Genomic DNA, 144,179 nt, shown 5'->3' with positions numbered 1-144,179 from the left:
CTGCACCAGATACTACTCCCACTACTGATATTACGCCAAATACTACTACAACTAATGATACCACACCAAATAATACTACATCTATTGATACTTCACCAAATACTACTACTGATACCACACCAGATAATACTACATCTATTGATACTTCACCAAATACTACTACTGATACCACACCAGATAATACTACATCTATTGATACTTCACCAAATACTACTACTACTACTGATACTACATCAGATAATACCACTACTGATACTACACCAGCTATTGCTACAACTACTAATGCTACTATAACTACAACTAAACCAACGTCCTGTCCTCATTCAGGTGAGTCATAAACTCTTGACTGGTTTAGCAGATTACCTCTGAATGGTGTACGAGAGACTAAAAATCTCTTAATCTTTTTATACCACAAGATTATTAATTTATGGCTCTCATATTCGAACAGAAAGCATTCATTTTCTCAAGAGACCTTCCAAGTTGTTCGCATTATACCAATACATTTCCTTCGATGGGAAGAGGAGTGTAATCACAGATATACCTTAAGGTGGCCTAGCATATCACTTCACATCATTCCCCACATAACAGGGAATTTCACGCACTTTCGACTATTTGCTTTACGTCGCACCGACACAGATAGGTTTTATGGCCACGATGAGATAGGAAACGCCTAGGAGTGGGAAGGAAGCAGCCGTGGCCCCAGCATTTGATCTGGTGGGAAAATGGGAAACCACGGAAAACAATCTTCAGGTCTGCCGACTGTGGAGTTCGAACCCACTATCCCCCGTATGCCAGCTCACACCTGCGCGAACCTAACCACACGGCCAACTCACCCGGTCACGCTCTTTCAAGCGATGGATAAAAAATAAGTAGAATATTAACGTAGACAGTTTCAATTGGTCATTCAGTGACACGACATACCGTATAACTAAAGAGTTGTTTAACCTGAATTACTCTTGCCGAGCGCGCGGATTCTTACACTCCACGACACTCAAACTTCCCACATTACAAACGTTCGACAGATAAAGTGCTCACTCTGTAGTTACTGTATAGGTGCTTGCTTGGACCAGCAGTCTGCAGAACGAGTGCACGAGTAAAGATAATATGATAAACTTGTTGTACAAGGAGATACGAGGGGCCTTGCGTCTGAGCTTAAGGTGGTATCCGGTGAGTGTTCCAAAGCTGAGCGACGTATCGTAGCGTATGGTACAGCAGCCACACACGCGAACCGATAATACTGTCACGTGAAAACAACTGTAGGCTTGTATTACAGAGGTCGTGGATTCGACATCCCTCAGCGTGATTTTACGTGGCTCCTCACTTTGGCACGAGAAAAATATCTGGGTGTATACATTCACGTTTGTAGCTTTTTTCTACAGTGACGTTATCTCACTTTGTGTCACTTTGTATGGGAAGAAAGCAACAACAAATTACCACAGTGGATCTGCGAGCAATCGGTACTTCCTTACTTTTAGTTTCAAATTGAAATGCAATACGTCGCAATTTAGCAAACAGCCTCCATGATGTGCTGAACTCTGGATGTAGGCTTGTCACACTCCTCAGCTTCTAGATGATGCAAGGGAGCTGCTAACTGGACAGCAGATTGCGATGGAATACAAGTCTTGTCCAAGAATTTGCTGCTCTGTTCACATATTTCTTACGGTGATGAAATTATAAATTATCCGGAAGCGTGTGACAGTAATGAGAAGTACGAAAACCTCAACCAAATCCGGACAGAATATGAACAGTAAAACACTGCGGTTGCTCTGACGCTGACTGAACACGTTGTTAATGATGTCTCTCTTCTCGTCTGCGCTATCAAAGAGCGTCACCGCGAAGTGATATGCACACGGCATCTCACAGGACTGCAACTAACAATCATCTCCGCTATTACCCGCTGTAAAATCAATTTGTACGTGACATACTCGAAGGAAATTTGCGATTCCTACAACTTGTGTTACGTCACATTTTCCAGTGAACCAAATATTAACACAGATAGCTGTTTAGATCTCCCTAAGAAAGAACTACTCTATGTGAAGACCCTAAAGTCACATACACCCTGTAACATAACCCTGAATTCTTGCACACCAGTGACTTGTGTCCCGCCGTGTTCCAGTTTTAAGTTGATATGAGCTAGATTTCTTTTCCTTTTCACAGTATTCTCATAATTCGGCTTGAGAAAGGCGGCTCATCCAAAAATTGGTATTCCATTGATCAGTCCTGATGTTCTGAGATTTACTGACTGTCATGCGTGCTGCTGCCTTGATTAAGTGCTCGCTTATTCTACACTAATGTATAACATTGACGTAGGAGGCCATCACTGTATTAACTTGTATTAAAGATGCATTTTGTTAGTAAACAAGGGAAAGCGAAGAAAATGACAGACAGTGTTGCCAAACACTCAGATTAACCATTTAAACTTTCCAAATATCTGGCGTGTTTTAACGAAAATATGTATAAATGATGAACTTAGTAATATGTGGTTCACTCGTAAGAAATCCAATGCGGACCAACCTTTGTACACACGACCTACACTCCTTCTATATAGTTTGACGTGGTTCTAGCGTTGCCAGCTTTTGGAAATAGGTAGCAGAAACTTTGCAGTTCCTGTTGTAGGCTGATCCAACTTGGACAAAACGTTGCACGTTAGAAAAAAGCACCTCTAACAAATGATTTATGTACATTTAGGTGGCTCCAGAATTATTAATATTGAGCAGGTGGAGATGTCAACACAACAGGGGAAATGTAACTAAAATCCAGAGGTCATACATAAACAATTCTATTAATTATCTTGCACATCTTTTACTCACGATACAACGTTGAGCCACCTACAGCCCAACAGTCACCTCACTAGTAGATATCATGGACAGTTCTGCCGCCTCCTTCGCCTCCGGCTCCCAGGGGCCCGCTCCTCCTCCCACACCCGGGGGCCTTCCTAGGGGCTCGCTCCCCCTCCTGCGGAAAATTGTAATTTGTAAACAAAGCTACGTGCTTTTTGACAGCTGTCATCGACAACAACGCATCGCTAACCTAACTGCTGCCATCTTGACGGGCCTAAACCTCAGTGCTACCAACTAAACCTTACTCGCGAGATTTGAATCAGTAAACAAAGCGACGTGCTTTCTGACAGATGTCATCCGCCATCTTTAATCAAGAGAACACCGTGCTGACCTCTTTAGATACATATCTTTGAAATGTGGTGGCGGATAATTTGAAAAATACTTTTTGACAGCAGTCATCTTTAATCGACAGAGCACCGTGCTGCCCTCTTTAGGTACATACATTTCAAATGTGGTGGTGGAAAATTCTACGTGCTCTTGTTTGGAAACAAATCCACGTGCTTTTTTGATAGCAGCAACCTTTAATCAAGAGAGCACCGTGCTGCACTCTTTAGCTACTTACCTCTGAAATATGGTTGTGGTAAATTCCACGTGCTCTTGTTTGGAAACAAAACCAAGTGCTTTTTTCACAGCTGTCATCCGCCATCTTTAATCAACAGAGCACCGTGCTTCCCTCTGTAGCTACATACCTTTGAAATGTGATGGCAGACAATTTGAAAATTCTATTTGACAAGCTGGCATCTTTAATCAACATAGAACCGTGCTGCTATATTTATCGTAGTAGTGAATAATTTCTATGTAACAGTTGTCATCCACCATCTTGTATCGCTAACCGTAGTGCTGCCCTCTTTAGATACATATCTTTGAAATGTGGTGGCGGATAATTTGAAAAATGTATTTGACAGCAGCCATCTTTAATCAACAGAGCACCGTGCTGCCCTCTTTAGCTACATACTTTTGAAATGTGGTGGTGGACAATTTGAAAAATTCTATTTGACAAGCTGCCATCTTTAATCAACAGAGCACCGTGCTGCCCTCTTTAGCTACTTACCTTTGAAATGTGGTGGTCATTTCTACGTGACAACTGTTATCCTCCATCTTGCATCGCAAACCTCAGTGCTGTTCTATTTAGCTATTTACCTTTGAAATGTGGCGGCGGGAAAAATTCCGTCAGCTTTTATCCGCCAACTTGCATCGCTTACCTCAATGCTGCTATCTTTACGGTATTAAACCTTATCGTTGTTGTGTGTGGTGGTAGGAAACTTAAAATCTACACGCTATTTTGACAGCTGTCAATCAACAAAGCACCGTGCTGCTATCTTTAGCTACATACATTTAACATGTGGTGGCGGCAATTTGATATTCTCTCCAGATACCATCTTTAATCTACTGAGCACCGTGCTGCTATCTTTAGCTGCATACCTTTGAATTGTGGTGGCGGATAATTTGAAATTCCGTTAGCTATCATCATTAAACATTAGTGCATTCCCGAACCTAACCTCTCATCTACTATCTTGAAGGTGACTATACGACACCTCCTCCACCTCCTCCTCCTCTTCCTTTTCCTCCCCTACATCCTTCGCCTCCTTATCCTCTAACAAGGCACAGCTTTATCGAACATGCATCGCCAAGCCGTGAGTGTGCAGCGATAACATCATTGTGCATGTTTTAGACTTGTAGATTACAAAACTAACATAATAAGACTAGAATCGATGCCGTTAACATTAACATGTGATCAGAACATTGATTGGTGTGTTCAGATCACTAAATAAGTGATCAAGACTAGAACCGAACACTGTACAGCATGTGTTTAGAACATGCCAGGGGATACCTTTGTTCTAAGAAGATCATATTGAAACGTATCAAGACTAGAATCGATGCTGTTAACTTAACATGTGATCAGAATATTGATATATATGTGTTCAGATCACTGAACAAGTGATCAAGACTAGAACCGAACACTGTACAACATGTGTTTAGAACATGTCAGGGGACACCTTCGTTCTAAGGAGATCAGATTGAAACATAACAAGACTAGAATCGATGCTGTTAACTGTAACATGTGATCAGAACATTGATTGATGAGTTCAGATCACTAAATAAGTGATCAAGCCTAGAATCGAACACTGTACTCGATACAACAAGTGTTTAGAACATGTCAGGGGATACCTTTTTTTAAGAATATCGAATTACAAAAGAAGTGATTAAGAATAGAATCGAACACTGTACTCGATTCAACATATGACCAGAACATCGATTGATGTCTTTAGAACACGTCTGGGGTATACCTTCTTTCTATGAGAAAATATAATAAGACTAGAATTCTGAACAGCTTGCGTGAGATAGCGATTGTTATAACCTTCTTTTCCTCTTCCTGCTCTGTCAAGGCATAGCTTTATCGAACATACAACGCGATCTTAGGCATATCACGTAGCTAACTCGCTCAGTAAACGATATAGCAACACTTCAAATGATTTATATTGTCTTGTGCGAAAATCAAAAAACCCTACCGCGTTGCTTACTCGCTCAGTAAACTATATAGCAACACTTCTATGATTTGCCTAGTGCGAAAAACAAAAACACACTCTGCACATACTGTGTAGCTAACTTGCTCAGTAAACGATATAGCAACACTTCAATGATTTGCCTGGTACGAAAATAAAAAACACACTGTACACATACTGCGTAGCTATGTGGCTCAGTAAACGATATAGCAACACTTCAAATGATTTGCCTGGTGCGAAAATCAAAAACCAACTGTGCACATACTGTGTAGGTAACTCGCTCAGTAAAAGATATAGCAACACTTCAATGATTTGCCTAGTACGAAAATCAAAAACACACTGTGCACATATCGCGAAGCTAACTCGCTCAGTAAACGATATACAGCTTCAATAATTTGCCTAGTACGAAAATCAAAATACGATACTGCGTAGCTAACTCGCCCACCGCACGACTAAGACGCTTAGTAATTGCAAATACACTGATATATATCATGCGAAAATCAAGAAAGCACACTGCGTAGGCAACTCGCTCAGTCACACTGCAAGTACATCACAACACGACTAGAACACTGATATACGTTATTCTTTTTTCGTAACTAACACACACACACACACACACACACGGATAAGAATGTTGCGAGCTACTACATACCTACATATTTAAAACAATGGGGTGATGAAAAACCATAAATTATTCGTACGCATGTTATCTCCTCCAAGTCGTAACACCAAATAGACGCAGTACTGTGAGTTTCTTCTATGGCTGGAGAGCGGAAGTGGCATGTTATCTCAGCAAAAATTACGCATGACCTTGTCCTTGCATACACGCAAGTCAGACACTATGATGGATACCGCGATTCAAATCCTGGCAACTTATGCCGTCAGAAAGGGCATCCGGCCAGATCCTTATACACGTTGTCAAGAAGACTGACGACCGCGCAGGAAAAGGCTAGCAGCTGCTAGCTCCCACACCTTGCATTTGTTATCTTCAGGGCTGCTGACAGTAGAGGTTCGAACCCGCTATCTCCTGAAGTACTGAGAATGACTGCGGATACAAAATGTTGATGGTGATTCATCTGTCGGATAGGGACGTTAAACTTTGTGCAGGCTCCTTCGACAGGAGTAGCCTATGTGCCGGCACCGTGCAGGCTTCTTAATCCTATTCGATAGGGGTAGGCTATGTGCTGGCACTGGGTTTTAACCTTTCTGTACAATCATAAGATTTTATCTCAGGAACTTAAACCATCTAAATGCTAGAAGGAATTACCTACACGGTCAAGAAAATGCTCTTTGATTTACAAGTGCCTTATCATACACACAGTATCCTCGCTGTTCGCTCAAGGTTACTACAGCCGGAAGACTAGTGTACAATTTCAGTCAACGCATGCATTCCTTGCCTCGCTCCGACTGACTCTGTAGCATACAAAGATACAACTTCAAAGACAGTGTTCTTTTAGTTAGAGCTAGAGCTAGTACCCTACTTAAGCAGCTTTACCTGTTATGTGGAACAAGGATCGAACCTGCTATGTTAACAACAAATGATGTAACGCGGTGCGAGTACATAGCCTGCTCCTAAAGCTTAACACACGAACTACACTTTTTTACAGCCGGATGCGGTTCCTAACGTTACAGAACTCTGCCCTTCTTGACGCAAGATTTTAAACCGCAAGAATCTGTTTTACAAGTTGTATCGGTAGTAGTTGGCAACACTGGACCTTACAAGAAAACTACGGAAATGAAATACCACGATGTCCAAAGAAGAAAAGACATGAAAAACGGACACTCGGAGTCAGAGGCTATGTGAATCAAACCCAAGAGAATATACTAACTATGAAGGAAAGACAGATTAAAAATTTAAACCAACTTTAATGGATCTGGACTTCAATTGTCAAAGGACAGTAATAACTTTCGAACTTACAATTCGATGATTAAAAGAAAAGAAGAAAATTATCATCACACTAAAATAAAAGATAATATAACTTGGGTCGACCCTTGAATATATAAGAAAAAAACCTTGGGATCACAATCCTTGCAAACCAAAATAATCAATTTAATTAGTAGAGCAGTAGTGGAAAAATTAACGGTAAGTTGAGGCTTGTTTCTCGACACGTCTAGTATAATTCACAGAAATGTCCGAAGTGGCAAATAAATGGTACCAAGATTTAGGCGAAATAGAACACAATAGTAAATTAAATCATAGGAAAGGAAGACGTATTTCAATTTTAGAATTAGTAAACTGGAGTACAACACGAGTCCACACACCAGATCAGAGATACAATCGACAGCCATCAGCTGTTTTTTCAACACACGGAATCCATCTTTGTTTACAACAGTTCCCATAGAAACGAATCACGTATCGCGATTAAAACATGGCTTCAAAACATTATCAGATAGACATCGACCAAACAACTCCAACTTACCGATTTTCATCCGTGATCCACCGAAATGACGCTTAACTATCTGTTACAAGAAGTTTTGAAATGAAAATTTACCAACACATAAGAAATCTGAGTCCCGATTTTAACAAAATTACATCTTACTAACGCCAGAGTAAAGGCTACCGCGTGACAAAGAAAATCCTCTTGATAACCGTAGTTTAAAACATACTCGCAATTCGAATCTTTTAACTTGTTCAGTCCAAACCAAAAGTCTTGAACATTGTGGAGATACCTCGGTGGGAAAGGGAATTCATGCAGATTTCATCATGCAGGGTACTTACAATTCCTCGGAAGCAAATATAAATTGATAAACAAACCACAAATGCAACTAGAATGTGTGGCCTGTTGGCAACAAATTTAACCAGGGTCGAAAATCAACCACATCTCGCCCGTCTTCATCTTACTGATAGGGTTTCTTTTAAAAAAACTAGTATCTGCGACCAAGTTCCAACAGTTTGGCTTCACGATCTCCAACAACAACTAGAAAAAACAAAAAACTGCGCACATATTGTCGAAATCGATCGATAATTGGCAGAGCAGCGCTGAACTTCACGCTGTGCTCACAGATGGCAGTAGGATGCAGTTCAGATCGAACGCTCAGTCTGACAGCCGACTTTTCTACTAGTAAGAACCGCTTCTTACGAATCGTGTACAATTCAATCGGGCTTCGAACTATCTTTAAATATTATCCAAGTCCATGCATACTCGAAATGCGTGATATATATGCATACGCCATAATGTTCGATAAAAACTATGCCTTGACAGAGCAGGAAGAGGAAAGGTATGTTATAACAATCGCTATCTTACGCAAGCTGTTCAGAATTCTAGTCTTATTATTTTCATTCTCTTAGAACGATGGTATACCCCAGACATTTTCTAAACACATCAATCGATGTTTTGATCATATGTTGCATCGAGTACAGTGTTCGATTCTGTTCTTAATCACTTCTTTTGTAATCTGATCTTCTTAGAAAAAGGTATCCCCTGACATGATCTAAACAGATGTTGTTTCGAGTATAGTGTTCGAATCTAGTCATGATCACTTAGTTAGTGATCTGAACACATCAATCAATGTTCAGATCACATGTTACAGTTAACAACATCGATTCTAGTCTTGTCATGTTTCAATCTGATCTTCTTAGAACAAAATTATCCCATGACATGTTCTAAACACATGTTGTACAGTGTTCGGTTCTAGTCTTGATCACTTATTTAGTGATCTGAACACATCAATCAATGTTCTGGTCACATGTTAAAGTTAACGGCATCGATTCTAGTCTTGTTATGTTTCTTTTGGAACCTGCAAGTCTAAAACATGCACAATGATGTTATCGCTGCACACTCACGGCTTGGCGATACATATTCGATAAAGCTATGCCTTGATAGAGGATGAGGAGGAGGTAGAGGAGGCCGAGGAGGTAGAGGAGTTGGAGGAAGAGAAGGAGGAGGAGTTGGAGGAGGTGCCGTACAGTCTCCTTCAAGATAGTAGATGAGAGGTTAGGTTCGCGAATACACTAATATTAAATAATGATAGCTAGCGGAATTTCAAATTATCCGCCACCACAATTCAGAGGTATGCAGCTAAAGGTAGCAGCATGCTGCTCAGTAGATTAAAGATGGCATCTGGAGAGAATATCAAATTGCCGCCACCACATGTTAAATGTATGTAGCTAAAGATAGCAGCACGGTGCTTTGTTGATTAAAGATGGCGGATGACAGCGGACGGAATTTCCCGCAAGATAGCAGCACGGTACTCTCATGATTAAAGATGGCGGATGATAGCTGTCAAAAAAGGATGTAGATTTTAAATTTCCTACCACCACCACAACGATGAGGTTTAGTACCGTAAGGACAGCAGCACTGTGGTAAGCGATGCAAGTTGGTGGATAGAAGCTGACGGAATTTTTCAAATTATCCGCCACCACATTTCAAAGGTAAGAAGCTAAAGACGGCCGCACGATGCCTTGTGGATTAAAGATGGCAGCTTGTCAAATATAATTTTTCAAGTTGTCCGCTACCACATTTCAGTAGGTATATTGAATGGTTCGGCGCCGCCGCCACCGCAGGCCTCCCAGGTTCCCGCTCCTCCGCCGCCACCCGGGAGGACTTCCCAGGGGCCCGCTCATCCACCCGCAGAAAATTTGAATTTGTAAAAAGGGCTTCGTGCTTTTCGACGGCAATCATCGACAACAACGGATCGCTAAACTCAGTGCTGCCATCTTAACGGGCCTAAACCTCAGTGATGACAACTTAACCTCTTTAGCGCGAGATTTGAATCGGTAAACAATTCCACGTGCTTTTTTTGACAGCCACGTGCTTTATGACAGCTATCATCGACAAAAACACATCGCTAAACTCAGTGCTGCCATCCCAACGGTTCTAAACTTCAAAGCTACCAAATTAACCTTACTAGCTCGAGATCTGAAACGGTAAACAAAACCACGTGCATTTTGACAGCTGTCATCCGCCATCTTTAATCAACAGAGCACCGTGCTGCCCTCTTTCGCTACATATCTTTGAAATGTGGTGGCGGATAACTTGAAAAATGCTTTTTGACAGCAGCCATCTTAAATCGACAGAGCACCGTGCTGCACACTTTAGCTACATACCTTTGAAATGTGGTGGCAGGTAATTCCACGTGTCAGCAGCCATCTTTAATAAAGACAGCACCGTGCTGCCCTCTTTAGCTACATACCTTTGAAATGTGGTGGCGGCAATTTGAAAAATTCCACGTGCTCTTGTTTTGAAACGTGCTTTTTGACGGCTGTCATCCGCCATCTTGTATCACAAACCTCAGTGCAGCACTGTTAAACCACATGCCATTGAAATGTGTTGGCAGGTAATTCCGCGCGACAGCAGCCATCTTTAATCAAGATAGCACCGTGCTGCCCTGTTTAGCTACATACCTTTGAAATGTAGTGGCGGCAGTTTGAAACATTCCACGTGCTCTTGTTTGGAATCAAACTCACTTTTACAGCTGTCTCCACCATTTGCATCACAAACCTCAGTGCAGCAATCTTTAGCTACATACCTTTAACATGTGGTGCCGGACAATTTGAAAAATTCTTTTGACAGCAGCCATCTTCAATCAACAGATCTTTATCGTAGTAGTGGGCAATTTCTACGTCACAGCTGTCATCCGCCATCTTGCATCGCTAACCTCAGTGCTGCCCTCTTTAGCTACTTACCTTTGAAATGTGGCGGCGGGTAATTTGTAAATATTCCACAGCAGCCATCCTTAATCAAGAGAGCACCGTGCTGCACTCTTTAGCTACATACCTTTGAAATGTGGTGGTGGCAATTTGAAAAATACCACATGCTCTTGTTTGGGAAGAAACCCACGTGCTTTTTTGACAGCAGCCATCTTTAATCAAGAGAGCACCGTGCTGCTATCTTGCAGGCAATTTTAAAAAATTCCGTCAGCCGTCATCCGCCATCTTACATCGCAAACCTCAGTGCTGTACTCTTTAGGTACATACCTTTGAGTTATGGTGGCGTATAATTTAAAAAATTCTACAGCAGCCATCTCTCGACGCTAATTGCCCAAGGTGTTTACGCAAGATAGCTGCTATACATAGGTTCTTATGAGACTCTCTTGGGATGCTTGCGCAAGATGGCGGCTATACATCGCCCCTGATGAGACTCCCAAGGGATGCTTGCGCAAGATGGCGACTGGTCTTATGAGACGGCTTAAGGATCCTTGCACAAGATGTCCTGAGACGCCCCAGGGATGCTTGCGCAAGATGACGCACACAAGATGGCGGCTGTATATAGCTCCTTATGAGACAGCCTAGGGGTGCCCACACAATATGGCGGCTACCCGTATGAAGAAAGCTATCTTAGAGGCTACTGTGCAAGATGGCGGCTGCTGTTATGCATGCAGTGGAGAGCAATTTGAAATTCCATGTGCTTGCGGCCAACTATAATCAACAGAGCACCGTGCTGCTACCTTTAGCTACTACCTTTGAAATGTGTTGGCGGCAATGTCTACTTAACAGCTCCTATCTTTAATTAACAGAGTACCGTGCTGCCATCTTTATCTACTACCTTAGGTACGTGGTAGTGGGTAATTTGAAAAATTCTATGTGCTTTTTTGACAGCGGCTTTCTTTAAGCAACACAGCATCATGCGGCTATCTTTAGCTACTACCTTTGAAATGTGCTAGCAGGCAATTTGTGACAGCTCTTATTTTTAATCAACAGAGCATCGTGCTGCTATCTTTACAGCACTAAATATCATACTTTTGGAATGTGGTGGGGATAATTAAAAAATTCTTCGTGCTTATTTGACAGCTATCAGCGGTCATCTTTAAACAATAGCAAATATACATAAGCTGTTAAGGCCTTTTCCTATGTCAAGGCATTGCTCTATCGAACATGTTTAAACCTGCATCGCGAAGGCAAGAGTGTGCAGCGATAACATTATTGTGCATGCTTAGACTTGCAGATCACAAAAAGCGCCGTACTCGACAAAACATGTGTTTAGAACATGTTAGTGACGTCACGGTCACGTGGTATGCTACGTCAGCACACGATGCTTAAAATCCACGCCTACGTAGTTAAAACTCTGCTATGTTCACAAGGTTTTTTACCCATAGCAATTCTTTATGCTTTAAGTTCGTGCAAATGCGTTATGTTAAGGTAGCAGTACACGTACAAGCGATGGTCGCACGCTCGAGTAGAAGTTGTTTAGTACGATAGTTTAAGGTTATGCGTATAGGTTATGCTAAGATAATAGCACAATCTTGCGGGAGAAGTTGAGTACGAGATTCGATGCATGCAAAATCAATAACTAATATGTACACGCTTTTAAACATATCTATCCTTACTGCTGCTCTGTTCCCAAGATTTTTAAGCATAGCTAATCCTAATGCTGCTCTTAATGACGTAGAGCTTAGAATTGATCACGACCACGTGCACTTGTTCGTAAACAAAGCCACGTGCTTTTTTGATAGCTGTCATCTTGACGGACCCTAACCTCACTTTGAAGGACAATAGAGCATCGCTAACCTCACTGTTGCCATCTTTACGGCGCTAAACCTCAAGGCTGCCACCTTAAGCATGTCGTAGCCTGGAATTTAAAATCCAACAACAGAACAACGCTAACCTCACTGCTGCCTTCTTGAAAAGTTCAGTGTTCCAAACACTAAAAACAATCAAGCAGATACTGCTTTCTGTTAAGAAAACGCAACTCATTACACATCGTTGATTTTATTAGATAATTCTGATAAGACGTGACCCCTAGGTTCCATTCCTTGTTCTGAACAGAAAATCGTTTATCAATAAAGATTAATTTGCTACACTTAACAATGTAGAAACGTTCTTGCTGATAACAATCGATGAGGTTGTTGCTCCTTTAGCCCGTTAGCCCTTTAGCCCATTAGCCCTTTAGCCATTAGCTCTACAAGGAATGTGCGGTAAGGAGGAGGAAGAGTCCTATTGCCCTTATGCATTCCCTATCACGATTATTTTTCGGCTCAGCATTTTGCACAGTAGCCCTCGGCTGCACAAGCTATATGCTAGTAACCCATGTCAACAGATTGAATGATATTTCATTTTACATGTTTATGCGATAACTTGTTCGACTGATTTTCGCACAAGACGAATGATGGAAGGTAAATCATTTGAAGTTGTACTTTTGCTCTATCGTTTACGAGCGAGTTGGCTACGCAGTATGTGCACATTGTGCTTTTGACTTTTACACTAGGAAAATCATTGAAATTGTAGTTTTGCAATGTCGTTTATTGAGCGAGTTAGCTACGCATTATATGAACAGTGTGTTTCCGTTATTTTTGATTTTACACTAAGCAAATCATTGAAATTGTACTTTTGCTCTGAACATATCAAACAATGTTCTGATCATATGTTGAAGTTAACAATATGGATTACAGTGTTCGATTCTATTCTTGTTATGTTTCAATCTGATCTTAGAACAAAGGTACCCACTAACATGTTCTAAACACATGTTGTATCGAGTACAGTGTTTGATTCTTGTCTTGTTGTATTTCTTTTGTGATCTGCAAGTCTAAGCATGCACAATAATGTTATCGCTGCACACTCTTGCCTTCGCGATGCAGGTTTAAACATGTTCGATAGAGAAATGCCTTGACATAGGATAAGGCCTTAACAGCTTATGTATATTCGCTATTGTTTAAAGATGGCCGCTGATAGCTGTCAAAAAAGCACGAAGAATTTTTATAATTACCCACTACCACGTACCTAAGGTAGTAGCTAAAGATGGCAGCACGGTACTCTGTTAATTAATGATAGCAGCTGTTACGTAGACATTGCCGCCAACACATTTCAAAGGTAGTAGCTACAGATAGCAGCACGGTGCTCTGTTGATTATAGTTGGCCGCAAGCACATGGAATTTCAAATTGCTCTCCACCGCATGAATAACAGCAGCCGCCATCTTGCGCAGTAGCCTCCAAGCAAGCTCTCTTCATAAGAGTAGCCGCCATCTTGTGCGAGCACACCTAGACTGTCTCATAAGGAGCTACGTATAGTCACCATCTTGTCGCTGCTATCTTGCGCAAGCACCCCTAGCGCGTCTCATAAGAGCAGCAGGCATCTTGTGCAAGTGCTCATAAGGAAATATGTAGAGCCGCCATCTTGTGTCCGTCATCTTGCGCAAGCATCCCTAGGGAGTCTCATAAGCAGCCATATACAGCCGCCATCTTGCGCAAACATCCCAAGAGAGTCTCATAAGAACCTATGTATAGCAGCCATCTTGCGTAAGCACCATCTTGTGCAATTAGCGTCGAGAGATGGCTGCTGTAGAATTTTTTAAATTATCCGCCACCATAACTCAAAGGTATGTACCTAAAGAGTGCAGCACTGAGGTTTGCGATGTAACATGGTGCATGACAGCTGACGGAATTTTTATATTGCCTGCAAGATAGCAGGACGGTGCTCTCTTGATTAAAGATGGCTGCTGTCAAAAAAGCACGTGGGTTTGTTCCCAAACAAGAGCATGTGGAATTTTTCAAATTGCCGCCACCCCATTTCAAAGGTATGTAGCTAATGAGTGGAGCATGGTGCTCTCTTGATTAAAGATGGCTGCTGTAGAATATTTTCAAATTGTCCGTCGCCACATTTCAAAGGTAAGTAGCTAAAGAGGGCAGCACTGAGGTTAGCGATGCAAGATGGCGGATGACAGCTGTGACGTAGAAATTGCCCACTACTACGATAAAGATAGCAGCACGATGCTCTGTTGATTGAAGATGGCTGCTGTCAAAAGAATTTTTCAAATTGTCCGGCACCACATGTTAAAGGTATGAAGCTAAAGATTGCTGCACTGAGGTTTGTGATGCAAGATGGTGGAGACAGCTGTAAAAGTGAGTTTGATTCCAAACAAGAGCACGTGGAATTTTTCAAATTGCCGCCAATACATTTCAAAGGTATGTAGCTAAAGAGGGCAGCACGGTGCTGTCTTTATTAAGGATGGCTGCTGTCACGTGGAATTACCTGCCACAACATTTCAAAGGTATGTAGCTAAAGTGTGCAGCACAGTGCTCTGTCGATTAAAGATGGCTGCTGTCAAAAACATTTTTAAAATTATCCGCCCCCACATTTCAAGGATATGTAGCTAAAGAGGGCACCACAGTGCTCCGTTGATTAAAGATGTCGGATGACATCTGTCAAAAAGGCACGTGGCTTTGTTTACCGTTTCAAATCTCGCCCTAGTAAGTTTAACTTGGTAGCATTGAAGTTTAGGCCCGTTGAGATGGCAGCACTGAGGTTAGCGATGCGTTCTTGTCGATGATAACTGTCAAAAAGCCCGTGGCCGTCAAAAAAACACGTGGATTTGTTTACCGTTTCAAATCTCGCGCTGGTGAGTTTAAGTTAGCATCACTGACGATTAGGCCCGTTAAGATGGCAGCACTGAGGTTAGCGATGCGTTGTTGTCGATGACAGCTGTCAAAAAGCACGTAGCTTTGTTTACAAATTCAAATTTCCTGCGGGTGGAGAAGCGGGCCCCTGGGAAGGCCTCCCGGGTGGCGGCGGAGGAGCAGGTCCCTGTGAAGGCCCCCGCGTGGAGGAGGAAGAACGGGCCCCTGGGAGCTGGTGGCGGAGGAGGCGGCAGAACTGTCCATTATATCTACTCTCACTGTATTGAACTTGTTACGCACTTCAGTTCTGATCCCGTACCGTAAAGGGGTGGGGCGGGCCTCTGTCAGTCCAGGGGGATTTGTGGCGTGGAGAATGTGAGGGGCCTGTCCCAGCATTCACCTTAGAGCAAGGGAAGGTAAACTGTTCATTAGAGAATAGTGCGGCTTGTGTTATGTCTTACTGTGCTTGAAGATAGAGCAGCAACATTTCCACGTGTTTCGTACACACAATCGATCATATTCAGGTGGCCATTTCTTTAGATACCCTAATGATACCATTCAACATACCTACTCATTTCAAAGGTATGTAGCTAAAGAGGGCAGCACGGCGCTCTCTTGATTAAAGATGGCTGCTGTCAAAAAGCATTTTTCAAATTATCCGCCACCGCATTTCAAAGATATGTAGCTAAAGAGGGCCTTCCCAGGGGCCCGCTCCTCCGCCGCCACCCGGGGTGCTTTCCCAGGGGCCCGCTCCTCCTCCCGCGCAAAATTTGAATTTGTAAAGAAAGCCCCGTGCGTTTTGACAGCTGTAATCGACAACAACGTATCGCAAACCTCAGTGCTGCCATCTTGACGGGCCTAAACCTTAGTGCTGACAACTTAACCTTACTAGCCCGAGATTTGAATCTGTAAACACAACCACGTGCCGTTTTGACAGCTGTCTCCCGCCATCTTTAAACAAGAGAGCACCGCGCTGCTATCATGCGGGCAATTTCGTCAACTGTCATCCGCCACCTTTAATCAAGAGAGCGCAGTGCCGCACACTTACTTGAAATGTGGTGCGGCAAATTCCGCATCCGCCATCTTTAATCTACAGAGCACCGTGCCGCACTCTTTTAGTTGAAATGTGCTGGCGGACAATTTGACAAGCTGCCAGCATTAATCAAGAGAGCATCGTGTTGCCATATTTATTCTTTGACATGTGGTGCTAGGTAATATGCTTAGCAGCCATCTTTAATCAAGAGCGCACCGTGCCGCACTCTTTTAGTTGAAATGTGGTGGCGGAGCATCGTGTTGCCATCTTTATTCTTTGACATGTGGTGCTAGGTAATATGCTTAGCAGCCATCATTAATCAAGAGAGCATCGTGTTGCCATCTTTATTCTTTGACATGTGGTGCTAGGTAATATGCTTAGCAGCCATCATTAATCAAGAGAGCACCGTGTTGCCATCTTTATTCTTTGACATGTGGTGGTATGTAATATGCTTAGCAGCCATCTCTAATCAAGAGAGCACCGTGCTGCGCTCTTTATCGTAGTAGCGGACAATTTAAAAGAACGTGTCAAGGAATACCTGAAGATTATATTACAAAAGAAGTGATTAAGAATATAATCGAACACTGTACTCAATACAACAAATGATCAGAACATCGATTGATGTGTTTAAAATATGTCTGGGGGTACACCTTCGTCCTAAGCGAAATAAATAATAAGACAACAGTTCTGAACAGCTTGAGTAAGATAGCGATTGTTTGCTTAGCATAACTTGCACCTAACCTGCTTTTGTTACTTAGCGAAAAAATAAATCCTAGTCTTGTTACATCAGGAAGGTTAACTGGCTAAATCCCGGTCTTTTAGCGTTAGGAGGAGCATCTAGTCGTAAAAACAATGGTTCATTATGTAAAACACTAGATAATGTGATTTAAAATCCTAAAAGGGTATCCGGCTGGAAAACAGGTTCTTACGACTTAAAATCTCGTCTCAGGAAGGGCATCCGTTTGTAAAACAGGACTAGGAGTAGGAGAGCAGCAACTAGCTGCTTCCTACTGTAGTTCAGACGTTATACCTTGCGAGTAGGTATGTACTAGCACCGGGTTTCGAATAAGCAGACTCTAGGGTACCTGAACAAGAAAAATATTTTGGGATGTGTTTTTAGATGAAGTTTGAAGCAACCCTACACACACGCGCGCACACAAGCTACATCAGACCGGCGAGCTGCCGTTGGAATATGATGCATCAGCAGAGTACGTAGTTCACCGCACATGTACAGTCCACATCAAAATTATTAGCAGCAGCAGCTTGTCGAGCTGAGCTTAGACCTTCTCGTTTAATCGTAGTACAAATACGTCTGCTTGTAGAACTTCTATATTTCGGTACCTCAGCGTCTCGTGTTGTTCTTACCCTAGCTCAAAGGTCGCTAACAAGCAGGGGATACTGTGGATGTAGGCTGAGCTTAGAGCTCCTGAGGATTACTTCTCAGCCTAGCGCCTCTGTTTACTTACAAGTAAGGAATACCGTAGCTGCAGTCCTAGCTTAATACCTTTGAAAATCGCTTCTTAGCCTAGTCCTCTCCTTGTCTACCTACAGGTAGGGGATACCGTAGATGCAGTCTTAGCTCAATACTCTTAAGAACCGCGTCTTAGCCTAGCGCATTCTGTTTACCTACAGGCAGGGGACACCGTAGATATAAGCTTTTTGATTAGCTCAGCACCATGCTAAGTACAGGTAGGGGATACCGTAGATGTGATCTTAGCTCAGTACCTTTAAGTACCTACAGGCAAGGGATGCCGTAGATGTCGGCTTTTTGCTTAGCTCAGCACCCTGCTAAGCACAGGTAGGGGATACCGTAGATGTGATCTTAGCTCAGTACTTTTAAGTGCCTACAGGCAAGGGATACCGTAGATGTAAGCTTTTTGCTTAGCTCAGCACCCTGCTAAGTAGAGGTAGGGGATACCGTAGTTGTGATCTTAGCTCAGTACCTTTAAGTACCTACAGGTAAGGAATGCCGTAGATGTCGGCTTTTTGCTTAGCTCAGCACCCTGCTGAGTACAGGTAGGGGATACCGTAGATGTGATCTTAGCTCAGTACCTTTAAGTACCTACAGGTAAGGAATGCCGTAGATGTAGGCTTTTGCTTAGCTCAGCACCCTGCTAAGTAGAGGTAGGGGATACCGTAGATACGATCTTAGCTCAGTACTTTTGAGTACCTGCAAGTAAGGAATGCCGTAGATGTCGGCTTTTTGCTTAGCTCAGCACCCTGCTAAGTACAGGCAGGGAATACCGTAGATGCGGTCTTAGCTCAATACCTTTAAGTACCTACAGGCAAGGGATACCGCAGATGTTGGCTTTTTGCTTAGCTTAGTACCCTCCCGTTTAAGTTCAGAGGTCGAGGATCGCGCGCTGACCTTCCTAGGTTCGATCCGCATCAGCCTGCAGAACACCTAAATTCTGCCACCTCGGCATCAACAGCAGGTTCGATCCCGGCTTAGTGCTTAAATACGTTAACCTGCAGAACTCAGCGTAAGGCACTCGGGAGAACTCTTGTTGCATAAACATTTCGTTCTAACTGTACTGCAGACGTCTGCAACTCCTACATCCGCTTAGTAACAAGCTGCATATTTACTCGGTGCAGCCTGTGTCAAGCGCTCACAGTTCTCTGTGTGCGTTTATTGTGTGCACATCCTCTACGTTCTTACTTACCGTCTAATTACTGTCTGCTGTGAATATTATTCTTCAGTTTGCAGTCTTCAACTTAAGGTAAGCCTAAACTGTTGGTTAGTGTTTGCAAAGCAACTTCTACGCTAGGTAATAAACATCTTTGAGTTGCATGTTTGTAAAGATAGCTAGGCTAGCTGACCCTTTCATATCCCTACACTACATTCATATATTTTTGTTATTTTTAAGTACAACAAGAATATTATCGCTCGAATTACAGGCTTGAACGTGCACATTTTATTTATCTGAGTAACAGTTTGCAGTCTGCAGCGCGAACACTTTAAGGTATGTTTCGAAATTTTTCTATCGATCTTATATGTTTACATTGTTTTTAGCATTTTAGGATAGGAGAATTAGAAGACATAGACATGGAAGAGGTTACTCATCTAATTTCAAACTCACAACAATGTCTGACCTCTATAGGTTGAAACTTGGTTTCTTCCGAACATCGAAACTCATATCCTATCATCACAAGTGCTTAAAGAAGGCGAGGCAAGCTGACTTACCCTTTTATATCTAATTATTACACGTGCTTTTACGCTAGTAAAGATAGCTAGGCTAGCTGACTTACCCTTTCATATCCCTACACTACATTCATATATTTTTGTTCTTTTTAGGTACAACAAGAATATTATCATTCGAATTACAGGCTTGAACGTGCACATTTTATTCATCTGAGTAACAATTTGCAGTCTGCAGCGTGTATATTTTAAGGTATGTTTCGAACTTTTTCTATCGACCTTATATGTTTACATTGTTTTAGCATTATAAGATAGGAGAATTAGAAGGCATAGACATAGACGAGGTTAATCTTGTAATTCTAAACTCACAACAATGTCCGACCTTTATAGGTTAAAAACTTGGCTTCTTCCGAACATTGCAACTTTAAGCTAATCTCTATTGATAAATAGTTGTTCTCTTCAATCCTTCATGCTGGTTGATCGCTATTAATTGAATTTTCGTTTATTCTTTGCGACTCGAGGGAAGGACATTGAGTTACTATATTTTTAACAACAAAAGTGCTTCTACCTTGTTAGGTATAGAACATTCATTTCTCTCTGTCTGCTTTTCAAAACTCACAACAATGTCTGACCTCTATATGTTGAAACATGGTTTCTTCCGAACATTGCAACTTTAGGCTAATCTCTATTGATAAATAGTTGTTCTCTTCAATTCTTCATGCTGGTTGATCGTTAGTAATTGAAGTTTCGTTTTTTCTTTGCGACTCGAGGTGAGGACCTTGAGTTACTATAGTTTTAACAACAAGAGTGCTCCTACTTTGTTAGGTGTAGAACATTCATCTCTCTCTGTCTGCTTTTTAAATTTACGACAATATCTTAACTCCATAAGTTAAAACTTGGTTTCTTCCGAACATTACAACTTTAGGCTAATCTCTATTGATAAATGGTTGTTCTCTTTTCAGAACTTGAAGACATGAGGCAACCGATACGTTACACTGCGAGCAGTGTAACTTAACATTTACAAGACTAGATGCTCTCAAACGATATTTAAAATCAAAACACCCTAGCATAACATCTGCTTTATGTGAAGTTTGTGGGGTGTATTTCGCTAATGAAGAACAATACCAGGCTCACTTAGTAGAGGTACATCAGGTATCTACTTACAACTATAACCCTCAGGTAGTAGGAAAAAAGCGTGTAAATACGGATTTAGCTGTAGAAAGTAGTAGTAGTAAAAAAACAAGGAAAAATGAAGAACTTCAAACTATACACTGCGAGCACTGTAACACTGATGTACCATCCTCGCATTTTCAGGGACACTTACGGAGTAAAGTGCATAATAATAATGCCTGTAGAAGTAGAAGTAATACAAACATCGAGGAAATTAATAGTGCATTTAAAAGTAGGATTTCTAGTTGTAGAATTCGTGCTAGTCAGAAGTTTTAAAGTACTGAATACTTTTTAAACTGCGTTCAACAGGATGTGCAACAGCTTCTTGACAAATCTTTGTTCAATCATAACTTACGGTATTTAAAGTTAATTTCGAAGATTTTGCGTTGTATTAAGAGCACAGATGAATCCGAAATAACTGACATTAAATCATTTAATACAAAGAATGTCGTAGTAAGTGAGTCGGCTAATGTTGGTGATGTACTTAGGGATGTCTCGAACATTATTTCAACTAAGGGCGAGGAATTTCAGGAAAAGGAATCAGGGTGGGCTTTAGTTGAAATTTTGTATCTAGAAGTTAACATCAATAAGTACAATCCCTTGCGAGGTTCATCGTACATCGAGATGCCGACATGGATTTAGCGAAAAGAAGCTGTTGTAAACATCCAAAACGATGACGAGGCGTGTTTTGCATGGGCGGTGGTGTCGGCTTTGAATCCTGCTAAATCAGACGTAGCTAAAAGAACATCATCGTATCCACACTATTCAACGCAACTAAATTTAAATAGTATAGAATTTCCTATACAGTTAAAGGACATTAAGCGCTTTGAAGAACTAAATAATATTAGCATTAATGTGTATGGTGTGGACAAAAAGTATGTAGTAGGTCCTCTGTATTATACGTGTAATAAGAAGAGTACTCATGTTAACTTACTCTATATCGAAAACAGTGAGAATAGCCATTTTTGTTGGATTAAAATTTGAGTAGGCTTGGTAGTCAGTTGTCAAACAGGTGTAACAAAAAGTGGCTATGTGATGGATGCTTGCAGTATTTTAGAACTGATGATCAGTTAACGAATCATTCCAAGAATGACTGCAATCATGTACGTACAGAGATACCTACTACAGGCAATAATGTTTTAAAATTTACAAATTATGACAAGCAGATGTGTGTACCTTTCGTGATTTATGCAGACTTTGAAGCCAACCTCAAGCCATGCAGCACATGCTCGCCTAATCCTGACAACTCTTTCACTAATACTACGCACATGCATGTCCCGTATAGCTTCGCGCATTACATCAAGTGCAGTTATGGTAGTACGCTTAACAAGTTAGAGCTGTATCGAGGACCTGATGCAGCAAAAGTATTTTTAGAAAGACTTGAAAGTGATGCAGTACGTCTTGGTAGTATTGTAAATACTAATGCTCCTATGAAACCGCTCACCAAAATTCAGTTACATGAACATAAACATGCTACAAAATGTAGTATTTGTGATGGGGAATTTTCCAAAAATGACCCTAAAGTTTTCGATCATGATCATTCAACTGGCTTGTACAGGTGTCCCGCTCATTATAGCTGTAATCTTAAGTACAGAGTTCCAAAATTTATCCCTGTAATTTTTCATAACTTATCTGGTTACGACTCACATTTCATCATTTCACAATTTGGAGCTCCAGATGAAAAAGTAGATATAATCCCTCAGAACAAAGAGCGGTACACTGCATTTACAAAGTCTGTAAAAGTAGATGAGGAGCATTCTATAAAACTGAGATTTCTTGACTAGTTTCGCTTTATGGCGAGTAGCCTCGATAAACTTTCTAGTAATTTGCAGCCAGAACAATTTACGGAAATTCGACGCGTTTTTCCTGAAGAAGCGCAGTATAATTTACTTCGGCGTAAGGGTGTTTTTGATATGAATATCTTGACTGCTTAGAACGCCTCAAAGAACGTGTCTTACCATCAAAACAATAATTTTACTGCTCGCTGAATTCAGCGTATATTAGTGATGAGGACTATTTACATGTGCAACATATCTGGGAGCAGTTCCACATTCAAACGCTAGGTGAATACTCAGACTTATATTTAAAGACGGATGTACTTTTGTTAGCTGATGTTTTTGAAAATTTTCGCTGTGTTTGCAAAAAAACCTACAGCCTTGATCCATGTCAGTATTCTACAGCACCTGGGTTAAGTTGGGATGCCATGTTAAAATACACGCAGGTGAATTTGGAACTGCTAAGTGATATTGATATGGTGCACTTCATAAAATCGTCTATTCGAGGCGGTCTAAGTCAGTGTAGCGGGCGGTATTCTAAGGCAAACAATAAGCATAAGCCGAGTTTCGATTCTAGTCAGGAATCTCAGTATATTGTTTATCTCGATGCTAACAATCAGTATGGGTGGACGATGAGTCAGCATCTACCGGTGAGTGGTTTCCGCAGGCTAACGCAGTGTGAAATTGATGATTTACAGCTGCACGCCCTAGACGATGAAGCTAATAAAGGCTATTTCCTCGAAGTTGACTTCAGTATCCTAAAGAATTACACACTTCTCATAATGACTTACTGTTCTGCCCTGAAAATATGAAGCCCTCGTACATCACATCAACGACAAAAATGCTAAGTGCTAATTTGTGTGATAAATCTATCATTCATTGCCGAAATTTAAAACAGTGTTTGCAGCATGGTTTGAAGTTATCCAAAATTCATCGCGTACTAGAATTTAATCAGTCACCATGGCTAAAGCCATATATCGATCTCAATAATAATTTAAGAACAAATGCAGTTAACGAGTTTGAGAAAGATTTCTACAAGCTCATGAATAACAGTGTGTTTGGTAATACTATGGAAAATGTTGACAAACGCGTTGATGTAAAATTGATTACAAACTGGGAAAATAGTAAGAAAAAGGTATGGTGCTAACTATTTAATAAGTAAACCAAATTTCCACAGCTGTACTATCATACATAAAAATTTAGTTATTATACAGAAGAATCGTGTTAACGTTAAGTACGACAAACCTACCTACGTCGACTTTGCAGTACTTGAATTGGCTAAAACACTCATGTATGAATTCCATTACGATTATATGATGACGAAGTACGCACATAATGCGCAATTGCTCTACACAGATAATGATTCGTTTATTTATCAAATCAAAACTGATGACTATTACAATGATATAAAGCCAGACTTGGGTAGGTTTGATACTAGTAACTATCCTGCAAATAATCAATATCATTTACCGCTAGTAAACAAAAAGGTTCTAGCTAAAATGAAAGATGAATGTGCTGGAAATATTATCGATTCATTTGTAGGTACTAAATCCAAGTCATATTGCATAAAACTCTTAAATGAACTACAAATAGATTGAAGGGGATTAAAAAGAATGTAGTTCAGAATCAGCTAAGTTCAGAAAATTATAAAAATTGTATTAAAAGTAATCCACCTATTTTACATAAGCAAATGTCTGTCATTAGAAGCAAGAAGCATCAGTTGTACACTCATTTAATTAGTAAGGTAGCCCTTAATAATGATGATTGCAAACGGTTTGTCATTCCAAATTCTACCAACACTCTAGCCTGGGGGCATAGTAGTATTGATAGGTACTACTTTACATAAGGCAGATGTGTGTGTGTAAACATTATGCTAGAGGTGTGTATTTTGTAATATATACGTTAAGCTATCTTACATCACAATTCACTGTACATATTGTATAAAGATAGAAAGAGGTACGCTGAGAGCGTAGTACGGCAAAAGATTTATGTTTAGACTTGTACATACAAGATGTAAATAAATAATGTAGAATTGGCATATTTTTTTATTTTAGATTAGGTATTACCTTCCTCCCGCTCCTTATTTGCAAGATAGAGTTTTGTTCAATACTGTATCACTCAAGGAAGAAGAGTAAGTATGTCAAGAAAGAAGGTGTTGAGCACATTCGTAAGTATGTTATCGTCTAGCTCAGTAAGTATATTGAGAAGATAATTTTTTCTGAACAACGTTTGATTCTAGTCCTGCAATGCAGTGTTCAGCAACATCGAACTCTAGTATGTATATATGTTTTTGAACGGTAGTATGTGTTCAAGTCTAAACCTGCACACTCTTGCTTTTGCAATGCATGTTCGATAGAGATGTATCTTGACAGAGGAGGTAGAAGAAGAGCAGCTTCGTAAGTATGTTGAGAAGAGAAATTTTTCTTTCTAAACAGTGTTTGATTCTAGTCTTGCAATGCAGTGTTCCACAACATCGAACTACAGTATGCGATTCTAGTTGTAATAGGTTTTGAACAGCAGTATGTGTGTTCAAGTCTAAACATATGTGCGCTGTCTTATGCATAAGATCGCGTTGTATGTTCGATAAAGCTATGTCTTGACAGAGCAGGGGAAAGGAGGTTATAACAATCGCTATTTTACGCAAGCTGTTCAGAAGTGTAGTCTTATTATTTTTCTTTTTATCTCTTAGAACAAAGGTATTCCTTGACACGTTCCTTTAAATTATCCGCTACTACGATAAAGAGCGCAGCACGGTGCTCTCTTGATTAAAGATGGCTGCTACGCATATTACCTAGCACCACATGTCAAAGAATAAAGATGGCAACACGATGCTCTCTTGATTAAAGATGGTGGCTTGTCAAATTTTCCGCCACCACATTTCAACTAAAAGAGTGCGGCACGGTGCGTTCTTGATTAGACATGGCTGCTAAGCATATTACCGAGCACCACATGTTAAAGAATAAAAATGGCAACACGATGCTCTATTGATTAAAGCTGGCAGCTTGACAAATTGTCCGCCACCACATTTCAACTAAAGAGTGCGGCACTGCGCTCTCTTGATTAAATATGGCGGATGACAGCTGACGAAATTGCCCGCTAAAAGGTATCTAGCTAAAGAGTGTGGCACGGTGCTCTGTTGATTAAAGATGGCGGATGACAGCTACCGAAATTGCCCGCAAGAGGGCAGCACGGTGCTCTGTAGATTAAAGATGGCGGATGACAGCTGACAGAACTGTTCAAATTGTCCGCTACTACATGCCATAAAGAGTGCAGCACGGTGTTCTGTGGTTTAAAGATGGCGGATAACAGCTGACGAAATTGCCCGCATGACAGCAGGACGGTGCTCTGTTGATTAAAGATGGCGGATGGCAAAAAGCACGTGGCTTTGTTTCCAAACAAGAGCATGTGGAATTTACCGCCACCACATTTCAGCTAAAGATTGCAGCACTGTGCTCTGTTGATTAAAGATGGTGGATGACAGCTGACGAAATTACCTGCAAGAGGGCAGCACGGTGCTCTCTTGATTACAGATGGCGGATGACAGCTGTTAAAAAAGCACGTGGCTTTGTTTACCAATTCAAATCTCGTGCTAGTTAGTTTCAGTTGGTACCACTAAGGTTTAGGCCCGTCAAGATGGCAGTACTGAGGTTTTCGACACGTTGTTGTCTGTCAAAAAGCACGTGGCTTTGTTTACCACTTCAAATTCCGCTATTCGCTATTTTGCTTAACGGCGCACCGACACAGATATGTCTTATGGCGATGATGGGATAGGAAAGGTCTAGGAAGTGGAAGGAAGCGGCCGTGGCCTTAATTAAGATATAGCCCCGGCATTTGCCTGGTGTGAAAATGGGAAACCACGGAAAACCATCTTCAGGGCTGCCGACAGTGGGGCTCGAACCCACTATCTCCTGATTACTGGATACTGGCCGCATTTAAGCGACTGCAGCTATCGAGCTCGGTCCAATTCAAATTCTCCGCGGGAGGAGGAGCAGGCCCGTGGGAAGGCCTCCCGGGTGGCGTTGGTGGTGGAGGCCCCTGGGAGCCCGGTGGTGGTGGTGGCCGCCGAACTATCCAATTATACTACTGATAGCCAGCCTAGTTATGGCGTGAGCTCTAGATGGTCTGACGCCGTGGTAAGCCGGTTCGAGTCCCGTTGGTCGAAAGAATTTTCACCATCAGAATGTTGGTCGGCAGGGAAGGAGAGGTGGTGGTATACAATTTCTAATCACTACATTGCGTGCCAAAAGCCTGGATTCATTGTGAACCTCACCAAAGTGCAGTGATTATGACGCTGTTGATGGTCACAGAGAGAAGTTGAGGCATGAGCCTGGTGCTATTTGACAGAAGTAGACTACATAATGGCAGCGAGTTTTACCTTCCCCTTTCCTGCTATCGTACGCTACCATGTCTCCTGGCCATGTCATGCATCGAAGAAACAAAGGATCATAATTTTCACTCGTAGGATAGTCTAAACTCTAAAAGTACGAACTAATTGTTTGAATGTGATGTTCTATTTGCCCACAGGATACCGAATGTTTGGAGATTTCAACTGTTATATGGGATACAAAGATTTGAAAAACTGGACAAATGCCAGGGAGCATTGCAAGACAGACGGTGGTGATCTCATGGTTGTGGAGGGTGAACGCGAGAGGAACGAGGTGTTCCCAATAATGTACCAGAGTGTGAGCCCCGGGTTATTCCCTTGGATGGGAGTTTACAAAACCGAAGTTGAACATAGTTGGGTGTCTGTGAAAGGTGAGTTCTTCTCTCTATCCCACTTCTACTCATGAAATACTGGATTTTCGACGGAAGACATTTGTCGTATTAAACAAGGGTAGCGACATTTAGCGATGAGAGCACGAGGAGTAGATACCCACACACAACGCTGGCCTTCTGAGCGCAAGATGGCGTGTTCGAACCTCGCTCAGTCCTGTGGTACGTCAGACCCGTGTCCATAGATTAACCTGATGCACTAAATTCCGGGTCGTCGGTGTCTCCTACAACCATATGAATGTAGATAGTGGAACATAAAACGAATAACATTAATTGTGTCCAAAAGAAGGGCAAGGAACCTGAAGGGCGTGACCACTCGCAAACCTGAAACCGCGATTGTTCGAAGACATTCCTTCGTCGAATAAGGACTTTATGTCTTGAGGACACCTCTTGGTGTTGTTTGATAGGAGTAGGCTATGAATCACACCCGGATATGAAGGTCGCCCACGGGAGTCAACTAGAGAGTAGGACACACTGGAGTCATGGTAGGGACATAATCATTGTAGACCATTGTACCCTCGCTTTGTTCCTCACCTCTTGTCTCAGAAACTGAGTCCTGGTCTCCCTCTACTGATCTTACCCTCCATGCTCGAGTCCATTATTCTCCTAGGTAACCGATCATCCTCCATTCGTCTCACGCGAACGCGAAGTAGCGCTTCATCCATCGAGTCATTCCTAACTGAGGCTTCATTTTCTCATTCCGCTTACCTTACTGTTCCTATCTGATGTCTCCGGACGTCATTCTCGCTATTTTGGTGTCAACTAACTTATGAAAAAGTTCACCCACCTTTCACTCCCATACAGCGCAGTTGTGAAAACAGACAATTTCGTCCCGGAGCTGACTTCTTCTTACAACTGCGAGCTCACTGCATTAGTATTGCTGCACCTTGCTTCCAGTTTTGTATCTCCGACCTGATATTCAGTTCTTGGAACTTCCTTCCCTACGAACATTACTTTAGTCCTGGTAATGCAAATATTAATGTCATAGTCTGTGCACCTATTTTATGTTCCAAGAAATTAGTTTGCAGGGTTTCAGCGCTGACTTCCATTAACACCAAGTGATCGGCGCAGGCCAAGTCGCTTACGATATTACCGTTTAACGGAATCCATCCGTGGCACTTTACACTTTTCAGTAGAAGATCCTTGTAAAGTATCAACAACGAAAGTGAGGACTGCAGCCATGTCAACACCCCTGTAAGTACCTTGAAACAAGAACTCATTCTACCATGAAGTTTCACTGTCTAAATAAATGAGTTTGATCGCTTTTAGTGATCTGCACTTAATCCCATATTCTCCCAGTGTGGCTAACATCCTTTCCCTCATTACACTGTCATATGCCTTCTGTACATCTACGAAACATAATGTGCCATTCATATTATAGCACTGTTTAGTTAACTGATACATATTGAAAATCTGACCCTGACAACCCCACCGAGGTCAGAAGTCACACTGGTTTTAATATAACTTACTCTCAAGAATTGATGGGTTTCGCCCCCTCCCCACTATATACCAGTTAACACCGTGCATGGTGCACGGACAAACCACCATCGAGAGTGTCCTTGAAATACCTTCTCCGCTTTGCGTACAGAAAGGTGCAATTACTGCCTTCATCAAATCAGTAATAGTAATATACCGGGCTGAACTTATAACTTTGGGAGCCGGGTTATTCCCAACGTCAAGCTAAATAATTCCCCTAACATTCCCTCCAGGTTTACCGTGACTGGCTCGGAAATACTAAGAGGTCACAAGATTAACCCATGAACCAGCTCGTACTGGCAATTACTGGTACAAGTAAACAAAGACGAAAAATAACTCAAACAAGAAAAATATTTAACAGGAAGCGTAGATACTCACCCAATGCAGACACTGGCCCATAAAACAGAGGCAATTCAGACCGAAACCTAGCGGTTTTTGGGGTGGTAAGTATTTGAAGAAAGAAAAACACTGCTTAATTTCCTTTTTCTTAAAAACAACTATATTGTTCAATTTTCAAGATTTTAAAGCAAACTTTAACACATGACAATAAAACATAACCTACAATGACTCGGGAGGTGCACCTCAAAAAGTATAGAATGAATTTACTTAAAGGTAGGTTAATTAAGAAAATAAACTCTGGACTAAATTGAAATAACAATATTTATTTAACAAAAAGTTTGAAAAATTAGTGGATATTTGAAAAGAGTAACGTGGTTGGATTTCAAAACTAATAAAGTGTAAAATTGAAAGAAAATCAAGACAAGGTAGTTAAAAGTCAGGAATGTCCATGGTCATATCTATTCTGACCCTCAGAAAGCCTCAGGGAGGTACCTTCAATTTTCGCAGATTTTCGCCAAAATAAATAATAATTTTCTTTTTTAAACTCCTTCTCCGAGAATAATTTGTACATCAGGAAAGGCGAGACCGCGAGATTCTTCTCTGAAACCGGATCACAAACGGATACAAGTAGAAAACTAATTAACACGCCTCAGAAACCATAACCAAATCGGAAGGCGCACGTCAAACCAAATAGACACGAAACAGGGGAAAATGACCCATAAGCCACCACAGAACAAGGATAAGATAGCCTAAGGTGGATTACATGCGCAATTAAGAGAAGAGTATAGTTCCAGTGTATGGGACCCTCACCAGGATTACCTGATTCAAGAACTGGAAAAAATCCAAAGAAAAGCAGCTCGATTTGTTCTGGGTGATTTCCGACAAAAGAGTAGCGTTACAAAAATGTTGCAATGTTTGGGCTGGGAAGAACTGAGAGAAAGAAGAAGAGCTGCTCGACTAAGTGGTATGTTCCGAGCTGTCAGCGGAGAGATGGCGTGGAATGACATCAGTAGACGAATAAGTTTGAATGGCGTTTATAAAAGTAGGAAAGATCACAATATGAAGATAAAGTTGGAATTCAAGAGGACAAACTGGGGCAAATGTTCATTTATAGGAAGGGGAGTTAGGGATTGGAATAACTTACCAAGGGAGATGTTCAATAAATTTCCAATTTCTTTGAAATCATTTAGGAAAAGGCTAGGAAAGCAACAGATAGGAAATCTGCCACCTGGGCGACTGCCCTAAATGCAGATCAGTATTGATTGATTGACAAACCTAGTTAACGGGGTAAGCAACTCAAATCAGAACAGAGTGGGCGCACAATAATCCAAGTGTGCATAATATGCCAGGCAGCAGAATCCAAAGGGTAAGCTCCCGGAATTATATCACAAATCACAAGGAAGAAGAATAAATAGCCAACAGCACTCAACATAAAACACACACGCCGCCAAATAATTTCCAAAAAAAAAAAATCTCATCCACATTTTCAATAATAAGGAACAATCGTTCCTATGGGCGACGGTAACCATAGAAACGTAAATAAGACAGAGCGTAACCCCAGCAATAAGGAAAATTAACAGTACCCCAAAAACAAGGACAGAGAGAAAGAAAAAATAAATTAAGCAGAAAACAGATTCCGATCCACAGAGATAATCTCGCAGTCTCATACAATCTAACATTACATGATTCCCCCTATAAAATTAAATTTACATTACTCCAAAACTTCTCCTACACCATTGAAATAGAAAAGTCTTTAGCATTTAAACTCGTTGTCGAAAGGTTTCATTCGTGCGGAGATGCTGATTTAACTGAGTAGTCCGTAAGTCGAGAATTTATTATGCATGAAATTTCCAAGCAGGCACGAAATGAAGGATTACCAGAATAGGAGATCGTAGAGCGTCGTAATGTCCACAAATTAGGTTTGGTTTTGAGATTATTCAGTCCATTTTCAGTAGAAAATTTAAATAAGATATGTTTGAAAAATAGAAATTACAATTTCGTCCATGAAGCCCAGCTAACGCATGGCGTCAGATAGATAAACAGCTACTTACATTCTTGAAGAGCTCAAAACAAGCTAAATAAATAATCCACGTCCACTCATCTGAAGAAATAAAACGTTAAATTAGAAGGATAAATCACTTCAGGGCCGTAGCCCCGTATTCTTTACGCGTTACCCAGGCATATTGCGGTGGGTTAAAACTCCTTTGTAGAGCAAACTCTCCAAGCTTGCATACAGCATGACTTCCAAGAACGCAGTAACCCACGCCAGCAAGGCGAGGTACACCAACAAAGCATAGGCTCGCAAGCGGACCAAATCAAACTCGCTCCAAAGCTGGCCCGAGATCAGACCAGTAGTTAATTGGGAAAAGGAGACGTAAAACAAGTTAAACCTTAAAAGTACTCCGCGGGCAGACGGGCGGAATACAGATACAGCAAGCGACATAGTCGCACAGTTACTAAATGAAGAGAATAGAAAAAGATTTCCAAGTGACATCGTTTTCAATGGCATTTTGCCCAGGCCTAAAATGTAGTAGGGAAAGGCTAAATTCGTGTGCCGACCGGCACACCCAAAACATGATTTATTTCCTTTTCAATTGCATAACCCACACACTGCCCATCCCTTTCCAAAACTTGTTAAAAGCATTTGATTATCTCATATCCCTTACACACTACCTCCCCTTACCGGAACATATTGAATCAAAAGTCACCCTAACCCGCCAAATTCTACTTTAAATCTTGTAAAAGCCCCGTTAATAATGGTAGATGCAAATATCGTTTCCATTTCGTTCACAGACATGAAGAGTCAAAAGGAATTGGGAATCCTTTACTCCAAAAGGCTTTCGTAAAATATTCACAGCTTGGTCAACTCTGTGAAGCAGTTTGCAACCCCAATTCCACCTTGCCCAAGAAAAAATTTATCCTCTAAAAGGTCACTGACCTACGGTTGATTGAATAGTACTAGCATCCTGAGTAAAAGGAGGATCAGGAGTCAGAACATGTTCAAGGTGTCCAACATTATCCCATAGCGAAGGGCAGCACTACTTACTCGGACCCCAGCCGTTGTCCATGGTTCTGCACCTCGGGCTCATGGTTCACCAACTAGCACATCACTTCCGTCAGTCCAAATCAACAGAAATCTGGGGACATGGATCACCAACCAGCGCAAGACTGCAGTCAGCCACACGACAACACAGCACTGGGGCCATAGTTTTTGAACTAGGATGTGACTGCACTGTGGTTAGCGATGCAAAATGGCGGATGAGAGCTGTCAAGAAACACGTCGAATTTTTCAAATTATCTGCCACCACATTTCAAAGGTAGTAGCTAAAGATGGCAGCTCAGTGCTCTGTTGATTAAAGATGGTTGCTGTCAAACAAAACGCGGAATTTTTCAAATGGCTGCCACCACATTTCAAACGTAGTACCTAAAGATGGCAGCACTGGTGTCAGCGATGCGTTGTTGTTGATGTTTTGTGCCGTTAAGATAGCAGCACTGAGGTTAGCGATGCAAGATGGCGGATGACAGCTGTCAAAAAAGCACGTGGCTTTGTTTACAAATTCAAATCTCGCGCTAGTGAGGTTTAGTGCCGTAAAGATGGCAGCACTGCGTTGTTGTTTAAAGATGGCGCATGACAGCTGTCAGAAAGCACGTGGCTTTGTTTACAATTTCACATCTCCATCCAAAATTCAAATTTCCCACGGGAAGTGGAGGCCTCTGCAGAGGGCCTGAGGAGGAGGAGGCCGCAGAATCCCTGACTTATACTACTAGCTGGGCCAATATTTTATGTCGGTATTTGTTATTTATTAGTAGTTTCTTTCAAGTTGAGGTGGAATGGCTGGTATTGAGAGGAACTACAACTGGACAACTCTCCTCTAATGGAGAGAAGGAGTGGAAAGTGCACGGCACTCTGAGAGATGAAGGTATCGGTTAAAGAAAGCGAAGGGTGATAATGAATGAATCCCCAGGCATCGAAAATGTAATATTGTCGAGTTTGGACAACAACGAGAGTAAAATAAAGGTCTCTGAGGAGCCTGGTACAAATGTGTGAAAGTAATGTCAGGGCTCAGCTAAGGTCCCCATGGTCACCAGCTCACGCTCCGAAACTAAGATCTCCTGGGACCCGTTTTTTATCCTCTTACGATTGACAGGGAATGCCGTTGATAAATTCTATGGTCCTTACCAACGGGATATACAGAAAATAAAACTTCAACGCTGTCACACGCTCAAAATACGCGTATAAGAATTCAGGAACTTGAAGATTTTGAAAACGTACCAAAAGCGCTGGCTGTGTCATATAAGAATGGTGCACAATGAAAGGGAATACAGACGAGCAGAACAGAAGGTGGAGTAGCATACAGGTGCATAAGGAAGCTGACTGGCGGCACACGGCTCACTGTGCGATTCAAGCACCGGGGGAAGTATATCTACGAGCCTCAATGCCTTTCAGCTAGCAGAAGTACCAGCTTCGCAATATGCAAAGCTATCGGAAAGATTTTCACCTCCCTGTGAAAAGTGTCGATAAAATTGGATCTCCGAACATATTCAGATCTCATTTACAAGGACCTGCTCGACTTCATGATGTAAACAGTTTGACAAACCGCTCATGCAGGAAGTTGTGGCCTGTGCAGTCAAATAGAAAATAAGAGATTGCAGGTGGCTATTGTTTGAAGAGAAATAACTCTGGGAAGCATCCTCTATTAACAACAAGCCCGGCACCTCTATCACTATCACTATCAGCCATATTCAATCATTTTTACGATGTGGCCTCTTTAAGTCCGAAGCAAGGTAGGTTTTCATGAGGTCTTGAACCATATCATCACATGCTTCATTGGCAAATTTTAATCGTGATAGAACACTGTGGACTTATTGCGCAACATGGCTTTGTGTGGGAGTCTGTTTGGGAGACGGTTAGATACCTGACCACGCTAGCATAAGAGGAGCGGCCCGTGGATGGCTTCAGACAACGAACTTTGTTTAAATTTGAACGTGGTTGCTGGAAACCGCCGCAGTATTCTTTGTCAGGCCAGTTTCGAAATCCGCCAATCACGAGCTAGTATGAGGACCCTGCGAACGGCCGAACCGCAATGGCAGAATAACCAACCATCTAACTGCATCTTTGAACCAGTTTCCATCTATGATAATAATCTGTCATTGCGCCGATATTCCACAGTTCTGATGTGTGCAGATAGATAAGTGTAATTTTTCTGATGCCTGAGAACATATTTGGGGCATACGTAAGGCATAGGTGTTATTTCGCATTTGTCAACAGCTTCTCATTCAAACTAAACCGCCGCTCAACAGACTTTCTATTCTTCAGAAGGGAGTTCCGTTATTTGAAAAACTCGAAGAGTCTTTATAACTGCCAGTAACAAGGGAGCGTCACCTCATTCTCTGCCTGAACTTCGTGCCGTAAAGTCGCTTGCACGCCGAGACTATATTTACCGGAGGACGCTCTTTTCTTATGTTTGAGAACTAAGCCAGTGATACGGGTTCGAGTAAATTAAATCAATAACTGTGATCAACTGTGGCACAATGTATGTGCAGTATTTTAATTTGATCCGGGAGTGATCCGTATATATGCAATAATAACAATTCGCGGGCGCGATCGGGAACTCTCGTAATCGTGTGTCGCGTTGCCGCGCCAAGGACTCTTCACGTCCGGGCCGATTTGCCCTTAAATTAATGGTGAGCTGGACGAACTAATTTCTGCTTGCAGGTCGTAGTCAATTGACGGCCAAGCATTAAGGGCGTGATCTCACACACGTGTGTGACTAGCGGCGAAGAAACGGTGCCTAATTCAACTGTTACAGGTGCAACATCAATCAGTGCTATGGGGCCCACGCCGAGCATCGATGGACTGACTTCCCACATCCGGAAGACTGGGGTGACCATGGCCTAAGTTCGTGATGACGCCAGTGGCCATGTAAACATCATGGGTGATGAAGCCGGCGCAAGATAAGCACTTTGTCATTTTTTTTGCATGCCTGGGTAATAGTTGCACACTAGCTTAGATCAGATGTAAATAAATAAATTTCAAGTTAATTCTCAGCCAGAAGGCACAGTGGTTCTTCAATTCAAGTTACAGTTACATGCGTCCTGGGCTGATGCATGCTTTTATTTTCCTTTTATCTTTTTTTAAAGTTAGTTTAGATGGGGTTAAGGGTGTGCCAGTGTAGATATAGGAGTGTTTTCATGTGTTTTGTTTTCCAGAGTATTCCATTATGTGGTCGATATGCAAGCTCTGATCGTCATTTACAGAGGCTATACCCGGTGATGATGTATGGGAGATAAGTTTACAGCTGTAGTTTCTCTCTTTCATTTTTTTTTATTTCTCATGCATGGGAATTTCAGCTGTGGTCAGCAAGCAGAATAGCGGAGATTCAACGTTGTTAGGTAGAGTCATTACTACACAAGGGAAGGGCGATTAACGATTCTTATCGAACAACTGACCGGCCATGTAAGACGCCGGAGTGCACGTTATAGATGAATGTTAACCTGGGGCTGGTTATGTGAGCCGAGTGGAATCACGAGTATATTGATGAGTAATTCAGGGGTTGATAGATTGAGACATGTGAAGGAGGCTGGAATTGCCGTAGTCATGACATAAGGAGGACGAGAACCCGTGTACTGCAAAATGAAAGACCCGAGTATGGTCTCAGGATTTACAGTAGGTGATGTGGGTACTCATGTAAGAGAGGCTGGCGCCCGTCTTGAAACGCCTTTATTTTCAAGCTGCGAATTGAGATCGCAAGTCATTATAAGGAAGAAGCAGTAATAGTGCTGCGAATATTGTGTATTTTTCCTTGTCTCCGAACGAGAGTTAGCAGGTAGAGACCAACCCTTTTCTTGAGAAGTCAAGTGTACCGCCCAAGGCCGTGTTTCCATAGAGTGCTAGGTGGACCGTTATTCGCATTCTCTCCCGACAAGTCAGGAAGTTACAGGTAACAGCTGTTTGCGACAGTGAAAGTGGTCCTTAAGGGATTGCCCTTGCGTCTGACTTGTGGACGTAACCCATGTACCTGCCTGCTGGGGAGGATCCCGCTGACCACATGTGGAGCATTTACGCATATTTCATGTTGTTATTTTTCAGGCTCCATACTCCCACTTTATTTACATATGTTATAATGCTTATCTGGTTTGATCCATGATTTCTATGAGATGGTGACGACTGGTTTGTTTTGTTTGTGTTTGTTTATTTCCTTTGCATTAGGTGTCGGCGTGACCAGCGTTGCATTAGATTATTTGTGTGTTTTATTAGCTCGTTTGCTAAATAGATGGTCATTGGCATTCATGCCATCCAATTGCTATGTGGACGGCCACATATTTAGAATCTGTGTAGTCATAAGTTGCAGCTCAGGGCTAGTGTTGAATTGAATTGATTTTGTTATTGATATGTAAATATGTATAGTTTGGATCGGTTACTAGTGTGTTTAACTATTTACCGCGGTCATGTATAGACACTTTCCGAAGCGCATCCCATAAGGGAACCATGACATTGAAGCGAATCTTGCGTCGACTTAAAGTAAACGTATTCATCCGAAGTCAGTTTCCAAGTCGTGTCTTTCTTCCAATAGGAATTCGAGAAATTGTGTGTTATAACATGGACATGTGCGGGGCACATATTTTACCTTGGTTTTATGAGGCCATCAGGCTTAATGTATATATATATATTTCATGTCGTAGTGAATGGGTTAATGTCTTTAATAAATCCATTTTACCCCCCATTTCTCTGTCTTATTCACGTAGTCTATGTACCCGACTTCCTGTCATGTACCTTTGGTATATTGCTCGTGACGAGTTTTGAATTTTGCCCATATCATTTTTTTTTCGAACGGTAACCACGTCTCTGCCGCGACTAGCCCGGGATATTATGAAGACGGGTACGGTACAGTCTCTCCATCTGGGACGGTCTTGAGCGATGTTCTGCCAATTGATCCCAGTAATCTTCCGGATGTCTTTATCCCATCTGTCCGGTGGTCTTCCTTTATAAATTGAAGGAATTCGTGAACGATAGCGAAACACCACGATGGTCGTTAATATGAAAGACTTACTAGGTCGTCGGAACGAACAAGAGCAAAAGTTGACCAAGAGAGGACAGATAAGAAAGATGAATGAGCGAAGCCTGACAAAATTAAGTGGAAACGCCTAGAGCACCAGTGGTTGTCTCGCCATGGTCTCGAGTGAAATCCAATGATGCACATTTTAGTCTCATCTTACGACAGACGGCGGATACTGTGGATGCTCTTCTAACTCTCCCATCCACCGGGGGTCCAGAAGGCTGAAGTTCGAATCCCGCTCCATACCAAGTTGATATTTCAATGTCCAAATACGCGTGGTGTCAGGAATGGCATCCGGCCGTAAATCTGCGGTCAAAACCAAAATGATCCTCGGTGGCTCGAATGACCTCGGAAATAACTGGGGTAATCTGAAGAAAGGTAAAATGTTATGAATCTATTGTACGACACTTATGTCCTGTGTTTCAGGTGAACCTTCTCTCAGCAGTTGGTGGCTGCAGTGATCTCGGAAATAACTGGGGTAATCTGCAGAAGGATAAAGTGTTATGGATCTATTGTACGACACTTATGTCCTGTGTTTCAGGTGAGGCTGCTCTCAACAGCTGGTGGTGGCCTGGTGAACCGGATAACTTAGCTAGTCGCAAGTGCGCATTCGCTGTCTACTCAGGTCTACTGGGGAACACGCGTTGTGCGGGATTCCATCCCTATATCTGCGAGATCCAACTGTGAAGAGATCTCAGTGTCGAAACTTAATAAAGATATTCCTAAACACGTGGTAAGCCTCTTTGTCCTGTTTGAACACTAACTACAGTGTCATCAGACATGTAATGTTCTTCGTTCCTTTAAGAACAATAAGGTCATCAGACATGTAATGATCTACTGAACCCATAAATGTCCCTTGCTAACAATTGCAAGTACAAGTGCAACCATAATTCTTTTTAGCAAGCTTATCTCACGTTCCGTGGCATGAGAACTTACCGTGGGGAGCGAGCTCGGAATACTTGAGCTGACCTCGTGTGATTAATACTTAACTTCCACATAATAAAACTTCATTGCAAGAGATTTATCATTAACCAAGAAACAAATAATTGAGAAGCTAAAATCGGAAATGTATTTGATTAGGCCTGGAGAGAAGTTGAAACACGTGCCGAGGTCACGCAGTAAACATGCGCATGAAATCACCTATCTGAAATTAATTAATTACGCCCGCTAAACGAACGGAAAAAATCAGCAAACAGTACCTTCCTGCCTTGGAAATGAGGTGAGTCTCAAATAAATCGGTCCAGAGGTTATCAAATTGTTTGACAACACCACAAGGAAAGCGTCACTAGAAAAGCTATACATATCCCCACCTCTCGACAGTAGCCACACTTGTTCCCAAGGTCGGACCTACGTTGTCTTGACATCCTGTGGAGGTCTTAAACTGTTCCTGTAATAAACTTGTGATATTTATTGAGCCAGTTAACTCGAGATATAATATTTTACCAAGCTGTAAAAATGGCAACATAACTGTGTTAGTATAGAATTCCTGAATTTCTCAAATGGAAACAGCGAATGTATAGATAGCTTTCATTAATTACTGTGTGTCTTTGTGAAGGGAACTGCAGAACGGCAGATTAGTTTCGGGTTTCACGGTTTTATATCTGTTAAACACCTTTAGTAAAGGGGAGGCGAAGATTTCACAGACGATAGTTGAGTGCTCGGCAAGGAAGAGAGCAGTTGTACAGATTGTGAGGGTCTAGAATAATTCATTATTTACATGTGTTATACCAAGTAAAGTGTAGAGTCTGTGTAATAATAAGTAAAATAATAAAGAGAGAAGAATGTTCTCTTCAAACATGAGGGGTTAATTTCTGAGACGCGCTGGCGAAAATGTGGCCAGGAGCCCCGGCTCTGCGACGCAGTTGCAAGGTCTGTCTAATTCGAATATCATGTTTTGTTATGTCGTTATAATTGTATATACTTGTCCCATTATATTACTATGAGGTGTGTGTAAAAGTTAAGTGTATATGGAGATGTTGAAGCGAAGTGTCTATTATTCATGCCAGTGCGCGAAACTCTAAAAATGCTTTTAAATTTCTTTAGTAAAATGTAATAGATGAAGTTTTAAATATTGTAATGAAAATCAATGAAATAATGTTTAGGCCGGTAAAAGTTGCAATTATGATAATGATAAATGGCCGTTGTGAGCGTGGTAAAGTAAACTGTACAATTATACAAAATTAATAATAATAATAATAATAATAGTATCGTGTGGCTATTTCTAGCCGAGTGCAACCCTTTTACGGCAGACCCTCCGATGAGGGTGGGTGGCATCTGCGATGTGTAGGTAACTGCGTGTTCTTGTGGTGGAGGATAGTGTTATGTGTGGTATGTGAGTTGCAGGGATGTTGGGGACAGCACACACCCCCAAAACCCCGAGGCATTGTAAGGCATTGAAATTAATCAATGAAGATTAAAACCCCGGACTCCGCTGGGAATCGAACCCGGTACCCTCTGAACCGAAGGCCAGTACGCTGACCGTTCTGCCAACGAGTAGGGTATATAGTAATAATATTATTATTATCTCGTCGGGATAAATTTGAGATGATAAATTATGTCTTCAGTAGTAATGTCAAGCGATATTTGCGATTTATACCGAAGTCCAGTGAAGTCCGATGAAGTCAGCAGTAATTTTTAAAAATTTACAACTTTTGACACATGTATTTGTGATACAGAAAATCGCGGTATGCTATTTTGCTATTGAGGTCAGAAAAACGTAGAGAACTTGTGAGATCCTTATAAAGTTGTTGGTGATGGGATTACGTGTATTTGAAAAAACTTCGGACAGGGAGAAATGGGTTGTAATGGAAATGGAATATTATGAGAATAGTTAGAAAGATGTTAAAGGCAGAGTAAGCCTGTATTTTATTAGTAACGTATAATGAACAGGAGGTTGACCGTAAGAGGCCTTTTTTTTACGACAGAGAAGAATTTTGGTGACAGGCTGTATGTTAACGTGTAATATTTCTGGGACAGGCTGTGTTAGATAACGATGTCCTGTAAGCAATCCAGAGTAGTTGACTAATTTGATTGTGGTCAAGAACCAAGTAATAATAATCGCGTAATAGTGATCGCGTTGCAACGCCTATTTTAATTACAAGTTGATGTTCTCCCATGAATTCTATGTTATATGAGACCATAGGTTTTTGGCAATTAAGTCCAAGTGACGATTCTATGTAGTACTAGTAAAGTGCATTTTTTGTAATAGCCGACCCCACGAACAACGTACATGCTGACGCACGGTCAAGGCAATATTGATTACTGTAAATTTTGTATTTTTATGAAACGAAATTATCGCTGACTAGAAACATTGTGGGCGTGAGAAGTGAATGTTATTAAAATGATAGTTTAGCTTGGGTAGATTGATGTAAATTTACTTCATTGGACGGTTCGCGCAATGCATGTCCAAATGGCGTATCATCTCAACGTTCGAGACATGCATTGCGCAAACCGTCCAATGAAGTAAATTTACATCAATCAATGAATGTGAGGGTTGTCGCACATGGAAAGGAGATTGATCATTTCTGCTTAGCAGGACGTTTTCAAGTTCGACGAACTTTCGTTTTCTATTTTTCTCCTTTATTTCTACATATTGTTCGGATATCCGGTACCCTTTGATAGTGCCGTGTGTTGACACTTAGTTGATTTTTGTAGGATTTACACTACGAATGCGGTTTTGATTGGTCAGCTGTTAATATATACTTTATTTTTGTTATTCTCTTTATATCAGGTGAGACGTGATGGGACAAGTGTAGGTAGACAAATTTGTAACGCTAGTCGCAGTAATAGAAAATTGGGAAAATTTCCTTTATTTTGTTTGTATGTTAATGAACTTAACGACATAATTATTTATGACATTAAAGTCGCTTTAGTAAGAATATTTTCAAGTGACATCACTTTTCTTTAACTTCAGTGTTTGTCATTTCTTCTAAATGCACTATGAATTAAAGTTTTCCTACATTTCGCAGTTTCGTTCCTTCCGGACGACATAACGTAAGATCCGCTCAGATCTAGTTGTTGTTGGTTCCTTCTGAACATCTGGGGCGATGCATGTTTCAGCACTGGGATATTCCTCTGTAACTTACGGGTGTCATGAGATGACAATACATGGTGAAATTTTATTTTTTATTCTGACCATTGCGGTTAACTTGTAATGAGCATCACGCTTCCAAGTAATATTTTGCAACTTATTCAAAGCAGCTGATTGTCGATTTGGTTCGATTAAGTGTCCATTCGGGGATGTTCCAATATCCGATAGGATACTAGAATGGTGGATAACCTTAATTAAATGTAAATCTGGAATTTTGCTTGTTGAAGATCAGATTTTTCACGGATCATGTGGATTAATTCTCAGTTATCGTTTGGATTAATGGTGTCCGATTTTTTAAGGTTTTATTCTCGTTTTCTGGTTTTGGCTGTCCACGAACTTTCCACTACTTTTTCATTCTTTTTGATAATGTTAAACAATAATTTTAACAGGATAACACTCACCTTATGTATGGTGACTGCGCTAAAACGTTGTAAAATTATTAAGTGATTTTTCTAAACAAATTTAATAAATTTCTTCATCGTGATTAAATTTCAATATATATTTTAGTAAGCACATTTTTGCTCCTCATTTAATGTAGTTCTTCTCAACCCCATCATTTGGTTGACGTTGTGACAGAAAGAAACTCGCTACGACCCCAAACTATAAGAGTTCGTTATTGCTCTATTGAAGCAGCTGAGGCATACGACTTACGATGGAACGGTAAGTTTAAGTGTGGCGGACAATTTGAAAAGCAGCCATCTTTAATCGACAGAGCACCGTGCTGCACTCTTTATCGTAGTAGTGGACAATTTCTACGTCACAGCTGTCATCCGCCATCTTGCATCGCAAACCTCAGTGCTGCACTCCTTAGTTGAAATGTGGTGGCGGACAATTTGACAGCAGCCATCTTTAATCAATAGAGCATCGTGCTGCACTCTTTAGCTGAAATGTGGTGGCGGGTAATTCCACGTGACAGCTGTCATCCGCCATCTTGCATCGCTAACCTTAGTGCTACCCTCTTTAGTTGAAATGTAGTAGCGGATAATTTGAAAAATTCTATTTGACAAGCTGCCATCTTTAATCAACACAGCTACCGCTATCTTACATCGCTTACCTCGGTGCTGCACTCTTTAGTCGAAATGTGGGGACGGACAATTCTATTCGACAGCAGCCATCTTTATTCAACAGAGTACAGTGCTGCTATCTTTACGGCTACTACATCGCTAATTAGCACTTAGGTGCCTACGACACAAGATGACGGTGGCTGTTATAGCCTCTTCCTCTGTTAAGGCATAGCTTTATCGAACATGTTTAAACATGCATCGGGATAGCTAGAGTAAGCACGTGCTGCAGTGATGACGTCATTGTGCATGTTTAGACCTGATCGTTTTCTTAAGAGTAAGTAGGTGTAAGGAATGCATTAAGTATGCATCATCAAAGCAAGAGTGTGCATGTGTTGCAGCGATGACGTTATTGCAGGTGCGCATGTTTAAATCCGTTCGTTGACTAAATGCTTTAGTCTTCGAGAAACAGTGATAGAGAGTGGAGCGCAAACATGACGAAAACATTAATAGTTGATGTGCAAGTCTTTAAAGTAGATTGCAGTGTGCTTTGGCACCAAAACTTGTTAGTTTAGTATTTAGCCCACCGTTCCCTTACTGTCTGCAAATAGATGAAGATAAAAAGCAGACTCAGTGGATTGAAAACAATTTAGGTTTGAAATGGGAAGAAAAAGGAATACCTTATCGTTTTCTACTTTTAATGATGAATGCACATTTGTCAAGAGCAGATCTTGTTCTTTTAAAGGGTTGTGAAAAGAAAGAATGGTTGCGTGATTTTCTACCATCATCGTGTGAAATTTTTCGACATGCATGAATTGGGGTGCCCATCATTTAAAACTCTTCCGAAAGAGCATAGTAGAGAAACAAGTAAACAGTCTTTACAACATGTATGCATGCTCTTTGATTGGTTGTGTTGTAGTGCATGCCGGGAAGTGAACAACATTTGTAAACTGCAGTGTCGAAATAACCTTAGTGTAAAAGAAACATTTGTAGAGTAAAGACATCATGTCATTTCTAACAGATACTAAGTGTGACGCAGTTGAAAATGCGATCGTAAAGTTTTATGCATGCAAAAAGAAACTAAACACTTCTACTGAAGAAGAGTTAAATACATTGCCAAAGGTATTTTTGGTTAATGTAGCTGCGAATGCTGTAAGGAAGATTTGGGATAAGCTGCCTCGTGAGTGGACTCATGATCCTGTTTTGTCAGAGCTTCAAACGTGTAGTTTACATCATGAACACTTGAGTTTAGGTAGACGACCTTCTGTGAGACAGTGCCGTACATGTCAACTAATTAAACTGTATCACGGACCTAAAACTAACGAGTTGTCTTCGCTTATAAACACTTATCATGGCTGTGGAGAGAGTAAACAAGGAAAAGGTGAAGAAACGTGCTGAGAAAAAGCTGAGGAAGCATGTTGGGCGTGGACTCATCAATAAAGTGATTGATCTTCTTTCCTTCGAGCTTCATCCCACCTGCGGCCCTAGAACACGTTCGCCTGACACGTAGTTACATGCTGCCTGCACAAAGTATGTCGTGTAGCTGTTAAAATCTGCTTCGTAAAGTTATGCTGTGTGTGTGTTATTACTTAGTGCTTCAGCTGCTCAGAAGAAGATAGCAGCACTTGTCGTTGTTGGTGCAATAAAACTAAAATTGAGTGACAAAGACCGTAAAATAAACAAAGGATAAAAATGTATATATATTCTAAAATAAATATGAATTGTCAAAACATTTTACAGGTGTTGTTTATTCCTACAGCATGTCTTAGTGACTTAGAAGAAAGGAAACGTAGAGGATTAAAGTAAACACACATAAGATTTAAAGTACATCCTCTTTATTAATCCATGAGTTAAAGCAGTCATTAAAACCAAGCCATTTAACGTACAGTTTATTCCCACGACGTCGGAAAACACGCTCAACCAAATAGTGATCAGGATATTTTGTTTTCTGCAGTTCTTCGATGTAGAATCCTCCTTCAATAGGCTGTCCTCTGAGATTGCGAAGTAAATACGCAACTGGATTAGTAAGCTTAACACTTCTGATTTGAAAAATTTCAGTGCTCCAGTTGGGTGTGTACCCTTTTGCAAAATTATGTTTGCTGATGCGAACAAAATCACCTTCTTTAAAGCGATAGCGACGTGGATCAGCTGTTTTAATTACAAGACGAATAGCATTTAGACGAGGTGTATTCTTTGTAACAAGACGTGGCTTTGTTCCGATAGTGCGATGAGGTGTATCGTTGTAGGTAGATAAAAGTCTAGGTAGCAGATCAATCCAATGATATTGCACCCTACGGGTCAGGGTAACCACAGTAATTCCCAACTAGTCAGTTAATTATATCTCAGGGTATCCATGCCTCCAGAAAAATGGTTAATTTTTCTATGTTTGGTTTTACGTGTGTCCAAAGAGAAATAACGGTACCATATGCGGTTCAGAGAAAGTAACGATATCATACGCTGTTCAGAGAAAGTAACGATACCATACGCTCAGTAGTTGTTTTGTGAACGCAAACTTCAGTCAGCCTTAAAAAATATATATATTCGCACAACGAGAACCTTACATACTAAATAAAACTATTAACTACCAATATGAATGAAAACTCACTTCATTATATAAGAAACTAATCAAGAAACACATTTATTAAATTGTCAAGTTTTGCAAAAGAAATGGTTAATATCAGGTATGACTCATAAGCTTCAATTATCAACTTAATAAATAAATATTTAATCAGTGAATCAAATATGTTAGGTCAGCGCTGCCTACTTCCTAAACTATGCTTACATCTTAATACACTGAGTAACGTATTCCTGAAATGAATTATCTTTCCTTTAAAAATTACATTTTGTCACTTAAATATATTACATCGCAGTCTTTTGGCCATGGACGAAATTCGTTATGTCAATAAATTATTCCATCAGCCACGGTATGATTATATACCTCATTAAAAATACAACCATCACGTTGTTCAAGTTTCTGCGAAAATGAATTGAATTTGAGTAGTATAATGGGAGAGTTCGGGCGCCACCTCCACCTCAGGCTCCCAGTGGCCACCTCCACTTCCACCTCAGCCAGAGGCCTCCCAGTGGCCTCCTCCACCTCAGCCAGAGGCCTCTTCCAGTGCTGCCAACTTAACCTAACTAGCGCGAAATTTGAATTTGTAAACAAAGCCACGTGCTTTTTGACAGACAACAACGCACCGCTAACCTCAGTACTGCCTTCTTGACGGGCCTAAACCTCAGTAGTGCCAACTTAACCTCACAAGCGCGAGGTAAACAAAGCCACGTGCTTTTTGACAGCCACGTGCTTTTTGACAGATTTGTAAACAAAGCCACGTGCTTTTTGACAGACAACAACGCATCGCTAACCTCAGTACTGCCATCTTGACGGGCCTAAACCTCAGTAGTACCAACTTAACCTAACTAGCGCGAGGTAAACAAAGCCACGTGCTTTTTGACAGCCACGTGCTGTTTTGACAGCTGTCATCCGCCATTTTTGAGCACTGTGCTGCCCTCTATATCGCAGTAGCTGCAAAATTCGTCACCTGTCATCGGCAGTGCTGCCATCTTGACGGGTCTAAACCTTAGTGCTACCAACTTAACCTAACTAGCGCGAGGTAAACAAAGCCACGTGCAGCTGCCATCCGCCATCTTTAATCCATAGAGCACAGTGCTGCCCTCTTTAGCTACTTACCTTTGAAATGTGGTGGCGGATAATTTGAAAAAATGCTTTTTTGACAGCAGCCATCTTGCATCGCAAACCTCAGTGCTGCCCTCTTTAGCTAGATACCTATGGTGGCAGACAATTCCACATGACAGCAGCCATCTTTAATCAAGAGAGCACCGTGCTGCCCTCTATGTGGTGGCGGCAAATTGAAAAATTCTACATGCTCTTGTTTGGAAACAAACTCACGCGCTTTTTTGACAGCCGTCATCCGCCATCTTTAATCAACAGAGCACAGTGCTGTACTCTTTAGCTAGATACCTTTGAAATGTGGTGGCGGCAATTTGAAAAATTCTATGTGCTCTTGTTGGGAAACAAAGCCACGTGCTTTTTTGACAGCTGTCATCCGCCATCTTTAATCAATAGAGCACCGTGCTGCTATCATGCGGGCAATTTCATCACCTATCACCCGCCATCTTTAATCTACAGAACACCGTGCTGCCCTCTTTATGGCTACTACCTTAAGCATGTAGTAGCGGGCAATTTGAAAAGTTCTGTTAGCTATCATCCGCCATCTTTAATCAAGAGAGCAGCGTGCTGCCATCTTTAGCTAGATACCTTTGAAATGTGGTGGCGGCAAATTGAAAAATTCCACATGCTCTTGTTTGGAAACAAACTCACGTGCTTTTTGACAGCTACCATCCGCCATCTTTAATCAACAGAGCATAGTGCTGCCCTCTTTAGTTTGAAATGTGGTGGCGGCAAATTCCACATGCTCTTGTTTGGTAAACATAGCCACGTGCTTTTTTGACAGCTATCATCCGCCATCTTTAATCCAGAGAGCACCGTGCTGCCCTCTTTATCGCAGTAGATGTAAATTCGTCACCTGTCATACGCAGTGCTGCTATCTTTAGCTAGATACCTTTGAAATGTGGTGGTGGATAATTTAAAAAGAAAAATTCTACAGCAGTCCTCTCTCGACGCTAATTGCATAAGATGGCGGCTATACATGACTCCTTAAGGGTGCTTACGCAAGATGGCTGCTATACACAGGTTCTTATGAGACGCCCTTGGGATGCTTGCGCAAGATGGTGGTTATACAAGGCTCCTTATGAGACACCCTATTGATGCTTGCGCAAGATGGCGGTTGCTCTTATGAGGCGGCTTAAGGGTCCTTGCACAAGATGGCTAGAGACGCCCTAAGGATGCTTGCGCAAGATGGCGGACACAAGATGGCGGCTATACACGTCTCCTTATGAGACGCCTTAAGGGCGTGGCGGTTGCTCTTATGAGGCGGCTTAAGGGTCCTTACACAAGATGGCTAGAGACGCCCTAAGGATGCTTGCGCAAGATGGCGGACACAAGATGGCGGCTATACACATCTCCTTATGAGACGCCTTAAGGGTGCTTGCGCAAGATGGCTGCTGCTCTTAGCTTAGAGGCTAACGTGTCGTGCTAGTTCGATTCATTAAATTTAGGGCTTAAATGCAAAATGTTAAATATCTCGAAAGCAGTGCACCGTAGAGCAAAACGGACAAAATTTTTCTGCCTAATACCTAGGTTCGCAGTATGAGGAACAAGAAAATCATAGTCTAATGATGGGATCAACGGTTCGGTTCCTACTTAGGCCCTTTGGCATTTGCTCTGTTTTAGCTTGTATTGAAGCGAGTCTTCGTAACATGATCAGGTTTAGCTATGGTAGAGAGTATAACGTGCCGTGCAGGTTCGATTCATTAAATTTGGAGGCTTAAATGAAAAATGTTAAATATCTCGAAAACGATGCATCGTAGAGCAAAACGGACAAAATTTTTCCGCCTAATACGTAGGTTCGTAGTATCAGGAACAAGAAAAAACATAGTCTAATGATGAGATCAACGGTTCGATTCCTACTTAAGCCCTTTGCCATTCGCAGCTATCTATTTCTACAAGATGGTGGCTGCTCTTATGAGAAACAAGATGCCTTGAGACGTCCTAGGGATGCTTACGCAAGATGGCAGACACAAAATGGTGACTATACATAGCTCCTTATGAGACGGCCTAGGGGTGCTCGCACAAGATGGCGGCTACTCTTATGAAGAAAGCTAGCTTAGAGGCTACTGCGCAAGATAACAGCTGCTGTTATGCATGTGGTGGAGGGCAATTTGAAATTCTATGTGCTTAATCAACAGAGCACTCTGCTGCCCTCTTTAGCTGAAATGTGGTGGTGGATAATTTGAAAAATTCTTTTGACAGCTATCATCTTTAAACAAAGGCGACTATACATAGGCTGTTAAGGCCTTATCATTCTCCTCCTCCTCCTCCTCCCCCTCCTCCTTCTCTACCTCCTCCTCCGCCTCTTATGTCAAGGCATAGCTTTATATCGAACAAGTTTAAACCTGCATCGCGAAGGCAAGCGTGTGCAGCGATAACATTATTGTGCATGTTTAGACTTTCGAAACATAAGAAGAGTAGAATCAAACGCTGTACTCGATACGACATGTGATCAGAACATTGATTGATGCGTTCAGAAAACAAAATAAGTGATCAAGACTAGAATCGAACAATGTACTCAATACATCATGTGTTTAGAATATGTCAGGGGATACGCTTGTTCTAAGAAGATCAGATTGAAACATAACAAGACTAGAATAGAACACTGTAATCGATGTTGTTAACTTCAACATGTGATCAGAACATTGATTGATGTGTTCAGAACACAAAATAAGTGATCATGACTAGAATCGAACACTGTACTCGATACAACATGTGATCAGAACATTGATCGATGTGTTCAGAACACGAAATAAGTGATCAAGACTAGAATCGAACGCTGTACTCAATACAACATGTGTTTAGAACATGTTAGGGGGTACCCTCGTTCTAAGAAGATCAGAATGAAACATAACAAGACTAGAATCGAACACTGTAATCGATGTTGTTAACCTCAACATATGATCAGAACATTGTTTGATGTGTTCAGAGCAAAAGTACAATTTTGATGATTTGCGCAGCTAACTCGCTCGGTAAACGATATAGCCAAAGTATAACTTCAAATTATTTACCTTCCATCATTCGTCTTGTGTGTAAAAATCAGTCGAACAAGTTATCGCATAAACATGGCTGAAAAAAAATCGTGATAGAGTATGGAACCCAGGGGTTACATCTTATCAGAAGGGCAAAAAGGATGAAAGGACTCTTCCTCCTCCTTACCGCACATTCCTTGGCTAAAGGGCTAATGGGCTAAAGGGCTAATGGGCTAAAGGGCTAAAGGGCTAATGGGCTAAAGGGCTAAAGGGCTAAAGGTGCAACAACCTCATCGATCGCTATCAGCAAGAACGCTTGTACTTTGTTAAGTGTAGAAAATTAATCTTTATTGGTAAATGGTTTTATGTTCAGAACAAGGAATGGAACCTAGGGGTTACGTCTTACCTAATAAAATCCCCGAGGTGCGATGAGTTACGTTTTTCGAACTAGTGTTTGGAACACTGAACTTTTCAAGATGGCAAGAGTGAGGTTAGCAATGTTCTGTTGTTGGATTTTAAATTCCGCGCTACAACATGCATAAGGTGGCAGCCCTTGAGGTTTACTCCCGTAAAGATGGCAAGAGTGAGGTTAGCAATGTTCCGTTGTTGGATTTTTAAAATTCCCCGCTAAAACATGCAAAAGGTGGCAGCCTTGAGGTTTACCGCCGTAAAGATGGCAGCAGTGAGGTTAGCGACGCTCCATTGTCCTTCAAAGTGAGGTTAGGGTTCGTCAAGAAGACAGCTGTCAAAAAAGCACGTGGCTATGTTTACCAAACAAGAGCACGTGGTCGTGACGTCACGGTCACGTAGTATGCACGTAGTATACACTCTTATCTATTCCACCTCACCGCACCACACGATACACAAACTCATTTGTTATTTCTTCGGCACGACAATGGAATGCACTGCCCGTCTCTGTCAGAGGAGCTTCGCCTGCTAGTTTTAGGCAACTTTGTCACGGCTACCTACTAAGTAATGCTATGGAAATATTGTAGATTTTGCCTCCCTCAAACTAGAGACTTTATATAATCCCACTGTTATTACCAAGGATAATAGAAATTAGCTAATCATGTCATAATTGTGTAAATAATCATCATCATCATCATTATCTTCATCATTCTTCTATTTTATTCCTTTTTTAATCATAATATTGTATTGTTTAGTAGTTGCAAGATGTTTCAATTGTAAGTGTACTTACTTCAATTTTGCACATGTAAAAACTGTCTTTTCTGGTTAGATGGAAGAGAGGGCCTAATGGCCTTAATCTTGCCAGACAAAATAAATCTATTGTATTGTATTGTATTGTATTGTATGCTGCCTCAGCATGTAAAGTTCAATGTCTACACCTACGTAGTTAAAACTCTGCTATGTTCACAAGATTTTTATACATCACTATTCTTTATGCTTTAAGTTCATTCACATAGGCTATGCTAAGATAGCAGCACAAACACATGCGAACTTTGTACATTCTAATGGAATAAGTTTAGTACTGTGTGCGTCATGGATACAGTATGTGTGCACGCATTTAATCTTAACTATACGTAATGCTGCTGCTTTGTTTACAAGATTTTTATACATTGCTATTCTTTATGCTTTAAGTTCGTGCACGCACAAGCGATACTCGTACGCTCTAGCAGGAGAAGTTTAGTACGATATTCGATACATACATTATCGATAGGTGATGTGTACACGCTTTAGAACATAGCTCATCTTTATGCTTTAAGTTCATGCACATGGGTTAGGGATACACAAAAGCGATTGCTACATGCTCTAGCGGAAGAAGTCTAGTACGATAGTAGATGCATGTAAAATCGATAGGTTATGCTAAGATAGCAGCACACTTACATGATTTTAGCACAATCTAGTGGGAAAAGTTTAGTATGATAGTCGTTTCGTGCAAAATCATTAGGTAATGTGTAAACGCTTCGAAACAAGGCTATTCTTTGTACTTTAAGTTCATGCGTACAGGTTATGCTAAGATAGCGGCACAATCTAGCGCAAGAAGTTTAGTACGAGAGTCGATGTATGTAAAATCGATAAGTAATGACTACACGCTTTAAAACATGGTTATTCTTCGTACTTTCAGTTCATGCATCTTAGTTATGCTAAGATAGCAGCACAATCTAGCGGAAGAAGTTTAGTACGATATTTGTTGCATGCAAATCGATAGGTGATGTGTACACACTTTGAAACATGGCTATTCTTTTTACTTTAAGGTCATGCGTATAGGTTATGCTAGGATAGCAGCACAATCTAGCGGGAGGAGATTAGTACGAGAGTCAATGAATGCAAAATCCATAGGTAATGTGTACATGCTTTGAAACATGGCTATTCTTTGTACTTTTAAGTTCATGTGTATAAGTTATGCTAAGATGCCAGCACAATCTAGCGGAAGAAGTTTAGTACGAGAGTCAATGCATGCAAAATCGATAGGTAATGTGTACACGCTTTGAAACATGGCTATTCTTTGTACCTTAAGGCCATGCGTATAGGTTATGCTAAGATACCAGCACAATCTAGCGGAAGAAGTTTAGTACGAGAGTCGATGCTTGTAAAATCGATAGGTAATGTGTACATGCTTTGAGACATAGCTATTCTTTGTACTTTAAGTTCATGCGTCTTAGTTATGCTAAGATAGCAGCACAATCTACCTGCAGAAGTTTAGTACGAGAGTCGATACATGCAAATTCGATAGTTGATGTGTACACGCTTTGAAACATGACTAATCATTGTACTTTAAGTTCATTGGTATAGGTTATGCAAAGATAGCAGCACAATCTAGCGGAATAAATTTAGTACGAGATTTGATGCATGCAAAATCAATAAGTAATGTGTACACGCTTTGAAACATGGCTATTCTTTGTACTTTAAGTTCATGCGTACAGGTTATGCTAAGATAGCAGCACAACCTAGCGGAAGAAGTTTAGTACAATATTTGTTGCATGCAAAGTCGATAGGTAATGTGTACACACTTTGAAACATGGCTATTCTTTTTTACTTTAAGGTCATGCGTATTGGTTATGCTAAGATAGCAGCACGATCTAGCGGAAGGAGTTTAGTACGATAGTCAATACATGCAAATTCGATAGTTGATGTGTACACGCTTTGAAACATGGCTATTCTTTGTACTTTTAAGTTCATGTGTATAAGTTATGCTAAGATACCAGCACAATCTAGCGGACGAAGTTCAGTACGAGATTCGATGCATGCAAAATCGATAGGTGATGTGTACACACCTTTTTACTTTAAGGTCATGCGTATAGGTTGTGTTAAGATAGCAGCACAATCTAGCGGAAGGAGTTTAGTACGATATTTGATGCATGCAAAATCAATAAGTAATGTGTACACGCTTTGAAACATGGCTATTCTTTCTACTTTTAAGTTCATGTGTATAAGTTATGCTAAGATAGCAGTACAATCTAGAGGAAGAAGTTTAGTACGATATTTGTTGCATGCAAAATCAATAAGTAATGTGTACACGCTTTGAGACATAGCTATTCTCTGTACTTTAAGTTCATGCGTATAAGTTATGCTAAGATAGCAGCACAATCTACCTGCAGAAGTTTAGTACGAGAGTCGATACATGCAAAGTCGATAGGTAATGTGTACACGCTTTAAAACATGGTTATTCTTCGTACTTTCAGTCCATGCATCTTAGTCATGCTAAGATAGCAGCACAATCTAGCGGGAGAAGTTTAGTACGAGAGTCGATGCGTGCAAAATCGATAGGTAATGTGTACACGCTTTGAAACATGGCTATTCATTGTACTTTAAAGTCATGCTAAGATAGCAGCACGATCTAGCGGATGAAGTTTAGTTCGATGGTCGATGTATGTAAAATCGATAGGTGATGTGTACACGCTTTGAAACATAGCAATTCATACTGCTGCTCTGTTCCCAAGACTTTTAAGAATAGCTAATCCTAATGCTGCTCTTAGCGACGTCGAGCTAAGGATTGATTACGTGACCGTGACGTCACGACCACGTGCTCTTGTTTGGTAAACATAGCCACGTGCTTTTTTGACAGCTGTCTTCTTGACGAGCCCTAACCTCACTTTGAAGGACAATGGAGCGTCGCTAACCTCACTGCTGCCATCTTTACGGCGGTAAACCTCAAGGCTGCCACCTTTTGCATGTTATAGCGGGGAATTTTAAAAATCCAACAACGGAACATTGCTAACCTCACTCTTGCCATCTTTACGGGAGTAAACCTCAAGGGCTGCCACTTTATGCATGTTGTAGCGCGGAATTTAAAATCCAACAACAGAACATTGCTAACCTCACTCTTGCCATCTTGAAAAGTTCAGTGTTCCAAACACTAGTTCGAAAAACGTAACTCATCGCACCTCGGGGATTTTATTAGGTAAGACGTAACCCCTAGGTTCCATTCCTTGTTCTGAACATAAAACCATTTACCAATAAAGATTAATTTTCTACACTTAACAAAGTACAAGCGTTCTTGCTGATAGCGATCGATGAGGTTGTTGCACCTTTAGCCCTTTAGCCCTTTAGCCCATTAGCCCTTTAGCCCTTTAGCCCATTAGCCCTTTAGCCCATTAGCCCTTTAGCCAAGGAATGTGCGGTAAGGAGGAGGAAGAGTCCTTTCATCCTTTTTGCCCTTCTGATAAGATGTAACCCCTGGGTTCCATACTCTATCACGATTTTTTTTCAGCCATGTTTATGCGATAACTTGTTCGACTGATTTTTACACACAAGACGAATGATGGAAGGTAAATAATTTGAAGTTATACTTTGGCTATATCGTTTACCGAGCGAGTTAGCTGCGCAAATCATCAAAATTGTACTTTTGCTCTGAACACATCAAACAATGTTCTGATCATATGTTGAGGTTAACAACATCGATTACAGTGTTCGATTCTAGTCTTGTTATGTTTCATTCTGATCTTCTTAGAACGAGGGTACCCCCTAACATGTTCTAAACACATGTTGTATTGAGTACAGCGTTCGATTCTAGTCTTGATCACTTATTTCGTGTTCTGAACACATCGATCAATGTTCTGATCACATGTTGTATCGAGTACAGTGTTCGATTCTAGTCATGATCACTTATTTTGTGTTCTGAACACATCAATCAATGTTCTGATCACATGTTGAAGTTAACAACATCGATTACAGTGTTCTATTCTAGTCTTGTTATGTTTCAATCTGATCTTCTTAGAACAAGCGTATCCCCTGACATATTCTAAACACATGATGTATTGAGTACATCGTTCGATTCTAGTCTTGATGACTTATTTTGTTTTCTGAACGCATCAATCAATGTTCTGATCACATGTCGTATCGAGTACAGCGTTTGATTCTACTCTTCTTATGTTTCGAAAGTCTAAACGTGCGCAATAATGTTATCGCTGCACACGCTTGCCTTCGCGATGCAGGGTTAAACTTGTTCGATATAAAGCTATGCCTTGACATAAGAGGCGGAGGAGGAGGTAGAGAAGGAGGAGGGGGAGGAGGAGGAGGAGGAGGAGAATGATAAGGCCTTAACAGCCTATGTATAGTCGCCTTTGTTTAAAGATGATAGCTGTCAAAAGAATTTTTCAAATTATCCACCACCACATTTCAGCTAAAGAGGGTAGCAGAGTGCTCTGTTGATTAAGCACATAGAATTTCAAATTGCCCTCCACCACATGCATAACAGCAGCTGTTATCTTGCGCAGTAGCCTCTAAGCTAGCTTTCTTCATAAGAGTAGCCGCCATCTTGTGCTAGCACCCCTAGGCCGTCTCATAAGGAGCTATGTATAGTCACCATTTTGTGTCTGCCATCTTGCGTAAGCATCCCTAGGACGTCTCAAGGCATCTTGTTTCTCATAAGAGCAGCCACCATCTTGTAGAAATAGATAGCTGCGAATGGCAAAGGGCTTAAGTAGGAATCGAACCGTTGATCTCATCATTAAACTATGTTTTTTCTTGTTCCTGATACTACGAACCTACGTATTAGGCGGAAAAATTTTGTCCGTTTTGCTCTACGATGCATCGATTTCGAGATATTTAACATTTTGCATTTAAGCCTCCAAATTTAATGAATCGAACCTGCACGGTACGTTATACTCTCTACCATAGCTAGACCTGATCATGTTACGAAGACTCGCTTCAATACAAGCTAAAACAGAGCAAATGCCAAAGGGCCTAAGTAGAAACCGAACCGTTGATCCCATCATTAGACTATGATTTTCTTGTTCCTCATACTGCGAACCTAGGTATTGGGTAGAAAAATTTTGTCCGTTTTGCTCTACGATGCACCGTTTTCGAGATATTTAACATTTTGCATTTAAGCCCTAAATTTAATGAATCGAACTATCACGACACGTTAGCCTCTAAGCTAAGAGCAGCAGCCATCTTGCGCAAGCACCCTTAAGGCGTCTCATAAGGAGACTTGTATAGCCGCCATCTTGTGTCCGCCATCTTGCGCAAGCATCCTTAGGGCGTCTCAAGCCATCTTGTGCAAGGACACTTAAGCCGTCCCATAAGAGCAGCCGCTATCTTGAGCAAGCATCCCTAGGGCATCTCATAAGGAGCCATGTATAACTACCATCTTGAGCAAGCATCCCAAGGGCGTCTCATAAGAACCTGTGTATAGCAGCCATCTTGCGTAAGCACCGTTAAGGAGTCATGTATAGCCGCCATCTTATGCAATTAGCGTCGAGAGAGGGCTGCTGTAGAATTTTTCTTTTTAAATTATCCGCCACCGCATTTCAAAGGTATCTAGCTAAAGATGGCAGCACTGCGGATGACAGGTGACGAATTTACATCTAAAGAGGGCAGCACGGTGCTCAAAGATGGCGGATGACAGCTGTCAAAAAAGCACATGGCTATGTTTACCAAACAAGAGCACGTGGAATTTGCCGCCATCACATTTCAAACTAAAGAGGGCAGCACTATGCTCTGTTGATTAAAGATGGCGGATGGTAGCTGTCGAAAAAGCACGTGAGTTTGTTTCCAAACAAGAGCACGTGGAATTTTTCAATTTGCCGCCACCACATTTCAAAGGTATCTAGCTAAAGATGGCAGCACGGTGCTCTCTTGATTAAAGATGGCGGATGATAGCTAACAGAACTTTTCAAATTGCCCGCTACTACATGCTTAAGGTAGTAGTCATAAAGAGGGCAGCACGGTGTTCTGTGGATTAAAGATGGCGGATGACAGGTGATGAAATTGTCCGCATGATAGTAGCACGGTGCTCTGTTGATTAAAGATGGCGGATGACAGCTGTCAAAAAGCACATGGCTTTGTTTCCAAACAAGAGCACGTGGAATTTACCGCCACCACATAGAGGGCAGCACTGTTCTCTCTGGATTAAAGATGGCGGATGACAGCTGTCAGAAAAGCACATGGGTTTGTAAAGCACGTGGAATTTGCCGCCACCACTTAGAGGGCAGCACGGTTCTCTCTGGATTAAAGATGGCTGCTTGTCGAAAAGCATTTTTCAAATTATCCGCCACCACATTTCAAAGGTAAGTAGCTAAAGAGGGCAGCACTGTGCTCTATAGATTAAAGATGGCGGATGACAGCTATCAAAAAAGCACGTGGTTGTCAAAAAGCACGTGGATTTGTTTATCTCGAGCTAGTGAGGTTAAGTTGGTAGCACTAAGGTTTAGGCCCGTCAAGATGGCAGCACTGCTGATGACAGGTGACGAAAGAGGGCAGCACGGTGCTCTGTAGTTTAAAGATGGTGGATGACAGCTGTCAAAAAAGCACGTGGCTGTCAAAAAACACGTGGCTTTGTTTACCTCATGCTAGTTAGGTTAAGTTGGCACTACTGGGGTTTAGGCCCGTCAAGATGGTAGTACTGAGGTTTGCGATGCGTTGTTGTCGATGACAGCTGTCAAAAAGCACGTGGCTTTGTTTACAAATCTGTCAAAAAGCACGTGGCTGTCAAAAAGCACGTGGCTTTGTTTATCTCGCGCTTGTGAGGTTAAGTTGGCACTACTGAGGTTTAGGCCCGTCAAGATCGCAGTACTGAGGTTAGCGGTGCGTTGTTGTCTGTCAAAAAGCACGTGGCTTTGTTTACAAATTCAAATTTCGCGCTAGTTAGGTTAAGTTGGCAGCACTGGAAGAGGCCTCTGGCTGAGGTGGAGGAGGCATCTGGGAGGCCACTGGCTGAGGTGGAGGTGGAGGTGGCCACTGGGAGGCCTCTGGCTGAGGTGGAGGTGGAGGTGGCCACTGGGAGCCTGAGGTGGAGGTGGCCGCAGAACCCGCCTATTATACTACTAATTTGAATAATATGTCCTGAATACAAATATCAGCGACCTAAGTTATGTTGAAAATTATCTGAGTTCGTTGGTGCAGGTTAGCGTGAAGAAAATGAAATATTGAATGACGCACTAAGTTCCTCTGTCCGATTGCCATTTAAATTACGGCTCCTAACTAAGTATTCGCTCTAATAATATTTCATATTAACAAGACATCAATGATTTCCTACGTAAATGTCAAATAATTTCCCTATTCTAGCTAAATAATTTCTTATGTATCGTATACCAGCTCGATATACATACAGCCAGTAAGCATTTCTCATGTATAGGTGTGCTAATGCCAATACAAATATATTTCAACACTACATTATGTTACTACTTGCATACATGCTTATTCTTCCATGCAATAACCATTCATTCAGTATATGACATAATTATGTATTCATTTACCCATCACCGGTTGTTATTATTGTCAAGCCACTTTCACACATCATTAAAATATGCGTAATATTATTTTCCATACCTTGCTAAAGTTCTTCCCTGGGGCATACTTATATTCTGTAATCGCACTACATGTGCTCCAACATCACATATTAAATATATCAAATACGCTTTACTTCCTATTACTCTGCGCAATATATCATTTAAAATATTATACACACTTCCATTATCTCACTATTAACCTTCAATTCAATTCATATTTACTTCATTTATCATCCATAACTACCGCGTTTAACCTCCAATATTACTTAAACATAACGATACGTATCTCATCATTAGCGCAGAATCCGTTCCTCAAAACGCATTTTAATCTTGCAATTCCGTATATAACCCCAAATTAAGTATCTTTCCTTTCAATAAAGTCATACAGCAAAGAGTATGGTAACTTGTCTTAACCAATTCAACATGCGTCCCTCTGTGACGTAACAGGGTTTGACTAATACTACATCACTCATGGACCTTTCTAACTAACCGGGATTCTTTGAAAACAGCTGTTACACTATGTCGTACTTTTAAATCGTATTCCTTCATCCTTGGATAAAATAATGTAGTAACACATTACCACTCCGTAACGAGATATCGTCTTAAATATTTCACACTGCACTTTCTTATATTCACAAGCACACTTAATTATCTCACGCTTAGGCTATTCAGATCTACTGTATATACTGGTAATACTCCACATAAGAAATTATATTACTTAATACTATTACTTAGCTCGCCATTCAATATCTCGGGCCTTAGTTGCTCCTGGGTGTGGTCGTAGTCCTTGGATCGGGAACTGGACAGGATTTCCACCAGTGGTATCTCAGGTAGTGTGACCTCCTCCACACGGGACGGGTGGTTTTAACGGCCAGGATGACATCTCCCTCCAGGTCGGTCTATGTCGATTTAGCAAGCCATCATCTGTTCAGCAACACAGTAGATAATATGGGATGATTCTGAAAAATATAAGCTCATCATGGTTCTGCGTAGAATATATATTTTTATGGTGATTGCTTCTCTATTTGGTTTTCCTTGCGATTCTTTTCACTAAGAGTGGCTTAATCTCGAGCTTTCACGTCTCAATCAAGTTCCTATTTTCAAACGGCTTTGCGTCTAAGTGTCTGGACGTATTATTCAAAGCTTCAGGATTTTACTCCCTCTTTCCAGTATTTTAACGCTTATCTATTCAATACGCTCAATATTTCTTTCTTCTCAGCGTAATACTTCTCGCTAAATATTGGCTATCTCGCTGATTTTCGAGTGCGAAGTTCGGAACGTCTTATTCTCACCACGTCAATTTTTCAAGTCAGTTTTTTATAATAATCTGTTTTATCCTTCTTATTTTTTTGAAAACAATTCTATCGATTCTACACCATTGTACACCGCCTTCATAGTGGTAGGTTTAAGTTAGTCATGGCCTCCTAGCATACATCAATATCGATATCTTATTATACATTTCTTTGCCTTGGCTGGCCTCTACCTTCCGTAGGCGCCATTTTGAATACGTCCAGTAAATGCATCGGGTACATTTTATTCCCCCAGTACAGATTAAATATATTGCTTGCGATATATTTATTCTCTTGAACTATGATTGACAAATGTGACGATGCATTTTTGGTATTTCTCCATGGTTCTTTGATCGATTAATGGATTTTATTTCTCTATGGGATCGTATCGATTATTCTGTTATTATGATTGATGTTTTTTTAGCTTCTATAAGCCTATCTTTTTGCATATCAGCTGACTCACAAATATGTTTACTCTAAACTTGGTTTGTACTTCTGTGGGACTTATATTATCGTTTCTCCAGCCTTGTTTTCTGGGAAATATAACTTCATATTACATGCATTGTGAACGCTTTTGTATTTTCCATCCATGCTTATAATAAGATATGCGTTATTTCCGTAAGCATGTTCAATTCTATACGGTCCTTCATATAAATGATTGAACTTAGCGCATATTTTGGCTGGTGTGTTCGTTACTGGTGCCTTTTTAATCAAAACGAGATCGTTTTTTCTTGAATGGTGCGCGAAATCTTGTCTTTCGTAATCTTCTTAGTCTTTTCTCAGACTGTTGTTTTAGCCTCTCTTGGACCATTTTATTGATTTGCTGGATATCTGGTTTCTTTTCAAGTGATATGTTTAATATATTGTCCCATGTTCTTCGTGATTCTTTATTGTGATGTACCAAGTTTGGGACCTGAGCAGTTGATTCGTTTATGGTGTTATTTAGGCATTCCTCTATTATCTCTATTACATCAATCCATTTCCAGTGACAATGATTGCAGTATATCCTACAGAATTTTGCTATTTCTTTCATGTATCGTTCCACTGGATTTGCAGATGGGTGTCGAACTGAACATAATGTATGTGATGTATCCACTTAACTATTCTTTCGCTGGTTATCATGTCGAATATTCCCGTGGCCTACCTGTGCAATTATTCAACTACGAATTTTGTCAAATTTTCCACTTCTTTTGCTACTTGATATCTCCTCATTTCTCAATTGGAAATCGGAGTTCTTTTTTTCCAGGTGGCTCCGAATTTCCTATGAATTCAGGAGTGTTTGGGTTGAGTCTCCCCTCTTCAGCTTTCCTTCGTTTATACGATTGTAATTCGAGGCTCTCCGCTCCCTCGATGTCTCCATTTATATCTTTGTCTTTTATTGCTTCTTCCCATCTGTTCTTATTTCGTCTTTCCTCTCGCAGTTGTTGTATATACCTACGATTTTCTTCGTTCCTGCGATAACTGTTCTGCCCTTTCCGGTTATTAAACCATGTTCTGTTTCTAAAATGTTGTTGGTTCCTATTGCCTCGAAACCTTGGATTATTTGTATAATATGGGTTATGTCTACTATTATTCTGTCCACATTGCCCATTAGAATTTCCACTGCATTGGCAACAACATCTCTTTCTGCCCTTCTCTCTGTGTTCGTCATGGTCCTCTGGTCTATTCTTTGACTTGTGACTTTCCCTATGGTTTGTTTCCTCGGGACTGATGGTATTTATTACTTCTTCTTGGGCCGTATTTCGTATATTTCTATTCAATGGATACGAGGATGTCATATCGATCTGCCTGAGCTTCCTTTTCATATCGACTGCGGTTTCAACATCTGAGGCTGCTAATAACCTCTGCACCTCCGGTGGGAATTGCCTTTGAATAGTTTTTATGGCCTCTAGCTCGCTTGGAGCTGAGTCTAAGTCCTGAAACCTGTGAAATTGAAACGAGAAGTAATCACTGAATCGGGTTTGGCCTGTTAACGAAAACTTTCTTGCGTAAAGTTCGATTCTTAGTTGTTGTTGAATTTCTGGACTCCAAAACTTTCTTAGGAACGCTGCCTTAAATTCCTCATAGCTGTGGAAAGTATATTTAAAAGCTTGGAACCAGATGTTCGGGTTTCCGTCTAGATGTTTTTCTATCACGCGCAGCTTCTTATCCTCTTGAATTCTACCTTCGCGAAAATGTTCCTCAATATCTCTGAGAAATTGCTTGGGTGAGATTTTTGATGTGTTATCAAAATGCTTTGGGCGGTCGTCGTAAGTTTTTATGACGTTTATTATGGTTGGACTTTCATTTTGACTGCTTCCATTTACCAAATCTATGCTCTGCCTACTTGGATCGAGTGTTCTTGATGGTGTAGTCTCCCTTTCATTAATCTGAATCTCTATCGCTTTTTGCCGTTCACTACAATTCGAAATAACGGATTTCGTTGTCTGGTTTTCTATCTTAATTTCCTGCATCTCCTTCCTAATCTGCCTTAACTCCTCTTCCGTCTTCTCCATCTTCTGGTCCGCCTCATTCTTATCGCTCTCGATCTTCTCTTTTAATTCATTAATTTTTCCGGCCACTGTGCCAGCAGCCTGATCGAATTTCTCCTCTAATTCTTGATGTCTGACCTTCAATCCTTCCATGCCGCTTGTTATTTCACTTAATTCGTCCCATTTCTTCTCATTACTGATTTTTAGTTCTCGGAGATCGCTGGTCAGTTTGTTAATCTCCTCATCCTTCAGCTTCTTGATAATTTCCTGGCTTTCTGTAACCTGTCCTTTAATTCTGTCCATTTCTTCGTATATCTGCTTGTTTCTATTCTCCATACTCTGAGTCATTTCATCTAGTCTATTCTGTATTTCCAATCGAGTTCTTGTGTTGTCTTCCCTTATCTCCTCCTGTTTCTTTATGATTTCATCTCTCAACTCTCTCTGTTGATCCTCTTGCTTTCTATTCAGCTCTTGCAACAATTTTTGCTGTTCCTCTTTCCTTTCTTCACGTTGCTTTTGTTGCCACTCCTCCAGTTTCTCTTCTTGTTCTCTCCGGAACTCCTTTAATAATTCTTGTTGTTCCTTTTTCCTTTCTTCTCGTTGTTCTTCCTGTTCTTTCCTCCCTTCTTCACGTTGCTTTTGTTCTTTCTCTGCCCGTCTCCTATTTTTCTCTTCTTCCTGTTTCCTTTCTTTCTCCTCACGTTCTTGTTTTTCTTTCCTCTTTTCGTCCTCTCGTTCTTGTTTTTTTCTTTCTGTTTCTCTTCTTCTTGTTTCCTTTCTTTCTCCTCACGTTCTTGTTTTTCTTTCCTCTTTTCTTCCTCTCGTTCTTGTTTTTCTTTCTGTCTCTCTTCTTCTTGTTTCTTTATATATTCTAGAAACCATAACGACATTCCTTCATGCTTTTCCTGTGCTCTTTTCATTTCTTCTTCTTGTTCCCTTCTGGTTTGTACTCTTCCCTGAGTTGCCATTTTTTCGTCAATTTCAATAATATTTCGAATAATTCTTTACTTTCCTAACCAACTTTAACTTTTCAAGTACTCTAATATCACACAGTGTCAATAAATATGTGAAATATTCAATTTCTAAGTCTAAAATATCCTTAAAGCTAGCAATGAAGTCTTATATACTAAATATTCACTTAGTTTCTCAAAATTATTTGAAATATAGACCTTCCTGAAGATCGATATCATCCTACTTGTTAAAATACGAGCAACTTCCCAACGAAATCAGATCATTTTCCTTAGAATTCATTTCAGAAATAGTTTCCCAGAAAGAGAAAATCGATTATCCACCGTGTGGTATTCATCATTTACTTACATACTAACTATTAATCCAAATATCAAGATTAAATTCAATCATATTTTAAAATAAAATGAAATATGAAGACCTACAATTATTTCAATAAAATGATAAAATATCCTCCTATCACTCCATCTAACAATCTACTTCTGGAAAATATTCATATTTACACATCATTCTCTCAATACTTAATTATCAGTTTCTCATCCGAGCCTATTTTCTTGACAAATCTCCAAGTATTTTTTTCACCAATTGCACGTTGGGTTCTTTTGCTTCCCACAACGTTCCGCAATATCATCCTCTTTTGACCTCCATGTTGGTTCAGCAGTAAGTCATCGGGCTATTTTCTCGGGTCTAACTCTCAATTAAATATTCGATCCCGCGGTGTCTTTCTCCTCAACTTCCTCACTGTTGTGCGACAACTTTTACTTCCTTATTCTCGGTGACTGATACGTTTCTCTCCCAGGTATCTTTTTCTTTAATCGCGTTATGTCGGATCGGTAATTTTTACTTTTGGCGGTCCATTATTCGATGTTCCCGCGGTGTCTTTCTCTTCAATGGCATCACGTTGCGGCGCCAAAAATTACTTTTGGCGACGATTCGTGTATACCTTTTCCTCATTTCGCACGGCACCTTTCTCCTTATTTTGCGCCACTGTTGGGGGCCAAAAATTACTGCACCCTACGGGTCAGGGTAACCACAGTAATTCCCAACTAGTCAGTTAATTATATCTCAGGGTATCCATGCCTCCAGAAAAATGGTTAATTTTTCTATGTTTGGTTTTACGTGTGTCCAAAGAGAAATAACGGTACCATATGCGGTTCAGAGAAAGTAACGATATCATACGCTGTTCAGAGAAAGTAACGATACCATACGCTCAGTAGTTGTTTTGTGAACGCAAACTTCAGTCAGCCTTAAAAAAATATATATATTCGCACAACGAGAACCTTACATACTAAATAAAACTATTAACTACCAATATGAATGAAAACTCACTTCATTATATAAGAAACTAATCAAGAAACACATTTATTAAATTGTCAAGTTTTGCAAAAGAAATGGTTAATATCAGGTATGACTCATAAGCTTCAATTATCAACTTAATAAATAAATATTTAATCAGTGAATCAAATATGTTAGGTCAGCGCTGCCTACTTCCTAAACTATGCTTACATCTTAATACACTGAGTAACGTATTCCTGAAATGAATTATCTTTCCTTTAAAAATTACATTTTGTCACTTAAATATATTACATCGCAGTCTTTTGGCCATGGACGAAATTCGTTATGTCAATAAATTATTCCATCAGCCACGGTATGATTATATACCTCATTAAAAATACAACCATCACGTTGTTCAAGTTTCTGCGAAAATGAATTGAATTTGAATAATATGTCCTGAATACAAATATCAGCGACCTAAGTTATGTTGAAAATTATCTGAGTTCGTTGGTGCAGGTTAGCGTGAAGAAAATGAAATATTGAATGACGCACTAAGTTCCTCTGTCCGATTGCCATTTAAATTACGGCTCCTAACTAAGTATTCGCTCTAATAATATTTCATATTAACAAGACATCAATGATTTCCTACGTAAATGTCAAATAATTTCCCTATTCTAGCTAAATAATTTCTTATGTATCGTATACCAGCTCGATATACATACAGCCAGTAAGCATTTCTCATGTATAGGTGTGCTAATGCCAATACAAATATATTTCAACACTACATTATGTTACTACTTGCATACATGCTTATTCTTCCATGCAATAACCATTCATTCAGTATATGACATAATTATGTATTCATTTACCCATCACCGGTTGTTATTATTGTCAAACCACTTTCACACATCATTAAAATATGCGTAATATTATTTTCCATACCTTGCTAAAGTTCTTCCCTGGGGCATACTTATATTCTGTAATCGCACTACATGTGCTCCAACATCACATATTAAATATATCAAATACGCTTTACTTCCTATTACTCTGCGCAATATATCATTTAAAATATTATACACACTTCCATTATCTCACTATTAACCTTCAATTCAATTCATATTTACTTCATTTATCATCCATAACTACCGCGTTTAACCTCCAATATTACTTAAACATAACGATACGTATCTCATCATTAGCGCAGAATCCGTTCCTCAAAACGCATTTTAATCTTGCAATTCCGTATATAACCCCAAATTAAGTATCTTTCCTTTCAATAAAGTCATACAGCAAAGAGTATGGTAACTTGTCTTAACCAATTCAACATGCGTCCCTCTGTGACGTAACAGGGTTTGACTAATACTACATCACTCATGGACCTTTCTAACTAACCGGGATTCTTTGAAAACAGCTGTTACACTATGTCGTACTTTTAAATCGTATTCCTTCATCCTTGGATAAAATAATGTAGTAACACATTACCACTCCGTAACGAGATATCGTCTTAAATATTTCACACTGCACTTTCTTATATTCATAAGCACACTTAATTATCTCACGCTTAGGCTATTCAGATCTACTGTATATACTGGTAATACTCCACATAAGAAATTATATTACTTAATACTATTACTTAGCTCGCCATTCAATATCTCGGGCCTTAGTTGCTCCTGGGTGTGGTCGTAGTCCTTGGATCGGGAACTGGACAGGATTTCCACCAGTGGTATCTCAGGTAGTGTGACCTCCTCCACACGGGACGGGTGGTTTTAACGGCCAGGATGACATCTCCCTCCAGGTCGGTCTATGTCGATTTAGCAAGCCATCATCTGTTCAGCAACACAGTAGATAATATGGGATGATTCTGAAAAATATAAGCTCATCATGGTTCTGCGTAGAATATATATTTTTATGGTGATTGCTTCTCTATTTGGTTTTCCTTGCGATTCTTTTCACTAAGAGTGGCTTAATCTCGAGCTTTCACGTCTCAATCAAGTTCCTATTTTCAAACGGCTTTGCGTCTAAGTGTCTGGACGTATTATTCAAAGCTTCAGGATTTTACTCCCTCTTTCCAGTATTTTAACGCTTATCTATTCAATACGCTCAATATTTCTTTCTTCTCAGCGTAATACTTCTCGCTAAATATTGGCTATCTCGCTGATTTTCGAGTGCGAAGTTCGGAACGTCTTATTCTCACCACGTCAATTTTTCAAGTCAGTTTTTTATAATAATCTGTTTTATCCTTCTTATTTTTTTGAAAACAATTCTATCGATTCTACACCATTGTACACCGCCTTCATAGTGGTAGGTTTAAGTTAGTCATGGCCTCCTAGCATACATCAATATCGATATCTTATTATACATTTCTTTGCCTTGGCTGGCCTCTACCTTCCGTAGGCGCCATTTTGAATACGTCCAGTAAATGCATCGGGTACAATATGAACCTTGTGCTGTAAATTCGCGCCACATCATTGTTTTGAGTGTACGATTAAAGCGTTCTACAACACTTGCCTTGAGATTGCTGAACGTAGAGTAGTGTTGAATGCCAAGTAACTTGAGGTAACAAGAAAAATCCTTGTTGTAAAACTCTTTACCTTGATCAGTTTGAAGGAGCCTTGGGCAGCGTTTCGATTCTTCAACAATATGTTTAAATGCTTCTTTAACTTGAGCTGCCGTTTTAGAACGCACGGGTTGTGCAAAAGCAAACTTCGAGTACACATCGATAACAGTAAGTAGATACTTATACCCCTTATTACTAGAGGCATATGGAATCATTTCTACTAAGTCTGCTTGCCAGAGATCATCTTTTCCTCGTATAATAACGCGTCTGCGACAGTAGGTGCGATGTGTTGGTTTACGTAATTCATGTGCTATGTTTACCTTTACAGGTGAGATCTTCTCTTGATGAGCCATTACAAAATAATACCGGCATAACGTAGTTCTCTTTCTATTTCTAGAATTTCTGATCCGTGACCTGTGTGACCAGCCTCATGCGATGCTCTTAAAAGTTGTAATCGTTCAACAAGTAAGTTAGGGTCATTCCAGTATATTACATCCACATACGGCAACAAAGGATTGTAGATACCATCAAGACTACGTGCAGTCGGAAACAGCTTAGAATTAAACTCACGATACTTGTAACTCTTATTTGCATTTACAGCTTCTGTTCTCTTGTAAATACGCCGTGTTACATCAGTAGCAAAGAGTATTGCTTTATATTTTTTAAGATCATCTTGTAAAACTATATCCTTGTCAGGTATTCGTGAGAAAAGAAGTTCTAAGAGTCCTTTCGTAGGTTTATAATTAACACCTTTTACAATGAGTTTGTTGTTATTAATCTTAACGTTTGAATTTCCTATCGAGAAACAGTCGTCTTCGTAGCGAATACCGTAGGTAGTGTCAGTTTGTCCCGTAAAAAGTTTTTCTATATAAGGTGCAAAGAGAGATCCATAGGTATCTTGAAGAGAAGTTCTAAACTGATTGTGATACTCTGGTGTAATCATAATCTCAGACAAAGGTGGTAGATTTTGCGTCGATGTAGTAGGTGTTTCAGCAATAACATCTGTAGTTAAAAACTCAACACGTTTAGATGATTATGTATCATTAAGTTCTTCTTCTTCTTCTTCTTCCTTATCTTCCTCTTCCTCTTCTTGATCTACATCCTGCTTCTTCTCTTCCTTATCTTGTTCATGCTTTTCTTCTTCTTCATGCTTCTCTTTATGATATGATGTTTGCATAGAAGCAAAACTTGAAGTAGACTGCGGTAATGAAGTAGAATTAAACATTTCTTTGATTGGTGTACTTAGTTGTGTTTTTAAAAATAAATCCGTGTCTGCTTGAATACGTTTAAGCTCTTTAAATTTCCGTCAAATATTGTTTCGAGCTTGGATGATACGTTTTGTGATCTCCTTGCTAGATGTTAACATGATGATGGTTTTTAATCAAGTAGTTACTGTAATTCTGTGTTAATGCATATAAAATGATCGAAACCCATGCGATATCATCCATGCTGTACATCACTTTCTTTATCAATAACTAAAAATCTGTAACGGCGTAACGACCAACATTTAGCACACATACGTTTAAAGTCATCGAATGTCATATCAGTGTTAACTTGATCGTTATACACATGTCGTATGTTGCGCTCATCTTGCCGAAAAGCACAACATTTGCGTTGTCGCGTATCAACTGCTTAGGCACACGAGAATAGGTTTGTCACAAATAGATGCAATCAACATATTTATGCCGACCCATACTAAAGAATGCACGAATAACGTTTTGCTGTTCTGTTGCGACATCATCGAAAATCATAAGAGAATTAGGAAGCACATCGTCTGGTGATGGTACTTGCTCTTGCGAATTAAATTTAAAATATCTTATTCCATCTTTAAGTAGATCGTGCATTACAGTTTGTAGAATAGTATATAGCGGTTGATAGAGTGACTTTGCAAAAACGTAAATATTCTCTAAGCGTACACCATTTACAGAAGTAATAAGTGTAAGTAGAAGATTTGTTTTACCGCTTCCCGACGGGCCTGATATAATACATCGAACAGTAAAAGGATACAACGTTCCAAGACGTTTTCTTGTAGTTGTACTATAACTAGGTAAGAGATGTGGTACAATGTCGGTAACAGGTAGCGTGTCTTGCTTCTTTATAATCTACATGGTAACTGAATCATAAAGTACGTAATAGTAATATATATATATATATATATATATTGAACGAAACAAGAGGCAACGGTTAGTTTATGATTAGCCCTTGACTAGTAAAGTCGTGTACAGCATGGTGAAACAACGATATCCAAACGACATGAAGAGGAAGAAAACAAAAACTGTTGGATGGAATGATGTTATAAAGGCTGCGCAAAAACCTATTCGAGGGGAATACAATCCTCGTGTAGCTATTACTAAGGCATTACGCGCAGCAAGAGCGAGATTTTCTCCAAAGTGCAGAGCAATATTAGTAAAAGTGCACAAATTATTCCTGTACCAAAACGAGGAGCATTTCTTGCTGCGCTGTTTGCTGGCCTAGCAGCTTTAGGGTCATTGCTAGGTGGTGCTAGTGCTGTAGCGAGAACCGTCAAAGCTGTAGAAGAAGCGAAACAACAGTTGAAAGAGAGTGAACATCATAACAAGACGATGGAGGCAATTGCGTTACGAGGCAAAGGTGTGAACATGAAGCTAGCGCCATACAAGAATGGGCTTGGTATCTACATTTCTCCAAAAAACGTCTACTGAATGCACTGCCATATCGAGCTCTAACGCATGATGAAGTTTTTACGTTTGCTAAACAACTAGGAATTCATTATTTTCGAGGAGTGTATATGCGCGATCAACTACCAGCGCGCCCACGTGAACGTGAAAGTGCCGTAATTAACTTGGACGACAGTCGTGGACCTGGAACTCATTACGTTGCTTATGTAAAACGTAAATCTAAAGTATGGTATTTTGATAGCTATGGAGACTTACCTCCTCCTTTTGAGCTCATACGTTATTTCGGAAGCAGTGCAGACATTGTTTACAATAAAAACCGTGTGCAAAACTTTAATACACGCATGTTCGGACGATTATGTCTTATGTTCTTATATCAAACCCAGACAGTAGAGAAAGAGCATTAGTGTCTACGTGATGACGAACAGTGAAAAAACGTTTGCTGTACGTGAAGAAGGACCTGAAACAACCGTCTATTTTAATTCACCAATCGAACTTGGTTATCAGCCGCATAGTCTTGGACTAGTATCGTTTGAAAGCTACAATAAAATCTATAATGTGCGTGATGGTGTAAACAAGTTCTATTACGATGAGTATGTGCTAACACTACCCTCATGTAGTTATTCAGTAGACGATATTCACGACTATATTGAAAGTACGTTAATTGATCATTTTGGAGAAGATAGTTTTAGTAATCATTGTGCCGCGCCGCTAGTTCAAATACTGCGCCCGTTGAAACTCCTCTACAGGAGAAAGCCTGAACTTTAACAATCTGTATTAACTCAACAGTTTCTCTGAAGATAGCTCCGTGTGAAGTTTGATGTGTTTTTGTTTGTATTTGATCAAGAAGTGTGGACGTTCTCTACCAGATGTCTCTACTAAAAACTATGATTACGCACTCTGGTGCGGAGGAATGAACCTTCTTGAAGAAATTTAGTATTCATAAGTTTTGTTTTTACTATATTTTGTTCTGTTATCTTTGGGTTGGCAACATTAATTCTTTCTATCCGCCTGTTTTGTTCAGAGATCAATTTGCAGAGGTATATAATGCAAACACCAATAAAACATGGATGTAGAAGAATTGTTTAGGGGCATATATAGGCATTCATTACAAAACAGGGTCTTCCAAGGAGTTACTGATAAATATTAGACTTGTCAAACAAATGGATTAAATTTCCAAGCACAGTATTCTTTTAACGTTTACTCTCCTGGTCTCCCGCTTGCCCCTCCACATCTTTGCTGATGATACAGTAATTTCCTTTGCATTGAGTTATTTGTACAATTATCCTTGGGACTCCATACCTGTTTGTATGTGATACTCAATATCATGTGCTCACATTTTCGGACCGGTTACTCCCCTATGGTACAGCCCAGTTTCGGACCTGATCCTCTAAAGTGGCCAACGGCTTTGGGCGGATGAGTTTCGTTAGGTGGTATGATGGTCCCCTCAGTTCAGGAATTTACACTAGAATCCATTTAGTAGCATCTGACTCCATCCTGCAAAAGGCGTCTGCTTTCTATGTTAGCAGCGGCCTGATAACCTGCTGGCAGTACCTCCGAAATGATTTGATATGTCGCGACCCCATCGTAATCGTAGTCTAAAATGAAAATGGATCTTTTAAGTCAGCCTTAAGAAGGAGACGTAGAAGAAGGTACAGAACAAGGAGAGGACGAGGAATTTCAAGGCCTTACTGTATCTTTTCTCTTCTTGCTTTCCAATCTTCTTTAATAGGAAGAAATAGTAAGATTTTCCGCGTCTACAACTTATACTTCTTCTTACATACACTGAGCAATATTATTGTCACGATTGTTACACACCCTGATGTGTACAAATGGGAGAAGAAAAAAAATCAGAATGAGTAGCAGTTCAGTACTCTGCTGTACATTTTAATCTTGTTATTCTTCAATCTTCCTTGGGAAGGAGAAGTAATAATAGATAATGACGATGGAAAAGGAAAAGGGGAGGAGGAGGGAGCATTTCAAAACCCTCTTGTACTTTTCTCCTCTTATTCTTCAGTCTTCTTTACGGAGATGGAAAAGCAGATAATGAAGATGAAGAACAGAACCCTCCTTTATCTTTTCCCTTTTCGTTTTGGGAATGAAATCTATAAATATTGCGAACATTTTGGGGAAATTTGATTTACACGTAGGACTAAAATCAAAGCTTCACAAAAAATTTGCGACTCCAGTATTGTTAATAAAGATAATGACTGCAGTAACTCGGTAGTATACAGGTTAACTTGTAGAGAGGGTAAGATGTTTTATAAAGGATGGACTCTCTGAACATATGCTCAGTGTTATCAAGAACACTGTAAAGCAATACAATATAACAAATATTCTGCCTTTGCTGAAATTATTTACATCGATAATAAAAAACGGCATAAAAATATGGAATTTATTTATAAATCCAATCTCGGTTTAGAATTAATTTTTCTGGACAATATCGAAAAATACTTAGCACAGAAAAAGGGCCTGAGTACAATATCTAATGAAACCACCGAGGATAACGGCACAGCTACTACGGCCGATTGCTAAATTCTTGAAGGAGATCCTCTATGAAGGCGTGAACGGGTATTGACATCCCAACAGCAGTTGATAAGCCTCCTGCATATTTGGTTGATCCCACTATCAAGTATTGGCCAGCTCGAAGATAATGACGGAGCCAATAATTGCATCTACAAGCCACTTTCGTTTTCTCGACTAATGTGCAATCTTGAATCAAAGAGAGTAATTGTTTAATAACGGTTAACGGAGAGATCGTCCCGGAACTTTTATCGATTTTTAATTGATTTTGACATGTTATGAAGACACCTACTATTACTGGACTGAAACATTGTACTTGCTTATGAGTCTTAGCATGTATATTTGTTGGATGAATCAACGACTTCCCGCAATTACGTGTTGCCACAGTCAACAATGTTGGTGGTAAATACATTTCCAATGCTGTTCAGAGCCAGCTCGAACTTCTTGCCGAACTCCATGAAGAAGGCAGGTATTGTGTCACAAGCACCAACTAATAAGCTGATAATCTCCATTTGTTTTAGCTGGTATATGTGTTTGTAAATAATCTTCTTGTCGAGTTGGACTTCAGTAGACTGGCCGATATTGTGCTTGAATTGGATAGTCGAATCTTTAGTGAATTCATTCTTGTCATAACCTTTAAAGGCAGTTATATCAATTCGTTTTTTATTGTGTGTCATATACAAACTGCGGACTTCTTAATTTGCACGGAAGGGTTTGCTGCTGAGTTTTCTGGAATCAATTATCTCATCCTGTGTTGACGTGATATCCTCTGTCATAGGTGCAACAGCCCAGAACGGGAGCTAGTGAGAAAATAAGAATTGCAAATACAACATGATAGGCTAATTGAGATAATACATCATAGCATATTCTTATGTAATCGTTGTTACCCTGGGGACCTGCTGGAAAGTTTTAGAACATTAATTGCCCAATTCATTATTTTATATCAGCGGGATGAGTGAATGCTAGAAATATATTTTTAAAATTTGTGTATATTCAAAGCCTCAATTTGGCTGTTTAGCAATTTCATAATGTATAGGAAGCAGAGGAATAAGTTTTAGAGGCTACCCAAACTTACTGTAAGAGACGACGGTACTAACACTGTGAGATGTGACACTTTTATTACTTACTTTCCCTGCAGTAGGTAAAGTGCTCAGTTGACTACAACTAATTGACATTAAGGGCCAAATTCATAGTCAGCACTTATACATAAGTGGAACCCTTAAGTAATAAGGGATCACTTATAATAAGTATTCACTTATATGAGTTTACATTTCATAGACAGCACTTAAAGAGCACACTTATTGATACAGTAAGTATCACTGGAGATGTGGCAATGCTGTATATTATGCCCATGCTTCCTGGATCGTACAGTTCTGGCTACCGAATAGTGGAATGATCTATTGTGCTTTGTTTATCGAAGGACATTGCACGACCGCGCGCGTAATATTTGAGGATGAAAGATCGTCTATATTGTATTTGGTTATCAGAATGGATAACAAAACAGCGAGCTGTGACGACACCTCCAAGAACTTGTGCATAATATAGAACAAGCAGACCGACGCAGTTTCTCATCAGAATATGAATGACGTGGAAAAAACTTGTTGTGGACAATGCAAACTACGAAAATGTCCAGAGTCTCATTTTCTTCTTAATATGTTTATAGTTATCCAAGTACTCGAACCTATACAAATATTCATCGAAATGTAGAATATCTAGCCTTACAACGCTTTTGACGATTTGACGAGTATATCCGTAGCCATTATGTTATAATAGGCCTAATTATTTCCCCAATAAAATGCAAACAGTATGTTTTGATATGTGATGCCATAATTTCAGAAACTTTTGATATAATCCGGCAAACGATTCGTTGACTAACCTGATGTAATTAGCACAGATCAATCTTAAAATAAATGGTGGTAGTGCAACACGTTCATTTTTCTTATAACTCAGTACAGTTCTTTACTATTCCGTAGGCCTACGGCCTTGATAACTTATCAACTTGTAACACGTTTCCAATTAATTAAGCGAAATATCGGTTATGATGATGGTGATGATAATAATAACAATAATAATAACGATAACCTGAAATTAAGAGGTAGCATAAAATCTCAAAACACTACCTTCATTAATGGTGAGATAGTGAGTCCTCTAGAGGTTATGTTCACTCTCTCAATCGAAGGAACAAGAATATTCATAACTCTCACTTTACTAAAACGAAACCTTAATTAAATTGTTGGTCACATTACATTTCGACAGGATTTTTCATCTCTGCTGTGTGCACGGAAAGCATCCTGTGAATGAAATGCAACATATTCAGCAAATCATTATCCTCCACCTTGCTGCAACATAAGTGAGACACTTAAGTGTGTGTGGGAGGTCCACTTATAGCAATAAGTGGGACACTTAAGTAGGTAATATGAAATGAAACCTGGCTTATAAGGGGCACTTATATATAAGTGCTGTCTATGAATTCGGCAATAAAAGACTCATCATTATTTCTAAGCAGGTATGCATGGGTGCAAATTGTGCAAAATTGTAGGTTCGAAAGCAAATATATCTTACCTACATTGATCTCCCTGTGGTTGTCTCTCCCCTCCCTGAAACTGCAGTTATTTCTGTTTCCGTTTCAGATTTGGTAACGATAACGCGCCAGTGCACTCTGGAAAGGAGGCGCATGTTAGTAAACTGCGTCACAAGACTTTTTCTAACGAGTTATTTATCGAACAACAAACTAGCGCTTTCTCTGCGAGGAGGCCGCACCGATGTATTTAATACAACAGTTCGTTTGCGTTGAAAAGCAGTCTCTGTAAACACATGGTAGTTCACAGCGGAGAAAGACCGATTCAAAGTAAGGAGTGTGACATTTCGTTTACACGGAAAAGAAATCTCAGCAGACACAAGGCAATGCACTCCGCAGAGAGGCCATTGCATGTAGGGAGTGTCACATTTCCTTTAATACGAATAGTAGTCTTCGCAGACACAATTTAATTCACGCTGAAGACAGACCATACCACTGCAATGAATGCAACAATTCATTCACACAGAAATACCCTCACCTAGTAATACATCCCAGAAAAAAACATACCTTTATAGCGAAAGCAACAGTTCGTTTAACCATATTACTAATCTCCGAAGACAAGAGGCAATTCTCTCCAACATAAGACCATACCAATGTAACGCATGCAACAGCTCGTTTTCCCAGAAAAACCATCTCCGTACCCACATGATAATTCACTCCAGCGAACGACCATAATGCTCTAACGAAAGCAATAGTTCGTTTGCCCAGAAATGTGATCTCCGTACACACACGGCAATTAGCTCCGGAGATAGACCGTACCTTGGCAAAGAATGCAACCTTTCCTTTGATAGAATAATTCATTTCCGCAAGCACTGTGGAACTCACACTTGACGGGGGCTCTTACGGCGTAGAGTATAAACTGTTAGATTTAACAGGTGGGTATGTAGTCGCAGAGTTTTAAACCGAGAAAGGTCATCCTCATGTCCTTTCGTCCCTGACTTCTTATCTTTCAGAGAAAAAATTATAAATTCTAAAATGTAAAATTGTAACATGTAAAATCCTTTATTTATTCAAGGATATCCAAAAAGCAATGTACATGCATTGCTTTGTACTTCAGGTTACAAACACTCTATACATTCACATACGTAAGCACAATTTGCCCTTTATCTTCTGTTCTTTTTCTCAGTTTTCACGGAAGAAACTCTTTGTTGTAGTTTAATCACCTTGCAAACTAGTTTTGTTAATCGGTTAGGTAACTAACGATTGTGGAAAGCCTTGAACAGTTGCTATAATTTGTCAAACGCAAGTAAACATTATATTTTAATACTTCGCTTTCGACCATTGAGTAGGCATTTCTTTCTTGCATCTTCCTTGATTGTCGGCTATTGTAGGCCAGGCACTCACAGTGTGATTTTTTTTATCACCCACTGGTCTTACTGCCTTCTACAGTCTATTCTTGTAAGAGACAGTGACAGGGGACTCACTATGCTCGGTCTTCCCCTCTTGGGATTGAATACAGGAACACCAGCTTTAGCTAAAGCCTCAGCAATATCAAAGGAAAATTCTAGCAAATACTCCTGTCCCCCTTTGGAAAGAAAACACCTCTACATATCCTCTATATTGTAGCCAATGTCAGTGATTGCAAGACATAACTCTCAGTCCATTTCCGTGAACCAATGAAGATCCTGTACTGGTGAACCAAGAGGTCAGTTTTATCTACACTGACCATTGAGGAGCTTTAACATCTTTAAACCTGAGGCCGGATCACTTGTTTATACACCTTCTCAGCTTTGCTCCATCGTTGAACACTGCCTGTCTGTTCCTACCCCACTAGACTCGACGTCATAATCACTGTCTTGTCATTCAAGTAGGTAATGACTATCATGTCATCGCCATTTACATTTTCATGCATGATACCACGTTAACTTTTTGGACCAACTGGACATTTTTACATTCGTTTTTTCGAACTGTTCTCTAGTAAAAGACAGTAAAATATATCCGTTCCCAGAAGATGGCTGATCATTTGGATGCAAGTAAAGTAATTATCGGCATACACTGGACAGTTGTCATTAGTTATTATTCGTTTACATAACTGCGCCACTACTGCTCCAGTTATACTAAACTCTTCAGTCAGTTCGGGTTTCAGGGGTGTTACTTTGCCTTGGTACTAAATAAAATTGTAAACCAGCCCACTCTTACCACACAGAAGGTAAACTTTCACCCCCAAGGATACGGCTTACCTTCCATGTATTGCTTGATATTCAAAGACCCCCTGAAAGAAATAATATGCTCATCGATACATACTGTATATTCTCTTCAAGACGGAGATCATGGCATCTTGATTTTACACGGTCAGTTATCGGTATAACCTTCCATAGTCTATAATTACTACAGTCTGGTTTGTCATTACCTAAATGTAAATTGTTCTGTTATTTCTCAGAACGGTTGAGCTACATCAGATCACCAATCAAAGGCATACGTGTCAATAGGTTCCAAAACAATCTCAGCCTGGGTAAATTCAGAACAACTATCACAGTGTTTCTTACAGTTAGCTTGCGAATCTCTATAGGGTACGTGGAAATGCTGCTGCTGCTGATGCACTTGTTCTAATATAGTAGTTGTTGGTGTGGAAAGCAATGGTTTCATATAGATCTTCCGGGATATACCGTCTAAAGTATTCATACGGCGTACGTATATCCTCCCCATCATCTCGGTATGGTATACCACGCCACGTATTTTCTTATGGGTTTTCGAATTCCTTTATTTTCCAATTCTCAGAAAGAGATACACGCTTCGTCAGTTCACTCAGCTGTGAGTTGTCATCATCAAAACAGTCTCTGTCACTCCTAAAATTTTCTGTTGGGTCAGGGGTAGTTCCATTAACAGTAGTAAAATCAGCCAGAACACTTTGACAAGTGCCAGATTTTCTCGATTCAAAGTGGCTTTCTTCATCTCCTCCGTCAGAGATACAATCCAGGTCAGAAATCTCAACTTTGTGCATTCACTCTAGGTCTTCCGTTTCACCGTCCAATAACGGCGTTTTCTTGTCAGTATGTCTTCTTTTGCAAACCACAGGATCACTTGAAGAGTCTACGCAAAAGAAGGCACATTAAGAAATATGAAAATGTAGGCACTAGTTCCCATAATACTTGAGAAATGGTGTTAGAGCAATAATCACTTTGGTAGCATCCACTTGGAAGCAAAACGAGCTTTCCATTATTTTCACTTGTTTCCGTGGGAAATATCAGGCTACATATCGATACACACAAACTTCACATACAGTCCCATACAAAGTTAATTTATGATGCGCTGTGTACAGTACACATGCACTAACTATAACGCTGGAGACCTCTTGTACTAAATTCAGTACATCAAGTTTGTTGCGCATAGAGATGTGTATACACTGCTTCTCCGAAATAGCTATTGCATCACTTATACTATAAGTTAAGTCTAGTTCAGTTATACTCAACAAGAACGTCACTAAAATGTACATTTGTTGAGATATAAAATAAATAATAAAAGCTTACCAGGAACAGCATCGATTCTTCCTGCCACGTAGTTTTCAGCATAAGCGCTAGATGGCAGCTGATAACTAACACCAGGGATCAAGCATCGCAATATCTTGCATGCAGAGATAATAAATATATGATGTGAGTACTTTTTAGTATACCAGAGCCGAACGGGATACACTACAATGGTTCATTTGCTTTTAAAAGTAGTCATCGAACTCACATGATTACTCACCCTTTAGAAAAGACGTACCATTCTAATGACCGCAACAGTACGTATACCCACAAAGGGGATATTGTGGGATAGCATATGGTAATGATGCCATCTTACCCATGCGGATTTTAAACAAGTGAACGTCGCTAACCTCACTGCTACCATCTTGACAGACCCTAACGTCACTGCTGCCATCTTAAGTACGTGGGCGCGGAAATAAGTAACAGTCATGTGGGCGCGGTATTTTAATAAGTGACAACTGTGACAGCTGCCATCTTGAAAGGTCAAAACCACGTGCACTTCTTTGATGCGGAACAAGTGAACGTGGCTAACCTCACTGTTGCCATCTTGACAGTCCTAACCTCACGGCTGCCATCAACATACATACCCATTGTGTTCTGAACAGAAAAAATTAGTTCTGTATTCAGCAGCGTGACGTCACGGAGGTCAGCTCAATCCCTCCTCCTTCTCCTCCTCACAGTTTCACCTTTATCTAACAGATGCACCCATTAAGTCATAGAAAGAAATGGGCGACATTTTTTGTCAGCCTGCACGTCGCTAGAGGCTAGACCGACTGTGTGACACAGCAACATGCAAGCAAGTACACGACACATTAACTTACTGACTCCATACAGTGACACCTCGAATAATAATACTACGAGTAATGGAAAAAAGACAGTTGAAACACAACGGAAGCTGCGTCAGCATTTTCCCACAGGTATCAGGTTACATCCGAATGACGTTATGACCTCGTGACGTCACTACCACGTGCTATTGTTTGTAAACAAACTCACCTGCTTGGCTAAGTGCAATTTTGACAGCTGTCAAGGCGACAGCTGCCATCATTAAGCACGTGGGCGAATTTTAAACATGTGAACGTGGCTAACCTCAGTGCTGCCTTCTTGACGGGGCTAAACCTCACAGCTGCCACCTTATTCACGTGGTGGCACGGGCAATTTAAAATATACGTGTTTTTGACAGCTGTCAGGTCCAAACCACGAGGGCAGCTGTCAAGTCCTAACAACGTGTAAGGCGTGCAAGGCTAAACTGAGAGAATGTTTATGCCTTACTGAATTCTAGGAGTTGGGGCTTAAAGAGTTATTCCTCATTTTCCCGATCTCTCTTTACAAAAATAGGGTATGGAGGGATGTGAGCTCTCCGTAGAGGTCTACCGCCTTGGGGATGAGTCCTCTATAAAAAAAAATTAATGCCCAGCTAAGGAGTCAGGCATGGTCACCTCTCTCTTGCGAGAAAGTGTCAAATTTGTATTTCTATATGCATCGCTTTTTTAACATCGTTAAGCGGCTGGGAGGTCCGCAGTTCGATGAACAGTGGGAAAGCTTATGTGCGCGCAAAGGCGATGGATGCACTTTCTAGTGGGAAAAGTTTATCTCGATAGTCAAAGTGTGTGAATTTCGACCGACGATGGATGTACACTCTGGTGGAAGGAGTTTATTATTATAGTCGATGCATGCATATCGACTTTATAGTTGATACGTGCATATCGACAGACGATGGATGCTGACTCTAGTGGAAGAAGTTTAGTGCGATAGTCGATGCATACATATCGACAGGCGATAGATATGCAATCTAGTTTAAGAAAACGTATATAATTTTATCTCGATTTTTATCTCTAGTGGAAGAAGTTTAGTTGATATGTGCACACTCCAGCGGTAGAAATTCAAAATTTACCTTACTGCTGCTATTTTAATGGAGCTAAACCTTACTGTTGCCACCTCATGCATGTGGTGGCGAGCAATTTGAAATCCACGTGCTCTATATTGACAGGTCTAAATCACGTCGGTTACGGGATTTTAAGCAAGTAAACATGTCTAACCTTAGTGCTGCTGTCTACGCGCGCCGAATTAAAAATATAACACAATAAAAAATTATAGAATTAACACTTTTGTTCGCATGGAGAGGAATAGAAGTGTACTTCCCCTTAAATCAATAATTACTAGTATTATGCAGATGAAATGAGCTGTAAGAGGGATCGGAAATGTATATTGTTAACGTACCTTGATTTTAGGGAAGACTACTTACGCGACACTCTTTTCAGTCGACAGGTGTTTTAAATTCATGTAACCTCGAAGGATTTACTTTTACGAATCGAACCCTCAGCCTTATGAACTAGGACAGAATGCCGACACTTACAACATGTGTCTTGTGTTTAGAAGACTCAATAACTGATTAAAACATGCTATGAATATATATTTAAACACTAGAGTTATTTCATAGCCTACTGTAATGTTTACAAGACTAGAATCGAACACTATAGTAGATGCCGACACCTACAACACGTGTTTTGTGTTTAGAACACTAATTGTCTGATTGTTACATTTTATGAATATAGATTAAAACAGAAGAATTTGTATAGCCTACTGTGATGTTAACAAGATTAGAATCGAACACTATAATAGATGTCGACACCCACAACAAGTGTTTTGTGTTTAGAGCACTAAATAACTGATTGAAACAGGTTATGAATATACAGTAGATTTAAACGCTAAAGTTATTTTATGGCCTACTGTAATATTTAAAATACTAGCATTTTTCTAAATGTTGAACCGCGTAGCATTAGACGTTGGTTGGAGGACTGTGTGTGTGATCGAACTCCCGGTCTCGAATGCGGTTTCACATTCATAAAACAATAATTACTACCACCAACCCAGCTGGATGGATTGGAACCCTGATCACAAATGCACTTCCTCGATGTTATACACACGCAACACTATCTATTGTAAAAACCGTCATACGGCGCTGTAACATTCAGTCCTAGCATTTCTTTGGTATTTATGATGGGCTAGTTCGTCGGGTTCGATTCCTAGTCAAGTTAACGGAAGTACAACCATGCAGCCATCTTTTATTATAATTAATAGTAGAGATTATTTTTTTAGAGGAAGTGCAACTGTACATTTACCCTCTTATTAACATTAATAGTACTAGTAATTATTTATTTCAGAATGGTATCCTCTGCCTGATGTTCGCAGAAAGTCGTTACGTGTGATGGGAGGATAGTTCTTTCATAACTTCTATTGCGTAGAGTGAAAGTATGGAAACACGGGTGGAAGTACATCTTCTATTAATCATTAACATTAGTAGTGATTATTTTTTAAGAGGAAGTACAACTGTACTTCTCCGTTTCTTTATTCTTGCAGTGTAACATTAAATTCCTTTTTGAAGTAAGTACTGTGATGCGTGTTCGCGTTCGAGCTTACATTAATGGTGGTAGTGAGTAGTGTCTTCTTCAAACGTAATTGCATGTACATTTTCTTTAATATAATCTACGATCAAATTGTGTTCTTTTTATGCTGTGTGCCTTTGTTAAAATTCTAGACACTGACGACAATCGAACCCGGAGCTTCCATGACTAAAGGCCGCCATGCTAACCCATTTAGCCATCAAGCCGAACTAATAATACACTGACTGACAGAGCAAATGCAACACTAAGAAGGAGTGGTTCGAAAGGGATGAAAGTTGGGGAAAAAACAGAGACGGCACGGACGAATAATTGATGTTTATTTCAAACCGATATGCAGGATACACAATGCGCAAGGCATCGACTCAGTAGTATGTAGGACCACCGCGAGCGGCGATGCACGCAGAAACACGTCGAGGTACAGAGTCAATAAGAGTGCGGATGGTGTCCTGAGGGATGGTTCTCCATTCTCTGTCAACCATTTGCCACAGTTGGTCGTCCGTACGAGGCTGGGGCAGAGTTTGCAAACGGCGTCCAATGAGATCCCACACGTGTTCGATTGGTGAGAGATCCGGAGAGTACGCTGGCCATGGAAGCATCTGTACACCTCGTAGAGCCTGTTGGGAGATGCGAGCAGTGTGTGGGCGGGCATTATCCTGCTGAAACAGAGCATTAGGCAGCCCCTGAAGGTACGGGAGTGCCACCGGCCGCAGCCCATGCTGCACGTAGCGGTGGGCATTTAACGTGCCTTGAATACGCACTAGAGGTGACGTGGAATCATACGCAATAGCGCCCCAAACCATGATGCCGCGTTGTCTAGCGGTAGGGCGCTCCACAGTTACTGCCGGATTTGACCTTTCTCCATGCCGACGGCACACTCGTCTGCGGTGACTATCACTGACAGAATAGAAGCGTGACTCATCGGAGAACACGACGTTCCGCCATTCCCTCATCCAAGTCGCTCTAGCCCGGCACCATGCCAGGCGTGCACGTCTATGCTGTGGAGTCAATGGTAGTCTTCTGAGCGGACGTCGGGAGTGCAGGCCTCCTTCAACCAATCGACCGGAAATGGTTCTGGTCGATATTGGAACAGCCAGGGTGTCTTGCACATGCTGAAGAATGGCGGTTGACGTGGCGTGCGGGGCTGCCACCGCTTGGCGGCGGATGCGCCGATCCTCGCGTGCTGACGTCACTCGGGCTGTGCCTGGGCCCCTCGCACGTGCCACATGTCCCTGCGCCAACCATCTTCGCCACAGGCGCTGCACCGTGGACACATCCCTATGGGTATCGGCTGCGATTTGACGAAGCGACCAACCTGCCCTTCTCAGCCCGATCACCATACCCCTCGTAAAGTCGTCTGTCTGCTGGAAATGCCTCCGTTGACGGCGGCCTGGCATTCTTAGCTATACACGTGTCCTGTGGCACACGACAACACGTTCTACAATGACTGTCGGCTGAGAAATCACGGTACGAAGTGGGCCATTCGCCAACGCCGTGTGCCATTTATCGTTCGCTACGTGCGCAGCACAGCGGCGCATTTCACATCATGAGCATACCTCAGTGACGTCAGTCTACCCTGCAATTGGCATAAAGTTCTGACCACTCCTTCTTGGTGTTGCATTTGCTCTGTCAGTCAGTGTATACGCGTATGCTATTATCGCATTGCAGAAGATAAGATTTTTCGATAAACTCTACACAATGTGAACATTACAGTACGCACATGAAAATCTCTGGTGTTCAGCACAGTAAGCTTGAAATGTTTCAAACAGAAATTCAGTGTTCTAATCATGTAAACAACTGATGTAATGGGCATCTAAATGAGTGTGCCGGGGGATGGTTCATTTGTGACTTCTATTTACGTAGAGTAATAATGTGAAACCACGGACGGAACTCAATTACGTTTTAAAATAAGTACTGTGATGCGTGTTCGAGCTTACATCTATCGGCTATTAATGGTGGTAAGTAGGGAGCTGGGCCAGGGGCTAATGCGCAAGATTGCGGCTATACACGAGCTCTTATGGGACTAACTCCTGGGAGCTGGCGCAGAAGAGGCCTGCGCCGCATTGACCTCTGGCAAGGTCATTGCTATGCTGGCTAAGACCGCATGCTTACCCTCACATCCGCTATCCAGGAGGGGCTTAACCTTACTTTATACGCGTAAGAGAGCAAGCCTAACCTCAGTTTTACGGCCGAATGCCCTTACGGACGCTATCTAGAATAGTAGGGCAATGGCGATCCTTGCGACGCCATATTGAGTAGTAGGGCAATGGGGATTCGCTTAAGAGAGTACACCTAACATCATGGAGGAGCCTAACCTCAGTTTTACGGCCGGATGCCCTTCCCGACGCCAATTGCACAAGATAGTGGCTATACACAGCTCCTTATGAGACGGCTTAAGGGCGCTTGCGCAAGATGGCGTCTATCTAATTGCACAAGATGGCTGCTATACATATGCTCTTATGGGACACCAAGGGTAGCTTGCGCAAGATGGTGACTATACATAGCATCTCATGAGACGAACTAGAGGTGCTTGCGCAAGACGGCTGCTATACATAAGCTCTTATGAGACTCCCTAGGGACGCTTGCGCAAGATGGCGAATATAAATAGCATCTTATGAGACGACCTAGGGGTGCTTGCGCAAGACGGCTACTATATATAGGCTCTTATGAGACGCCCTAGGGACGCTTGCGCAAGATGGCGGCTATCTAATTCTACAAGATGGCGACTCTACATAGGTTCTGATGAGACGGCTTACGGGTGCTTGCTCAAGACGACTGCTATACATAGGCTCTTATGAGACGCCCTAGGGACGCTTGAGCAAGATGGCGCCTATCTAATTCTACAAGATGGCGACCCTAAATAGCTTATGAGACGGCCTAGGGGTGCTTGCCCAAGATGGCTGGTAAACATAAGCTCTTATGAGACGCCCTAGAGAAATGCGCGAGATGGCGATTATAAATAGCTTCTTATGAGATGACCTAGGGGTGCTTGCCCAAGATGGCTGGTAAACATAAGTTCTTATGAGACGCCCTAGAGAAATGCGCAAGATGGCGATTATAAATAGCTTCTTATGAGACGACCTATGGGTGCTTGCGCAAGACGGCTGCTATACATAGGCTCTTATGAGACTCCCTAGGGACGCTTGCGCAATATGGGGGCTATACACAGGCTCTTAGGAGACGGCTATGGGCGAATGCACAAGATGGCGGCTGCTCTTATGATACGGCTTAAGGGCGCTTGCGAAGAATAGCGGCTATACACAGGCTCTTATGAGACGGCCGTAGGTGATTGTACAAGATGGCGACTATACATGGGCTCTTATGAAGGAAGATGATGGCTATGGACGCCTGAGTAAGATGGCGGCTATACACAGCCTCTTATGGAGAAACCTGGCACAAGGGTGACCTAGGAATTAAGGTGACGGCCTAAGGCTGATTGCGCAAGATGGCGGCCGCGTACAACTTCCTAATGCTAGGGACCCCGAGGCAAGATCGTCGCTATAAATTGGTTATATGAGACTAACTTTAAGGAGATGGACGAGGAGTAATGGCGATATATTATTCTTATAGGCATAACTCTACAGAGCTGCCTCAGGGACTCAAATCTTTTATCTTATGACCTATTAGTTTTACCAGCCTAACTTTCGAGGGACTCAGGTAAGGATTACTATGCAAGATTACTGTTAAGCTTTATTCGTATGGACCTTAACTGGAGGGTCGCCTCGGGGGCTCACAACTTGTAATTTATAATATATGAGTTTGATCAGCCTGAAATTCGAGAAATGAGACAAGGGTTATTATGCAAGATAACTGCTATACTCTATTCACATAGACCAGATGGCGACAGCTCTTATGGAGAAAGCCGCCTGAGGAAGCCTACTGCAAAAGATGGCGACTATACATTGGCTGCTATGACCTCCTCATCCTCTTCCTCCTCCTCATCCTCCTCTCTCAAGGCATGTCTCTATCGAAGAAGTTTAAACATGCATTACTATAACAACGCGAATGCAAGAGTGAGCATGTCCTATTATTCTGTTTTTAACCTGCAGCGATGACGTCATCATAGTTGTACATGTTTAGACTTGATCGTTTTCTCAAGCAATAATAGATTGAGTAGGTGTAAGGAGGCAAAGGAATGCAATAAAAACAACATTTTGAATGTAAGAAAGTATTTATTTACAATGTACTACAACAGTTTTCGTTTTGTTGCTGTTAACAAGGTTGGTATGCTTCTTAACAGCTTTCTGCGAAGAGGTAACATGCTTTCGAAATCGCAATACCTCCTGCAACATTGAAATTAAACAATACATTTAGAAATATTTATACGGGACAGAGCTAACCTCAGTAAATGCAAGGAGGAAAACGAGGAGGAACGTAGCTAACCTGTGAGGCGGAGGAGAAAGAACACGGCCATGTCCGGTCAGGAGGAGGAGAAAGCTGACACATTTTAAATAGAATTGACGTGCTGTATGTCTTTATGCGACAAGACAAAACATGGCGACTATTAAACTATTGGCGTCGGGAAGGACATCCGGCCGTAAAACTCAGGTTAGGCTCCTCCAAGCGGTTAGGTGTGCTCTCCTGTGCTAATCCCCATTGCCCTACTACTTAATATGGCGTAGCGAGAGTCGCAATTGCCCTACTACTCAATATAGCGTCGGGAAGGGTATCCGACCGTAAAACTGACGTTAGGTCCTTCCAGGACAGCGGCTCTGAAGTTAGACGTTCTGTCTTGCGCGAAAAAGTTAGGTTAAGCCCCTCCAAGGTAGCGTCTTGGAGGTTAAGCTCGCTCTCTTAGGCGTCAGGAAGGGCATCTGGCCGTACAACTTAGGTTAGGCCCCTCCATTAGGTTAGGCTTGCTCTGTTACGCGTAAAAAGTAAGGTTAATTCCATCCAAGACAGCGGATGTGAGGTTAAGCATGCAGTCTTAACCAGCATAGCAATGACCTTGCCTGAGGTCAATGCGGCGGAGGCCTCTACTGCGCCAGCGTTAGACCCATAAGAGCCCGTGTATAGCCCCTGGCCCTGCTCTGTCTTATTATCTCTACCATCTTCATTTTTACATGTATATATCTCCGTTAATCAAAATGTAATTGCTAAATGAAGTGTGTGTTTGCGTGTAGTAATGTGTGTAAGGGGTACCTCACAGCATTTGCTTCTCCTATAATCAATTCTATATTTGTGTGTGTGTTCTGTTGAGTGCGTATAGCATTAGAGAAGTAGTGCGTTTGTTATCATGTATAGACTATTGTTACCTTACACATCACAGACTTTCAGTGTATGTAATTCTTGTAGTAACTGTGCTATGGATCATGTGTGGACAGCATCCTAAATAAGGAGCGACGTACATTTATTTTTGAATTAATCGAGTGAGATTCAATGTATTAGAGATTTTTATTCTGATGATAAACTGAGGGAACAGGGTTCAAAATCGATGTAGTCCATGTGAGAGATCAGAGTTTGAACCATGAGACTCTTCTACTTGCATCTCAAAAAGTTGACGTTATATAGGAGAAAGAGGTAGTTTTACTCCATGCAATCATCATCTGCCTACGTGTTGCTTTATCTTGTTTTTAAAACAAGACACCGCTCCCCCTCCTCCTCCTATCATATAATCAAGGTATGTTTTCTGTTCAGAACACAATATGAATGCATGCTGACTATTCAAATCTTTACCGTGAGATAACAGACTATATCTATGTTCTTAACACGAAAAAAATGATGCTCTTAGTAGAGGGCCACATCATTTCCGGTCCTCTGTAACATGTTTTATCTTGTTCAGGAGGTAACGCGTCGGGTGGAGTTGTAAAGTCTTAGTGACGGTGTAATTAGACTTCCTCCAAGGGGAAGTGTATGTGTCCGTAAAATTGTAAGGAGAAGAGGGGGATTGAGCTGACCTCCGTAACTGCACGGAGGAGGAGGGATTGTGCTGCCCCTGTACAGTAAACAGACGAGGAGGGATTGAGCTAACCCCCGCAACATCATTATAGTGTCGGGGAAGGGAAATGTTGAGAAGGGCAACCCTGCAGAGGTCTACTATGGTTAGGCTCCTTCCAAGATAGTAACAGGGAATGCTGGCTTTAAAACGTTAATTCTCTAAGGTTAGGTACCCCTCTAAGATGGTGTCTGGGATGTCAAGAGGGCAGCTAGCCCTAAAACTATATTCGTCTGTAGTTAGGCCCCTGACTATAACCCGCCATATAAGAGAAAGTGTCGGGGAAGTGGTATGTCGAGAAGGCAACTAGCCTGAAAACTTAACCCCTCTTACGAAGTGTCTGGAAGGGCATCTTGCCATAAAGTAGGTTATGTTTAATTCTATATAATTACGTTCCGTCCTACGATGGTATCGGTGGATGTCGAGAAGGGCAGCTAGCCCTAAACTATATTCCACTAGTTAGGCCCCTGGCGATAATCCGTCAAGTGAGAGATGGGTCGGGGAAGGGGTATGTCGAGAAAGGCATCTAGTCTGAAAACTAGGCCCTTCTAACGTAGTGTCGAGAAGGGCATCATGCCGTAAAGCAGGTTCTGTGTAGTCAGGCCCCTATTCGTTCCATATAAGCGCGTGGTTACGTCCTGTCAAAATAACAGATCGTTACCTTTTCCAAAAAATCCGCGCCCCCACAATGCTAAGATGGCAGCAGTCAGGTTAGTCGCTTTCACTTGTTCAACAAGTGCACATGGTTATGATCTGTTATCTTGGCAGCTGTTGAATGCACGTGGATTTTATATTCCACGCGCCCCTACGTGCTTTAGGTAGCAGCAGTGAGCTTAGGTGCTGTTAAGATAGTAGCAGTGAGATTAGCCATGTTCACATCTTTAAATTCCGCGCCGCACGTGCACAAAAGACCTGTCAATATGGCAGCTGTCATATTGACAGAAGTCAAAAGCACGTGCATTTTATATTCAGCGCCCGCTACTTCGTTAAGATGGCAGCAGTGAGGTTAGGCCCTGTTCAGATGATAGCACTGAGGTTAGCAACGTTCACTTGTTCAACAAGTGCACGTGGTTTGGACCTGTCAAGATTGCAGCTGTCAAAAGCACAGGGATTTTAAATTCCGCGCCTCTACGTCGTTAAGTTGGCAGCAGTGAGGTTAGGCCCTGTCAATATGGCAGCAGTGGGGTTAGCGATGTTATGTTGTCCATAAAAGTAAGGTTAGGGTCTGTCAAGGTGACAGCTGTCAAAAGCACGTGGCTTTGTTTACAATCAATATGACGTCATGGTCACTTCATGGGGTCAATGACCTCGGGTATTGACTCAGCAGAGTAAATGCTAACGCCATGGTTCAGAACCGGCCTAGCCCACACCACTCTCGTTTTTCTGATCGCGTTGTCGTTACTCTTCAAATGTCGACCGTAGTGCGACAAAACTGTCAAGTGCTGGAACTGTTGGAAGGAAGGGCATGTCTTTAGGCATTGCAACTCGAAATCTTCAATAAAATGCACTCAATGCGGCTTGGCTGGTGTCTTCCGTAACATCTGTCCACGATGTAATGGAAATCAGGGAAACAAAACTGGCATCAACGTAACGGCCCACCCTGTTTGATACGGGATGTTGCAGTTCATTTATCAATCAATCATTAACAGGGGGAAGAATTTGAAGGATCTTCGAGATTGTGATTGCTCCGTTATCTACATGTCTGTCGATGGTCATCGTCTGCGCCCCATAGAACGTGTCAGAATTGACATAATAGTTCATAATTTCTCATGGGACCTGAATTTCAACGTTGTCTAAGAGATGATTGTTCCTCTCATCCTTGGTTCTGATTTTATGTTAGCCACCGGGTTTACTATCGACTTCATCAGTTGAACCTTCGCCGTTCCTTTTAGACCCGGTGAAAATTTTCCATTATAAAATCCCTCTAGAAATAAACCGTTGTGTCTTCTATCCAACTCTAATCCCCTTATCAATCAGTCTGATGTCTCTAACGATCAAGCCGCTGAGATAAACAATCTTCTAAAATAATTTCCCGATGTGCTTACTGACAAACCGGGGTGCGCCAAAGAATTCTCTTATTTGATCGAAATGAAAGACCGCCATACAACTGCCAGACACACCCCCTTCAGTTGTTCCCCTCCCAAACTCGTTGCCATGAGAAAATGCATCAATGAACTGTAAGGAAAGGGTGTTATAAGTCCATCAAAAGCCTATTTCAGTAGCCTCGCTTTCCTAATCTCCAAAGAGATGGTCAACTTCGGCTTTTCGAATATAGATCATTAAACCGCAATGTTGTGCTTGACAGCTTTCCTCTTCCCACCATCGAATCTGCTCTACAATCCTTCTGGAAAGTCCAATTCTACTCCGTCTTTTATTTCAATTCTGCATATTTTCAGATCCCTCTGGACCTTAGTTGCCACGAATTTATGGCATTTGGCACTCCATTCACCCTATATCAATTTAATAAGGTCCCCGTGGGAATTTCAGTAGGTAGTCAGATGCTTAGTTGCATATTCGATTCACTTTTTGAAGACCTGAAATTCTCCTATCTGTTCGTATATTTAGACGACGTGGTAATTACTTCCGAGGAGCACGTGACACACCTTCGTGAGTTTAACGCTCAATCCTAGGCGAGTCGTGGACATTGTTTACAGCTCTGGCATCTCCGTAAATCTTCAGAGGGTCAAGTGAATTCGCAAGTATCCTAGGCCAAAAAATCTTCGAGGTAGGATTCTAAGATTCATCCCTAACATTTTCAACATTCTGCTCCTTGGGACTTGTTGAAAAAGAAAAACATTCGCTTCTTCTGAGGCGACGATCAAGAACGCGTATTTTGTAAGCTTAAACTTGCTCTCTGCCAAGCCGTCGTGACATCGACTGTAATTTTGTCTTTCAGTGCGATGCTAGTGTTATCGCTGGTCTGCCGTATTAAATCAGAAGCTTGAAGATAATAGTCTGGCCCCTATCGCATACTTCAGTAAAAGGATGCTCGGTTCTCAAGGTATGTGCTCCACCTATGAACGTAGTGTCTGGCTGTTGTCCTTGGCATTGAAAAAATTCATTCATATCTGGAGTATCGACATTTTTGGATCAACACCGACAATCAAGCGTTATCTTGGATGAGTGTTACCGTCAAAACATTAGGAAGGAGAGCTCGTTGGATTCTTCGGTTAACACCCTACAATTTCACTGTTGTACATGTGAGAGGTAAAGATAACACAGTTGCCGGTTGCTTGTCGCGCATGTTTGAAGGAGTAGAAGCAGTTGATTGTAATGTAGAGTGTAGTCCCGATAGCCAACTCCCCGTATGTATTCTTCAGAATTACCCTCTCAGCTTCACTGACCTGTCCAAGTTCCAAAAGGATGACGAGTGTATCCGTTTAATGAACAGGCTCCCTAGGAAGTAACAAGGTTGGGAATCATTTCAGATGAAGAAAAGTCTCTTATGTCATAAGAATCCTCGTAACAAAAGTTCCAAAGTATTCCTCACCCACGACTTAAGGCCAGATTCGCAATTATTTTCATGATTTTTATTTAGGCGTTCATCTCGTCCAACTTAAAACCTTCCATAAAATCGCTCGGACGTACTGTTGGACAAATTTTAAAAAATAAATCTTCGAATACGTCAAACCCTGTGATGTTTGTCAAAAATGCACGCCCGTTCAGTCAGGTCGGCTTCCATTCCGCCGACGTCGCCAAGTCTCCCGTGGAGAAAGACACCTCGGACTTAATTAAGGTACAGCCCCAGCATTTGCCTGGTGTTGGTACTTTAAGCGCGCAGGAAGAGAGCATGGCTTTCATTAAGGTACTGCCCTAGCATTTACCATTTCGAACCCTCCATCTCTCGAATGGAATTTGACCCACGCCACCCAGCCATTCGCTGCTCCGTAACGTTCTCTTCATTCCACTATATTCTTAACAGCACTGGTCCCCGTAAATACCGGACTTAAAGGTCCTCGTGTCCCTCAGGAACCTGCTGTGGGAGCATATCCAACCTGCACGAGACCTACACTTACATCAGAATTGAGGCCGATTGCTTGGATTAATACCAATTCATGCCCAGCATTTTTAAAAATTCTTGTAATAATTTCAACATAATGTCCTTCAAAAAAGGATTAAATATTGCAGAACTTATCCATTGTAACTCTCTTTAGTGTGGGCAGCAGTTGGTACCGCAATTCACCAAACACATTTGTAATTTACCTTATGTGATATAAATTGACATATGCTCACGATTCACTAAGCCCACATCATAAACCTCGGGGCATTCCGCCACTTCTCCGCATTCCTCTCTTCGTCCCAGACCAGGTTCCTTCTTATCGCACTCCTCCATGTTCTAGGTAACCTCTCGCTCTCCTTACCTCAAATTTCACCTCCATAATTTGTTTCCTCCTATATCCTCTTTACATGTCCAAATTTCAATTCCGAACTCCCTCCTCACATCTTTGTTTCTCAATTTGTCTTCGCAGGCCTCCTCCCCACCAGTACTCAGCCTCGGAAGTCAATATGGGTGCATAATACATTTGTACATTAGCTCTTTGCACTTCACCATTACAGTCGAGTTTTCTTATACTCTGGTAGAATGTTTTGCCCTGTTGCTAATCTCCATGGCGAGCATTAATTCACTCCCTCAGTATTTCAGTGGACAATTTCAAGACTTTGACCACCAACTTCAACGATGCCCTTCCCTACTCTTTGTATCAACATGGTCTTGCTTCTCTCTGCGCTGATACCCATACCATACTTTCCAATTTTCTTCTTCAGTGCAGCAAGTTGCTCTTGTACTGTTTTGCTGTTTGTCCTCCATATTGTACACCGTCCTTAAATAGCAATAACTTCATCGCCCTATTCTCATATCCCTCCTTTTACTCCTTTAAAAATTTCGTCCATAACCATTAGAAACAAAAGAAAGGCGACAGCACAATCCCGTTTAAGTTCAATTTCATTTCTAAACCATGTTATTCCAGAATGAGTCTGTACGCTGCTGATAGATATTTTGTACATTTCCATACTTTGTGTACACAATATCATATGGTCTCCTATGGTTTTCACTTAAGTTACCAACCTATTACATACGACACTCAAGGTCATCATGATCTCTAGCCTGGGTCACCACCAGAACAGTTTGCAATAACTGTATCGGTAATTTATCACGAATTTAGATTTTGGCTATTCTATGGGTTTACAATAAGACCCCTAAATGGTAAGCAGCCCTTAAGTTCCTTTGAATTTGAACGTGGTATTGTTTCGTGAATCAAATATTAGAACTAGTTCTCATCGCGAACATCTTCACCACCATTGATCCTGAGAAGCCGCTTTTAGTTGTAACTTCGGTGAGGCACAGGATACGCCAAGAGGCTCATTATGCAGTGGCATTCCTGCTCCTTGAACTCGGTCATTTGGCGTTCATTTTCATCAAAATCTTCCTTCAAAAACGAAAAGTATTCTCTTCAATCTTGAACAGACGCTTTACTTTGACTTGCAATATCGTAAAAGACAGGTCCATTACATCTTTTGATAGTGGCCTCGTGAACAAACGTTGTAGATGCACTGGCTCAATCACCACTGATCTGCTGTCGCCCTGGTGGCAAGTTCTTAAATTAATTCAAACACGTTGGAAATTTATGAAACACCTCCATGACCAATTTTTCCAATACCCAGTTTTTAATCCAGTAACTGAATATTGTCCAAGTCATAATCGACAATTGTTGAGAAATGCAGTAGAACACCATAAAATTATAAATATACAACGTCAGTGGGTATTTTGAATAAGTTTAATATACTGAAATCAATCTTAATACAAGCACAAGCATACAAATGTAAGCATCTCCCATCATCACAGCAAAAAAATACATAGAGTAACCAACAATCACTAAACAGTCGTCACCAAATACATCACTACCGTACATAAAGGAAACCCGAACTTTTGTTCCTATAATTCCAAAATTCACTGGATGCTAATTTGAAGTGCAGAATGAAATAAATTACCGAAGTCAAAGATATATTACTTAACAGCATTTCTGACGCCCTGACAAAAGTACCTGTTCTGTAGAGTTACACAATGGTAACAGTAATGAATACATGCTGGAATTTATCAAATGGAGAGAAAATGTTTTGAATGACATAAATACACACTGAAAAATAACGAGTGTTAAATGTATTTTTATCCTGAATATGGAACCTCACACATGCTATAGTTTGAAATTGGAAAGTAATTCCTTAACAATTTTAGAATTTTGAGAGTTGCAAAACAGAGAGCAAAATTTGGTAAGAAATCAAAATTTATATTTTCGGCAGCACAGTTATGACTGCCCTGAATTGTTTATAACATGGAGAAAGCTAAATTTCACACAAGAGAGTAAAGTACACTGGAGTACCTAAAAATATTTAAATAATTACTATGGCATAACCATTCTTTCAAAGATTTTGCATTACTAAAAATCGAAAAAGTATTATTAAACTTAAAACTTATGTCATGTATATGTAGATCAGGACAGCTATTGATATAAAGCTGCTGAATGTTTTAGTAATTTTATGTACAAGTACAAATGTTATAATAGCCTGAACTTAGATGAAATTTGGGTGAAAATAATTTGAAAACTAATTTTACACAACTTCACAAATTGGTATACAAAGCAGTGTCTGTAAGATTTCGTGGAGTAATCGCCTCAATGACCAGTCTACAGAGTGAGAGATGGAATGAAAAGTTCAACTTAATTAAAGCAGAGTGAAAATTCCACTGTATTGCAAGGATTACCAGGGATGACTAATATAAACCATAAAATGCTGTGACAGTAATAAATTCTAAAACAATACAAACAGCTTCAATAATTATCAAAAAATAAATGAATTGATATTTATATTCAGGTTATGTAATTGCTGGGAGTTCACAAGATTTCGAGCACTCGATGTGTTCTAATGTAAGGTACTCTGAAATCTGCGCTTTAACTGCGCATCAGGTAGAAAATTTCCCCGCAAGCATTACATACAAAAAAAATTGATGTTGCACATGAGAAACATATACGAATAAATTGTCGTTTGTCTTCTTCACCAGCTCTTTTCCAAAAACATCCGTCTGAAGGCTGCGCCTAATTGTAAACCTATTCAAATAATTTGGCTAAATATTGTCTCTTAAGAGCATTCATTTCAGAAAATGAAATTTTGCAATAGTTCGAACGATGGAGCTTTCTTTAGAAGTGGGGTATAATGAAGGTTCGAAGAGTACATCAGCAAACAAACACAGTATTGTATGGTTAGGAACAGTACGGACATTTCGAGGACTGAGTGACCATGAGATTTCGGTGACAAGCTGGACAAATAACAGGACGACTCCAAATCTGCAGAAGAATACGGCATTTCTTCAAAAGTCTCCGAGCAAACGTGCCATTACATTCCTTAAAACGCTACGTCCTTCCTAGTAATGCGATATCATGTGTGTTCGAAAACAATTTGGCAGAGAAAAAATACGCATACAGTACATTCACTACAACACTACACTCTCTTTCCCTCCCCATCTGTGTTCGAAGATTACCTACATAAATAAAACTTCGATTACATTCCGTACAGGTGTATGGACTTTCGCCGTTATTGAGTTCCCATGTGTTTTCCGAAAGCATTTAGCAATCCAGATCTACGGTTACTATTTCAGAACTGTGGGGTTTTTCTGCAGTATGAGTTTCCATATGTCTTCGAAAGGAACTTGGCAGACTAAAACGACGATCACATTCTATACACGTCAACGGTCTACCTCCACTGTGATACAGCACGTGTGATCGAAGGTTATCACGCGTTCTACAGGTATGATTACATTCCGTACAAAAATACAGCTTATCCCCAGTGTGGGTTACCATGTGTCTTCGAACATTATACAGCTTATTAAAACTACGATTGCATTCTGTACACCTATACGGTCTCTCTCCAGTATGAGCTACCATGTGTGTTCGAAGACTATATTCTGTAGTAAACCTACGACCACATACCGTACAGGCGTATGGTCTTGCTCTATTGTGAGTCAGTGTGTGTACATGTCGACATACGCTCTGAGTTAAACCATCACTCCTTCCTTTAGAAACTTGAGATCCTCCTTGAGTGCGATTGAACGTTTGACCATGCGAACTAGTTCGGTCGGTAAACGTAAGATCACATACTGTACATTGAGGTTGCACGTCTGCGGAGTGAGCCAATACCGTGTGTCTACTTACACTGAATTCGTTAGTAAAAGACCTACCGCACACTGCACTACCATTTCCGCCATTTTCACTGTGCACGGTAAAAACATCAATCTCTGCCACACTGAAATGAAAATAAAATCAATAATTTCAGAGGACCATATCAGAATTACAATTCAGGAGGGCAGATCAACATAGGTGACAATAACTTTATAATTCCTTATTTACACAAACTGCACCGAAACAGTTATATTTTTTGCGACGAGATAGGAAGGAAGCAGCATTTGCCTAATCTGAAAATTGTACACCACGCAGAACCATCTTCAGTGCTACCGACAGTGGGGGTTCGAATCCATTATCTCCCGAATGCAAGTGCAAGCCAAAAGCTGGGTCACACTATAGTGCATTGTTATTTGTAGTTTAGAACTTACAAATCTGCACATTAGCTCCCACAACTTAGAAGAAATGTCCATATGGTACCAGCTCAGAAGGAGCAGTCATATCATGCTAGTTAGCTGGAGTAACAAAATCACTTTAACCAGAGAAGAGAAACCTAGTACTAAATGTTGTACCTCGCCCAGCATTCACACGATATTCCCTTGGTAACAGCCCCTATAGCTAATTCCACAATTTTCTATACAATATCAAATAAATTAAGACCCAAATAAAAGGTTTACATTAGTACAAACATACATACATCTACATTATAGACTGTGATGCCTTTCAGCGTTTAGTCTGCAAATATATCTGAATTTGCTAACCAACAACACAATCCTCCTTTTGTAAACAGGTTTGTGGCCTCGATTACTTCTATATCACTTAAAATTGTTTGAAACTGAGCTTAACCGTCGTCGTCTTGGTCTCTCTCTACGTTTTACACCTTCGAACTTGAACCTTCCTCCAGTATGGGACTGAAAACTGGGTGGACTCAGGATATCATATTCATAAGTCAGAAGTAACACATATGGAAATACTGATACGCGGTTACGTCTTGGTCCTCTTCTTCATTTACAGCATGTTTCCTTCATGGCTAATATGCCGTAGAAATTGGCGTCTAACTACCTTCTCACAGTCATTTCCTACGTTTCTGGGAGTCAATGTTTTAATCTGATATCTTCCTTGGGTGGCACATCACGTTTTAAGTTTTATTCTGCTGCAGTATGCTATCTCTACTTGGTGCTGCCGTCCTTCAGCAACACAGCCTAACTTCCTTGGCTGTTTTCTCTCTCTGTCACACTGACCAGTCAGCACCCGGAAAGTCCATAAGCAAGCCCTCAGCTCGTTGTAAGCCTAGAGCAGCCATTATTCACTTGTGGTCTACAATGAGAAGACGCATCTTGAGCTACTGCTATATCCTGGCTTGGGACAATGTAATGGGTAATGTATAATTGCTGCTGTTTTGGAGAGCAATCCTTTAAACCCTCCGAAGATTTTATTTTGCTTCGAACTTATCCTCGTTTAGCATTCATTTTAATTGTGTTTTGGTAAGGTTTGTCTGGTAAGGAAAAACATGGGTTGGCCTTGTTTAAGCTTTCTCTACAGAAGGACCTAAAATCATAAATAAAATACAAAACTCTTATTACCTTGGAAGTTAACCTTCGACATGTGGATTTATATTTCAAGAAATACACTGGATGATATTTTTCGTGTTTGAAATGAATGCCTAGCAAACACATCAGCTAACCTTACCTTCTTCCTTACATTTTGTAAAAATCATCAGGTTGTTAAAATTTGTAAAACTTTCCTGTCATAATTGATCTCAGGATGATTATCACATTAAGTGATCTTCAGCGATTTCTTTGTAAAATGTTAATATTTTAAAATATTATCATTATTATTATTATTTTGCTCAAATGAGGTAACTTGCCTTCTTAATTCTATTTTCATAATATCTTTTCTAGTTTCTTTATACTTTATTACAATTTTTTTCCTTCTAGTTTTGGAGTTCCTATGTTAGGTACCCTATGCTTTACTCCACGTTTTCTGCCATTGCTGGGTTGCTAACAGGATTGGTCCTTCCCATTAGGTCTTATAATTTACATCGCCATGGTAATGATGATTGTTTTTCTTGTGAATTGAATTGTTGTGGACTGTCCAGTCGAGAGAAACTGATTCTCTTATAAAGTTTTTGTTCTTAACTGTGTTATTTCCTCTTCAGGGTCCACCTTGAAGTTTATTATGCATTTCCTCCCCTTTGCATTTGGGGTTGTAACCTATTTCCTTTTTAATTACCTTGTAAACATGTTTTAATTTTCCCTTATGGGATTTCCCAGTGTGAATATAAATCTAATGATATAATTATATTTGAGAAAGAGAAGACTTCTCTCTTAAGTTTGTAATGAGATTAAGAAAAACGGCAACTGAATTAATTCTCAAAGGTGACACTAATATTTTGCAGTTAATACCCCATGAGTAGGAAAAGATTGAAAAGTGGTATTTAATATTCTGTAGAAAATGTAATTCTTATATTATACGAGTTATACCGGCTGGTGATTTTTTAGTTGTTGAACATTTCAGGTCTGATTTTAACTAGGGTGACTTCAAATTTTTTAAGCGAGGGTAATTTTCAATTCATGTCAATAATAACTAATTTGAATATCTGAAATAAAGTATTTTCAAGAAATTTTGTTTTTCTTTTCTAGTTCTTAGTAATTTGATATCCTGACAGGCTTGCAGTTGGATCGATGGCTTATCTGTGTCACCCCTACCTTCTGGAGGTAGTTCTTTTCTGTTTTGTGTTCATGTCATCTCTTGGGGTGTTTGTTGGTTGACGCTTCCAGATTTATTTGACTCGTACTGGCTAATAGGGGTATGAGCGTTGCAATAGCAAGAATGACTGCTGTATATGCAGGTGAAAACAATAACATGAGGCAGTCAGAAGCCAGATTTGCATACACCTTCATCCATTGAGTTAATTCCAAACCTAGCCCTTATCTCCCCATTCCGAGTTATCTGACAACAGACCGGTGTAAGGATAGTGTCATTTGGAAATTGACTTCATTCTTACAGAATACTGTTGATCCCAAGTGCAAGCTCAATGCTCTTTGATCCATTCTCACTTACCATAGTGAGAGAACACACATCGTCAATAGTTGAAATTATCTACCCATCCCAGATTTGTCACACAAATCTGACATTTAATTCTCTTCGATATTTTACATAATGACATCAATTTAGATTTGGAAAGGTGAATTTTTTGTCATACTCAGTGTACTTATTTTCAAGTTCCAAGATATTCCACTGTAAGTTTTGGCACAATCTGCCGTTAACAACAAGTCGTGAGCATACAACTAACTGTATCCCTCCCTAGCAGTTAGTACCTTTCAGCAGATGATCTATATTAAACATTAAGAACAAAGATGAAAATTAGAGCCTTGCCTAACCCCTGTAAGTACTTTGGACGTAGAACCCAAATGACCATTAATTCTCACCGTAGCCCAATTGGCAACATAAATTCATTTGATTAATTTTAATAATCTAAACTTAATCCCTTACTTCACTGGATATACAAAACATAAACATAACTGTCTATTCTTCTTGTAGCATTCTCAATTACCTGGCACATTCTGAAAATCTGATCCCGATTGCCCCTCTGTGGTCTGCAACCACACCGGTTTTCATCCAACTTACTCTCAACCACTGATTGCACCTTCCCTTCCAAGATGCCAGTGAGCACCTTGGTACCTCGATAGTTGTTGCAATCCTTCTTGTTCCCTAGCTTATAGATATGTGAAATTAAGCTTTCGTCCAATCAGATGATATCTTTCTAAACTCTGCGCTAATCTTATTAGTCTATGAAGCCATTTCATCCTTACTTTCCCAATATATTTTTCCATTTCAGGTCTAATTACATCTATTCCTCTGGTTTATGATAATGAAGTGTATTTACTATGCAATTCACTTCCTTGAACATAATTTTACCAATATTATTGTCCTACTCCTCATCAGGTCAGTCGTTCGCAACATTCCCAGGTAGATTTCCTTGTACATTGACAAGATGTTTCAAATATTCCTTCCAGCTGTCCAGTAATTCCCCTGGATGGATTATGAGTTAATCTGATTTACCATTCACCTCTGGAGCATACCACTGGCTGCCGTCCTCAGTGCCCAGACATTAAAGACTGGCAGGAGGGCTGGTACATGCAGCTCACTGCCCGAAAAGAGCTGAACTACCTCGAGATGAGGACATGAGTTTACTTTTCTGATTTACCCAAAACACCATTGAATTTATACACCCCCCCTTCCTAAGATTATTTGTTACTGTCCAGAAAGTTCTCCCTGCTGCTTGATGAAGTCTTTCCAAGTTATAACTGAAATCTTCCCACGGCTTCTTTCTGGATTGAAGAACTATACATTTCTCTTGTTTTCTCCCATTTATATACAATTCCATGTCTGCTCCAATGCTTATATGGAGAGATACACCTTCTTTTTCTTAAGTTTACAAGCTGGTCTCACTTAAGCATTCCACCAAGATGTTTGCTTTTCCCATTTTTACACACAGTTATACCTACACATTCCCTGGTGTTTCTACTACAGCATCCCTGTATGTCACCTATTGTCTTTCTATAACCTGAACCGGCTTGCTGTACACTTTTTGGAAGTTCTCTCTAGTCATATCCAAGTACTTCTGTCTAATTCCCTTCTCCTGGAGATTTTCTACACTTATCTGTCTGTAGACAGATTTCACTTTCTCTAGAGACACTTAGTTCACTACAGAAAATATAGTGGCCTGTGTCATCAAAAATTCCCATGTGAACTCGCACATTCCTAACAGATTTCCTGAATTCAAAGCCCATTATGATATAGTCTATTATAGATCTGGAGCCTCTACCCTCCCATGTGAAGCAGTAAATAGTCTTATGTTTGAAGAATATTTTTGTAACTGCTAAATCCATGCTAGCACAGAATTCCAGAAAATGCTTCCCATTCCTATTATCTTCCATATCTTCCCCACATTTACGTATCACCCTTTTGTACACTGTACCTCTATTATACGTAGAAATCCCCTGCATACTGATCGCACATGAGCACTACCTTATTCCCGTTGTCGACCCTGACTACGACGTTACTCAAAGACTTACAAAACTTCCTCCTCATCTGCATCCTCATATACTGAGTTAATTCCCTCTCCTAATCCTCCAATAGTATTCCTTATGAACAGTGCTACCGCATACTCTGCCTTCCTCTTTTTACACCCGTCAAGTATAGTATAAAATCTCTTCTTCTTTAATCCCCTTACCAGAATATCATTAACTACTAACACATCCAGATGCATCCTCTTTGCTGACTTGGCCAGTTCTACTTTCTTCCATAAACCCCATTAATATCACTGAGTTACAAAATGAAATTTTTTTCAAGGCTTTTAGTTTTGATGGGTGATTGTAATGTAGTTTGGCCTCCCCTTTATGAATCTGAAATCAAATTTTATGAATCATGTAAGGGTTTTACAGAATCTCAAATTAAGTATTTATTTAATCTATAATATCACTTACAGCGAAGTTTGGGAATTAAACACCAGTAAAGTAACTATAACTAACTTAAAATAAAAAGAATCCAGAAAACAATTTATTATTTACCTTGTTTGTGAACATATAAAATTAAATTCTACAAATGGCAAGTCCAGGATACAATTTTCATGACTTAAACTCTCTTCCTTTTGCTGTGGAAGTGTGATCTTCGTGATCATCTGACGTGTTGCAACTCTGGATTGTCCCTCTTCATAGACCAGCAATAGTCAGCTAACATCACAGCATTTAACCTGCCCTGATAACGTGATTCTATCTCTTTCATGTCTTGGTGGAACAGCTCCCCATGTTCTTCACTAAAATCTCCTAAGTTTTCAGGGGAAAAGTCGAGGTGACTATGAAGGAAATGTAGCTTGATACTCATATTACAACCTAAATTTTTCATAGCCATCAACATATCTCCTACAATTTTCTTGTAATCTGGGTGCTTCCTGTTCCCCAAAAAAACATTTATCATATTCTTGAAAGCTATCTAAGCCAATATTTCCTCAAAGGTCATCAACGCCTCAAATTGCTCATCTGTCGTAAGGCTCTGTATCTGTGGTCCCACAAAGATTCCTTCTTTTAGTTTCACATCAGACAGGAAGGAAAATTTCTGACAGATGTACTTAAAACAGTCACCATCTTTATTCAATCCCTTTACGAATTGTTTCATGATCCCTAGTTTAATATGGAGAGGTGGCAAAATGATATTTTCTCGTTTCACCAAACATGATCTTATTATATTCTTGTCTCCTGGATCCATTGTTGTTCTAGATGGCCATTCCTTTCTAACCCAGTGTGCATCACGTCTACGGCTGTCCCACAGGCAGAAGAAACGTGGATACTTTGTGTAACCTGACTGTTGTCCAAGAAGCATTCCTATAACTTTTAGATCACCACATACCATCCATTCGTGCCCTGAATACTTAATTGCCATTAATAACATTGCAAGGGTTTCATCATTTTCCTTCAAGACGTAAGAATATGCTACAGGTATCGAACCGTACTTATCGGTGATGTGTAAGAGTACAGCTTTGATATTGTTTATGGTTCCATCGATAAATAACCTCCATTCATTCTTGTTGTATGTAATTCCGTATTTTGATACTACTCCCTCAACGTTCTTACAGTAAAAAAGAGGACCCTCTTCAGCGAAGTACTCACAAAATTCTTCTTCTCTTGTTTGGTACCAGGAAAATGTTGTACCTGGAGCTAGCAGTCTTTTCTCCTTTAAACGAGAACCCAGCATTTGTGACAACTCCTTTGAGAGAACCAGATCTCTTGCCAAGTCATTTAGTTCACATTGTGTAAACAACTCTGGCTGTAGCTCTTCTGTGGTTATCAAGATTTCATCACTGTCACTAGAACCAGACGATGATAATGATGACGATGATGATTGTAGGGTTGCTGGTGGGTTACGCACAGGAATGTCAGATCCATGTGGTACAGGTGTGATTGCTGATTTCAGGTTTGGATATGCAATGCTTTTAATACTTTTCTTGTTATGACCTTCAATTTTTACCATACAAAAATAATAATCATCAGTGTGATTTGTTTGCTCTCTCCACAACATCAGAATTCCAAAAGGTAACGACTTCTGCTTCCCCTGAATCCATTTTCTTAATCCCGTAGCACACGTATGACACACGCTGTGCAGCACAAACCTTTTATCTTGGTCGTCTAACTTGACACCGAAATATGCCAGGTAAGCTTTCTTTACGAATGAAGTTATGTTCTCTTTTCTCGATTCCAAAGTCAATGAGCCACAAATGAATCAAAAGGAGTTGGGCTTGTTTACACACTGTCGTCTTGAGGAACTCGCCATTTGTAGACTGATTTGCACTTGTAATATGTATTAAATAGCTATTTAGAGCACGTTTCCAAACAAAACTAAACCAGTTGCAGTGCTCCTCTGTAAACACAGACATCAGACTATCGATTTTACCGCAATTGATCGTTTTCGATTACTGTAATGTATATATTTTATCGATCAGTGCACATTGTTACGAGCGAATTTTAAAAAAAGGAAAATTACATAATTACATAAAAACTGTGGAAAATTATGTAATTACATAAAAACTGTGGGTGTTACAGGAAATCTGATACCATATTTGTAAACAGCTCTAAAACATGATGTAAATTCACCCATTTTCATGTAAAGCCCGAAAATGATGTTACCCAGTGTATTTATAGCTCCACCTCCAATTTCATTTCGTTTTCCATATTGTTTCCAAGGATTTCCTCATCTGTGAAATGGAACTGGGACTCCCATTATTCCCAAAGGTCCATGGCTTGCTTAAAATGTCTTGAAGGTGCTAGGTGAAATTTCTGTGAAGCAGGGTGCGAACCTTACTTACAAATAGTCCAAGTGACAATCTCCTCTAAAGCAGTAGGGATCATCTGTGCATAGCATATTCCTAGCCACCTGAACTCAGAATATGTCTGAGTTACCCACTCCTATTCCATAGCAACTGCTTTCCCAAATCTCAGGATAACTTACTAGCCCATTCAGCCATTGCCCACGGTTCAAGAACTAAGACATGGCTCCAGTATCTCACACAATGAACCATTTTGAATTAACACAAATTTCAAAAATATTGTTCTGACAATCATGTACTCCTTTGACATGAAACAAATTATATAGTAAAGAGTAATTAATTTCATATTTAAAAGTTACAAATCTTCTAAAAACCTTTGAGTGCTAAAGGAGCTGGAGTTATTTACTGTCTTAGTATTATAATATATTCAGAAATATTATTTTCCACAAAGTGGGGGAATCAAGTGAATATGTTAGGCCCCATGAACTTGTTCCTCAATATACAAATAGAACATCTCAGGACCATTACAGTAGTTGTCTACATAAAAATATTGCAAGTCCATATCGATTACAAAAGTCGATAGAAATTCAGGAACGATCCCTCCGTTAACTATGTAGGTGGATCCAAAGGTTAGTTGCACTAACGCGCCGCAGCGGCACGCTGTGTGTCACAAACGTGGGCACAGCGGAGAATGGGACAAACACTGCCAACACATCTGTTAGGCAGGTCGCTGTGGTGTCTCGTCTAATATTGTGTGAATAGCAGCCAAATGCAATGGTGCGTCAACTGGACGTTCACTCCAAATATGAAGTGTGTGCGACAATCCAATTCCTATGGGCCAAAAGGAAGAACTGCACGGACATTCATTGTGAAATCAGTGCTGCCATTTCCCGGCAACGAATCGTAAAGTGGTATCAGCAAATCGAAGCGGGACGCACAGCTGTCACGGCCAACCATCGTGAAGGCAGACCCGCAATGTCCAGGACCCGTGCAGAGGTCAACAGTGTGAATGTGATCATTAGACAGAACCGGCACATTAAACTGAGATAAATCGTGACGCAGCCGAACATTACATAAAATCAGCTTCATGGTCCGTATCGCACTTCAATAGATTCACAATTAAGTATTTATTTATTTTCCACCTAGTCGATACAATGATTGCTTAAGGCAATTTTTAATGGTCAAAAGTGGTACGTTTCATATATTATCAACATCTTCAGCCACATAACACTGTTTAAATGAAAAATATATAAAATTGACAAGTCGGACAAGTCAATTTTATATATTTTTCATCTAAACAGTGTTATGTGGCTGAAGATGTTGATAATATACGAAACATGTACCGCTTTTGACCATTAAAAATTGCCTTAAGCAATCATTGTATCGACAAGGTGGAAAATAAATAAATACTTAATTGTGAAGCAGCTGAACATGTCGTATGGTAGTGTGATCGCCACTGTTCACGAGGACCTTGGATATCGTAAACTGTGTCAAAGATGGATCCCACATCTACTCACCGATGAGCACAAGGAACAACGTTTCCAATCCTCCCTGGCATTTTTGCAATGCTATGCCGCAGACCGCAACGGGTTTCTGTGGCGAATCGTCACAGGCGACAAAACGTGGGTCCACCACTTCACCCCCGAAATGAAGCAAACATCAATGGAATGGGTGCACCCCTCGTCACCACAACGAAAAAAGGTCAACGTTCAACCTTCAGCCAGTAAGGTTATGGCGACAGTGTTCTTTGACATGGAGGGTTTGTTGCACGTGAAATTCATGCCGAAAGGAACGACGATCAATGCGACGTCATATTGTCAAACGTTGCACCGGTTGCGTAAAGCGATTAAAGAGAAGCGCCGCGGGAAATTGTGATTTTGTTGCATGATAACTCAACACCTCACAAGGCCCACCTGCTGCAGCGTTTCAAGTGGGAGGTCTGGCAACATCCACCCTAGAGTCCCGACCTAGCGCCATGTGACTTTCATCTGCTCGGTAAGCTCAAAACGGAGCTCAGTGGTCGACGTTTCCGGACCAATGAGGAGGTGAAGGCCGCTGTCTCCGAGTGGTTGCAGAACGCTGGAGGAAATTTCTATGCATCTGGCATCCACAAGTTGGTTGTGCATTCGCAGAAATGTCTGGAGTCTCTTGGAAACTATGTGGAAAAGTGAAGTTACAGTGTATGTCGTTATAGTCGTGTTGCTGTTGTATAGGCGGTGTAATAAATGGCCATAACTGGGAAGTGCAACTTATTTTCTGATCTGCCTTGTAATATTAGGACAATTACTGTCTGTGATTCAAGATTGTACTTTTCTTGAAAATATCGTCTGTGGCTAGTAGATGCAAATTTTGGTGTGTCAACATCTGAAGGTTCCTTCCAAATGACTAGAACTTGACAGAGGGATGAACCGTATATCAAGGAGGTGATGTAGGCTCACATGTGATATCAGTCCTATGATTGCTGCCAGAATACGAGAACCCGTACACATCTCCATAGACAAACTCCTTCTAGACGACAGTAATTAATGTCTTTGCACTTGTCTGTTTTCAGACTGACTTTGCTGTACAGTAGTGAAAGCTGGGTGGACTTAGAACATCTTACTCATGTTGGAAGTGATATGCATGAAATTGGGAAGGATGTTTCGAGTGATAAAAGGCAGGAACAATGGCAATAGCACACTTAAGTGAACATATAAAGACTAGGTTAGGTATACAATCCATGGATGGAACTCTATGTACAAACCGATTTGAGTGGAGCAACCATCTGGAGCAAATGGAAGAGGAGAGGTTAACTGAGAGAAGAACAGATGTGGTAATGGAGGGTAAAAGAAATAGAAGGCAATCTAGCTGATGACAGACTATCCTTAATGGTTTACTGATAAAAGGTGCAAAAATAAACAAAGTCACAAAGGTAGCATACAATATATACAGGAAAATAACTCAAAACATCCCACAAAGGACACAAACGACAACACACAAAATAGCAGGAATTAATGCAATGATACACAGAGCTACAGACCCATAGACAGCACAGATTCTAACAACAACAAAATATAAATAAAAAACAAATTGTGGTAGAAAACAACTATCCAAACAACACAGCAGGCAGGCTATAGAAAACAACTGTCCTACAAAAAACAACTATCACACCAACACAGCAGACAGGCTATAGAAACCTTAATTAACACATGTACAAAATAAACAAAAAAAACATATTCAAAAAGCAAGCATTTAAAATAGCATTCAGAAGAAACAATAAATTACAAAGAAATATTAAATGCAATATGAAGTCAAATGTCAAGAACTAAATTGTAATGCCCCATATATCGACCATACGAAACGTTACTTTCACACCAGATACAAGGGACACAAAAATGCAATTAGGCTCAACATATGCTCAGCCTTCTGCAAACACATATAAGATAATGCCCACTAGATCACAGACATCAGCACAGATCATAAAATATTCCACACTGGAAATAATAAAAATCCTTCACATTTAAAGAAGTCAAGAGAAATTTATGTCACACAAAAAGCCGACAAGAATTCCTCGAAAATCACAGATATCTAAAAGTTTCTCCACCTCTTCAGTCAACTTCATTAAATACATTCCGCTTCAGTAAAGCACATTTCAAATTCCTATTAAAGATATTTATTAATTTGGTAATACTCATTAAGCAGAATTTAAAATATCTCTAAACCATTTTAAAACACAATAATTATAACAGTAATAATAATGGAATATATTTACAAATCAACAATGCCAGATGACGTAAACGGAATCTAATGTAATGGGAAGTTACGGTAACAAGCCACCTGGGGCAACAAAAGTGACAGCACATCATCGCACTCCTTGGTGGACCGTAGAGGAGAGAACATTTCGTTAAAAGAGTAGACAACATACATAGATTTACACTTCCTAATAATGCTAATCAATGAATGATGTTATTAAAATTTGGTTCTGTACAATCTGATGATGAGCCTCCGTGGCTCAGACGGCAGCGCGTCGGCCTCTCACCACTGGATACCGTGGTTCAAATTCCGGTGACTCCATGTGAGATTTGTGCTGGACAAAGAGGAGGCGGGACAGGTTTTTCTCCGGGTACTCTGGTTTTCCCTGTCATATTTCATTCCAGCAACACTCTTCATTATCATTTCATAGCATTTATCACTCATTAATAAATCACCTTGGGAGTGGCGACCCCATTGTAATAACAGCCTATACATGTTTCATTCATTACATCCCTCACCCGGTCAATGACTGGAAAACAGGTTGTAGGTTTTACAATCTGATGATGTTCTTTCAAGAACAAAACATCTCATTCTGTTTTAATTAAATGATTTCCTCATCATGCATAAGCTGTTATTTATTTTTATTTTTAAGGTATTTTCTAATTTTTTATTCAAAAACTGATCCAGAATTGTAAATACATGGGTTTCACAATAACAATTTAAATGAGAATCTCAAAACTGTAAAGGAATTAAAATATTGCCACTGTGCATGGGCACAAAAATACAGAGTGTTGTGCATCCTCATCACTGTAGAAAAGATAATACACAAAGGTGTTACAGAAGGCTGTAACCTCTCTTCGATGGAAGAAATCACAACCAGAATCACCATACAAGAAATGTGTGACAAATGTTACAAGTGATGCTGGATGGTGTCAAACAGAGGCCTTTGAAATATGGACGTTCTGTAGAATCTACTGTATGTTCGAAGTTGGCAGTTGCTCCAGGTGACCTCATATAGCATGAAATGAAAATGGTACTTTTAAATTGGCTTCCAGAAAAAATTGGGTCTTTCTCCAAAAGCAAGACGCAGTTCTTATGCTGGGGAACTATTAGAAGTGGGCGACCATTAGAACTTTATGAATGTGACCTTTGTGTGACTGACAGAAGAAGTGGAGAGGAAGAGGGAGTAGCTGATACCAAACGTGGCAACGTAAGGATGAACCGGGTGGATGAGCCCTTTAAAGGTTTCGATGAAGCCGTTGTGTAGGAATACATCAGTGACCTCTTGCATTCCACATGTAGCAGGGGACTGCTAAAGGCTAAGGGAGAAAATGCCCGAAAGGAAACTCCTGTTCAGCATCAGGCCTACCAGGTCAGCTGGAAGAGTACTTTGCAAATTGCATTCAAATAACTCTATTGCAGACCAACCTTCGAGCACCTCTGGGAATAATGACATCTCTAATGAGTCCCAAGCTTATCCAAACACCAGAATGAGACAAAATAACCAAAAAGCCAACCTCAGAGGTGCTACCTCGAACATAGTAACACTGGCTGGTAATTATAACAAAATAAAAAATATGATGAAGCATACACACATTAACATCTTGGGACAAAACAGTTGTAGTGGAAGGAGTATAACTCAAAACTGCTAAATGATGGACACAAACTGTACAGGTGTGAAAATAAGACAGAAGCTAAAAATCGAGTAGGCTTTGTTCTTCACAAGCACACTGATTTCATTTCTGATGTTACTTTCATTATTAAAGCGAATGGGAAAATATCTAACATTTGTGCAAACTGTACCTCACAGCAAGGTTGTAGAGGAGAATAGCTGAACTTTCTCCAGAAACTAGAGGACAGTATAAACGATAACCGATTACTGATGGGTGAATGTAATGTCAAAGTAGGAGTAGATATTAACTGGGCAAGGGGGGATTATGGAGCCTTTCAGATATAGAAAACGAGCACAGAAGATCTTCTACCTGATCTGTACTCAAGGAATAATTTGCTGATTCAGAAGACAGAAAGTCATAAAATAACTTTGTACAGCTGGGATGGTAGCTATAGGTCAGTAGTATATTACATAAATTCAGACAAGTGCAAGATGTGAAAAGCTATTCCTAAGAATGTCTCAATAGCGACCATAAGCTTCTGGTGGCTGACCTGACAGGAATCCAAGTGCAGAAGGACAAGCAGGAAAGTAATAAATAAAATAATGTCAGGGATGTTGAAAGAGCTAATTCATTCCATTCCTAATCTGGTCACATGACAGGATGTGGATTTTCATTTCAGTCAATTGAGAGACACCAAAATAAGAAGTATAAGAAGGATAAGTATTGTAGTGAATTTACCCAAAAAATATAGGAAGATAGTAAAGAAAACATGGAGAAGATGTACAACCTGAGAGGACATGACAGCACTAGAAACAGTAAATACTGAGGAGCAAACAAGAGATTAGAAATGAAATGAAGACCTACTTTGATACACTCCTGCATGAGGGAGAAACATTTGAAGAGGCAGAAGAAATGCTAAGTTGGTCTGAGGAGGAAAATGCACTGAAGAAGATGGAAAGTGAGCTGTACAGCAGATATACCTGGAGTGCAGCAGCTCTCTTAGTATTCTGTGGTCTCCACCCTGACTGTTTCGTTTCATTTGTTATGGAGAATATGTCTTGAGAGGAACTGCTTGGAATTGATGCAATATTTTTGAGTTTAAGCTGTAATCAAGCTAATGATCAATTTTGTGCATGTATGATACAATCTGAATTTAGTTAATGTCATTCATTTTGGGAAGCCAGCTACACATTATGTTCTTGCCTTCCGCAGCAATTGCCCACTGAGTACTTCAACATTTTATGGTTTGATCCTTGGTTTAAAATTCTTTCAGTCTTGACTTTGTTGACTTAGCTTGTTTTTTCCTATAATTATTAATTTTCAAGAAAAATGTTAAATACCAATCACCCAATAATTTGTATCTTTTTAATAATTCAACTATTCTAATTAAAGCAAGATTTTCAATCAAAACAGTGTTATTTCTTTGAGACAATCAAAGTCATCTTTAGGCAGAGTGTAGTTTTATTGTGTTCTCTCCTTCTTTGACTTTATGAAAGAGTCACAACCTCATTATTTTCTAAAATTTTCCAAAATTTCAGCTGAAATGAAGGTAAATTTTCAGATGACGTTCATGTTATCCTGATTTGTATTAATTTCATCTTGTCCAATTTTTCTTCTTGATTTTTTTCTGTGCAGTTTTACCTTCCTCAACTGTTTCCTTGTTGTATTACGGTAAGTCAACTCGAGTTAAATTCAGATTGCGAAATTCTTCTTTCAACAGTACAACTTCCCTTTGGCCACATATAACCTGTCTCAACAATATGAACACTTCAGTTCCAGGAAAATTTCCACATTCATATCATCACTTCAAACCTATTACAAAATCTGGTGAATATTTATTTGTTAAATTATTTAATTCTGTTCCTTACAATACTTCTACATTTTTACACTATAAACTTAACATCATCTTCATTTGAATTCCGCCTCTCTGTACTCTCTTCACTGCTCTCTAGTCTACCCTATTTCCCTGAATGTACTGTACCTCCCTAAAACCCACTAAACAAACCCTGTAATATATATGTACCACTGCATTTGAAGCATAAACCATTCAAGTGCATATTCCTATCTCCTACCACCCACTAAGATCTACAAATTTCACTCCCATTTCCGCCAAGTAATAGATTCATTCCGACCCCTAATCACCTTACAGGCAGTATCTCTCATACAGTAGTCCTGTTGAATTAACCATATACTTGATACAGTGGTTCACTTCTGCATTTGCTCTATCACTTGAAGTGATAGTTGTTCCAAGGTGACCCGTTAAAACCTCTTTCCATCCTACTTGATATCCGAACCATGGTTTAATAATACCATCATCTTTTTCTTTCCCACAATTAGCCTCACCCCATGATCTGCAATGGTGTTTGCACATTCAACTACCACTATTGTAAGCAGACTTTTCCCATTTCATAAAAAAAAGAATGATGTCATCAGCAAACATGGGAAACTAAAAGCACCCTGATTTTGCCTGTACTGTACGAACCTTTGCAATCATTATGTTGCAAAAGAGAACATGTAATGGATAACTGTTTCAAACCATTTTAAAGAACGATACTCAACTAACAACCACAATCAAAGAAACTGCACAGACTTAAGATATTCCACACTACATGGTTTATTTCATATTCTTGATCTGAAAATTAATGCACTCTAAATTTAAGACATTTAAACTCGGTATGAGAAAATTATTTCTACATTGCCCAATTGTACATGGACTGACTCATTCACTGGCAAGCAAACTGACTGATGCTTTAGAGCACTGGTTCAAATAGTTCCTTGTATTTCCCATTAACAGCATCTTAATGATGGAAAATTTACTATACAAAATTAAAGATAGTGCCCACAAACAGCAGTGCATAGTGAGTGGTCTCTGTTTATCCTACAGGAATGGCAAAACCAATCTCCTTTTAGCACAGAAACATGATTAGGATACTGCCTAGATATAATAGCATGTTAATTCAATACTGTTGTATAAAAATAACTCTATTGCACAGGAACATGTTTAATTTTAATTATGACAAAGGCAGCTTATGATCACTTATACCATTTATCACTTCAGTTTCCCTATAGAGCTCATCTTGTTTTATCACCACCATGTCCAGAATATTTTTCTCTCTGCTTGGTTCCATCACATTCTCATTCGCCTATGCTTCCCATAATCATTTATTTACAATTTGTTGGTCATGATTTCTGACATTCACATTCCCTTCAAAGTTTTTATTTGGCAAGTTTGGATTACCCAATACACTAACGTACCTTTCTGCGTCATTCTCCATATAATTGATTATCTTATCAAGTAGTTCTGCATCGTCATAAGCGCCAGCCTTGCCAGGTCTGCACACCCCAAAAATAAAGTTGCCTCTTGTCTTCAGAGATGCATCTTACACTTAGAATTTCATGTTCCTCATCCTTAACTTATTCATAGCTTACACGTTCTCCTTTTACCAGAATAAATACACTCCTATCGTGGCTAACATGTCTCTATGATAAATACTCCAGTTCCATGAGAACATTTTCACGGCCATAATATCAGTTCTCAGCTATAATTCTATTCCTATTACGATACCTGGTAAACATATATCAAATTACTTCATTCTCTTCCTTTATTTACAATACTTCTACAGATTAACACTAAAGAATTTGTGTCATCCTCCCTTGTCTTCATGCTCCCTACACTGCAATCACCACACTCTGGTCTACCCTGTTTCCCTGAATGTACCTCCCTATAACTCTTCCAAACAAACCACCTAACTTAGATGTACCACTGCAGTTCAAGTGAAGGCTATCTGAGTGTAGATCCCTATCCTCTAACCACATATTAGGATCTACAAATCTCCTAACCACATTTAAATCCCCAACCATCCTTCATTATCCCTCCTACTGACAAAAATCTTGACTTTCTTAAACTTCTTCTGTGATATTAAAAGTAATAAACTTCATTGTTAGGTTCCGTATTGAGTTGAGACTATGCTTAAAGTAAATACAAAATTTTAATATTCCACCTTCTCAATACTAAAAAATCATTTAATGTTTTTACAAAAACATTACAATGACTTAAAGTAAATACAAAATTTTAATATTCCACCTTCTCAATACTAAAAAATCATTTAATGTTTTTACAAAAACATTACAATGACACAATGACACAATGACGTCATTGTAATGTTTTTGTAAAAACATTAAATGATTTTTTAGTATTGAGAAGGTGGAATATTAAAATTTTGTATTTACTTTAAGCATTCTTCTGTGATGCCGTAACAAGACCGCAAACATCATAACTATAATAGTGCCTATTCATGCTTGCCTTACATTATTGGCACCAACGTGGAAAATTACCACCTTCTACTTAACCTCCTGCTTCCTTTCTATTTTCCTCAACACCTGCCTTAACTTAGTTCTTGAATAACACTCTATCCTGGTTCACTTTCCTCTACATACTTTAGCCACATGCCTGACAACTGAGTCACCCTTAACAAAGGCCTCAACCCCACCCTCATTAAATCCCCTCCACGCCTGGTCTCCCTTAACTTAACTGATGCTTGCAGAACTCACTTCCTCCTCCCTTTTCTCCCTCTCACTACCCTGTTCCACCTCCCCCTTCCTATTCTTTACTCTAAGTTTCCCTTTCCTACTTGTCACTTTACTCTTGCCCTGCTGCTCCTCTATAATACTTCCCTGATCTCCAACTTCCCTCTGCTGTTCTACCAGCTGTGACTCTTACAGATTCCACACCAATACCTGTCCTAGGCCCACTCACTGAGGAAAACCCATAGACCCTTTTATCCTTGACCTTGGCCTGTATACTGATTGAGAGAGACCTGCCCTCCATTTCAAGTCTAATTTTCTCCCTCAAACTCACTATCGCTACCCTCATTCTCCTCAGTTCTCACTCACACCTGCAGTCCTTACACCTGCCTCCCTCAGCCTTTCCTTTAAAGAAATGTGAAATATCAACAAAAGTAAAATGTCGTATACTATGAACAGAAGTAGATCTATATGTCAGACAAACAAAATACTACACAAATAGTTGATGATGATAATGCGATCATGAAATAAAATGATAGGTTGTTGCTGTTGTTGTTTTTTGAATCATCAGTCCGTAGAATGGTTTCATGCAGCTCTCCATGCCACCCTACCCCGTGCTAACCTTTTTATTTCCATGTAACTACTGCATCCCACATCTGCTCTAATCTGCTTGTCATATTCATACCTTGGTCTACCCCTACTGTTCTTACCACCTACACTTCCTTCAAAAACCAACTGCACAAGTCCTGGGTGTCTTAAGATGTGTCCTATCATTCTATCTCTTCTTCTCGTCAAATTTAGCCAAATCAATCTTCTCTTGTCAATTCGATTCAGTATCTCTTCATTTGTGATTCGATCTATCTATCCCACCTTTAGCATTCTTCTGTAACACCACATTTCAAAAGCTTCTATTCTCTTTCTTTCTGAGCTAGTTATCATCCATGTTTCACTTCCATACAACGCCACGCTCCACACGAAAGTGTTCAAAAACATCTATTACCTATATCAATGTTTGAAGTGAGCAAATTTCTTTTCTTAAGGAAGCTCTTCCTTGCTTGTGCTAATCTGCATTTTATGTCCTCCTTACTTCTGCCATCGTTAGTTATTTTACTACCCAAGTAACAATATTCATCTACTTCCTTTAAAACTTCATTTCCTAATTTAATATTTCCTGCCTCACCTGCCTTCATTTGATTGCACTCCATTACTTTTCCTTTGGACTTATTTATTTTCATCTTATACTCCTTACCCAAGACTTCGTCCATTACCATTCAGCAGCTTCTCGAGATCTTCTGCAGTCTCAGATAAAATAACAATATCATTGGCAAATCTCAAGGTTTTGATTTCCTCTCCTTGGATTGTGACTCCCTTTACAAATTCCTCTTTGATTTCCTTTACTGCCTGTTCTGTGTAAACATTGACAAGGAGGGGGGACAAACTGCAGCCTTGCCTCACTCCTTTCTGGATTACTGCTTCTTTTTCAAAGCCCTCGATTCTTATCACTTCATACTGATTTTTATACAGACTGTAGATAATTCTTCATTCTCGGTACTTGATCCCAATCACCTTCAGAATCTGAAATAGCTTGGTCCAATCAACATTGTCGAATGCCTTTTCTAGATCTACAAATGCCATGCACGTGGACTTGCCCTTCTCGATTCGATCCTCTAAGATCAGACGTAAAGTCAGGATTGCTTCACGTGTTCCTACATTTCTTCTGAAGCCAAATTGATCTTGCCCCAACTCAGCTTCAACTTATTTTTCCATTCTTCTGTAAATAATAAGTGTTAAAATTTTGCAGGCCTGAGATACTAAACTAATGGTGCAATAGTTTTCACACCTGTCAGCACCGGCTTTCTTGGGAGTAGGTATAACAACATTCTGCCGAAAATTGGATGGAACTTCTCCTGTCTCATACATCTTACACACTAAATGGAATAGCCTTGCCATACTGGTTTCTCCTACGGCAGTCAGTAATTCAGAGGGAATATCATCAATTCCAAGTGCCTTGTTCCTATTTAGGTCGCTCACAGCTCTGTCAAACTCTGACCTCAAAATTGGGTCTCCCATTTTATCTGCATCAACAGACTCTTCTTGTTCCAGAACCAAATTATCTACATCTTCACCTTGATACAACTGTTGGATATGTTCTTGCCATCTTTCTGCTTTGTCTTCTTTCCCTAGAAGTGGCTTTCCATCTGAGCTCTTAACATTCATACACCTAGATTTCCTTTCTCCAAAGGTGTTTCCTTGAATTTCCTGTATGCAGCATCTACCTTTCCTAGGACCATACAACCTTTGACATCCTTGCACTTCTCCTTCAGCCAGTCTTCCTTAGTTACTTTGCACTTTCTATCCACTTCATTCTTTAATCACCTGTATTCTTTTCTGCCCTCTTCACTTCTAGCATTCTTGTATTTTCGTCGTTCATCAATCAGGTCTAGTATCTCCTAAATTATCCACCGATTCTTAGTTGATCTTTTCTTCCTTCCTAACTTCTCTTCAGCAGCCCTGCTGACTTCATTTTTCATGACTATCCACTCTTCCTCTATTGTTTTTCCTTCAGCCATTTCATTTAGTCCTTTTGCAACATGTTCCTTGAAACAATCCCTCACGCTCTTTTCTTTCAACTTGTCTAGATCCCATGTTTTTGCATTCTTTCCTTTGTTTAATTTCTTCAGCTTCAGATGGCATTTCATGACCAACAAGTTGTGGTGAGAGTCCACGTCTGCTCCTGGGAAGGTTTTGCAATCCAACACTTGCTTTCTGAATCTCTGCCTAATCATAATGAAGTCTATTTGATACCTTCCAGCGTCTCCAGGTCTCGTCCACGTATAAAGCCGTCGTTTGTGGTGTTTGAACCAAGTATTGGCAAGGACTAAATTATGATCAGTGCAGAATTCAACAAGCAGACTTCCTCTTCCGTTCCTTTGTCCCAATTTGAATTCTACTACTGTATTACCTTCTCTTCCTTGGCCTACCATCATTCCAGTCTCCCATCACAATTAGATTCTCGCCACCTTTTACATATTGTATTAAATCTTCTATTTCTTCATATGTTCTTTCGATTTCTTCATCATCTGCTGAGCTATTAGGCATATAGACCTGCACTATTGTGGTGGGCATTGGTTTGGTTTCTATCTTGACGACAATAATTCTTTCACTATGCTGGTCATAGTAGCTTACCTACTGCCCTATTTTCTTATTCATTATTAAACCAACTCCTGTATTTCCTCTGTTTGATTTTGTGTTGATAATTCGGTAGTCACCTGACCAAAAATCATGTTCTTCCTGCCAACGTACTTCACTTATACCAACTACATCTAACATTAGTCTATCCATCTCCCTTTTCAGATTCTCTAATCTACAACAATGATTCAAACTTCTAACATTCAATGCTCCGACTCGCAGAATGTCAGTATCCATCTTCCTGATGATCACCCCCTCTCGTGTAGTCCCCACCCGGAGATCCAAATGGGGGACTAGTTTACCTCCGGAATATTTTACCCGGGAGGAAGCCATCATCAGTACATCATTCATTCAGAGATAGCTGCATATCCTTGGGAGTTAGTTACAGCTGTAGTTTCCCGTTGCTTTCAGCCGTGTAGCAGTATCAACACACCTAAGGCATGTTGAGTATTATTACAAGGCCATATCAGTCAATCATCTAGACTGCTGCCCTTGCAACTTCCGAAAGGCTGCTACCCCCCTTTCGATGAACCATTCCTTAGTCTGGTCTCTCAACAGATACCCATCCGATAAGGTTGCACCTACGGCTTGGCTATCTGCTTCATGAGGACATCCAAGCCTCCCCAACGCGGCAAGGTCACATGGTTCGCAAGGGAGGAATGATAGGTTAACTACACTAAACTTATTCTAGTATCAGTGGGATTTCTGGGCATGAGTACAGCAGATAAGTGATTTGTCCAAGGGAAACTAAAACTGGTATGTATGCCGTCTTGACCTAGTTTTATGGATTACATGGGGTGCTAAATCCGCATTTAATCACAATGGAACTTGTATCTAGTAACAGCCGTTTTCCCACGAGTGAAGGTGATTGATTGGTTATGCAACGGTCTGCAGTGTGGTAACATAAATTTTGGCTGTCAAGACAGATGTAATCATTGCAACAAGGATAAGGAAAGATACTGAGTCATGAAATTGGTAAGGCTGCTGCTGAGAAAAGTAGAGGATTATTTAGTGCAGATGAATGGTCATGTAATAAATGTGGTAATGTGAACTGGGCTAAATGTCAGTCTTTCAAATGTGGAGAAATAGAGGAACATACAGGTTACGGTGTTGGACACAAAGTGCGCCAACATTTGGATGGGGAGTATGATGAGTTTGGTAGAAGAAAGAAGTAAAAAGGTATGGAGAGATCAGTCAACAAGGAACTGAAGGATAATGATGGCAGTGAGGAAGAAGATAAAGAGGAGGAGGATGATGATGAACATAAAGATCATAGTGGGTTGAATGATGATATAAAATCAAATTCCCAACAGAAGGAGAAGCGCAAAGTTGGCAGACGTAGAAATAGGCACAACTCTACATCTTGTTCCTGATCACTAATCCAGGAGATGGTAGAATAGGCTTCTGAGTTTAAACTCAGAGGTCATGTAGCATTTTGTAGGAGTCAGTCAGTCAGTCAGTCAGTCAGTCAGTCAGTCAGTCAGTCAGTCAGTCAGTCAGTCAGACAGTCAGTCAGTCAGTCAGACAGTCAGTCAGACAGTCAGTCAGACAGTCAGTCAGTCAGACAGTCAGTCAGACAGTCAGTCAGACAGTCAGTCAGACAGTCAGTCAGTCAGTCAGACAGTCAGTCAGTCAGACAGTCAGTCAGACAGTCAGTCAGTCAGACAGTCAGTCAGTCAGTCAGTCAGTCAGTCAGTCAGTCAGTCAGTCAGTCAGTCAGTCAGACAGTCAGTCAGTTAGCTAGCTAGTTAGTGTCAGGCCTCCCTGATTCATTCCATCAATACTGAATTTAAGCTGGAAGCTGCAAGGTGCCTTCTTCTCTACAGTAGATAGTGTAATATTCTGACAAGTCTGATGGGTTGATCACTCCTGCTCTTTTTCTGTTAATTCATGTCTTGCCATGTATATGAAGAATTTGTCTAATTTTGAGGACATGGTGAATAATTTTTTCTAATAGGTCTAAACAAGTCCTAAGAAATACAAATACTTGAACTCCTTCCCAGGCAAACAAAACATAAGTAATGCTCGGAAGGAAATTTGTTCACTGGGTATTATGAAAAGTCAGCAGCAGCAGCCAGGACCAACTGTTCTCCCTGACTAGCTTAATACATATTTTTCAGAAGACAGAATACCACCTAACCCAATTCACCAGCCAGGTGTGAGTGTGTATCAGTCATTCACCCCATCTCCTGGTAAGGCACATTCTACTTTCCCAGCAGTCTCTGGCATTCAAGTTAACAAAGTACTTCATTAAATTAAGTCCAAAGCCATAAGAGTAGATAACATTCCTATAGATTTCATACATAATATTATAATACTGTTGCACATGTATTAAACTACTATCTTACAAGTGGTAACTTTCTGTCTCTCTGGAAATGTACAAATTTTATTCCAGTATGCAAGAAATGTGATTCTAAACTACCTACTTATTACTGCCCCATCTCTGCCTTCCCTGTGATTTGTACGGTTTTGGAACCACTTGCATACAAACAAGTATTGCAATATTTAAGTAACCATTCTCTCCTTGACCCCTTATAATATGGCTTTAAGAAGCGGTAATGTGCTCCAACAGATCGCCTTAATCTGACAGAAGACATAAGACTCACTACCGTCCTCACACTTCAGACTTACAATAATGCTATCTTACTTGTTGACCATTTAACGCCCATGTTCCTTACATCTCATTTGAAGAATTATTGGTAGTGGGTAACAATCCATGACAGCAGTTCACAAACATTACCTAGAAAAGTGGGCACCCCTGTAGTGTTCAGGGACCACTATCTTCCTTGTTGTACCTCAGGATCTCATCTACACTAAAGTCATGTATTTACTGCTTATATTCAGATGAAGTTCAAATATACCCATTGAAAAATCAGTGAAATACCAGATACAGTGAAAAATATTCATTCCAACAAGAAACAACTAAGCAAATGCATACAATCCAAAACGCTTCTCATAAACCCACAGAATAATCAGCTGCCAAAAAACAATAAAATCACTCCTGTAAGAAACCTTGGTATGACTATGACTGCACCCTTAACTTGTATGGAGCATATCAAATATGTATGCCAGAAAGTCTTACTTCACTTCATCCATGGAAAAGAAATACATTTATCCACCAGACACTTCTTCAGTCTGTAAAAAACACTAACTTTAATGTACCTGTACAAACTACACATTATTAAACAAATAACATCCTCACTTAACAACATTTGCAAATATGTATAATACTGTTTACACTGAGTAAACTTGTCATTGACTGAGAACTGGTAATGTTATCAGCAAGTGAGATTGTAGTATTCCTTTACTGTAACCTTCAGAGAGCTACTAATCTTCTGTGACTGTGTTGGCAGTCCCCTTTATTCGGTCATGGTCACTATGTAGTGGGATGAGGTCAATGACTCTGCTGAGTGGAGAGGGGAGCAGGAGAAGTAGGGAGTTAAGAGCAAACCTGTATACATTAACTCTGTATCATGGAGAGGGAAGGACAAATGTTTCTTGCTGTATTAGGCAGCAAATATAACCTAATGATTATGTTGAAATAGAAATATGGAAATTAATTAACCAGTATCTTGACATACATTATTTTTATTTTCAGTGATAAATAATAACCTACAAAAAACTCTCGAGTGGCAAGAATGCTGCGTAAATTCAAATTCAGAGAATTTACTACTGTGAAAATTATTACAATGAATCCACTCCACAAATATCATGATGTACCTCAGATAATTTTTGTGGACATTTATTCAATAAAACTATATCTAGAAACAGATTAAACATGTTCTAAATTACCTGAAATTTCACTTGATTCTAACCAGTATTGTACTTAAATATAACTTTGTAAAGAAAGATTTAAATTGACAAACATCACCAGTTCAGAGAGACAAAACATACAACAATGGGCATGACAGTGAATATATAAGGAACATATTTCATATTGTGTAGGGTTAGTAGTGTACTTACTTGTTTTCTTCCTCGATGTGAGGAACAAATTCATCAACTGTATTTTGCTCTATGGATATTTCCTCCTTAATGTCTGGAGAAGGCTGTGAGTAAGAAATAACAAATGTAGAATAAAGAGGTAAAGAACCAAAATATATAAACAAGAAACAGCTGAAACAATAAATTTCATATCGGCACAATAATATGATTATTTATCTCCAAGTATAAAAATATAACAAACAGAAAGGAAAAATAAAGTGTTAAATCAAGTCATAATAATAAAGACTGATAGGAATATGAACACATCGTAGAATAGCACTTAGAAAAGGGAGCAAGATAAAAGGGGAAACACCAAAGGATGACAGTCTCTACATCTTTACACAATACCATCCCTGTGTTCTCTTTCCATTCCTCCCTCCTTCCTCAGTGACTAACTGTTGTATGCTCCTTTCCCTGTTCCAGTCTTCCTGTTCATTAATTGACTTATCACTTTCTTGTACAGTTTCACTGCAATGAGAATTCTGATGGCCATACAGACATGTAATGTTTCTCATCTCACCAAATCTCTCCACATCAATGACTTACCCATGATCATTCCCCAATCGCACCTTTCAAAGAAAGTTTTTCTATTATACATTTCCCACAATGATGTATTTTTGCACAGACTTCCTTTCCCACATGCTAATCCCACAGTATTTTTTACCCCATCATACGACTTTCCCGATAACTTAAATCATAACCATAGAAATATCACTGAGCAATGTTGGCAAGCACGATTCCTCTTTGTGGAGGTATCCCTTGCACAATCAACAATATCCCTACCTGGAAAGAAATGGATCTGACTGCAAAATAAAAGATCATTCTTGAACCAGAAGTCATTCCGCACTATACGACATGCATTGGTTTTAGGAAGAACATTTAAGGAAGAAAATTATTCCAATGTATTTCTTACCTAAAAATTTATCATGCATGGTACACTTTAAGTACAGACACTAAATATTACCCTATAAAATGAAACCAATGAAACTCATTTTTAGCCCTAAATATTTTTTTTTTTCAAATTTTCACTTCCACAGACCTGATATTCACAAGTGGAAAATAATTTTTCCAAAGATGGTGGTCTAAGGTATCATTTTGCTGCTCCATTGGCATTGTTATTTATATTCTACCACTTCTTATTCAAATGCTACGCTACACAAAAATCTTTTGACAAGTGGCACTCCATATCACTTTGAAACAGTTTTCAGCACTGTTCATGTCTGAAACCGAACGACATAGGCCTACTTGAGACAAGAACACATTCCTTTCTCTCCCAAACTCCTTGATGGCCACTACCCCTACAGTTATTTAACATCAGGTGGCTTATTTAATATCATGGTATTATAACAAGAGCATTTCTGAATAGTCAATGGCAAGTACCTATAGACTTTCGGACCATAACAAGCACGAAAGTTTCAGGCTATACTTCTTGGGTATCAAAATGCACCTCATGTTCCAAATACATGGAATATAGTGAGGAAAGTAGGATTTATGGTTTTCGAGAATAATTTTAAAATAATTTATTGGAACTTGCTAGTTGCTTTACGTCGCACCGACACAGATAGGTCTCATGGCGACGATGGGACAGGAAACGGCTAGGCGTGGGAAGGAAGCGGCCGTGGCCTTAATTAAGGTACAGCCCCAGCATTTGCCTGGTGTGAAAATGGGAAACCACGGAAAACCATTTTCAGGGTTGCCGATAGTGGGGTTCGAACCCACTATCTCCCGAATACTGGATACTGGGCGCAATTAAGCGACTGCAGCTATCGAGCTCGGTAATTTATTGGAACTACTGTAAGAAAAATTCACAAAGAAATTGTTCCTTATTAAATATGTTGGTCTACAGTTTCATATTAACTATTCATGCTCCCACTGAGAAAAGAGTAAATCACAAGAAAAAATAATATTTTAAAAATGTAATGGATAAAATGTGGTTGGAAATATTGTCAATGGGCAAAAACTGAATGAAGGTAAGACTGTGTTTGCAGAATTTGTTTCTGGGAGAAAATAATTGCAAAAAGTGTCAATCACGTTACACGATCACTCGTCTTTTAGAGCTGACATGTGGAAATATAAGCTATGATTGCACAGGATCTAAACCTACTGGCAGTAAACTGAGCTGGATCAACTAAGAGGGGACTATCATGGGAAGGAGTTAATTTATTAGTGTGGAATAATGGCTTTTCTCAAGTCGTTACAAAGAACACACGTAAATGAGCACTGTTAGAAGTTTTTCTAGTCAGACTGGTAGACACGGTTATATCTTGTGATGTAATTGAGAGGATTAGTGACCACAGTGCAGTGCTACTCGATCTCTCTTGGGAAACTTGTAATGTGGGAATTTCTAAGACTATTTGATGCTATCAAAACTATCTGAGGTTGTGCTATACTAATTGAAGGGAGAGAACAAGTCAGTTCCTTCTCTTCGTATGGGAGGTGATTTATTGGTGACAACAGATATCGATAAAGCGAAAGCATTAAGTAAGCACTACGAAAAGGTTTTTAATCCGGAAGCACAGTTATTTAGGGACAATTTTCCAAAAACTAATAAAGATTTCCAGATTAAAGTTTCATTACTGCATAAAGGTCTTTCTAAACCCAGAAGAAGTAAATTTTGTGAGCCAGATTCCATTTCTGGAGAGGCACTTAAACTCGGGGATGAAGCGATCCTACCATATTTAATAAGAATCTTTAATATATCACTGAACAATACGAAGGTTCCAGACATCGGCCATTGTGGTTCCTATCGATGAAGGGGGGTGACAAGAGCGACTTGAATAACCATAGACCGGTAAGTTTGATGTCAATCATATGCAAACAAATGGAGTAATTAATAGTAGATTATTTGAGGTTAAAATGGGACTCTTCTAGAATGACAGATAAGCTGTTTTATATAAAACCTGAGGACTTTGATGAAGAGGTATGACCTCACTATCCTGTTCCTGACGGTGGTATGGCATTAGGCTATTTCTATTCAATAACTTCACAGTTGTCTCCTTCTCGTACTCAAAAGAAACTCTGATTACTTTCTGCACTGTTTTATTACAAAACATCTCTGATTGGTCAAGCTCTGCTTCACAGTAATATTAACACAGATATTCAGAGAGATCATGAATCAAGGTACATAAAACTTTCGTGTGAATTCTTTCTCCAGCTGATTGCAGTGCTGTGGATCTATGTCTTTCTTATTTTCTTAATTTCCATTTTGGGTCTTCTGGGGAGGGTTCTGAATCAAGGATCTCCTCAGTTCTCCACCACTCCCTTCCCTACTCCAATATCTCTTCCACTTTTACTCCCCTCTTCCCTAAACTCTCCTTCACTGTATTCATCCACCTCTTTCTGAGCCTTACCTCTTGTCCTCTTCCAATTATTTTCTCTGTAAATACCTGCTTTGGAACTCTCATCATCTGTCCATACCATTTTAGCGGACTGGTCTCTATTTTGTCTTGCAGTTTAGGGAATCCAATTCTTTCTGTGAATTCTATATTTCTCACCTGATCTTTTCATGACTTCCCAATTATTCCTCTAAGGAATTTCATCTCAAATAAATGGATTTTATTTTCATCTTGTTTTGTTATTGACCACGTGCCCACTGTGCATGTCAAAATTGGTGTGTAATACACTGAGTAAGGAATTTTCTTGCATTTGTGTATGCAACTAAGATTTTATTGTACATCATAAACCAGCGCCTCAAGTCTTACATAATGCCTCACATATCCATTGAGCAAGCAGGATCTGTTGCAGGAAAAGAACATGGGAACAGATTTTTAATATGAACCAAATAATTGAAAAATCTCGTGAGTTCTGTTTTCCTGTGTTAATGTGCTTCCTTGAATACAAGAAAGCTTTTGATTGTGTTGTCTGGAATAAACTATGGCACGTTCTTGGTGAATTTGGCATTCTATAACATTTAATATCACTACCGAAAAGTCTGTATGGAAACAACATTGCAACTATAAAGGTAGATGGCGACATTTCTGAATTTTTTAGTATTCCGCAGGGTGTGTGACAGGGCTGCATATTATCATCTATTCTATATAACATCTATGCTGAATATGTGATGAAGAAAGCCCTCTATGACTGGACTGGAGGCATATCAATTGGTGGAAGAAAAATCAGTAACCTGCGCTTTGCTGATGACACCACTCTCCTTGCCAGCAGTGAAGATGAACTTGCAGAATTACTAGCAAGGGTAAAAGATGCAAGTTTAGAATGTGGGCTAGAGATAAACCTGAGCAAGTCTAAGCTAATGATAATTGACAAAGCGGCATAGATCCAGCTGACAGGTCGATTAAGGGAACTGGAAATAGTAAATGACTTTATATACCTTGGGTCTACCATCTGTGATACTGAAAGTTCTGACAAAGAGATTAGGAGACGTATCACCTTAGGGTGCGTTGCCATGAGCAAACTCACAAAAATATGGCAGGGTAGAGCAATTACAAACAGTACAAAGGTTAGACTTGTTGATTCTCTTGTGTTCTCTGTCTTCGTTTATGGTTCCGAGACCTGGACCCTCAAGGGAAGAGATAAGTACCATATCGACACCTTTCAGATGTGGTGTTGGAGAAGGACGCTCCGTGTACCTTGGACGGAAAGAAAAAGTAATGCATCTATTATTCAAGAACTGAATATCTCCGAATGTCTCTCGTCTCATGTCATAAAGAGAACTGTCCAAATCTTCGGACATACTGTAAGACGGGATAGTGAAAATCTGGAGAAGTGTACCATAGAAGGGAAAGTTTTCGGGAGAAGACCATGAGGAATGACATCAAGTAGGTGGATTGATCAAGGTCTGCATACCACCAGTCTGACTCTTTAGCAGGCTTTAAGAGAAGCTGAATATCATAAAAGTTGGCACCGCTTAATGCAGAATTATGACCCTCAGCAATGAGTTACACGACTCATGATGATGATGTATGACATATCCCTGTTCCATACTACACCTCACACACATTGATAAAACCCACTGGTATGTTTGTTTTCCTTTCAATTTGCTTATTTTCCCATATTCCACAAGAATATTCCCCAAATATTTGAAGTTTTTACAACTTGTAATGGTCTTCCACTTACTTCGATATTCCTTCTTGTTTTCTGTGACCACCCAACATCACTACTGTCTTGCTCTTGTTCACAGTTATTTTCATTTCATACTCCTCTATCTCGTGATTATACAGAGCAACTTGTTCTTGTACTTCCATTTCATCTCCTGCCCATATTACAATGCCATTATTTTGCTCCCCATATTTTGTTTTATACTCTTGTGAACTTCATCATTGAGTGGTAATGATTAGAGGGGATCATGCATAAAAGGATTTACATCAAAAATGAGATTTTGATACCAAGAATAAAATGTCTAAAAACCTATTTTCTAACTCATATATCTGCATTGTATATAATGGATGATAAAGTAGCATATACAGTACTGCTGTATGAAACCTTCCATCATCCACGGCATATACAAACATGCATGCAATTAATATAATAGCTTTTAGCTCAAACAAGGCGAATCCTGTTCAAAGTCACACATTTCATTGAACCATGTACAATGACAGCAGTTGGGTATGTTTTGATATGTCCATTGACCATCTCACCAAGTTTCATTGCAATGCTATCTTTGATAGCCATGTTATATTTAAAGCTGTGGCAAAAATGTTAATACTTTTATTACAGCAGGATTACTACTACAATCAAGTTTACCCACTTCAGGAGCCGATCTGGTCGGCAACTCCACTACTGTAAAGTGCCAGGCCGTTTTTAGTGGAAATACATGTATTCTAAAATTTGCGTATATCTACCGATGTATGGCAAATACTGGCAAGAAATTTTCTACATATCGACTAAATACAATAAACAACTGATTTAGAGTGATGTAAGGAGTCAAAACCGTTTATTGTTGATTTATAGTTGTCAATAATGTTTATTTTTAGGAAAAGAAAAACATTTTCGTAATTTCTCTCTCAATATTTACTTTGGAAAAATCATTTATGACACAAAAAGATATACATAATTATGTATAATGTATTTCTAAATACAATTCTATAGAGTAATTCATCTGAATGAGAAAAATAAAAATAATAAAAATTAAAATTCAAACATATGTCACTAGTAAAAACAAGACAACTTTTCTCCCTGATAAAATTTGCGTGTATGCATCAATGTATGGCAAATTCTGACCAGGAACTTTCTATGTGCGAACAACATAGTAAAAAAAAAAATTCTGAATTATTAAAAATGAAAAATTATAGTTAATATTATAGTTTTTGTTTTCTGCAAAACCTTTTCTTGTTTTTGGTTCTAGTATGTGTACCGAGAGGTACACCTGAACACCACACTTTCAAAATAAGTGCCTTAATGAACTCCTTTATCGACCAAAATGTGAAATTACTAATACAAAAAGTTGAGACTTTAATTGGACGATGTTACATTAACTATGTTATTGTGAAGTTTCCTAAACTGATTGGATTTCTCTTGGTTTTGTTTATGCTGTACGACATGAAGTTTGGATGTTTTACCACAGATGTCACTACCAAAATCTATAGTCATGCACCCTGGTGCAAGGTAAAGGAAGTTGTTATTGAAAGAAATGTTATGTTTATAGGTTTTCTCAACCTCCATTTTTTTTTTTTTTTTTTTTTTTTTTTTAGGTAATTCTAGGTTTGCAACACCTCTGTCTCATTCTGCCAGTTTTGAATCTGGCCAATGAAAATTTTCTGTAATTAATTTTCAGCCTATCACAGGCTTCTTGTTCAATTTTGAGTGTAACTTTTGGATTCAGCCAATAAAAATGAGAGGATGTGTCCGGATTAGCCCAGAATCCTCATAAACCTTCCCTGAGGGTATATAAACAGTGGCTTTTCAAGTTTCCTCGACTCTTGATCATCGTCCTTCTGAGTGTGTGTGTTAAGTCAGGAGGCAGGAAGCCTCATTTTTCGCCAGGCAGTACATCAGCCAGGTAATAGCCATCTAAATTCTCTTTTCTGTAGCTACCTCTGCAGACTTATCTGAGGGGAAGGTCCGAATTTTTTAACTATGTAACAAAACTTTTCTAAAATATAAATTTTCTTTCACCTAATGTAAAATTTCATAAAGTCTTTAACTGTAATTCAGGGATAGAGAGTGAGTTACCCTCTCGAGCTCCCCTTCATCTTGGTATGAGGTGACTACGACTTCGTAACTGTTTCCTTCCTGCAATGTATTAAATTTATTTCCATGTGAGTCACCTCAATAGCTTGGGACTAGCCCCTGTTTCATCGGGCCCAGACCCCTGTTAGGGTTTCAATATTTCATTATCTTGGAGCGCAAGTGTATGCCTCCATTGGGTTTGTGTTTGGGCCAGTCATTTAACCTGTTCTTTTCTGGAAAGGCCCAGTAGGTTGGGTACTAGATACCCCTGCGTAAAACTATTTCCATTTGTAAATCGTGCATTGTGAGGCCAGAAAGTGTAAGATTTTGATGTAATGTTGCCTTGAGTGGGCTGTAAGAAAACACGAGCACGTAAGCTCTTTTCAAAGTTTTGTAATAGTGAGGGTGCCTCTGGAAGACTAAATATTGTAACTTCTGGAGCAAGTGCTCTTAAATCGGAATATTTCCGTCCCTGTCTAACTATTGAGATTTCGTAGAATTTTGTAAACTGGATTCGGTATCTAAGATTTTGTAAACTAAAGGCTTGAAGCCCCAAAAGCTGTAAAAATTCACTAATCTGGGATTTTCCAAGTCTTGTTTCAAGATCGCTAATTGTACCTGTCATGTTGTTATGTTCACTCAGTGAAGAAATTTGTTAAGTTTGATATTCTAAAAGAAATATAACCTTTTAATTCAATTTTTGATATTGTAGTTAGACCCATTCAAGCCCACCTTCTTTCACCTCTCTGCATTCCACAGATACCCAGGAACAGTATGTATTTGAAAAAAGAATTTTACAATACAACAGAATATATGTCATAAAAAATCTATGGTGCTAAAGCCCTGATTTGCTTTGGCCTACCAAGCAAACGCTGCTCAGTTCAAAGACCTGCAGTTTACGAGGTAAGGCACGGTCTGTGAGACGAATCCTCTCGGTCATTATTCTTGGTTCTCTAGACCGGGGTCGCCCTCTCACCCTCAGATATCTCCTCAATTGCAATTACTTAGTGCCACTTAGATTGAGTGGACCTCAAACCAACCCTCAGGCCCAGGTAAAAATTATTGACCTGGCCAGGAAACGAACCCATGATCTCTGGGTGAGAGGCAGGCACACCACACTTGGCCCACGGAGACCAGCATTTATGTAATGATAGAGGACTATACGTGACTCTAAGGTTTAGGAGAGAGAAAGTTAAAAGTAAACTGAAGTATGATATGGGCAGAGAATCAGATGGAGGGGCTTGTTTAGGTCCAGGAAGTTCCATGACGGAGATTGAGGTATGTTGTCTGGTTCATTGGGAGAAACTGCCAAAAAAATGTTCTGCAGAGACATTATCATCATCTTCATTATCACTATTTTCATCAACCACCATACTCACAGTAACTTTAGTGCCATTAGAAACAAATAAACCTGTCTTCTTCAGCTGCTTTGATTCCGGGGGCATGTCTGGTACAATTTTGCCGCTCTTCTCTGAACTAAATTCACTATCGTTTTCCAGTAAATCATCTGCGTTAACTTTGCATTGTTCTAAACATCGCAATAATGTATCGTCATCAATACCTGCTGAAAAGAATCACGTAAACCGCTTGCCATTTTGGTGTCACAAATCCACTCACTGCAAGGAGTGACTGGTTAGTGGTATTTGTAAACACAGGAAATGGCCATTTTGAAAGCTATAACACTCTCTTAGAACTGCCAAAGCAAGATCAGGCACACAATAACGTGCAGCCCCTTTACTATTGGTTGTCAAAAAAGTATGCTATACGTGCTCAAAATTATGTATATCACAAAATTTTAAGCCGACCGATGTAATCGGCTCTGGCAACTTCCAACTGGATTTTTAAAGGCCGATCTGATCGGCTTTGGTAATTTAAAGGGTGGGTGCTCACACTACCGCCTGGCTCCAAGAGGGTTAACAGTTTCTTCTTAGCTGAATCTCTAGAGGATCGGCTGCATGGATGAAGAGATCTTCCTCAATTTCTGACAATTATACTTCAAGCAACAGCTTATACATGATTCACACTACTGTCCTAACAACACTAAGATGCCACAGTTGAAATACGCAATTCCTCCAATATACTGCAATGACACTAGGAGCCACACTCTATGTATATCGTGAAGAAACTTGGAACTATATCAGCTGTTGTATGGAATGGAGTAGAGGGTCATGGGTTGTCACACAACATTTACAGTCCTATTGGAACTACTTGACGAAAACAATAATATTATGTAGAAAATATTGCATACCTAATTTCAGATTATCTTCCGACAAGATGCTTTAAAATGAGGGGTCATTTACTGAAGTCACTTCAATAGTTTTCTCATGTTTTTGTACACAGTGTTAACAACAGTAACAAAAAATAATAACTAAAATAAACTGTTACCTCAAACATTTTAACACAGTCAAAAGAATTATTATCAAATGACATGTAGGGATGTTTTTGAAACTATACCACTGCCATAAGATTTTTAGTGGAAAATCTTGGAACTACTTGAAGGAAGTACAAGTATTAGTTAAGGAAACTATCGATCATATAAAGATATATAATTTGCTAAGACCTTCAAATCGCGTACACTGAATAACAACTTAAATCCCTTCAAACACTATTTCCATTATCAGATGTACATTACCTCCAATGCATTGTCCTGAGTTGGCACTGATTCTCTTAACTCTGATTTGGTTTCTTGTTTCAGGGGTTTCATTTCTGATACAAATTCAAACTTTTCCTGTGGAAAAGAATACATATTAGGCTAGCTCTTTGAACACATCTGCCAATTTAGTCACCAACAACTGAACAAGATAATTCATTACCTGCCAGTTTTGAGTTAACTTCAATATTTTACTAATTTTTAGGGAAAATTTCTTCACACAGAGGATACTTAACACCAAGGGCATAGTGAAATATCCTGCTTGAATGCTTAGGGATACCTTTTTATCGTGCAGCAATCATATTACCACATATAAAACCACCGGGCTGATTGGCTCAGATGGCTGAGGCACTCGCCTTCCACTGGCGTAGCCAGGGGGTGTAACCAGAGGGAATTTTACAAGTAGAAAATAAACAGAAACTGATGGTAAACTAAATAAACATTAGAAACAAAACTGTAGAACCAACAGATCTGTAATTCCCCATTGGCTATATTCGCCTTTTCACTTCATTTGGCACGCTACGCTACTGTTGTCTTCTGACCCCGACTTGGCAGGCTACGCTACTGCCACCTTCTGACCCCAACCTGGCAGGTTCGATGCTACTGTCGCTTCTGACCATACTTGGCAAGTTCGATGATACTGTCACATTCTTGCCCCAACTTGGCAGGTCAGATGCTACTGTCGTCTTCTGACCCCAACTTGGCAGGTCAGATGCTACTGTTGCCTTCTGCCCCAACTTGGCAGGTCAGATGCTACTGTTGTCTTCTCACCCCAACTTGGCAGGTCAGATGCTACTGTCGCCTTCTGACCCCAACTTGGCAGGTCAGATGCTACTGTTGCCTTCTGCCCCAACTTGGCAGGTTCAATGCTACTGTCACCTTCTCACCCCAACTTGGCAGGTTCGATGCTACTGTCGCCTTCTCACCCCAACTTGGCAGGCTATGGTACTGTCGCCTTCTCACCCCAACTTGGCAGGCTATGGTACTGTCACCTTCTCACCCCAACTTGGCAGGCTATGGTACCATCACCTTCTGACCACAACTTGGCAGGCTATGGTACTGTCACCTTCTCACCCCAACTTAGCAGGCTACAGTACTGTCACCTTCTCACCCCAACTTGGCAGGCTATGGTACTGTCGCCTTCTCACCCCAACTTGGCAGGCTACGGTACTGTCACCTTCTGACCCCAACTTGCCAGGTTCAATCCTGGCTCAGTCCGGTGGAATTCGAAGATGCTCAAATACGTCAGCCTCGTGTTGGTACATTTACTGGCATGTAAAAGAATTCCTGTGGGACAAAATTTCAGCACCTCAGCTTCTCCAAAAACCGTCAAAATTAGTTACAGGGATATAAAAAGATACCATTATTATTATTACATATAAAATACTTTATATAATCACTAGAACATCAGAAAAAATGTTCATAAACACTGATACTGATTACACTTATCCTAAAGAAGGCAACACATTAAAATTCAGAAAAGGAAATTTACACCATCGAAATACAGCTTAGTATTAAATACATCTTATCCAACTAACCTGTTGTACATTAAGTTCTCAGTTAAAAGAGAGGTTCGGTCATGAACAGATCTACAATCAACTGTCACGAAGAAATCATATTAGAAAATTGAAGAATGAGTTAGTTTCCCATTACCTTCCTCACCAAGTCTGGCAAGCCCACTGAAATGTATTCTTTTACTATTCGTTTTACACTGCTCCAACACCGACATGTCTTATAGCGGTGATGGAATAGCAAAGAGCTGGGACTGGGAAGAAGCTACCACTGTCTTGATTAAAGTCCCAGAATGGGAAACCACAGAAAACCATATTTAGGGTTGCAGACAAAGGAATTCAAACCCACTTTATTTGGATACAACCTTACAGCTCTGTGATCCAAACCCCACATTCAGTAATAGCAACGCTTCCAAACCACTTGTTGCAGGAACTGGCGGTACTCACACATATCCATCATATCGTCAGAGCATGGACGAGACTGCGACTCAACTAGTTTTAATCCGTGTCAGAAAACATGGTGCACAAAATATGGGAAGTAAGCTAAATATGAAAGTAGCAACCATACCTCAATCTTGATTTAAAGAAACGTGTTATAGTGCAACAATTGTTTTACTACTGTAAACATGTGATGTAGTATGGGAATGCCACTCTCTCCTCCCTAGCATTCGATGGGGAGACAGACATGTTGCTTCATCATCTCTCTTGTGATCTATTAGGGGGAATAAGTACCTCACAGGTATCACTATAAGTACTAAGAAAGCATCTTCATTGGGGTAATCACAGTAATGAGATTGTAAATAAAGGTTACGGGTCTCTTTATATGGTTATGAGAGTATTTACTGGTTTATGTACAAAGATAAAAGTGAGGGCATCAAGGTCTCTGGTAAGAGACCGATTAGGGTATGAATCAACTGTTTGTGACCAAAAAAAATGGCATTACGAAAATGGTGCAAACTTTAAACTGGGAAGATATGGGAGTAAGGAGATGAGTTGAATGACTAAGTGGTATGTACCAAGCTATTACTGAAGAGATAGAAAGGAATGACATTACTAGACTAATAATCTTTTATGGATTTAAGGAACTATAAGGAAAAAGTTAGATTTCAAAAGAACAAATTGGGGCCAATATGCAATAAAGGAAGAGGAATTAGGGAATGAAATAATTTATCAAGAATAATGTTCGAGAAATTTCCACGGTCTTTGAAATCATGTAAGAGAAATCTTGGTAAACAACTAACAGGGAAATGCTACCAGGCTGTTAGAGACCTGTTGGAGGAATAAAATGAGCTTTTGAACATTCTGCAATCGTAAACTAATTCAAATAATGTGCAAAATACTAGTTTTGAGATAAATTACATTTTAGATTCTGAGCTGCTTTTGTCCCTTGAATGCTATCTGCAAATCTGATATTTCATTAGCAAACACGGCCTCCCCATATCCTTTAGCACATACATCGGTAACCCAATGAAACAAATAATGCACCATTGTTGCTAATTTTCAGTCATGCTACACAGCAATTTTTTAACATATGCTGCAAGAAATGGCCAATATCCCGAGTTTGGTCTAGTTATGTCAATGTTGTAATGAACTCTTGTTGAAACCCACTTCCAAACCCATGTGGTACATTAATCATAAATATTCAAATTTTGCAGATAGGATGAATTAGCTTAGGATGACAGTATTCTTGTATGACAAATAACGTGGAGGTGACTAAAACTGCTAAAATATCAAAAGGCCAAACTCTGATTCATTAGAAGTTAGGCAGCCATTGCTGACCATTCAGCTGGACATTCTACACAGCACAGAAGTGAACTACAATAACTTGTTAGCCTTTCAAAAATCTGTTCTCACTTTCAATAATAATAGTAATGGGCTCAGTATAGCAGTACATTTCTATGGCATAAATATCCGCACAATGTTGGGAACATCGCTGGCACATCCATTAAGATGCAATGACAGCTACATCAGTAATATGTTGCGAGTGGGGACTCTGTTTCTTTTTCTACTGACTGGTTTCAACAGTAATAATGATGTTATTATATTTATATCCCACTATTTTTATGGTTTTGGAGATGCCAAGATGTCAGAATTTAATTCAAGAAGAGTTCTTTCATGTGCCAGCAAATATACCAACAAGAGGCTGGTAAATTCAGCACCTTCGAATACCACCACACTGCACCAGGATCGATCCTGCCAAGTAAGCTGCAGAAGGCCAGTGCCTCAATTGCCTAAGCCACTCAGTCTGTCAGCATCTATCCATACTTAATATTTCATTTTAGAAAGTAGCTTCCTTATATTTTGTTAATTATCAAACTCAACTTCTTCAACAATATGATTTTAACATCAGAACGAGAGTTGTAATAAATACTTATAAAACCTGGAAATAATCTTATTGTATGAAGACTATGATCCAAAGTTGTTTAATAAACCATTACTCATCAAACACCTCTAATATACTTTCTTTGTACTCATTATTATACTAATCTGTACAAGAAAATAAAAACTGAATCATCAATTTGCATGCAAAGATAAATAACTAACACCAAAAGACACAATACATAAGTGGTAGTCACTTCACCGACTACGACAATTCCACTGTATACTATCGTAATCTCTTCGTTTCTGGGTAACTACTGAGCATTACATTTAATCCAAATTGTCTCTCGTGTGCAAGACTCAACATATCACCACAACTCTTAACCTGTACATATCATTCCAAACAGATGAGTTCTACTGTTCTAATAAAATAAGAATAAGTTTATTGTATCACCGTATTTTCTTTTGTTAAAAAATGTGTAATGGAGCTGCTGCACTATTTACAACCAGATAACCAGAAGCGCTGCAATATCACAGTGGAAGCAATGCAGGTCAATGATTTCACTATCTGTCCAGTTTCCAGAAATGTGGTGGTATTTCATTTAAATAAAACACTTAAACTATAAGCTAAAACTATAACTGACCTTGCCAACTACAAAAAAAAAAAATTTCTAGTAATAATTTTTATAAAATTTCAGGTGGGCAGAAAGGCATAGATAAATATTGTGGAGGAGTTTGGGTTAGACAATAATACTAGAAACATCACCAAAGTCACCCTGATCTGTTTTGTGAAGTTTCTAGAAGAAATTTCAGAACCCTTTGACATGAAATCTGGGATCCAACAAGGGAATGATTTATGACACATCCTTTGTAATGATGCCTTAGGAAAGGTCATCAGGGAATGGAATAAAGCTCTCAAAGGAAAGAAATTCCAAGGTGGACTCAGTTTTAGGAGATCAAAAATCAGAGTTCATATAGACTGCCTGGATTTTGCAGATGAACCCAGCACCATCTCTTGATGCAGCTGAATAACAGATTGAGGAACTTCATCATCAGGCAGGAAAAAATAGCACTTAAGATCACCAAAAACAAAAACAAAAAATTGTAGCCTATGGTAAATTTTAAGGAGAGTCCATTTAGGGTAAAAACAACACATGGAGATGCTCAAAAGGTGAATGTTTCAAATATTTTGGAGAGTGGCTCGATGTGAGGGACAATGAAAAATGAGGAAGCCAAATTAATTAAAATGAATGCAGCCCACATGACTCTTGAGACATACAAGAAGCCTAAGATCCAACACTACCAAACAGTTTTAGAAGTGAGAAACACTGAGCCTGAGAAATAAAACCTCAAAACGAGAACTGGAGAAACTAGAATGAGGATAGGGAGAATGATCTACAGACCCGAATAAAAAGAAAGGATCAATGACAATCAGAAAAAATAAAGAAATGCATAACAAGGATGGCAATGGAAGAGATGTCACCAGGAAAAGGACATTGAATCTCTTTGGTCACGTGTTCCACATGTCTGATAGCAGGGTGACAAAACAGATCCTAACACAAGTCTGGAATCACAAAGGCAAACCTAGATGACACCAAGCAATGGCTGACGATTTGAGACTGAGCACGATAACTGAAGAGGACAGAAGAAATACTCATATTAAGAAAATGAAGGACATGTGGGCAAGGATACGTAAACATGGTCGGAAACCTAAATCAACATGGTCCAAGGAAGCCATAAGAAAGTAGAAAAAATCCACTTAATATAGCATTCATCCTAAAGGTATAGAGACATGTGTTGCTACATGGCAGAAGAACTCCTACACCAGCATATTGGATGCAATACCGTGAATGACTTGGTGATGTTCAGATTTCTTTTAGATCGCCCTGCACTATTACTTGTGATTTTTCCACTTGGAGACATAATACAGACATTCTTTATGTAGAACAACTGGGTAATTATCATTGTAAGAATACTGACCTTATGCTTTGCCCCAATTCTTCCACCCTGATATTATACTGTATGGGAAGCTAAAAAAACCTGTCAAAAATTCCACCAAATTTTTCATTCTGGTAGTCTACATGTTTCTGATTAATAGACCTGTAGATACATGTGCCCTATTCACAAGAGCGCCTACTTTCCCAAGACAATTTATAAGTGAGGGCTTCAAGAATGAGAGCTTTTTATATGTTTCTTCATGTATGTGGTTTTATTGTTCTTTTTCTATGACAAGAAACTTCAAAAGTAATGTTCCATAAGGGCTGCCTTTAGTGTTCTCATTAAATTGTTTTTAAATTTATAAGTTTCTTTTAAGGCTGAAGGAAGCTTAAAGGGGCCAAAATATGTAGTTGTTGTGTGTTGGTTCTTTTTAAGACATTGTTCAATGTATACAACCAATACAGAGCAACCCAAACATGAGATTATTATATTGCACTTACAAGTGAACTGTTGTCTTTTTCTTCCAGCCACACTGGTTCCTCCTTGATCTCTACTTCAAGATCCATTTCACACTGCAGATGAAATAATAGGAGGTGCTGGGGTTACAAGTTACTTCCACTGAAACATGAGCCACAAAAACATATTATTATTGGTGATGTTGTTGCATAGGTAATTATTCCATGGACTAAGCAACAAGCTTGTACTTTTACATGATTGTCAATATCATAATCATAGCAGAACTCAAAGTTTTACACAACTGTTGATATCATCCTTATAACTATAGGACCTCAAGTTTTCTATGAATGATAGCATGATCTTAGCCAAGGATCTCCAGTTTTACAGGACTATCAGTATTATGATCGAAGCTTCACTTGACTGTTGATATAGTGATCATAATCAGAGGACGTCCAGTTTTACATGACATCCGCTATTGAAATCAAAACTATAGGTCATGCAGTTTCACATGACTGTCAATACCATGATCATATACATTCAACCTCCACTTTTATAACAATATTTTCAACATAGCCATAGGATTTAGAGGCTTACATGGCTGCTGACATCATGATAATAGCCATACGTTGTATAGTTTTACACAGAACTAAAACCAAAGGGACATGTGTTTACATTTTTTAAATTATATGTGGATTATCCAAGACAGGATTACAGCAAATTTCATGAAAATCCAGTGACTAGCCCACCATCAGCAGCCAGGTACACATCCCGGTTTGAAGCAAGTCTTGATGAAATTGTCCTATACTAACATTTTTAATTCTACATAACCATAATGTCCTAAATAAACTCTAATTGTTTGTCATACTTGTCTGGTGACTTCCTGCCATTGTTATCCTACGGAATTCACTTCAAAATCAAAATGAACAAGTTCCCAGTGTCTTGAGATGTGTTCTAACAATCCTTCCCTTCTTAGGATCAAATTATTCCAAACTATTCAACAAATTGATTCACTATCTCTCCACTTGTAACCCATTCTATCCATCTTACCTTCAACAACTTTTGAAAACACCATATTTAAAAGGCTTTAACTCTGTTTTTCTCAGCACCATACTTCAATTCCTTACAATGCTCTACTCCACACTCAGTGTAAAAATATTTCCTTACAGTTCATCAATATGTTGAACTCAAGATTCAAATGTATAAAGAAAATTGTTATCAGCTCATTTCATTTTTCAAAGTAATAAACTTCATTGTTAGGTTCCGTATTGAGTTGAGACTATGCTTAAAGTAAATACAAAATTTTAATATTCCACCTTCTCAATACTAAAAAATCATTTGATGTTTTTACAAACACATTACAATGATATTAATAGGTACTAGTTTCGGTCCACTGTGGACCATCATCAGCCTAGCCAAATTACAACAGTAAAAGACATAGTGATAAAAATGGTGTGGAGAAATGAGAGAGGATCTAGAAGGATGGGATGGTGGTGGAATGACAGACAAAAGTGAAAAACCGTATTTGCGAATAATGGTAAAAGTAACAGAAGTGTTCACATTGACAAGTAAAATCTTGTGAAGTCACGTAAAAACTCTTGATGAGATAGTCTTTGGTTGGCAGTTACTCCTGTATTGCACGATTGAAATATATAACTAAGTATATGTTTCTAGAAAGTTGTAGATGTAAGTTCCACTTTAGCGTAGAGGGAAGAATTGTCCGATGAGACCAGCATAAAATTAAAAGCTGACAAAGTTGAACATGTTCTATGGTGGAATGAAAAGCTTTCTGTGTTAAACAGAAGTAGTCTCAGTTCAATCGGGACCCCAATGAACCTGGGGAAAGAAGGTAGTATTAACGCGAGTAATCGAATAGAGAACAAGCGAGGCACCAGAAAATATAAACGATGACTCACCTTACGCTGCGTGGAACAACTTGCTGTATTGAATGCAACTTACGGAGTGAGCGTAGTGCGGAGTAGATCAGCAGGAGAGGGGGTAGGTGAATACGGAGGGGAGGAATGACGTAAGTGGTGGAGGGTGGGAGGGATGGGAAAGGTTCAAGGCAGGATGGACGGGAGAGGAAGTGATGGTGTTTGTATTGTCGGGGGACCCTTAATTGACTTAAAGAAAGAATTTTGAATGACCGATTTGTTTTTTCTGTAGTAGGTAATGAAAAGGTCAAATAAAATATTGGGTTTCTCAGTTATTTTGTTAAGGTTATAGTTGGCATTAAATTATTGATCTAAATGAATGTAAAAGTTCTCTATTATATTGAGTAGAGGTCCTTTCTTAGCTGTTTTGAGAATGTCCATGTCTGTTTCAATATTCGTGAATTTGTGGTTATGGTCGACCATAGGTTAGCCGATAGCTGAGAATTTGTTGTATCTGACTGCATTGAAATGTTCTAAATATCTAATGTTGAAGCTCCGGCCGGTTTGCCCCACATAAGAAATATTAGAGCATGTATTACATTTAATCCTGTAGACGCCTGATTTTGTGTACCTATTTATTTACAGTAATTAATATGTGATGTGTTATGTAAGATTTGTGTGGTGTTGTTGTTAGTTTTAAAGGCTATTTTCATACTTTTTTTCTTTAAAACATTGGTGATCTTGTGAATTCCATTGACGTAAGTGAAGATGGAAAAAGAGTCATGTTTAGGTGGTTCTTTTTTAAGTGTGGTCTTGGGGCGAAATTTATGTTTGTTAATGATGTTTTCTATGAAATGGCTATTGAAGCCATTGAATCTGGCAATGTAGCGGATAGTATTCAATTTGGTATGAAGATTTTTTCATTCATAGGAACGTTGAATGCTCTATGTACAAGACTGTTAAATGTTGCTTTTTTGTGGGGGAGGGGGTGAGCTGAATCTTGTCAGATTGTGACAGCCGATTGGGTGGGCTTTCTGTAGATCTTGTAGGTTAATGATTCCTGTTGTCTAGTGATCGTAAGATCCAGAAAATTGATTTTTTGATCTACTTCTGACTCCAATGTGAATTTAATATGAGGATCGATGTTATTAAGTGTTCGAAGTGTGGTGTGAGCATCTTCCAAATTCTCGTTGACAACTACTAGGACATCGTCGACGTACCTGGCCCAAAGGAGAATATTGTCGTATTTATTGTCGATTTTAGTATTCTCGAGAAAGTCCAGATAGATTTCTGCGAGAATGCCTGATGCAGGTGAACCCATTGCCAGACCGTTTTGTTGATAGATGGTACCATTAAACGTAAAAAAGTTGTTATTTACGTCTAATTTTAACAATGTAATGAAATCTTGAATTTCCAATTTACTCAAATGGCTGTTTTTGTGTAAGTTACTTTTGATGATGGGAATTAATTTAGAAATTGGAATGCTTGGAGTGAAGTGAGTAGTGAGGTTGCATGTTAAATTTATTAAGTTTGTCTATTAATTCAAAGGTGTTTCTAACCGATTTATTGGATGAAAAACGGTAATTTTTGCTTAGGAACTTTTGAATGAATTGTGCAGTTTTATACAAAGGGCTCGGTCTGAAATTGATGATTGGACGAATGGGAGCACCTGCCTTATGAATTTTTGGAAGAGCTCTAGCCGTAGGAAGCCCAGGGTTCATACTTATAAGCTGGCTTTTTTCATGTTCATTGAGTAGGAAGGAGGAGTTTTTTAAGGTTTGTTTAAGGAGTCTTTGGACTTTTTGTGTGGGGTCTTTTTTAATTATGGAAAAGGAACTATCTTTAAAGAAGTCTGATGTTTTACTGATATATTCATTCTTATCGATGATTACGGTCGTGTTGCCTTTATTGGCCTTGGTCACGATTAGGTCGTTGTCCTTAATTTTTTTGTTTAGGGTGTGCAGGAGCTTCAAATCGGTTTGTACATTCCAATTATTAGAATTACCGGGAAAATTAGGTGAATTATTGCGAAAAAGGATGTTATTAAGTTTCTTTTTGATGTCATATCTTAATTCATCTTGTGTGTCTAAAGGCGTTTTAGAGATAGCTAATTCCGATTCTGTTATCATTGTAATCTGTTATCATTGTAATAATTGAATTAGCTATCTCTAAAACGTCTTTAGACACACAAGATGAATTAAGATATGACATCAAAAAGAAACTTAATAACATCCTTTTTCTCAATAATTCACCTAATTTTCCCGGTAATTCTAATAATAGGAATGTACAAACCGACTTGAAGCTCCTGCACACCCTAAACAAAAAAATTAAGGACAACGACCTAATCGTGACCAAGGCCAATAAAGGCAACACGACCGTAATCATAGATAAGAATGAATATATCAGTAAAACATCAGACTTCTTTAAAGATAGTTCCTTTTCCATAATTAAAAAAGACCCCACACAAAAAGTCCAAAGACTCCTTAAACAAACCTTAAAAAACTCCTCCCTCCTACTCAATGAACATGAAAAAAGCCAGCTTATAAGTATGAACCCTGGGCTTCCTACGGCTAGAGCTCTTCCGAAAATTCATAAGGCAGGTGCTCCCATTCGTCCAATCATCAATTTCAGACCGAGCCCTTTGTATAAAACTGCACAATTTATTCAAAAGTTCCTAAGCAAAAATTACCGTTTTTCATCCAATAAATCGGTTAGAAACACCTTTGAATTAATAGACAAACTTAATAAATTTAACATGAAACCTCACTACTCACTTCACTCCTTTGATATCGTAAACATGTACCCAAGCATTCCAATTTCTAAATTAATTCCCATCATCAAAAGTAACTTACACAAAAACAGCCATTTGAGTAAATTGGAAATTCAAGATTTCATTACATTGTTAAAATTAGACGTAAATAACAACTTTTTTACGTTTAATGGTACCATCTATCAACAAAACGGTCTGGCAATGGGTTCACCTGCATCAGGCATTCTCGCAGAAATCTATCTGGACTTTCTCGAGAATACTAAAATCGACAATAAATTCGACAATATTCTCCTTTGGGCCAGGTACGTTGACGATGTCCTAGTAGTTGTCAACGAGAATTTGGAAGATGCTCACACCACACTTCGAACACTTAATAACATCGATCCTCATATTAAATTCACATTGGAGTCGGAAGTAGATCAAAAAATCAATTTTCTGGATCTTACGATCACTAGACAACAGGAATCTTTAACCTACAAGATCTACAGAAAGCCCACCCAATCAGCTGTCACAATCCGACAAGATTCAGCTCACCCCCTCCCCCACAAAAAAGCAACATTTAACAGTCTTGTACATAGAGCATTCAACGTTCCTATGAATGAAAAAAATCTTCATACCGAATTTAATACTATCCGCTACATTGCCAGATTCAATGGCTTCAATAGCCATTTCATAGAAAACATCATTAACAAACATAAATTTCGCCCCAAGACCACACTTAAAAAAGAACCACCTAAACATGACTCTTTTTCCATCTTCACTTACGTCAATGGAATTCACAAGATCACCAATGTTTAAAGAAAAAAGGTATGAAAATAGCCTTTAAAACTAACAACAACAACACACAAATCTTACATAACACATCACATATTAATTACTGTAAATAAATAGGTACACAAAATCAGGCGTCTACAGGATTAAATGTAATACATGCTCTAATATTTCTTATGTGGGGCAAACCGGCAGGAGCTTCAACATTAGATATTTAGAACATTTCAATGCAGTCAGATACAACAAATTCTCAGCTATCGGCCAACCTATGGTCGACCATAACCACAAATTCACGAATATTGAAACAGACATGGACATTCTCAAAACAGCTAAGAAAGGACCTCTACTCAATATAATAGAGAACTTTTACATTCATTTAGATCAATAATTTAATGCCAACTATAACCTTAACAAAATAACTGAGAAACCCAATATTTTATTTGACCTTTTCATTACCTACTACAGAAAAAACAAATCGGTCATTCAAAATTCTTTCTTTAAGTCAATTAAGGGTCCCCCGACAATACAAACACCATCACTTCCTCTCCCGTCCATCCTGCCTTGAACCTTTCCCATCCCTCCCACCCTCCACCACTTACGTCATTCCTCCCCTCCGTATTCACCTACCCCCTCTCTTGCTGATCTACTCCGCGCTACGCTCACTCCGTAAGTTGCATTCAATACAGCAAGTTGTTCCACGCAGCGTAAGGTGAGTCATCGTTTATATTTTCTGGTGCCTCGCTTGTTCTCTATTCGATTACTCGCGTTAATACTACCTTCTTTCCCCAGGTTCATTGGGGTCCCGATTGAACTGAGACTACTTCTGTTTAACACAGAAAGCTTTTCATTCCACCATAGAACATGTTCAACTTTGTCAGCTTTTAATTTTATGCTGGTCTCATCGGACAATTCTTCCCTCTACGCTAAAGTGGAACTTACATCTACAACTTTCTAGAAACATATACTTAGTTATATATTTCAATCGTGCAATACAGGAGTAACTGCCAACCAAAGACTATCTCATCAAGAGTTTTTACGTGACTTCACAAGATTTTACTTGTCAATGTGAACACTTCTGTTACTTTTACCATTATTCGCAAATACGGTTTTTCACTTTTGTCTGTCATTCCACCACCATCCCATCCTTCTAGATCCTCTCTCATTTCTCCACACCATTTTTATCACTATGTCTTTTACTGTTGTAATTTGGCTAGGCTGATGATGGTCCACAGTGGACCGAAACTAGTACCTATTAATATCATTGTAATGTGTTTGTAAAAACATCAAATGATTTTTTAGTATTGAGAAGGTGGAATATTAAAATTTTGTATTTAAGCATAATCATTTCATCTTTGTACATGCAGATACGGTCAGCTGTCTGGGTGTTGTGAGAGGTATGAAGACAACAGATCATTTCATTCCCTTATGGACCATTGGGAGTCTGTTCTTTTTATAACAGTGGTTTCTAAACATGTACCTTCCATTTGGCAAAGTGAAAAATTTGGGGTTATTTTAGCTAAGTCAACACTCAAAGGCACGTCTTCCACGTTATCAACGTCCATTTCATGTCTTAAATATGTCTTTGTAATATGAATATCTATATCAGAAGCAAGAAAATTTATTTCTTAAGAAGAGCATACACAGAACGTCAGTATGCTCCATCAGCTAACAATGCAAGAGTACACCACTCAGGGCCTTGATTGCACTATGCATCCATGCTCCAACTGTGCTATCAACCATTACTTTATCAGTCTGCACATGCTCTCACTAATGACACAAACTAGTGGTGCTTAGCAGAGAGCCTCCAGAAGGGAGATTTGTGTCAGACCATTGGCCTAAATGTTTAGGAGCTTTAATTTTTCCCATGTGGTCATGAGACCTGTCTGTTGACTTACGGATCTGACACCCCACTGAAATAATTTCAGCTAGCGATAGGATTTGTTCCATTGGCTGCTTTGAAATATATCAGTTATTTCATGATATTTTACTATTAAGTAAACATACTTGTTAGGGCAGGTGGTTTTTCCTCAGCTTTGACAAAGAATAACTCAGTTTCTCCCACATCATACGATGTAAGATTTATATGACTTGACTTCTTAATTGTATAGTTCAACATGGCGGGGGAGCGGGGGACATTAAAGTGTAGCACATTTACTTGTTCTGGCCATCACTGATCATTGCATTAATATATTATGGGTTGTATATGCAAATAACCACCTCAGAGCATGCATGTAGTCCTTACATAAGAGAGGAAGCCAACTTTTATGATATACAAATATGTAAGACGTCCGGTGTAAATACTGGCTATCAACTGGACACAGTTGTCGTGAGGCAACGAGATGATACAGAAGAATTTCTATAACAACACTCAAAAAATTCTACAAAAACAAAGGTAATCGAAAGGTAAACGAAAAAAGTATGAAAGATTTGAAACCTGGAACATTAGTACTAACATCTTTAGTAGGCTACAAAGTAGCGTAGAACTTCAGAAAAACTCTCCACACCATTAAAGTTAGATATCGGATCGTATAAAACTTCACACTTCCTTACAACACAAGAGGGAAAGATTTGGAGCACTTGTAATACAACAGCTACAAATTTTGAAATAAAAAGCCAATTACATAGGTATAAATCTTAACGCTAGACGGCAATAATGTTGTTTTATATACAGAGAGATATCTGGAATTCTGCACGATTTTAGGACTCCTTATGAAGAGGCAGTACCGGTACGTATTGTGATTTGGAAGATTGACAAAAGTAAATGGTCAAGACTTGAACATTACCGACAATATGCGAGAGATTT

General features: G+C 39.8%; 1 protein-coding gene across 1 annotated transcript; it reads right to left on the bottom strand.

Annotated features, from left to right (window-relative positions):
* Positions 1 to 71,929: 71,929 nt before the first annotated feature.
* On the bottom strand, positions 71,930 to 143,434 carry LOC136886037 (uncharacterized). The gene is made up of 7 exons (XM_068230880.1): positions 143,381 to 143,434; positions 136,009 to 136,126; positions 129,723 to 129,818; positions 119,948 to 120,030; positions 94,970 to 95,225; positions 85,179 to 85,281; positions 71,930 to 72,192 (listed from the first exon to the last, which is right to left on the bottom strand). Exons 2-7 carry the CDS (start codon positions 136,072 to 136,074, stop codon positions 71,930 to 71,932), a joined length of 867 nt encoding a protein of 288 aa, XP_068086981.1. The 5' UTR covers positions 136,075 to 136,126; positions 143,381 to 143,434.
* Between the last annotated feature and the right edge of the window lie 745 nt (positions 143,435 to 144,179).

This window comes from Anabrus simplex, chromosome X, assembly GCF_040414725.1.
Source record: "Anabrus simplex isolate iqAnaSimp1 chromosome X, ASM4041472v1, whole genome shotgun sequence".
Taxonomy (NCBI): domain Eukaryota; kingdom Metazoa; phylum Arthropoda; class Insecta; order Orthoptera; family Tettigoniidae; genus Anabrus; species Anabrus simplex.
The sequence above is the reverse complement of the archived record's forward strand: the minus strand, read 5'-3'. Positions and strand labels throughout refer to the sequence as shown.

Excerpts from the sequence above, each read along its gene's own strand:
- LOC136886037 (XM_068230880.1), bottom strand. The coding sequence starts at position 136,074 with ATGGATCTTGAAGTAGAGATCAAGGAGGAACCAGTGTGGCTGGAAGAA. Across the intron at positions 95,226-119,947 it reads CACATCGAGGAAGAAAACAA|TGTGGCAGAGATTGATGTTT; the intron begins GTAAGTACACTA and ends TTTTCATTTCAG. Across the intron at positions 72,193-85,178 it reads GAAAACTGTTGTAGTACATT|GTTATGACAAGAATGAATTC; the intron begins GTAAATAAATAC and ends CTGCCTTTAAAG.